General features: G+C 34.9%; 12 protein-coding genes and 5 long non-coding RNA genes across 33 annotated transcripts in view; 13 read left to right on the top strand and 4 right to left on the bottom strand.

Moving 5' to 3' along the window:
• Positions 1-3,546, top strand: part of LOC124451278 — a 27,010-nt gene extending 23,464 nt beyond the window's left edge. For both annotated transcript variants that reach the window (XM_047001902.1, XM_047001901.1), the window contains exon 7: positions 3,467-3,546. In XM_047001902.1, the coding sequence (XP_046857858.1) occupies positions 3,467-3,493 (27 nt within the window). In that variant the 3' untranslated portion in view covers positions 3,494-3,546. The remainder of the gene's footprint in view (positions 1-3,466) is intronic.
• Positions 3,547-14,543: 10,997 nt separating this feature from the next.
• On the top strand, positions 14,544-18,917 carry LOC124451902. Its single transcript, XM_047002506.1, has 9 exons — positions 14,544-14,820; positions 15,068-15,178; positions 15,426-15,575; positions 15,914-16,074; positions 16,184-16,225; positions 16,326-16,426; positions 17,812-17,890; positions 18,016-18,105; positions 18,288-18,917. Exons 4-9 carry the CDS (start codon positions 15,993-15,995, stop codon positions 18,341-18,343), a joined length of 450 nt encoding a protein of 149 aa, XP_046858462.1. The 5' UTR covers positions 14,544-14,820; positions 15,068-15,178; positions 15,426-15,575; positions 15,914-15,992; the 3' UTR covers positions 18,344-18,917.
• Positions 18,918-24,321: 5,404 nt separating this feature from the next.
• On the top strand, positions 24,322-36,590 carry LOC124451895. The gene is made up of 10 exons (XM_047002500.1): positions 24,322-25,220; positions 25,768-25,827; positions 27,593-27,727; positions 28,689-28,940; positions 31,585-31,681; positions 33,100-33,500; positions 33,894-34,043; positions 34,386-34,547; positions 34,657-34,756; positions 36,506-36,590. The coding sequence occupies exons 4-10, from the start codon at positions 28,739-28,741 to the stop codon at positions 36,507-36,509; spliced, it is 1,116 nt and encodes a 371-aa protein (XP_046858456.1). The 5' UTR covers positions 24,322-25,220; positions 25,768-25,827; positions 27,593-27,727; positions 28,689-28,738; the 3' UTR covers positions 36,510-36,590.
• Positions 36,591-36,717: 127 nt separating this feature from the next.
• On the top strand, positions 36,718-40,876 carry LOC124451903. The gene is made up of 10 exons (XR_006950734.1): positions 36,718-36,805; positions 36,997-37,195; positions 37,772-38,331; positions 38,403-38,937; positions 39,012-39,333; positions 39,571-39,902; positions 40,006-40,128; positions 40,409-40,474; positions 40,627-40,694; positions 40,773-40,876. It is a non-coding gene; the product is annotated as an uncharacterized LOC124451903 (long non-coding RNA).
• Positions 40,877-46,857: 5,981 nt separating this feature from the next.
• Positions 46,858-47,943, bottom strand: LOC124451998 (THAP domain-containing protein 5-like). Its single transcript, XM_047002593.1, has 5 exons — positions 47,929-47,943; positions 47,591-47,848; positions 47,380-47,502; positions 47,013-47,292; positions 46,858-46,906 (listed from the first exon to the last, which is right to left on the bottom strand). The coding sequence occupies exons 1-4, from the start codon at positions 47,941-47,943 to the stop codon at positions 47,119-47,121; spliced, it is 570 nt and encodes a 189-aa protein (XP_046858549.1). The 3' UTR covers positions 46,858-46,906; positions 47,013-47,118.
• A 5,983-nt stretch (positions 47,944-53,926) lies between these two features.
• LOC124451898 lies at positions 53,927-55,761 on the bottom strand. The gene is made up of 5 exons (XM_047002503.1): positions 55,435-55,761; positions 55,196-55,364; positions 54,979-55,127; positions 54,712-54,908; positions 53,927-54,623 (listed from the first exon to the last, which is right to left on the bottom strand). Exons 2-5 carry the CDS (start codon positions 55,315-55,317, stop codon positions 54,552-54,554), a joined length of 540 nt encoding a protein of 179 aa, XP_046858459.1. The 5' UTR covers positions 55,318-55,364; positions 55,435-55,761; the 3' UTR covers positions 53,927-54,551.
• A 364-nt stretch (positions 55,762-56,125) lies between these two features.
• LOC124451890 lies at positions 56,126-117,128 on the top strand. 15 transcript variants are annotated; one of them, XM_047002485.1, is made up of 6 exons: positions 56,126-56,304; positions 81,694-81,817; positions 87,088-87,221; positions 111,009-111,132; positions 112,406-112,475; positions 114,787-117,128. In XM_047002485.1, exon 6 carries the CDS (start codon positions 115,014-115,016, stop codon positions 116,724-116,726), a length of 1,713 nt encoding a protein of 570 aa, XP_046858441.1. In that variant the 5' UTR covers positions 56,126-56,304; positions 81,694-81,817; positions 87,088-87,221; positions 111,009-111,132; positions 112,406-112,475; positions 114,787-115,013; the 3' UTR covers positions 116,727-117,128. The 15 variants fall into 15 exon arrangements, with proteins under 15 accessions (XP_046858441.1, XP_046858438.1, XP_046858440.1 ...); XM_047002482.1 differs by lacking the exon at positions 112,406-112,475 and having other exon boundaries at positions 87,088-87,211; positions 114,782-117,128; XM_047002484.1 differs by lacking the exon at positions 112,406-112,475 and having other exon boundaries at positions 114,782-117,128.
• Positions 70,899-73,992, top strand: LOC124451107. The gene is given in 4 exon segments (XM_047001733.1): positions 70,899-71,146; positions 71,190-71,504; positions 72,419-72,721; positions 72,723-73,992. Coding segments are annotated over 4 exon segments (1,413 nt in total). The 3' UTR covers positions 73,270-73,992.
• Positions 73,343-78,762, top strand: LOC124451106. Its single transcript, XM_047001732.1, has 10 exons — positions 73,343-73,438; positions 74,104-74,193; positions 74,441-74,552; positions 74,800-74,949; positions 75,292-75,453; positions 75,563-75,604; positions 75,705-75,800; positions 76,255-76,554; positions 76,736-76,943; positions 78,350-78,762. Exons 1-8 carry the CDS (start codon positions 73,343-73,345, stop codon positions 76,329-76,331), a joined length of 825 nt encoding a protein of 274 aa, XP_046857688.1. The 3' UTR covers positions 76,332-76,554; positions 76,736-76,943; positions 78,350-78,762.
• Positions 79,569-80,094, bottom strand: LOC124451908. The gene is made up of 2 exons (XR_006950740.1): positions 80,042-80,094; positions 79,569-79,864 (listed from the first exon to the last, which is right to left on the bottom strand). It is a non-coding gene; the product is annotated as an uncharacterized LOC124451908 (long non-coding RNA).
• Positions 96,636-98,063, top strand: LOC124451105. The gene is given in 3 exon segments (XM_047001731.1): positions 96,636-97,325; positions 97,328-97,450; positions 97,453-98,063. Coding segments are annotated over 3 exon segments (1,062 nt in total). The 5' UTR covers positions 96,636-96,997.
• Positions 104,146-107,087, top strand: LOC124451904. Of its 2 annotated transcripts, none has more exons than XR_006950736.1 (5): positions 104,146-104,324; positions 104,507-104,715; positions 105,285-105,428; positions 105,953-106,090; positions 106,976-107,087. It is a non-coding gene; the product is annotated as an uncharacterized LOC124451904 (long non-coding RNA). The 2 variants fall into 2 exon arrangements; XR_006950735.1 differs by having other exon boundaries at positions 104,149-104,324; positions 105,953-106,059.
• On the bottom strand, positions 107,072-108,289 carry LOC124451911. The gene is made up of 3 exons (XR_006950743.1): positions 108,176-108,289; positions 107,537-107,787; positions 107,072-107,452 (listed from the first exon to the last, which is right to left on the bottom strand). It is a non-coding gene; the product is annotated as an uncharacterized LOC124451911 (long non-coding RNA).
• Positions 117,129-119,089: 1,961 nt separating the features above from the next.
• On the top strand, positions 119,090-121,319 carry LOC124451906. Its single transcript, XR_006950739.1, has 5 exons — positions 119,090-119,254; positions 119,919-120,277; positions 120,359-120,470; positions 120,722-120,871; positions 121,215-121,319. It is a non-coding gene; the product is annotated as an uncharacterized LOC124451906 (long non-coding RNA).
• A 9,086-nt stretch (positions 121,320-130,405) lies between these two features.
• LOC124451892 lies at positions 130,406-132,792 on the top strand. Its single transcript, XM_047002498.1, has 2 exons — positions 130,406-132,084; positions 132,624-132,792. The coding sequence occupies exons 1-2, from the start codon at positions 130,455-130,457 to the stop codon at positions 132,635-132,637; spliced, it is 1,644 nt and encodes a 547-aa protein (XP_046858454.1). The 5' UTR covers positions 130,406-130,454; the 3' UTR covers positions 132,638-132,792.
• A 353-nt stretch (positions 132,793-133,145) lies between these two features.
• LOC124451896 lies at positions 133,146-141,470 on the top strand. Its single transcript, XM_047002501.1, has 7 exons — positions 133,146-133,287; positions 133,473-133,782; positions 134,345-134,404; positions 136,069-136,203; positions 137,632-137,883; positions 140,034-140,078; positions 141,238-141,470. The coding sequence occupies exons 1-7, from the start codon at positions 133,174-133,176 to the stop codon at positions 141,339-141,341; spliced, it is 1,020 nt and encodes a 339-aa protein (XP_046858457.1). The 5' UTR covers positions 133,146-133,173; the 3' UTR covers positions 141,342-141,470.
• A 20-nt stretch (positions 141,471-141,490) lies between these two features.
• Positions 141,491-142,654, top strand: LOC124451997 (serine/threonine-protein kinase/endoribonuclease IRE2-like). The gene is made up of 2 exons (XM_047002592.1): positions 141,491-141,940; positions 142,028-142,654. The coding sequence occupies exons 1-2, from the start codon at positions 141,491-141,493 to the stop codon at positions 142,652-142,654; spliced, it is 1,077 nt and encodes a 358-aa protein (XP_046858548.1).
• The last annotated feature ends 1,525 nt before the right edge of the window (positions 142,655-144,179 follow it).

Below are 144,179 nucleotides of genomic sequence, written 5' to 3'. Positions count from 1 at the left end.
TCGGCATATTTGACTTAAATTGAACCGTCGTCGTAGTGTTGTCACTCGTTACATTTCCTTCGTTTACAATTTCGATCGTCGCTTGATTACTTGAACCTTCGATTAAACCATAGTTTTCCGTCGCATTTGCCAAATTTTCGTTAGAATTCTCGATACTTTCGTTTTGGCCAGGGTTTGACATGTTCGTCAAATTCGAGTTCGATATGGTATCGTTGACATTCGTATCAACGAGACTGTCATTCTTAGCGCATTTAATATACCTTTCGATTTTTCGTTTTATACTCATAACTCTATCAGAAATTTCGGCCGAGTCCTCGATTTCACCTTGTATTTCATTAACATCACACGTGTTCAATATTTCTTCGTCGAGTTCACTTAATATTTTTAGTTTCCTTTCGAGTTGTTGTGCGATGATTTCGCTACGTTCTACAAGGTCATCATGTGGTGGCTGTGATAACAATTCAACTGACTCTTTCTCGAGTTTTGTACACACTCCGCGATGTCCTCTTCTTCTAGCACGAAGCCTTTCCAATTTTTCCTTGTCTTCAGTCGACATTTTCGTAAGAAACGAATATGGGCGACTTTATTTCGTTAAAGCCGCCCCACGTTGGGCGCCATGTCATGCACGTTGCATGATAAAATCGTTATTTTTTACAACGAAGTCGTCAAAAGAAAAACACTACATAATTCAACAACAACAACAACTCGAATTCTTTATTTTCAACAACAACTCCCCCCTTATGTGATAATCCCAAAGTGTCAATCACGTGAAATGCACGCGCTACGTCACAACAAAACAAAATAAAAACAACTGTTCATCACACTGCCTTTTGTACACACCGCCCGTCGCTACTACTGATTGAATGGTGTATTGAGGCCTCCAGATTGGCACTGTCAGATGAGTTTCGTTTCATCCGACGGACGTCAAGAAGCTGGTCAAACTTGATCATTTAGAGGAAGTAAAAGTTGTAACAAGGTTTCCGTAGGTGAACCTGCCGAAGGATCATCACCATATAATAACATTTCGCTTGTGTTAGATTGCTAAAATCTACCTTCACAATCGAAAAACTCTGTGAATCTTATAACTAAATGGGAGGTGGACATTTCTACGTCCTTAAATGGGCTGATGGAAGCAACAATGTGGAAGCAGAATGTGTTATGCAAACTCAAATAAGCCTCCCTTTGCCATTTCCTGGCCTCTCGCGTATTTTTTATTCAACTTGATGTTTGACAGTTGTGTGATCACAAAATATAGAAGCAAATTATGTTTACAACTTTTAACGGTAGATCTCTTGGCTCGTGCATATGAATTGCAAAATATAGTGAATCATTGAATCTTTAAACGCAAATTGCACTCTTGGTTATACCGGAAGCATGCCTGTCTGAGTGTTGGTTATTAAAGTTAATTTCCAGGATGCAATGTCTTATTGGAAGTTGAATAAAGTGTCGTGGGGGATAGCAATATTCTAATGCCGTCGTGTTCTTCTAAGTACAGCACGTTTGTAGCCCTCTTGCAACAAACAAGGCAAAAAGCTTAACTTGCAACCTTGTTGTGGCAACATGAAATGGCAACGCTCGTGATGACAAGCTAAATTGTGCATGTGCATACACTTTAACCTCAGATCAGGAAAGATTACCCGCTGAATTTGAGCATATTAATAAGCGGAGGAAAAGAAACTAACATGGATTCCCCCAGTAATGGCGAATGAAGAGGGAACAGCTCAAATTGAATATCTCCATTGTGTTGCAATGGCGAATTGTAGTCTCGAGAAATACTTTCTCGGCACGACGGGCCTGCCTAAGTTGCTTGGAACAGAACGTCATAGAAGGTGACAACCCCGTACGTGGCAAATTCCTTGTGTTTGGTGTTTTTGAAGATTCGGGTTGTTTGGGAAATGCAGCCCAAAATGGGTGGTAAACTCCATCTAAAGCCAAATATGAGCACGAGACCGATAACGAACAAGTAGTGTGAGGGAAAGATGAAAAGGACTTTATAAACAGAGTTAAAAAGTGCGTGAAACAGTTGAAAGGGAAGCGAATAGAGTTAGCAATTCGTTTGTCAGATTCAGTTGCATGCACGCAGCAACGTACGCGCTCGTGATCCACATGGACATGATGTGTACGGGTGCAACAGGAGCGAGAGCGATACGGGAGCGATAAGGTTGCAAGCAAGGTAGACAAATTTATCGTTTTTAAGCCTTGCATTCGCATAGTTTGATGACAACCATCGCACTGCAACGTGTTCTTTGCTGGCAAACCAACTTCTCGGTCCGACATGGGACTGTGGTGGACGGCTCGCCTATGCACTCAAACTGCTGTCGGTCACGTGTTGGTATTTGTACATTAAACGTTAAGGATGGTGACGATCATAAGGCTCTATCCGATCCGTCTTGAAATGCGGACCAAGGAGTTTAACATGTGCGCAAGACTCCTGGTGATCGAAACCTGTAGGCACAATGAAAGTAAAGACTGTCCTAGACAGTTGAGGTGAGAAGTCTCATGGAGACTGCATCATCGACTGACCTATTCTACTCTCAGAGAGGTTTGAGTAAGAGCGTATCTGTTAGGACCCGAAAGATGGTGAACTATGCCTGAATGGGGGGAATCCAGCGGAAACACTGGTGGAAGCTCGTAGCGATTCTGACGTGCAAATCGATCGTCAAATTTGGGTATAGCGGCGAAAGACTAATCGAACCATCTAGCAGCTGGTTCCCTCCGACATTTTCCCTCAGGATAGCTGGAGCTCTTTGTGCATTTTTATTAGGTAAAGCGAATGATCAGAGGTCTTAGGGTCGAAATGACCGTAACCTATTCTCAAACTTTAAATTGGTAAGAAGTCCAACTTGCTTAACTAAATTTGGACATTCGAATGCGAGCTCTTAGTGGGCCATTTTTGGTAAGCAGAACTAGCGATGCGGGATGAACCAAGCGCTGAGTTAAGGTGCCAAGGTCGACGCTCATCAGATCCCACAAAAGGTATTAGTTGATATGGACAGCAGGACTGTGGCCATATCAATTGGGGATAACCGATTGGTTAATATCCCCGAACCAGAACAGGGATACTGCCACCTGGTGGCACAAGCGGCAACGCAACCGAACTCGGAGACGTCGGCGAGAGCCCCGGGAAGAGTTCTCTGTTCTTTTTAACGGACAACGTTACCCTGAAATCGGTGTAGCCGGAGATGCAACGTTAAAGCCCCACACTTCTTGTGGGGTCCGGTGCGCTTCTGACGGCCCTTGAAAATCCGAGGGAGTGGTTCATTTTCTTGTCTGGTCGTACTAATAACCGCAGCAGGTCTTCAAGGTGAGCAGCCTCTAGTTGATAGATTAATGTAGGTAAGGAAAGTTGGCAAAATAGATCCGTAAGTTCTGGAAAAAGATTAGCTCTTTAGGTTGGGTCTGTCGGGCTGAGACTTGAAGCGTGAGGACTCGGCGTGGGCTGACGGAGATGCGTGGTTTGCTGCGGACTTCGCGTGGATTATCTCAGCTGTGACCGTCAGGTTGATTCGGCAGGCAATTAACAACCAACTTAGAACTGGAACGGACGAAGGGAATCTGACTGTTTAATTAAAACAAAGCATTGCGATGGTAGTGAATTGGTGTTGACGCAATGTGATTTCTGCCATTGCTCTGAATGTCAAAGTGAAGTAATTCATCCAAGCGCGGGTAAACGGCGGGAATAACTATGACTCTCTTACGAAATAGGTCCTTTGTAAATACACCAAAAACATTATCGTGTATTTAAAATGTTTATAAAGCATAGTACTCATTAAATCATATAGTACTGTTTTGTAGATACAGTGTTGCCTAGTCTCAACATGATTGAACTCGTCAAAGAAGAATGTCTAACCAAGGCAAAATTCGGTGTTTTTCACTATAAAAGGGCTCGTTCAGTTGTTTACAACCAGAGGCATAAGTTACATGTGCGTATGACGTTTGAAATAATACTTGAAATTCCTTATCCATTCTTTAAGTAAATATATTTGTTTTCCGCTGCGATCTATAAAAATGCTTTACATTTATTATCAAACAATAGTAATCTACGACGCATTTAACATACTTTGATGTTTATAATCTGTTTATGATAATTTTCTCAAATTTTCTCAAATCTTCAAAGTATCTCAAATTTTCAAACACTTAAAAATCGTCGTATATATTGTAAGTTTTCCAGACTTTGTTGTATTGTATTAATTACAAAACCAAAGAGTGCCACGCGTTAAATGTTAAGTTGAATATATGTGAAATATTTCATGATGTATAATCTATTCATTTGCCAGGGTTAGTTCTGTTTATCTTATTTATCCCTCTGTATTTGACTCTATGTCTTTAACCTTATATTTTTTGCATACTTTTCGCCACAGATATAAAAAGGAAAAAACTTTGTTGAGGCGATGAACTGATCTAAAAAATTTAATATTTTCTCTTGTCGGATGACGATGTAAATCTTTGCCGGAAATGACACGCAGGAAATTTAGAAAAAATATTTCTTGGGAAAGACTTTTTAACGCCAACGAGGCGTTAAAACAGCCTTATCTACAATCCTATGAAAAGAACTCATCGATTTTATATCTTAGAGAAAGGGATGTACTTTATGTAAGATTATTTGTTTCAATGTTTACTTCTTACAATCTTTGTCAATAAATCTAGAAAAAATGATAATAATAGAGAAGAGACTCTGGACTCTATCGTAGAAAATACAACCAACGACAAGTTTTTTAAAAAATTGGCAATTAAGGCAGCGTAATACTAACTCCTATAGAGGCTCAGACTAGAATCCAGAAGCATCTAGACTATAAGGAGCCCTGCACAGAAAAACTGCAGAAGATAAAACAATTGCACAGTAGTCTTGCAATTTTCACAGAAATCATAAAAAATGCTGGAAATTTTAACTCTTTAAATTACTTTAGGGGCTTCGACATCCCCGGCTAATATGGTTGCGTGTTTAAAATATCCCTACTGGCCATCAAACATATCGTTAGTGATATAGGTTCCCTGTCCTTGTTCACATTTCTTCGCAGATTTCAGGGGTTTCCCCACAGTGGGTTTCCCCTGACCTAGCTGAAGTGATAACAATTTTCAGTATTTTAAAAACTCCTAACGGATCCATGCAACAACATATACTGGGTGCAAAAACTGGTCATCTTTCATATAAGTCAACAACGAGAAGTAGCATGATTCAACAGTAATTTATCACCATGGAGACGTAAACGCAAAGTATACAATAATACTTACATATTGCAGCTACAGCACATTGAAAATCGCAGCCAAGAAACTCAGTTGAATTGCGTTTACGCTTTGGGGATGAATTACTGCTGACTTATGCAAATTCTAATTATCGGCTGATTTGAAAGAAGCCAAGTTTTATGATGCATCCTTTATAATCATTGTGTACAGGATAATGTGCGAATTAGAGAAAATATTGAAAATAATGGCCGTGCCACAGTGTGGAAACAAACAGTACTCCTATTCTATAGAAACGTTTTGTGTAGCACATGTCTTATTAAATATGTGATTAGCATAGTGGTAGCCTGTAAATTGCTTTTTCTGACCAATAAGAGCCGTGATAGTCCAGCTGTTAATGACAAAATTCTTCACTTTGATGATACAAGTATGAAACTTTCTCACATTCTTACTATGCCTAGTAACACAAAATTTTGATATAGGGCCAGCCCATATTTTACATTTATAACGAGTTCTGCGAATGTCGTGTTTGATGACGTCATCGGTAGTAATAAAAAATAAAGTTCAGAGAAATCTGCAATTTCCCTGTATATTCTTATACAACAGCTAAAGACGATAAAAAAACTATATTACAACTTTTGCTTTTGAGCAATACATACTGAAATATTCTACACTAAAAGTGTTTTAAAAGTGCTGACTCAGCACTTTTGTTTAGTGCTATTGCTCTTTCTTAAATACATTGGAAAAGCGCCTAACGAAGAACAGTGATATTAAAATAATTTTAATGCCCTCATGTTATTGACAATCACCCCCACAATTACACAAACGAGTACAAACTAAATGTGCTTTGACGCTTTTACAACGACTAGAACATGAACTTTTGCATCCGCAACGAATAAGTTCATAACAGGCATCTTTAACTTGAGGGAGATTTGTCCACTTTGGTAACCAAGAATTTTCATCACGGTACCAGCCCCAACCTGACGGAGTTGGTATAACCTGCTCTTTCAAGCAGCACTGGCCCCACAAAAATCCACCTTGCAACAATGCACGCTTAGTGTGCTGGAGCAACGTTTCTTGGGTTGGTGGAATGTTTTCCAGTTTTCTGGACTTTTTGGCAAACAACTCTTGTCTAGCCTCATTGGTAGCTAGCTGTAGCCAGTAATCTAATTAAATATACAGGACCAGATTACCCAGTGAAGTAAGACTAATGTTTGTTTATATACATTGGCCGAGCCGTGCAAAGTCATCTATTGATCTGATTAAATATTCACAAATTATAATGATTTTTCTTTCATTCATATTACTATTCCAAAACTTTTTATTGAATCGCACATGTTATTGAAGATTTACTTTTGTTTTATGCCAGTCAAAATGTGTACATGTGATTAGTTTTGAGTAAATTTGCATCGACAATGGTTATTTAAATAAAAAAGTTTGTGAATGCATTTGTATGTTAGGACGAAGATTATTGAAGATGTATGATGTTATTATTCGTTTGATATTTAAAGAACGAGGCTGTTCACTTGCTAAAGAAAAGATTTTAATTACTTTGGTAAAGCCTTTCGGGACTTAGAAAGCAGTTGAAATCAACGGCCTTAATAGAATACATATTGTCTTAGTCGCTTAAATTGTTTAAGGAGGAAAGATGTTCTGTGCAAAGCAAAGAATTGATGCTGCTAGAAACGGTAAAGACAGGAGAGAAAAAATGCGTAAAGTGAGTTTCCTTTCAATTCAATTTGGTAACTTTCATATTTTACAATATTGAAAAAGAAATAAGAGCGAACGGTTTTAGAAATTATGCAATAATAGTACATTTGAGCTGTTTTCACAAAGTATTCAAGTGTTCTTTGAATTTGAGCAACACCTTATAAACAAGAGTATATTATGTTTGTATAATCATTAGTATTTATTTTAAAATATTTTAAATATTAGTGTGTTGTTTGATTGAAGATAATGAACGATGTAAATTTGATTCAACAAGGTGTTTTGTATGAAATAATGACAAGTACAAAACGTTAGCAAATTATAATTTTGCGTTCAATGCTTTGATTTGTTTTGATTATTGAGCTGCACTTATAGTAAAAGTTTACATCGCTGTTTTAGGTCAAAAGTCTTGAGTATTTTGCCTTTATTGATTATAGCTATAATTTTAAATCAGCATTCTTGAGGTTTTGGCACTTCTTCGTATAAGATATTTTAAATTTTGTTAAACAGACCTTATATCACGTTTGCGCAAGCTTTCACAGGCAACGTCACAAACGTGAAGAAACATGGAACTTAAGATTTTACGACGTTATCTTTCAACGACGCTCTTTGTGCGCGAACGTCCTGGGGTGAGATGCGTCGGTGTGTAATTATGCATTTTGACTCAAGTTTTTGACTGCGACGTGTGTAGTTTCAGCAACATCATTTTAGTGTATTTAAAAATGTCGTCATTTAGAAAAGCAAGAACTGCTATCGCTTTTGCCTATGATGCATCTCTAATTATTGACAAGGAATTTAATTATTGCTCAAGCTTTAGGTTTGCTTTACCGATTCAAGTAAAGGAAGGGACAGTTTGCAATGGATTGGAGGCTCTTTGCATAGCCCTTCGTCGTTTTGCTTATCCTTGCATATATAGTGACTTGGTACCTCAATTTGGTAGATCTTGTGATAGATTTTATTTATGAAAGGCAAGGGGGCAAAATAACAAATTGGAATTACAATCTACTGAGTGCTAATAACCTAAAAGTTTATGCTGATGCAATTCACCAGAAAGTAGGAGCCTTAGATAATTGCTTTGGTTTTATTGATGGCACAGTGAGGCTAATTTCCGTCCAGATGAAATTAAGCATTTACTGCACAGTGGTCATAAAAAGGTACATAATCTAAAGTTTCAAGCTGTCACTCATCCTAAAGGAATGATAGCCAATTTGTTAAAAGCTGTTGATCATGTGATTATAAAGCCACTACTATATCAACTATTAATAAATAACTGTTTAAAGGAAATATTTTGTCCACAGTTAGAGACATTATTATCTCATTTCTCAACCAACTAAACCAAAAGGGAAATCAAAGCTTGCTCTTGTTGCTGTTGTTGTTGTTGCTGTTGTTGTTGTTGTTGTAGTTGTTGTAGTGTTGTTGTTGTTGTTGTTGTTGTCGTTGTAGTGTTGTTGTTGTTGTTGTTGTTGTTGAAGTGTTTTTGTTGTTGTTGTTGCTGTTGTTGTTGTTGAACCAAAAACAATTGATTTTGTTGTATTTGTTAGTTCTGCTCTCTCTGCATTTCCATAAAACTCTCATTATGCTTGTTTTGCTTTTCCATCAGTTGCTCTATGCTTTTTTTGCTGCTAATTGTTGCCTCTGCAATTCCAGTGTTTCTCTTTCCAAAACCAAACTGTCCTCCTTTACTTTTCTCTCTTTCTCAGCCTTCTCCTTTAGGAAATCTAAGGTTGAGTCCCCCCCTCTTCATAATTTTTTCTTAGCCAGACCCTCGTCATTTTCTTTTCTCTGCTTGATTTCTGCTAGATACTCTATGACTCTTTTTCGTATTTCTTTTGCAGCTAGTTTATCAGCATCAATTTTCTTCCTTTCAGCAGCATTGCCTTCAGCAGCCACAACAACATTTGCCTCCTCTCTAGCATTAATTTCTTTTAGCAAGTCATCCAGTTCATCATGTTCTGGACAAATCCCACTTGCAGCTCTTTCTTCTCTCTCCTTTTTACGGTAGTGGGCTAACAATTTCCGCATGCGATCTCTAACTGCACACTGATCTACTCGAAAGCATAGATGTTCATGAAGTTCCAAATTTCTGGCAATGCTCTCCTACAACTTTCTTGTTTCTACTTGGATGTATAATATTTCATACATGTTTCATTAGCTTCTTTGCCAACTTAAAAGTTAAAGTTCCCAGAGTGTTTCATACACACTAAATATCTCAAACTTGTATGGGCTTTATTCCTTCCTATACTTGAAAGAAAGTACATAATTGTAACAAAGAATATATGCTTTGTTATTGATTTCATTAAAATTATCAACGTCTACTGATATCGTAGGATTTCATGCCCTTTCTGAACAAAGGAAAAAAGTTCAACTTACAGTGAGTTTCTTGAGTATGGTGCTTCAGAAGTCATACTTAAAGTAAGAATTGACTATTACAAATAAAAAGAGGTTACTGAACATCTAATACAAAATAAGACATCAGAAAAAATCACGTTGTATACTTAAATCTGAAGCACTATTTGTTTCAACAAAGATTATTTAATTTGTTTAATCTACTTGAAATATTGCAATGCCTCATCTGACAACCATTCACCCTTGGTATACTTCCAGGTGATCCAGGATTCACATTGGATGCATTGGTTGCAATGAAGGTGAAGGCAGAAGAAAGAAAAGCGGATGGAAAAAACTTGCATATATCTGATGAAGATGAAATGGAAATAAATAAAATGATTAAATAAAATATGAAATCATAAACAATTTCAAATTGCCAAGTGTGAAGGTGAACGTTTACATACAAATTGCCCTGGCAAAGTCTCTTTGTTGATTTTTAGTTTCGTGAACAAATTTTTTGTCCAAACTTCATTCTTAACATGTTACAAAAGGCATTACACGTAATGCTGAATTATATTTATGAAACTTGGAAAATATCTTCATTGAAACTTTACTATCTAAACAATTTTGCTGTAATGCAGCAGGAAAAAATGTTATGTCAAAGATATCAATATGCTACAATTTCAGAAGTGATAATTTCTCATAAAAAAAATGCAGTATTGTTCAGCAATTGGTCCTGAGTTGAGGTGAATATTTCTCCGTCATATTGTAATAGCTTGGCAAAATATCATTCTGCTACTCTACACCAGCCAGTATGCTGGGAATTTGCTAGTAGCCAAGTGAACTTAAATTTTAATGGCAACAAACTTAGTCAAGATATATCTAGCAGTTGACATGCTGTAGTTGTAGAGTTAAACCAAAATTTTTTCGATCCTTGTCGACTTAATCAATAAAAATAGAAGCACTAAACTGTTTGTGAACAGTTAAGTCGTCCGTGAGAGTTTACAGATTACTTATTTACATTACGTTTGGCTGGCATGAAGCGGTTCGGTCAAATGCTTTTGGGCAAAACAGTGAAATGCCGTGTTTTATTTTTGAATTAAATTGTCATTTAACCATAACAAAAATTCTTTACCGTAGATTATCTTCGTATTAATGAGTGCATGACAACGTTGAAAATAATAAAACTAGATACGCATTGTGTACATGTGACTTCCTTCGCTCACGTGCTTACATCTTGCAAAAGTGGGCTTGAAAATACAATGTTGTCAGCGGACTCAGTACAAAAATTGTTCCTCAATAGATCATTTTAAAAAAGCCATAATCGTTTGATTGTTTCCCAGCTAGCACACGACGTTTTCTTAACGTTGGCTGAAGGTTGTATTTACATTACGTTATGACATAACGTTAATACAACGTTCTTACCACGTTGTTTTTCTTATTCAAATTTTAACCACGTTGTGTCAACGTTGGTTGAACGTTAACATTAACATTAGGTAATGAAGTTATGTTGTAACAATGTAACAACTTTGTATAAATGTTAAGATGAACGTTAGTATAAGGTGATTATTTGATCACATGCTCGTCGTTATGCATGAGTCAATTCCAAGAGTTACCATTCCCCCGGGAATTTGGCCGGGCATTTGATTTTTTTCGTTTTAATAGTTCAATTTCCCCGCTGCCGGGGAGAGGCAAGAAGCAAATACTCAGCCCCCGGGCAAGCTGCCTATGGCAAATGCCCCGCTCCGGGACCAATTAATTTTAAATTACGAAAATTTGGAACACTTTTAATACTTTATTAAACAAGATATATGAGAGATCCTATAAAAAATAAATGTAGTAAAAGAAATTCGTTCCTGAGTTACTTTCCCTTGCTCCGCTTTTTTCTTGTTGCTTTTGCTTTTCCAGCACCTCTTTTCCTATTCACAGAAATTTTCGTCAAGTGCTGAAGCCAGAAGTTAACATCCTCGGTTGACAGCAAACATTTCTTGGCAAGCATGCTTATGTCAGTATCCTCTACACATCCACTACTGTGATTCTTGTGAAAGTCTGCCAGTATTTCAGACGGCGTCGGGCTCCTTATAGCTTTGCCAACTGCATATAAATTTAGCAGCTCTGACACATCGGTGACATAATGCCCATAACAAACTCCCGTGTGTTAGGTTTTGTGATGTAGCCATGTACCTTCTTTAGTATAATTTGACTTACACCAACAAATGTTACAGATAACTATACGATCACATTTAATGTTCAACGTCTTCTATTTTACAATGATTTAACTACTTCTATTTATACAAAATTTACGTAAGATTATTTTGGGTTCTGATAACAAATAAGGTTTATTGACGTCAACGGAAAACTACTAGGAACTATAAAAAATATTGTCTTGATAACATTATAACTATCTCTTAACATTAGTCATCTAATTACTTACACTTGAATTAATGATTTACTAATCACGGGAAGAATATGAGAGCATATCTTAACACCGTGCATGTTTCGCAATCCTCCCCTCCCCAAGGTCTCTTTGCATCAGCAACCGGGTAAGGAAAAAACTACACGATGGTCCGTCTGGATACCAGGAGATGGGAATCGGTACTTAATGTCGCGATTTATAGAAATCAATAGTCGCGACTCGCGTACTCAAATGGTGCCAAATCCCCGGGGGTATTATTGCCGAAGTAAATAACCGGCTCCCGAGCATCTCTTTTACGAGCAAATACCCGACCCCCGAGAAAAGTCTCCAGGGCAAATGCCCTGGGGTTTCCCTGGGTGTGATGGTAACTCTGGAATTGACTTATGCATTATTGTCTGACGTTGTTTTAACGTCGGTTAAACGTTAAGATGAACGTTTGATTAAGGTGATTTTTTGGTCTCAGCTTCGTTAATGTCTATCGTGGTATGAACGTTGGTTAAACGTTGCGATTAACGTCAATTCATGTTATTTCATGTTTACGTCATGCGTTGCATTTAACGTTGTATCAATGTCGAATATAAAAATTACGTCGGTCGTTTTTTCTGAACATTGATATCAATTAAATGATATCAATATGAAATCATATCATATTGATATGATTATTGATATCATATTGATATGATTATTGATATCATATTGATATCATATTGATATCATATTGATATCGTATTATCATATTGATATCATATTGATATGATTATTGATATCATATTGATATCAATATGCGTTTGCTGTATCAGCGTTAATAAAAAATAAATTTGTTGACGAAATATGCAATAAAAGAAACATAAATCGCTGTAAACGTTAAGAAAATTTGCGGGCTCAGAATACTGTTCTGCACGTGTCTTCTGTATACTTCATTAGTGGCAAGTCGATCTTTAGCTATTAAAATTTTTTCACCCAAGAAAGAATATATATTTGATACAACACATTCAAGAACGAGCTGATAAACGTTTACATGGTAAGTACATGCTGTTTTGATTTTATTTAAATAAACACAGAACTTGGGCAAGGAAATTATCTTTGGTTATTATCTTTGGTTAAATAAAGCATACAATTTATTGTATTTAGCCACAAATAATACAAGCAACATCTTATTTAAGTAATTTGGTGTGTTGATAAGCACAAAAAAGCTTTAAAATTTAAATGATTCAAATCGACAAAGGATGGTTGAAATGTATATGATGGATTGATGATAAATGCGTAAAATAACGAATTTGTGTGCTACTTTGCTCATGTAGCTTTCTAGGCTCTTTGAATGACTTTGACATAGGCAATTAGTTCTTTATTAAGAAAGGCCAATTTTTTTATCTTTAGTGATAAGGCCAATTATTGATCGCCAAAATTCAGAAAAGCCTGCGGGTTGTTGGCTTATTGCTGTGGACATTTAACGAATATATTTTCATAATTCATACACCTTACTATAGCCTTAATTTTCAATTGTTTCCACCAAAACTTTGTTAATTTTTTTGTTGTTTTTTTTATAACATTAAACTCAAAGCTTTTTATGATACATACGTCTGTGATGATGATTAATATTTTTTAACATGGGGTTATGTGATTATGTGATTTACAAAATGTTTTTGATTAAGAATCACGTAGCCTAAAACCTTAAAATAGTTGTAGTTTCTATTGCACAGCAGTGATTTTAAAGTGAGGGGGAAAAGGTTCTGACTGTTACAGTAAGGGGCATTGTTTGTGATGCTCCTGCAAGAGCACTTGTTAAAGGCAAAAAACTTTGTTCTGGTTATTTTGGTTGTGACAAGTGTACACAAAAAGGGAAGTGGCTTGGTCGAGTGACTTACTCTCAAAATAATAATATAGAATTGCGCACTAATATTTCCTTTAGAAAGTAGATACGAGAAGAACATCATCGCTTTGTTAGCCCTTTCTGTTACTTGCCTGCTGATATGGTAAAACAATTTCCAATTGACTACATGCATCAACTGTGTCTAGATGTTATGCGTAAATTTATTATGGTTTGGATGAGGGGAAATTTACAATTGTGCGAAAACCTAGGAGTTTAATGGAGGTTGACAGATGGAAAGCTACAGAATTCAGACAGTTTCTTTTGTATACAGGCAAAATTGCTTTGAAGGGTATTCTAAGGCCTGATTTATATGAAAGTTTCTTGGTTTTAAGTGTTGCAAGTTCCATTCTGGTTAGTCCTTTGTTTGCTCAGCTTCACAAAAATTACGCTAAGTAATTAATGCATTACTTTGTTGAGCAAAGTATGTTTATGTATGGTGATGAATTCGTAGTGTATAACGTACACAGTATGATTCATTTGGCTGATGAGGTGGAACAGTTTGGGTGTTTGGATGTATCTAGTTTATTTCCGTTTGAGAGTTATATGCAAAAATTAAAAAAAATGGTTCGTTCTGGAAAAAGCCCCATTGCACAACTTGCTAAACGTTTAAGTGAGTGTTCTGGCACTATTCAACAAAATGATGAAACTTCTATAAGTCTAAAAGCCCCAAACAATGCATTTTTCTTTGATAGTTCATCGTGTGGTGAAGTTGTTGACAAAGCAAGTAATAGTTGTGATAATGAAGAACTTTTTCTTTGCCGAATACATGACAAAACTGAGCCTTACTTTACAACTCCTTGCGACTCCACAAATCATCATCTCAATGGACCACAATGAAAGTGCTTCCTTTTAACCAATTAAGAAAAAAAGCAATAATGATTGATTATGGCTGCGGAAAAAAAATATGTTTGGTCGTTTTGCATCCCACTAACTAATAATAAAGGTAAAATAACCAGTTTTCAGAAAGTTTTTGGAAGAAAATGTTTTCCAACATTTAAACATGTTTTGTTTAATGATAAAATTTCTCTATTCGGCCTTACCTTTTGCAGTCCATTAAACTACTTAACCAAATTCATTGGTTTTGCCAGATGCATGTTTATTTGAATGTAAATAGGAAATGAGTACTGGTATGTACCTTAGAAACAGTATTGAAGGCTATAAAGAGGGAAATTTCAAATGAGCTATGATTTCGAACTCTGCCAATCTGAAATTGTATTTTTATTTGCTTTATATGTCTACTGATACACATGCAGTTGTAGAATTCATTGATGAGAAGTCAGTTGAAGTTGTTCCCAGAAGTTGGATTGAAGCATGTGATGGTGTAGGGTTTGCTTTGCGTTATTGTTTTTATGCAGTATTGTTCAATCATTCATTTTTATTTTTGTACTCGTTACTGAAAGTAAGTGCTATGCATATCTACGTTGGAAGATTGATATAAGTCACAATCACATGCTATAATCTGTAAAGGACAATGGATTCCCCTAGAATGTAAAATGGCATATCTTAAAGATCTTCCTGAGTTTATATGTACAGGTCAATGCAACTAACTTCATTTAATTACACTTTAGGTTTTGTGTTGCTATTGGCCGAGGACAAATGTCTTCGCTAGGGTAAAGAAACTGGAATTGCCAGACAAAAATGGTTGGAAAAACATAAAGTTAGAATATTCACATTTGCAGGTTAATATGATGTCAGGATTATAGTATGAATTTTTCATTTAGGTTACATTTGTTTTGGATTTCCAGTTATTTCCATTTTGATTGTAAATAATCATTGCTATGCCCTAATGGTGTAGGAATTTTTTATTTTCAGAATTTTTTTATAAACTTGCTGCCAGCTGTTTCACATTTTTTCCATTGAAGCCTCAAAAGTGCTATAAACGATTTAATGCTCTGTTTTCTAAATTTAAACCTTTCTTTTTCTTAGACAATTTTAAAAGTACCCAAAAGTTTGCTAGAAGAGCCATTGCCACTTCAAACATTGAACCAGATGATGAGTCAATCAACGACAAGCCACGAAAACGTCCTCGTCTCAAAAGGAGTATGGAAGAATTTCCAGATTACAGTGACATAGAAAGTAGGTTATATAGTATTCTAGATATTTCTCTCCGATCACAGCAACTTACGTACACAGTAACACAGAGAAGTATTTATTTCTGCTGTTATAACTACCTACGTGCGTATATGGCTGTAGTCAATGAAGGGTCTTGTGTGCGAAACACAAATTCTTTGCATTTGGCTATGTCTTCTTCCTTAAGATGGGAAAAGATAGGATTAAGACTGAATGTATTGCCGTAGCTACTTAAATATTACATCTTTGGCAAGCATTAAATTAACCATATTTTAGTATTTTTAGTATAGCTTGAGTACTCAATAAACATTGTTATGCGATGATCGGGTATTTTTTCTCATCAGACGATGATGACAGTGATGAACCCGTAATTCAACGCAGAGCCCCTCAGTTACCTCCTGCTCCACTTTACGCATCTTTAGTATGAACAATAAGCATTTATTGGAATCTTCTGAAAGTAATATAATAACAGCCGTCAATGAAGTCTTATCAACAAATTCTAGAAGTAAGTACTGTAGTTGCAATGCAATAGGCCATTGCTTTATTCAAAGGACTGCAGTCTTTCACATATTGCTATGTTGCATTTAAATCTAATGAGTGATTTTGCTTTTTAGATTTGCCGGTGTACAGCAAACTGATCTCCTTTGCAGAAAAAGGTATAAGCGCAATTATAATCCTTATACAAGTGGACGATTTTTTGACAGAAACATGCATGTATAAAATTTCTCTTTTCATCCTAATATAATGTTGATCTAGATTTATATGACGGTGAACTAGCACCAGAAATCCTAAACACAAAGGATCATGCAATAACTTCGCTATCTACGAGTAGGACACCATCTCAGCGTAGTGGTACAGTACCGACCTTGAGTAACATGACTTGACTCGCGAGTATCGAATGGCGAGTATCGAGTAACATGACTTGACTCGCGAGTCAATTGCGAGTCACTCTCGAGTGTGAGAAGTTTGCGAGTGAATAAGTGACTCGCTGTTTGCGAGTGAATAAAATAACTCGCTGTTTGCGAGTGAATAAAATAACTTGCTGTTTGCGAGTGAATAAAATAATTCGCCGTTTGCGAGTGGATAAAATAATTCGCTGTTTGCGAGTGAATAAAATAATTCGCCGTTTGCGAGTGGATAAAATAATTCGCTGTTTGCGAGTGGATAAAATAATTCGCTGTTTGCGAGTGGATAAAATAATTCGCTGTTTACGAGTGAATCGAAATAACTCGCAAAAATTTTCTTATCCAGTATTTGAAATTGACAAACATAATCTTAAGTGTAGTGACAAGTAAAATTCGTTCAACATTTTGAAGGCAACGGTTTTATATCTTTTTATGAAACATGGGAGCAAAGCGACTATTCATTTGAGGCAATATCTCGGGACCTAATGACAAAAGCCATAAACATTTAATAGCAAGAACGATATGAAACCACGTGTATATTAAGGCCTTTATATCAAAAGCGACTACATCCAAAACTCCAGGTCAACGAAGTTGCCACTACACTTAAGATTATGTTTGTCAATTTCAAATACTGGAGAAAGAAATTTTTGCGAGTTATTTCGATTCACTCGCAAACAGCGAATTATTTTATCCACTCGCAAACAGCGAGTCATTTATTCACTCGCAAACTTCTCACACTCGAGAGTGACTGGCAACTGCATCGCGAGTCACTCGCTCAATCGCAACTCGTCACTCTCAAGTGACTCGCAATTGACTCGCGAGTCACTCCGCCTTTCGATACTCGGGAGTCAAGTCATGTTACTCGAGGTCGGTACTGTAAGTTTTCTGTCATCAGAACTGACTAATCAGCAACTTTCATATAATATGTCGACTAAAATGTTGAAATAATTTTGATTGATTCTTTTTAACTAACTTTTACATTCGTAATGTACATTTACTGTTTTTCTACGTCCATGGTTGCATTGTAAGGCTTATATATGTTCTACAGGTGCTGTTGGCGTAGGTCCTTTAAAATATTGTTGTAATTAGTTGAAAAAATGTTAGTTATAGTTAAAATTGCAGTTGTGTTCACCACGATTTAATCAAAATACATTCGTTCAAATCTAATTCTCAGCGTTTGCTATCAAACTACTAAATGAAACTTTCTCGAGGTTTTTTATTTTAGTCACCTTTCTGTTTCTGACTTTTGAAACTTGTAGTGCCTTAATTTAAATGACGTTCGTTCGTGCAATAAAGATATATGTTAAACCCAGTACATGTCTTCTCTTTAGATAAAGGGCAACGTCTTTTCACAAGGAATTCCTACAACTGGCACAACAAGAGAAAGCCATTCTCAACAAAACAGTGATGTCTTAGGCAAGCTTTTCTTACAATTCATTATTGCATGTCTTGTTGTTACGTTTTCATTTACGTTCATTTCGTGTCGTTTGAAATGTTTTTGTTTTCTTCACAACTAACTGCAACACGTGATTGCTTTGCAGATGCGCATGACCTTTCATCGCACGAAACGCCTTCGACAAGTTTTATGAACATAACACCTGCAGAAAGACGTTCTCAACCAAACATTAATGGTACCTTTTCTACAGTATATAGTTTTTGAATAGCGTTGTTATTATGTATGCGTATTCAATTAGCAATTTGATGCGAGTTTTTATTTGATATTTCTTCTTAGCATGTTGTAAAGTTTTATATTTTTAAGTTATTACGTAGGTTATACATAAGTTATTCTATTATTTTCTTATCTATCTTGTAGGCTTCCAAAGATCAGTTCTCACCAAACTGGAAACATTAATTGATAAGCGTTTTTAATATTGCGTGCTCTGTTAAGCGCTACGAAAGGTGTAGACAAGCACGAAATTTTGGATAATGTTGTACCTACTCGCTTAGATTCGGTTGAAGAACTTGAGGACCTATCCTCTAGTCTTGATGACGAAACGTCCAGAAGAAAGTTGGTAAGTTTTGGAAAGTTAACCACCCATACGTATTTAGTAATATTTATTGGCACCGCCTATTTTTTATGCATGACTCTTTCAAGGGTTACGTAAAAAAATGTGACAAAGGAAGGCATAGCCCTTCCCCTTTATCGGTTTGGAAACGTGAAAACGATGGTTTCATTTGCAATTACGTAACATAATATTGACTTTCTTCTATCATTTGTGTTTGAAGATTGAAAACATGCACGTTTGTCAAAGTCTAAAACGTAATTTTAATGACGAATTTCATGACGTTAAAGAAGTCAGATTATCTGATTAAACAATATGAATCTAGCATCGTGTTTTTCGTGAGAGCATTGACGTGTTCTGATTGATTTAAATACGTTACGATACTTCAAACGGCTTTTAGGAGTATGTCGTTTTATTTGTGCTGAAAAATTTTAACAAAGAAACTGGTCTTTCTAAAAGCTCTCACCATTCACTTTGGATGGTTTTGTTTTGCAATTCAAGATCAAAATGGTTATTTATATACGTCTAAATTGAACTTTTCCACATAATTTATCTTTTACTTTCTTTACTAGCTGCAGTTTTTGGTAGCATTGTGCGCAAACACTTGTGCAAACAATGTTAGAAGAATTATGACAAAGCTGGGAACAAATAATCTATTGTCCCAATATAGTTGAAAAGGCAGAAAGGCAAAACGAGCATTTCAGCACCTTGCCGTGAAGAAAACGAGAATTTCAGTCTTATCAGTCTTCTTTCAAAGTGTCTTTCTTGTGGAGAGACAGTAATTGCATGTGAAGAAAACACTGTACGTAGTTTGCTATCATTTAATCTTTTTTGTATAAATGGTCATCACACAACATGGAGATTTCAAACACTCACAAGGAATGTCCCAACTGGAAATTTGCTTTTCGCTGCATCCACTTTATTTAGTGGAAACACTTATGAAAGGATTAGCCAATTTGTATCTTTCATGAATATGTTAGCGAGTATTTTAATAAAACGAAGTACATAACACAAGCTTCATTAGTTAAGAAAATAGCTCCTTTCTTAGCTCAAAAACCTTTGGCTGCACTTTTCCACAACTTAGGCATCTTACTGTAGTGTAATATGGGAAGTCAACAGATTCTGTCTCAGTAGGAATTTGGGACAAAAATTGATGTAAGACCCTCTTGCTAGTTGACTTGCGTCATAACGTGAACTTTCTGCACAAAGTTTATTTTGCTTAATAATATTATTATTTTTTTCTTTAAGTATCTCTGCGGGCCGGATTGAGAGGCCGCATCTGTCCCGCGGGCCGTAGTTTGGAAACCCCTGGTCTAAACCGGTAACAAAAAAACTAACAAAGAAGGCTAACATTTAGGGAGATGATAACTTGACGCATTGGATTAAGTCCATTTCTAATCATCTTTGGTGGTGCTCTGCAAGTTGTTAACAAGAATGCAGACAAATTGGTGGAAATATTTCCAACAAGCATTTCTGGAGGGGGAACACATATTTCCATCAATGCTTTACCATTCCCTTTTACTGAAATACTGCCCAAAGTGAGAGCATTTTTCATTTCCTGGAATGGTAGCCCGCACTCAGTTAGCATTAGATCACAACAATAATATTAAATGTGATAAAGCAGTCGTTAAGTCAGGGACAAACAAAGGACAAGACCGTTACAAAATGATTTTAGCTAAAACAAAGAGGCAATGAAAGAAAAGAAAGAGTACCAGTATGTTGATAAAATACTTGCTGAGGTTGTGAATGCTTGCAAAACTGAGGAGATTGAACTTGTACATCATGGCGAGAATCTTCGAAAGAACATTTCTAAATCATGTTCACCCAGGAAAGAAGTACTTGTAAAGGAACATCATTGTAGATTTGCATAAAATGTCAGTGGTGATGTTAGCTATGGCAATAGGTTTTGCCATGCCCATATAATATGAAGTTGAATCAGTGAAGACAAATTTTGTACATTCATTCTTAAGTATGAATTCTTCAAAACTTTTTGCTATAGCTACTTTCACCATTGCATTACACAAACTATTCATGTAATTAATTACAGTTACATTATAACCAGTGTAATAGCCAAAGCCACATTTATATTTTAAAACATAATTATTTGTTTCTATGTAAATCTGTTGTATTTGTAATAAATTAATTTGTTATCTGGAACCAGATAACAAATATGGCTAACCTGACGTTTACTCCTCATTTGACTCTGAAGATGACTACCGCTAAGGTTGTCAAAACGTCATTCAACAACAACAAAACAGTCCTTCTCAGGACTATATACGAACCTGGGCGATCTATATTTACAAACATGTAACGATACTCCCAGGTTCAAACCATTTACTTTATACCTATATTATAATAAAAACTTCATCAGCATAGTGGAAGCCTTCAAATTGAAATTTCTCTGCAGGGCCAGGTGGAGGAAATGTTTCTCTAATGCAAGTAACTGCACATGATGGCAAGACGACTCTTATTTCTCTTCCCAAGACATCTCAGCACCATCTTGTCAACTGTCTACATGCAATACAGTGGTAAAGTTTGTCTTAAGGCCCATCATATGCTACCTCATATTACTGCTTGTACTGGTACCAAGCTGTTTGTAAAACCCACCTAATAAGACAAACCGGCTCAAAAGCAGGATGTTGTGTAATGCACAAGGGCCTTCGATGGTCTTATTCGTTTCTTCTGCCTCTACATTTTGTCACAAATATTGGAAATCTCTTTGCAGCATAAGCATTCCTCGTTATTGTCCATTATTTGGCAGTTACCACATTGACACCTGAATATGTTAAAAGAAAGGATCTTCAAAAGTAAATGTCTAAATTTCATAAAGATTGTATCTTACAATAAAAACTTTAAAATCTGAAGTATTATGTGTGTGTGGACGTGGTCAACTTCAAAAACTGCAAATGTTCTTTCGAGATCGAAAACAATGGTCTAGAATGATATAACATTTCATTGCTCACCATTCAAGATTGTCGCGCCGCGGTTCATTCTCAATAACACAAATTCCTGTTCTTCGTTGTTCTCAAACTGGTGAGCTTCTTCGTGTTCATCAGCCGGCCATTCAGGCTAAAACTGATATGGCCGAATATTGTTTGTTGGATTGTATTTTATTTCACTATCGATTGGTGAATTAGGTCGAGGTTCTTCCAAAAAAGCCATTATAAGCGATTGTTTTGTTTTTGTGCTAGGCTCTGCGTTATTATTTTACTTTGTTGTAAACTGTGGTTGTAAACTACAACTTCAAGTGGGTTGGACGATATGACCTCAAAAGAATTTCCGCTGACGCATTCTTTGCCCACGCTGCTAAACCTTAAAACAGCTCAAATAGCGCACTTACAGACGCGATTTTGTCAAATATAAAATAGCTGATGTCAAAATTTCAACATATAGTAACCTTTGCATAAAAATCGAACTTTTAACACCAACATTATGTGAGGGTGGAGTTCCCCTTTAATGCTTCTCGGTTAAAAGAGTGGTAAGTTTAGTGTTGTGTCATTGATGTTTCACATGCTGTTCACGTGTATTGCATACTTGAAACATTGTTTATATGGAAAACAACATAACATAAAACCAACCAACTGCGAAATCATATGACGTGTAAGAAACTCATCTGATATATAGACAAACCTATCTACAGGATATTGTAGATCAGATCACATTAACTTTTAAAAAATATGTCTTCGTTTATCTCTACCATATTAAAATTAACTGTTGGTGTAATATGTAACAAAATACGAGATAAAACAGCAGAAAATCTTAAAGACGGTGATGTTACGGATGCGAAGCTTCGAGAAATTGTTGTGAGAGAATTGAATGATGTAAAAACTAAACTCGACGCACTCTCACGAAAAGATCTTCTCAGCAGTTATGATTTCTTGAAACAAGGAATTCACCTTTTACTTGACTGTATCGAGAAATCTGCACAACTAAAAGAGGGAGAACAGGAAAGATTGAGAAATTTAACTCGAGAAAGTCATATTGACGCTTCGTTGACTTCAAACATCCAAAGCAGTGAAATATCTAAAGACTTCGATCAAGAACACAAACTTGATGAAGCTTTTAAGACATTAAGTATTGAAAGTCCTGTTAAATTGAAAACTGCTGTCGAGAGATTTAAAAAGGCTGGCGAACGGGCAACTGACGCATTCAATAACGAAAGTTTGTCAATTGAAGATAGAATGTTTGCTGCCAAAATTCGAGTTGTTTCAACAATTTTGGAATGCATGGAATGTCCAGAAACGGCCATTACATTGTGTTTGCCCTTTTTAAATGAACTTCATTCATTACCTGCTATTCGTGAGATATTTAATGTTTACATCTATGGTGGTGTGAAGTCATTGTTAAATAAAAACGATCGTGTAGAAAATGTACGATCAGTGATGTTTATTAACCGCTTATTGTATCAGTTTATTATGAAGTTTGGGAAAATCTATCATACGGCTTTAGTTTGGCCGACCATTCAACTAAAAAACAGACAATTTAATCCAATATTGAGTTGGCGTGACATCTCGGAGAGAAATTCTTGGGACAGTGAGGTCCAAGGTCCAAATGAATTGAAATTGGAATTGGAATTGGAATGGGCTATGGATATACATAATACTCATTGCAACAGTAGCAACGACTTAATTTATTGTGATCTAGGGAGATATTTGATCAAGATTGTGAGAAAAGGTGCTGATGTAGAAATCGTCTATATATTTCCTAAATCTGACTTCATAAAGGCCAGCTTTATTGATGAAAATGATGACATGTACATCATTGTCTATCGAAAAACGTCGTCTAACTTTCATCTAGTGGTGTTGGATCCTCATTTTCTTGTTAAAAGTGAAATATCCTTGGATCTTACTTACATAGACTTTTCGAGGTTTCGTTTATTCGTGTCAGCAGAAAACATCGTGGTTTGTGATCAACGTTACAAATGTGTGTTTGTTTATGACTTGCAAGGAAAATTGATAAAGCAGTTTACAGTTGAGCAAATGGAAAATCCTAAGCGACGGATAGTCGTTACCAATGAGAACGAAATCATTCTAGGTGACCATGCATCTCTGTACATTTATTCAATGGAGGGTTGTTTGAAGACGAAAGTGAATTTGAATTTACCTGTGGAAGATTTTTTCTATCACTTTGGTCTGAAGAAATTTCTCATAATTGAAACGCGTGGTTATAGACATTACCGTTTTCACAGTTGTGATCATTCAGGAAAACTTGAAACATTGACTGATCTTAAAGACATTCATATTTATGGGTTCTTATCCTCAAGTTTAGTTCCTGTTGTCCTTTGTAACTCAGCTCGTACGTCCTCACGTTACCTTATGTGGTGTTAAAACCACTTGAAACTACTAAACCATTTTTCATGTTTGTAATCAATCGTCTTTTAGTGTGATCTCCCTCCTCCCGTTTTTGTAGAGCAGTGTTTGTAAAAACATTCTATTTATATTATATTTTATATTTTATAACAATTGTCATACTTTCTGTAAGTTTTTATATTGAAATGTTTATTTCTCGTAATATTTGCTAATAAATCTTCAATATCTTTATGTAAAAAAGAAAAAACTCAAAAAAGTAGCTACAATAAAAGATGAGCGATTATAGACTACATCGTGGAAAATTAAGTTATCGCTAAGTTAAGCAATAATTTTTATGTTTAATTGAATTATACATTGTAATTTACAAAATGTTGTACGCACTTAGTTAAATGTATGATAAAAAGATTTATGCTGCATTTTTAACAATGAATATTTAATACGTCAATGACAGGGCAACTAACTACTGAAGGTCCGTTCACACCATCCGATTTGTCGGATCCGACTTTTATCCGTCGTTTTAACATATATAAAAAGTGAGCTTCTGATAGTCGGACCATCTATCTAAAAAATCGATGGAAATAGAACATGCTCTATTTTCATCCGACAACATCAGAGAAAGCCGACAAGTGATATTACATTGATTTGAAAAAGACTTGGAAATAAGAACAAAAATACGAAAAATATATCGATAAATGTACTGGATAGCACAAAAGGCTGCTCACACGACTTTAAATATCTGAACGAATATAAATATCAACAAAATTATCAGACCGTCTGAACAAACAATCAAAAGACGGATCCGACAAATTAGTCCAATAAATCCTAATGAATTTGTACCTCCACGACCAATATGGCTGCCATGTTTTTGTTATCTCCACACAACGTTCACAAATCATTTCAATACAAGTGAAATCAATATATATGTGTGTGACAGTAAAGGTAAACTTATCAAGTCTTTTTTACCAAAGGTTAAAGGTAAACCAGTTGATGATGAAGTGAAAAGTTTTGTCCATTTCGTCCTGTGAAAATATAGCAATTTTGACAAATGCATCTGACCGATTTTACCAACTCATCATTTTTAAGTCGGATAAAACTTTTGTTAAAAAGATGAAATTTCATCCACAGGTTAAAGGAATCAACACATACACTCGAGTCATTTACACTCCCTTTGACGACACTATCAAAGGTTTTTATTTTAAAGAGGACAAATCACAGCTTGTTATTGAAACATTTTCCATTGAAACCAAAAAAATTAAAATAAAATGGTCTGTAATACTGATGAATACAGGATATTGTTCAGAATTATTTCATGGTTTGTTTCGTCTTGTTCATCATGCAAATGGAAGGTGGCTTTGCTTTCAAGCAAAAGTATAATTTACATAATCGAAGGGAGCAGTGAGCATGATGCCATGGAAGTGAACTTGGAATGGAAAGGTATTTATAAATTAAAGACAGATTTAGTCTCGAGTGTGAAGAAAGGCTTGAGTGATTGATATTTAAGGGAAGAAACAAAAACATTTTTTGTTAACTCCAAAAGATCACTCATTTGAAATAACTGACTGCTATACAACTGCCTACCACTCATGAATTTCGAACAGATATTCACCTTAAGCAAATCTAAATTTCAGCTCAAACCAGGAGCAGATTCAGCTATAGGCAAAATAAATTACTTCAACTCATTGATTGGGTAATATTTATTCTTTAGAAATTCACAACCAATTACTTTTATATAAAGGTATTTTAAATTTAAAATTAGTGGTTATAATTTATTTTTCCAAACCCTGGATCCGCTACTAACTCAAATATTATTGTATTTGTCTACATGACATTTTGAGATCATTTCCTTTTGGGATTATGTCCCTCTAGTTTATAGACATGAAGTAAAACTGATGGTACTGGATGGTTATGCTTTACTTAAATGAATGTGTTTCCACTCTATTTCTTTGTGTTTGATTGGTAAAATATTTTATTATTTTTTTAGAAACCAATTCTTTGCATGCAGACACTTCAACCACAGCAGTTATGAATTCAGAGCCATCTGGTAAGTCATCACAATACATTGCAAAAATCAAGCATTTCAAAATATACTCTTTAGTTTTGTTCATAGTACTGGCCTAGAACTGACCTATGAGTGAGAGCAGTTTACATGGCAACCAACCTAGGCCAAAATATTCTTTAATGTCTGGCCTCAATATTCTCTTGCAAAGCTATTTAGTTGCTTGTAACTATGTCATTGAAAATTTAAAAAAGTTATTTCATCAACGTAGCCAGTTTGGCATAAATAACATTATTTTTGAATGTTAAAAAATTAAAGTCATCAAGTTCAGCTTCAATCCTTTTTTCATTACACAGAGAATTCAAGAACCAAATTTTAACATCTGCCAAAATTTCAAAATGCTTTCAAGTACTTTAAATTTCTAACAGTTCTTGATAGAATAACAGTCACTATTTAGCAATGTCAAGTCAACTGTTTACATTTATATCTAAAAGAACTAATATTGGCTAGGTGCCATTGATGGCTCTATTAAAGCAGCTGTCATGGAAACAGCTAAAACAAACTAGTAAATGAATTTACATTAAAGCAGTAACATACCCTACCCTGACTAATTAGGGCAATGTTCCTAAAACTGTGTGCAATACTTGGCTTGAAAATTCAGTTCCAGGTCAGGGCCGCATTGAGGTGTTTTGTGTCCCTGGGCACAAACTTATTGAGTCTGTCAAATCATTGTTTTACAAGAGCGAATTTTTTTTGGTCCATATTTTCCTGGCATTTTGCAGTTGTATTTTTCTGTGATTGATTATGTTTATCTCAGCAACTTTTGTTTTTGTATTGCATGGTTGTTTTTTAAATTCAATCTCATTTGGAAATAAATATTTTTGGGTTAAAAAAATCCCAGTGGTCCCATTGGTTAATGTGGCACTGTACTAGGTCAGTCTTGATTTGCTCAATGTTTACACCAGCTACTTGGTCCCAGGTCAGCTATAAACCTGTAAGTAGTATAAACATGGCTTTGGAGAGCCTGGTGACCAACATGTCATGATCACCCACAAAAGTTGCTAAATCTGTTTTGTTTCTCTTCTGTTTGATGTTATTTTTCAATTCCACGAGATGGTTGTATTAAATAATTGCTCTATACTGCTTTAGATGTGCCACTTTTTTTATTAACGACAAATCTTTAGTAGTATTTTCTGTACTGTCATGAATGTTACCAGAGAAATGAAGTTTTAATTTTTTCCAGTACTCGTTTGCTTTGAATAAATTAAATTTCTTTAATATATTAAATGTTTGGATGAATGATTTATTGCATGCGAAGCTGAACTTTGTTTATCATTGAGTCATGAGAAATTTTATTTTATTTCACTTTCTTTAACCATAAGCAGTGACGTGATGTTAAGAGTAAGTATCCATTGTGTGGACGGTTATTACCAACAATCATGAAAGTTTTGGGAAAAATAGTGACTTTATTGTTTCTATTTACAACATAGATTGCTATAGATTTGGACATAAATTGCTATAGATTTGGACATAGATTGCTATAGATTTGGACATAAATTGCTATAGATTTGGACATAGATTGCTATAGATTTGGATATAGATTGCTATAGATTTGGACATAAATTGCTATAGATTTGGACATAAATTGCTATAGATTTGGACATAGATTGCTATAGATTTGGACATAGATTGCTATAGATTTGGACATAAATTGCTATAGATTTGGACATAAATTGCTATAGATTTGGACATAAATTGCTATAAATAGAACTTGAATATTTTTTTGTCTTTTAAATTATGTATAATACAGAGGTAACAGAGATAACACAAGAAGAACCTTGAAATAATGAACAGGAAAACGTGCAGGAAGAGCAACGTGAAGACCTACAGCAAGAACTCTTGGAGGAGCAACAAGAAGATAAACCACCTGAAAGAACTTCTTCCGGTAAGTTTATTGATTTAACTTTTTTTTTTTAAATCAACGAAGGTTTTTTTTATAATCGATCACGAAAACAGCAGTTGTTCTTGTTTTTTCCTGGTTTAGTTGTTTTGGTCTATGCCCCCAATTTACTAACTCTCTTAACTACAATTTAATTATGATTTTTCAAGCACGTTTGCATTGATTTTGTCTATCTCAACTCTCTAGAACTCTCCTCCTCAGTCATTTATTACACACTCGCGTGCGTGCGGCGGTCATTTTGAAGAGATTATTGCAACGTATTAATTAAGACCCCAAATACATCATTACATAAACACGTAATCACATGAGAGCGGAGGTAGCTCGCTTAACGCGCTGGGCCAGTCCCCATGTATACACTGTGAACTTTGTAAATGAGGTAACTCAAAGAATTGAATTTTAAGTTAACTCCCTCGATCCCTCTCCCCCACTGAGCTGAATGTTTCCAAATTATTTGTTCACACACTACGCGTTTTATAGAAATATAGCAAAGAAATATAGCAAAGACGACGAATGAGAATGTCTGTATAAGCCGAACGAACCTGCCCAGAATCCCCTGAAAGAAGCCTAAACCCTCTGAAGCCTTGGCACGTAGAAATCCCCAGAAACCATCCAAAAGCTATCCTGCGAATAGGCTCTGCTATTTAGGGAATAATGTTCGTCAATTAATTAGAGTTTTGTAGACATATCAACAGAATTGATGTTCGTGGGCATATCGCAGCGACATTGCTACCTGGGATCTAGTTTGCCTTATGTAATCAGGTTACATTTAAGATAGACTTTCTGCGCAAGGGGTAGTAATGGTCACCACTATGTTTAGTGAATTTTGAAATCGTGAAGCATGTTGAAATGTTATATTTACAATGAAAGGGATATCAGCGACATTGAAAGTAGTCACATATATTAGTAGCATTATAAATGGTTAACTATTACCTTGTTGTACATCTAGGAAATCACGATGCTACAGTAGTGAGTAATGTTCCCAAAGATAGTGATCTCATGGAAATTTCTGAAATAATATATCCTATATGGCTGGAGCTTGCTAGAATGCTGGGTATACCTGAAGAAAATTTGCACCATATATGCTCTGTAATTAATAAATTGCCAATGGAAATGCTTTTGAAATGCAAGATAACAGATGGAAAAAATGCCACCGCGAATATGTTAGTTGAACATTTAAATGCATTTGGCCGTCGACAAGGTAACATTGCTGTTGTTGTCTAATTGTCTATACGTAAAGAAATTTGGGGAATGTTTTAATGACTTTTTTCTTTCGTTCAAAGAAGACTTTCCGTGCCAAATTTTCAGAAAGAATAATTGATCTATTTATGAAGTTTGGAGCACTGATTTTCATTTTCCATTTGTGAAGAGTATCCTAATAAAAATAGCAAATATAAATCTTATATATCGGTTGCGCATCCTCGTTTATTTAACTGTGATAGTTTCTATTTTAAAGTATACGTTAGAATATGTGTCACTTCGATTAAGGATTCTGCTTAACACCAACATTAGCATTTTGATGTAGGTATAATCAATTTTTGAACGGTGAGCTAGGAAAAGCTGTCAAATTTCTTCGCTGTGAAATTTCTTCGCAATGAGTTTCACCAATAATGAAACGAAAATCGTTCCGAAAATAAATAAATTTATAAAATAAAAAATCGCCAATTGCACAAAAGTAGTAATACGTATTCAATGTTTGACTCATAAACATTCTCATTTTATAACAGGTTGTTTTATGTTTATGTATACGATGCTCTTCTCCAAATATGATAAAACATTTTGGAACCTTGCTTTGGCGGCTTACCCGTGAAAAGTTTGCTTGTCAATGAGCTCACTTTATATTCATCTCAATGTCAACGATAGAAAATTCTCCATTCATCGAAACCATACACTTACTGGGCAATATTTGCACAATAAAATCTGAGAACCAACGCCACTACACAGAACTGTTTGGATTCGCTTTCTTATACAGTCATCACATTGATAAATTATATAGCTAAACAGTTTGCCATCAAAAATTAACTGCGAATAGAAATACGTCAAGGATACTTGCTTCTTGGAATATGTTTCACATCAAAAACGCGCAAGCATGAATAGAAAATGTAAAAAATAATCATTCTGTTTAAAAGCACAGTACCTATATTTTTGATTATTGTTGATCTAATATGCTAATGGCTAATATTGTTGATCAATTCTTTGTACAGCTTTTACGCTCACTTAAAATGTATAAAAAGCATATTTTACATATCGTACAACTAGAACACGCATACATTGACAGTCCTGTGTACAATACTATTTCTTTCGATGATGACGTAGATAATAAATTTAAGACTCAGATATTTCGATCAATTGAAAAAGCTAAAACTTTTAATATAGGTTCCTGAATAAATATGCTTCGTGCAAGCATTAATACAGACGTCATATTATTTATAAGACCTAATTACACCTTCAGCGAATTTTTCTTTTTGGACGGAGAAAAGTTATTTACTGGATATTGTTGATATTACAAAAAGCTGACACGATATTCAGATTGTAACAGAAATTGTTTAATAAATTCAAAGAAGTCGTGAGAAATTTGTTAAATTAAAGAACTCTTAAAACTTTGACATTTGTATCCCTTTATTTTATTGTTAAATATTAAATATAGTGATTTGAACTTTAAACTAAGCATTCGTGACATGATGTCAGATATTTGATAAATGATTGATAATTTTAATTAACGTTCTTCATTCTAGAAGTGTTTTTTTTTACTATGAATTTGATCTTTCCTGTCTTATTTTAGACGAATGTGAAAGAACTGATCAGGGATGCCCACGCCAGCTGAAAGGTAATATGTAGGGATAATTATTATCAAAGTTTTTTTTGTTTGGTTTTAATTTGAAACAAAATAATCTACTATGTATAATAATTTATGACTATTTTCTAATTTGCGATAATATGTGGTTTGATCAATGTGTTATAAATTTATTGCGGGCTACCTCTTTCCTTGTCAGAGTTAATATATATTGAGTCTTCTTGTTTAAGAAACACTGCTATGTCAGTGGATTGATTAGGTGAATTGTGAGATCCACGTAAATTAAAAGCTCATGTAGACAGTTTTAAAAAGCAATAAAAGTTACAGGATTCATTGGGAAATTTATCTATTGCAGACAAAGATAAGATCACTATAGTGTGAATATTTCATGTTTTTATCTATGTGCATGTTGTGCCGCGCATATCATTCTCGATTTCATTACTCAGAATTGACATCATGTCACTTAAATAATTAAAAAAAAGTTTTACCAGAAGGAATAATATGGCGCACGTGAGAACTTGTTGCACACCTCAGTGATCCTTTTGTATACTTATCAATTTGTGCCCTTATAAGGACTCGGAAAAATGTCTTCTTGAAATTTTTCTGAAAATAAGAAATAATATCAAAAACATTATTTCAGTAATATTTTTTTTCTCCCCCACTCAAGGTGTATAAATGATAAACATCATTGTAATTCATAGGTTTTATGATCAATTTTTCGATTGAATCATAGACATTAAGTATAGAATTTATGACTTATGTTGCAATATTAAAACAAAAAAATATTAAACTATTTATTATAAAATTATTATTATTATTATTATTATTATTATTTATTATTGATTATTGATTATTTTTATAGTTTAAAAAATATTAAACTATTGATTCAAAGGCAAACGCTGAAAGTAGAACTCGTGCGAAAGAAAAAGTCTGGAACATTTTCTTTGAGTTAAAGTTACTGTGTTTTTTGGTTTGCAACTTTCTCAACATTTTGCTTCCGAAACATTTTCTACCTTAAGACCGTTTTAGACAATATTCCATATTTTTCTGGAACCTGAATATGTGACGAACAACAATGAAGTTTTTAAAGAAAAGCTCCTTAACGACGATTACAACATTCGAGATGAAATTGTCAATATCCTCCAACGGTAAAGTTTTTATATTTTTTTATCTTCCATAACTAAAAAAAATGATGCAGTTTCATTTATAGCAACTTTTTGCGAGGTGGAGATTTAGTTCATGATATTATTTAGGCATTTGATCTTAACAAACAATTAGTTCACAACTATTGGATGTGGTTGAGCATGATAACAAGAATCATTCAAACAGAGGTCAATATTACCTACCGAAGCAAAGCTCGGGCGGATAACATTGACCAATGTCTGAATAATGAATACAGAGGCTTTCATAAAGTTTTCCGTGCTTTGACAATAATTTTTTCGGTTCCATTTCGTCTTTTTCTCGTAAACACTCGATGACAACTTTCCTGACTGACAGCGTAACACTTCCCGTGTATTTTTACGTATTTATTTTCAATAGTTCAAGCGAAAACAGTTTGTAAACTTCTGCAAATCTTTAGCGAGATTCTGCCATTTTTGTTTACATTTTTCTCATGAACCATTACGTCATCTGCAGATAGTATTCAGTATTTTTCACGTGACAAAACATCGAGAATTTTCTGTTGCCTTTTATCCAATCACAATTAAGATTGCACGGTCAGTATTCACTTGATGTGTAAATCAAAAAACAAAACTCATTATTTGGCGAGGGCTCCCGCATTAAGTTTTTGGTTACATACGAACAAAGATAATAAATTTCAAATTTTCTACAGCTTTTCATTATAATCAACGTCTTTCGTGGGAGATCAAAATAAGCTGGCAACAATAGCAAAATGCTGTAAAGGTGACGACAGTGATTTTCTCCGAGTGTTTTCTAAATCCTTTCTTTCTATTAATAGTTGAGTTTTGTCGTTTAATAGCTCGAGAAATGTTTTTTAGTTTTCAGCTCTATAGCTGTTTTATTTGTTATGATATTAAATTGAGCGAGAAAAAAATTTTTCCCTTGTCTCCGTGTGTGTGTATTGGTGGGGGACATTGCATTTGTTTTAAGTCACGAGACTAAAAGTTATTCAATCACATTTAACATACACAGCACCAATACAACCGTGTTTAAGAATTGTTTTTGAAAGATGAAGAATTATTAGGCTAGTTAATGGTTATTGTTAGTTTCTATAAAGAGTTTATTATCCTTTTGAAATGTCTATGTTAAATTTAGATTTATCAATAAAGAATACAGATCACACTCTTCATTGCAAGTCATGAGTGGTTTTTAAGTATCCTCTCCGTGCTGGTGTTAACTAACGTTATGTTGGCAAAAGCACTTGCCATTTCTTGAAAAAAACATCTAAAGACCTCACACATTTACGTCAATACAAGAGCAACAACGACAAATCATGTTAGGAGTCCAAAAATCTTCTTTCTCTTCACAATTTTAAGGAAGATATTTTTGTAACACGGACAAATAATCAGCTTCACTTTCTTATATTTATTTATTTTGCCCTGTTTAGTTTCAAGTGGATAAACGGACCTGTTGGAACAGCTGATCCAAACCAAGAGATACCTTATGAACATTTATTTATCACAGTTGATAAACGGGAAAAAATGTCGGAAGAACAAATAAAGGAAGAGATCGACAATGAGTTTGAATGGGAAGCGTCAAGATTCATCGAATTACGAAGTTCAGCATCGAAACCATTAAAGTTAAAATATTATGGTCATGTTCGTTTATCAAATACGTCTCAAGATATTAGTGTTAACATTTGTTTTAAATGTGAGCTGACAATGTTCTGTCGTAAAGATGAAAACTATTTCGCCTTGACCTATGCACATGACATCTGTAAAGGACAATGGATTCCCCTAGAATGTAATATGGCATATCATAAAGATCTTCCTGAGTTTATACGTACAGGTCAATGCAACTAACTTCATTTAATTGCACTTTAGGTTTTGTATTGCTATTGGCCGAGGACAAACGTCTCAGCTAGGGTAGAGAAGCTGGAATTGCCGGACAAACATGGTTGGAAAAAACATAAAGTTGGAATATTCACATTTGCAGGTTAATATGATGTCTTGTGATTATAGTATGAATTTTTCATTTAGGTTACATTTGTTTTGGATTTCTTGTTATTTCCACTTTGATTGTAAATCATTGCTATGTCCTAATGGTGTAGGAATTTTTTATTTTCAGAATTTTTTACAAACTTGCTGCCAGCTGTTTCACATTTTCTCCACTAAAGGCCTCAAAAGTGCTATAAACGATTTAATGCTCTGTTTTCTAAATTTAAACCTTTCTTTTACTTAGACAACTTTAAAAGTGCCCAAAAGTTCGCTAGAAGAGCCATTGCCACTTCAAACATTGAATCAGATGATGAGTCAATCAACGACAAGCCACGAAAACGTCCTCGTCTCAAAAGGAGTATGGAAGAATTTCCAGATTACAGTGACATAGAAAGTAGGTTATATAGTATTCTAGATATTTCTCTCAGATCACAACAACTTACGTACACAGTAACACAGAAAAGTGTTTTATTTCTACTGTTATAACTACCTACGTTCGTATATGGCTGTAGTCAATGATAGATTTTGTGTGCGAAACACAATAATTTCTTTGAATTTGGCTATGTCTTCTTTCTTAAGATGGGAAAAGATAGGATTAAGACTGAATGTAATGCCGTAGTTACTTAAATATTACATCTTTGGCAAGCATTAAATTAACCATATTTTAGTATTTTTAGTATAGCTTGAGTACTCAATAAACATTGTTATGCGATGATCAGGTATTTTTTCTCATCAGACGATGATGACAGTGATGAAACCGTAATTCAACACAGAGCCCCTCAGTTACCTCCTGCTCCACGTTACGCATCTTTTAGTATGAACAATAAGCATTTATTGGAATCTTCTGAAAGTAATATGATAACAGCCGTCATTGAAATCTTATCAACAAATTCTAGAAGTAAGTACTGTAGTTACAATGCAATAGGGCATTGCTTTATTCAAAGGAGGGCAGTTTTTCACATATTGCTACGTTGCATTTAAATCTAATGAGTGAGTTTGCTTTTTAGATTTGCCGGTGTACAGCGAGCTGATCTCCTTTGAAGAAAAAGGCATAAGCGCAATTATAATCCTTGTACAAGTGGACAAATTTTTGACAGAAACATGCATGTATAAAATTTCTCTTTTCATCCTAATATAATGTTGATCTGGATTTATATGACGGTGAACTAGCACCAGAAATCCTAAACACAAAGGATCATGCAATAATTTCCCCATCTACTAGTAGGACACCATCACAGCGTAGTGGTATATTACCGACCTCGAGTAACATGACTTGACTCGCGAGTATCGAATGGCGAGTCATTCGAGAGTGACGAGTTGCGATTGAGCGAGTGACTCGCGATGCAGTTGCGAGTCACTCTCGAGTTTGAGAAGTTTGCGAGTGAATATAATAGCTCGCTGTTTTCGAGTGAATCAAAATAACTCGCAAAAATATCTTTCTCCAGTATTTGAAATTGACAAACATAATGTTAAGTGTAGTGACAAGTAAAATTCGTTCAACATTTTGAAGGCAACTGTTTTATATCTTTTTATGAAACATGGGAGCAAAACGACTATTCATTTGAAGCAATATCTCGGGATCTAATGACAAAGGCCATAAACATTTAATAGCAAGAACGATATGAAACCACGTGTATAGTAAAACCACGTGTATAGTAAAACCACGTGTATAGTAAAACCACGTGTATAGTAAAACCACGTGTATAGTAAAACCACGTATAAAACCACGTGTATAGTAAAACCGTAAAACGTGTATAGTAAAACCACGTATAGTAAAACCACGTGTATAGTAAGACCAGTATAGTAAAACCACGTATAGGAAACCACGTGTATAGTAAGACCACGTGTATAGTAAAACCACGTGTATAGTAAAACCACGTGTATAGTAAAACCATGTGTGTAGTAAAACCACGTGTATAGTAAGACCTTTATATCGATAGCGACTACATCCAAAACTCCAGGTCAACGAAGTTCTTTCAGAATCGAATTCAAAAGATTATACGTACACTCATCGCATAGCTAGATTTCATAAATATTTGGCTTTAAAGAATATTCGTTTTTTGAATGCTTTCTTTCCTAAGATTATATATGTCCTTAATCTAAGACTGTTAGAAGAAAATGTTTGAGCGCTATTTTCATTTACTCATTGATTGCGTGCCATTTACTTTACATTTCTCTATGGTCTCTACCGCTTTACGACGCCACTACACTTAAGATTATGTTTGTCAATTTCAAATACTGGAGAAAGAAATTTTTGCGAGTTATTTCGATTCACTCGCAAACAGCGAGTTATTTTATTCACTCGCAAACTTCTCACACTCGAGAGTGACTGGCAACTTCATCTCGAGTCACTCGCCTTTCGATACTCGCGAGTCAAGTCATGTTACTCGAGGTCGGTACTGTAAGTTTTCTGTCATCAGAACTGACTAATCAACAACTTTCATATAATATGTCGACTAAAATGTTGAAATAATTTTGATTGATTCTTTTTAACTAACTTTTACATTCGTATTGTACATTTACTGCTTTTCTACGCCCATGGTTGCATTATAGGGCTTATGTATGTTCTACAGGTGCTGCTGGCGTTGGTCCTTTAAAACGTTGTTGTAATTAGTTGAAAAAATGTTAGTTATAGTTAAAATTGCAGTTGTGTTCACCACGATTTAATCAAAATACATTCGTTCGAATCTAATTCTCAGCGTTTGCTATCAAACTACTAAATGAAACTTTCTCGAGCTTTTTTATTTTAGTCATCTTTCTGTTTCTGACTTTTGAAACTTGTAGTGCCTTAATTTAAATGACGTTCGTGCGTGCAATAAAGATATATGTTAAACCCAGTACATGTCTTCTCTGTAGATAAAGGGTAACGTTTCTTCACAAGGAATTCCTACAACTGGCACAACAAAAGAAAGACATTCTCAACGAAACAGTGATGTCTTAGGCAAGCTTTTCTTACCATTGATTATTGCATGTCTTGTTGTTACGTTTTCATTTACGTTCATTTCGTGTTGTTTGAAATGTTTTTATTTTCTTCACAACTAACTGCAACACGTGATTGCTTTGCAGATGCACATGACCTTTCATCGAACGAAACGCCTTCGACAAGTTTTATGAACATAACACCTGCAGGAAGACGTTCTCAACCAAACATTAATGGTACCTTTTCTACAGTATATAGTTTTTGAATAGCGTTGTTATTATGTATGCGTATTCAACTAGCAATTTGATGCGAGTTTTTATTTGAATTTTCTTGTTAGCATGTTGTAAGGTTTATATTTTTAAGATATTACGTAGGTTATACACAAGTTATTCTATTATTTTCTTATCTATCTTGTAAACTTCCAAAGATCAGTTCTCACCAAACTGGAAACATTAATTGATAAGCATGAAGAAGCGTTGTCAATATTGCGTGCTCTGTTAAGCGCTACGAAATGTGTAGACGAGCACGAAATTTTGGATAATGTTGTACCTAATCCCTTTGATTCGGTTGAAGAACTGGAGGAGCTATCCTCTAGTCTTGATGAAGAAAAGTCCAGAGGAAAGTTGGTAAGTTTTGGAAAGTTAACCACCCATACGTATTTAGTAATATTTATTGTCACCGCCTATTTTTTATGCATGACTCTTCCAAGTGTTACGTAAAAATATGTGACAAAGGAAGACATAGCCCTTCCCCTTTATCGGTTTGGAAACGTGAAAACGATAGTTTTATTTGCAATTACGTAACATAATATTGACTTTTCTTCCACCATTTGTGTTTAAAGTTTGAAAACATGCACGTTTGTCAAAGTCTAAAACGTAATTTTAATGACGATTTTCGTGACGTTAGGGGGTCAGATTATCTGATTAAACTATATGAATCTAGCATCGTGTTTTTCGTGAGAGCATTGTCGTGTTCTGATTGATTTAAATACGTTACGATACTTCAAACGGATCTTAGGAGTGTGTCGTTTTATTTGTGCTGAAAAATTTTTGAATTGTGCTGAGAATTGCAGAAAGTGGTCTTTCTAAAAGCTCTCACCATTCACTTTGGATGGTTTTGTTTTGCAATTCGAGATCAAAATGGTTATATATATGTCTAAATTGAACTTTTCCGTATAATTTATCTTTTACTTTCTTTACTAGCTACTTGTTTTTGTAGCACTGTGCGCAAACACCTGTGCAAACAGTGTTAGAAGAATTATGACAAAGCTGGGAACAAATATTCTATGGTCCCAATATAGTTTAAATGGCAGAAAGACAAAGCGAGGAGCAGAGTGAAATAAGAAGAGCAGGCGAAACTTGATCACTGATTTAATTAGTTTTTTTTTCAAAATAGCTGGAATCTTATTAGGCTTTCATTATGAAATGATTGTGGATATTCTGGGATTTTGTCCCCTGCCCATTGTATCTGGAAGAAACAGACTTGGAAAGACAAAATCTTCAAAAGCCGCACTAAGTCTTGTAGGAAATGGATCAAACTTCTTTTCAGCAGTAAGGGAAAGATTCATCCCCAGGCTATGCAGCAGATCAACTTTGCCTCCCGTGCTCGACGACGTTAAGAGCCCCACAGTTATTGAAAATGTTGCGGTCTCTTTCTACAACAGTGGCAAAGACGGGACATGTGTTTTCGAAACAGCTCCTCGAACGATTCTGATGTTCACAGTCAATTGCGACACTTTAGAGGGATTGAACAATGACCCGAGGTAGATTTTTCCGTATTTATAGAAGAAGTTTGCTTTTTATTGCACTAATGTAATTTTTTCACGTGCTGTAGAGTACTTGGAAAGCTTGTCCTAATTGCCTTTCAAGAAGGAGCAAGAAGTCCTCTCGGAATCGAGAATCAACAGAACGCAGAATTCCAAAACAATGCAATAATGGATAGAGGGTCTAGTGCTTTTGGGACCATGGTGGCAATTAGCAGATCTGTCGAATACCTCTGTATAACGAGAACTAATGAGCTCTGTCAACAATTTACCATTGAAGCGCCGAACATCGACGACCGCTGTTTAAGAAATCATGCACTTTTGGTAGCATTTGCTGATAAGTATTAACCACATAACATGAAAAAATTGAGCAATAGCAAATGGCCACTTGCACAACTATAACATAGGTAATACGGCTGGCAAGTATTGATGATCTCTATCCAAGCAATGCCATCGCTTTTTTCAAACAAACAATCCTGCCAGTGTGGATGAAGCGATTCCAGACCAACAAAGGGCAAGTGTCTCATGCAATGCTTCAAACAGAACAGCCAATTATTGTGGACTTAATAATGAAGTCAATAGAGCACAAGATATCTTGCAAAAAACGTATGTAATAAATTCAATAATTAATCGCCCATAGACCAAATTCATAAAGTAATTGTGACATTTCTCATTTCTAGTTTCTCACTTGCGTGAATCCAAAAGTGACATTTAAGTCAAGCTCAAGCGGAGTAAGACTAAATGGAGTAGAAGTGGCACTGAAATGGTTTTTTGCTTTGCTAAAAGATCACGGAGTTCTGTTTACGAATGAAGAAAGAGTGAGACAAGAAATTAAGTCTCTCGACATTGGGGTGATCAATGGGCGAAGCCAGTATTTCAATGCAAATGCAAATGGTGAAAAGATCAGCAGAGTCTCAGATTGAGTAGAAACTGCTTCCAGAAACTGCGTAATTATACAGCAATCTGCATTTGGAAGTGAGAATTGGATTGTTTTTTCGGAAGGTTAGCATTTTTAACAACTAATTTTATACAGATGGAAGCAAGTGCGAAAGGAATACAAATGGAATAGACAGGCTATTCTTTAGTCATGTTATGTTAGTTTCAAAGTATTATCATTATCAGCTTCTTTAAAAATTTATTTAAGAACAGATGCTATTTAAAAAGAAATCTAAAGTGTATATTGACTAAACGTGTGATTGTCATTGAAAAGCCAAATAATAATAGTCATTATTTTTTTAGCCTTCAACATCTTAGATAAAATATCGCAAGAGACAGCTTGGGGTCCACCGCCGAAACCAGCATAAATGATTCAAACACAGCGTCTACGTCTGAAATGGAAATTGGTAAACGCAGCAGACCGTCAACATCTAGAACCAGAAGATACGACTCAAACACACCGTCCACATCCGACAATGAAAATGGAAGAACAAACACATCACGTGACATAAATGCAAACACCACGCAAAACTCACCCTTTGAGTGTGGTGGCACAACACCTGATGGACCTGACACACAATCAACATATGGTGCTGAATCAACAAATTTAGATGATAGTGGCATTAATCTGGAAGGTAAATACACTGATAAAAACTATTATGCTAAAGGTTCTTCTATTTGTCTCATATCTAAAAATTTTTATCATACTAACATTTTGTTTTTATACTGTCGTATTAGTGGAGTTGGGAGAAGTGGACAGAATTGATGTTTTAAACACAGTTAGTGCATCAAAGAAGAAGAGATGCAAGCAAATAGGGAGCGAACGAGACATGTTTAAAACAAAAAAGTTTAAGAACAAAGGTATATAATTAAAAATATTGTGTTTTGTGTAACGTGTTGAGAATAGTATGGTTATGAAAAATATAATTTCTCACCGTATAAATGAGCTATCCTGCGATGAGATTACCTAATTGGCTAGCAAAACAAAATATGTGACAGTTTGCCTTCATCATTCATTATATGAAATATGATAACAAGGCAGAAGTTCTCTAAGAAAACAACAAGTATATCTCTAAACAATTGGGGTTTTTTCGTGTACTTTTGATCATAATATACTATCATACTTTTCACACTTCGTTAGGAAAGGTCAAAGGACGAAGAAGACGAAATGATTGTTTGCGAGAACAGAAAAAGAAAAGCAAGAAAGGTTCAACATTTTTTATCGTTTTATTAATTGATTCGCCTCCTGCTCCTTTTGTAAAGCCAGGCCTTATATCAATAAAAAATACAAAGCGTTTAAAGATAAAATATTGGAGTTGTTTAGTAGATGTACCATGTATACTATCCTTTCAATTTTAGTGTCCAGGAAACAATTATTACCACATGGTCTGTTTGAAACTTAAAGTTGTACCAGACACCGATCCTTGGTAACAGAATTAGACATTAGTTACGTATAGTGAAAGACAGTATTCAAACTGATGGATTGAATGTGATTTCTTTTTAAGGTTCTGTCCCAGTTGCCGAGGAACTAACAGCAAGTTATCAGTAACTGGCATATGTGTACATAATTTAATTGAACGTTTAATAAAACTTGATTTTGTAATACTAATGATGTGTGTTTCTATTTAATATAACTTGGTGAAACAACTAAGAATTGTGATGAAGTTGTTCAAAGGAATGCACTTCAACACAACAGACTATACCTCAAAACCCAATTAAGATGAGACAACTCGATTAATCGACGATGCCTTACTTGGGGGGAGGGGGGAGGATTTCAAATGAACATACTGAATATTCAAAAGTTAATCGAAACGCGATGTCAAGTGATAAAACAAAACTTTAAAGTAATGAAAATAGAATTAACCACAAAACTCAAAATATTAAAAACGACTAATATTCGATAATTTCTAATTAGCAGCAATTTTAAAAAACACTTGAGAAAAACGACGATTTTTTTGAGAGCAAACATGTTTCGACATTATCAGAATGCCATCTTCAGTGCAGAATGATTAGTGTTAAGTAATATGATACATAATATGATATGAGTAAATTAATTACAATGAGTATTAAGTATTAATAACTATAACGTAAGTTCTAAAAATAAGTATTAAGAATTTATAACAAAAGTATTATTATAAAGTAAATATAGTGTTGTAGTGGTGAACTTGGATATTTAAATCGGGATTAGTTTTATTAATGTGTAGAGCTTCCTTGATTTTAAGTGAGAAAGTGGATTGATCAGTGTCGATGATTTTAAAACAGGAAGGTGAGAATTTGTTTTTACATGAAGGAGAGGCTTGAAGATGTTTGTAGATAGTGGAGTTTTTGTCTGTGTGAGTATGTTCCTTTATCCTGGTAGATAATTGGCGAGAAGTTTCACCAATATAACGGGAATTACATCCCGCACATGAAAATTGATAAACTACCATAGATTTGGAAAGTTCGGGAAGTGGGTCTTTAAACGGATTTTCATATTTTCGAAAATCCTTGTCGGATTTTCGAAATTATGAAAAGCTTACAACTAAGAAACGCAAGGCTGAACTTGATGTCGCCTTCCTTAAAGATTGCAATTCACTTGGAGTTTTTCCAAAGTTCCTGTGTTTTCCACTGCCTAATGTTGACAATCGAGATACATACCACATTCGAAAGCGTTTACTACGAACTACGATAACGAAGAGATCTAAAGAACGCTACTGCACTGACATTGAGGTTAAACTTATTTTCACATCTTTCAAAATAAAATCTTTATTTTCGTTTAAAGACCCACTTCCCGAACTTTCCAAATCTATGGTAGTTTATCAATTTTCATGTGCGGGATGTAATTCCCGTTATATTGGTGAAACTTCTCGCCAATTATCTACCAGGATAAAGGAACATACTCACACAGACAAAAACTCCACTATCTACAAACATCTTCAAGCCTCTCCTTCATGTAAAAACAAATTCTCACCTTCCTGTTTTAAAATCATCGACACTGATCAATCCACTTTCTCACTTAAAATCAAGGAAGCTCTACACATTAATAAAACTAATCCCGATTTAAATATCCAAGTTCACCACTACAACACTATATTTACTTTATAATAATACTTTTGTTATAAATTCTTAATACTTATTTTTAGAACTTACGTTATAGTTATTAATACTTAATACTCATTGTAATTAATTTACTCATATCATATTATGTATCATATTACTTAACACTAATCATTCTGCACTGAAGATGGCATTCTGATAATGTCGAAACATGTTTGCTCTCAAAAAAATCGTCGTTTTTCTCGACTTATAATCGATTGTTAAGAAATATGCGTTAACTCAAAAGTGAATGATTGTAGCTTTCTGTCATATGAATGAGGGGTAAAAGGGTTTTTTACCACTCCTGTAGCATCTAACAGTGTATTTGTTCTATAGCACGCAGTATTTTCTTGAATCTAGTAAGCCCGACAAAAGTCTATTCGAGCCAATGGTTCTAGCAGTCAAAGTCATTGTGTTTCCATTGATCTATGTGGGGTTTCATTTTGGGAAGGCAGTGTTGACAATTGGTGTTCAGTTGCCAGATCGTAAATTAAGGTCATAGATTAGTGAACTTTTGACGAACACTGAAATATAGCTTAGTGAGTTTCTTTTAAATTTTACGAAATTTTTAATAAAAAAGTATTCAATTCTAACGACTGGACTGTAATACCTCGACAATGGTCCAAAATCATTGAAAATTTCTGAGTTAATCAGACTTGTTCCAGCAATTTCCAATGTCAAAATTTAATATAAAACTTTTGACATAAGAGAGCATGAACATTTCATCTAGTTGAAGAAATGCAGGAGACTGTAGTTTCCCATCTTTATGATTTCTGATAAAAAATATGTCAATTATTTTATGAATTTATCTCAATGCTTATTCCATGACAAGACATAACGACACTCGAGTGTGGTTCTGTGATCAGTCACAATATTGTATTCTCATGTGATGCGCTATTACAGTCCATTGTGATGTAATGCTATACATTGTAATGTTGTGATACATTGCAATAATAAAGATGATGCGTTGTTATGCATTGTGATAAATTGTGATGTATTTTGATGTAGTATGATGGATTGTGATGGATTGTGATACATTTTGATGCATTGTGATGCATTGTGATACATTGTGATGCATTGTGATGGATTGTGATGCATTGTGATGCATTGTGATACATTGTGATGTAGTGTGATACATTGTGATACATTGTGATGCATTGTGATGCATTGTGATGCATTGTGATGCATGTGATGCATTGTGATGCATTGTGATGTAGTGTGATACATTGTGATACATTGTGATGGATTGTGATACATTTTGATGCATTGTGATGCATTGTGATACATTGTGATGCATTCTGATGGATTGTGATGCATTGTGATGCATTGTGATACATTGTGATGTAGTGTGATACATTGTGATGCATTGTGATGTAGTGTGATACATTGTGATGCATTGTGATGTAGTGTGATACATTGTGATGCATTGTGATGCATTGTGATACATTGTGATGTAGTGTGATACATTGTGATGCATTGTGATGTAGTGTGATACATTGTGATGCATTGTGATGCATTGTGATACATTGTGATACATTGTGATGCATTGTGATGCATTGTGATGCATTGTGATATATTGTGATGCAATGTGACGTAGTGTGATGTAGTGTGATACATTGTGAAGCATTGTGATGCATTGTGATGTAGTGTGATGCATTGTGATGCATTGTGATACATTGTGATGCATTGTAATGCATTGTGATACATTGTGATGTAGTGTGATACATTGTGATGCATTGTGATGTAGTGTGATACATTGTGATGCATTGTGATGCATTGTGATACATTGTGATGCATTGTGATGCATTGTGATGCATTGTGATGCATTGTGATACATTGTGATGTAGTGTGATGCATTGTGATGCATTGTGACACATTGTGATACATTGTGATGCATTGTGATGCATTGTGATGCATTGTGATGCATTGTGATGTAGTGTGATGCATTGTGATGCATTGTGATACATTGTGATACATTGTGATGCATTGTGATGCATTGTGATGCATTGTGATATATTGTGATGCAATGTGACGTAGTGTGATGTAGTGTGATACATTGTGACGCATTATGATGCATTGTGATGTAGTGTGATGCATTGTGATGCATTGTGATACATTGTGATGCATTGTAATGCATTGTGATACATTGTGATGTAGTGTGATACATTGTGATGCATTGTGATGTAGTGTGATACATTGTGATGCATTGTGATGCATTGTGTACATTGTGATGCATTGTGATGCATTGTGATGCATTGTGATGCATTGTGATACATTGTGATGTAGTGTGATACATTGTGATGCATTGTGATGTAGTGTGATACATTGTGATGCATTGTGATGCATTGTGATACATTGTGATACATTGTGATGCATTGTGATGCATTGTGATGCATTGTGATATATTGTGATGCAATGTGACGTAGTGTGATGTAGTGTGATACATTGTGACGCATTGTGATGCATTGTGATGTAGTGTGATGCATTGTGATGCATTGTGATACATTGTGATGCATTGTAATGCATTGTGATGCATTGTGATGTAGTGTGATACATTGTGACGCATTGTGATGCATTGTGATGTAGTGTGATACATTGTGATGCATTGTGATGTATTGTGATACATTGTGATGTAGTGTGATGTAGTGTGATACATTGTGATGTAGTGTGACGTTACGTAATGCATCACAAACTTTTATACTGTTTAGCCAAAAAATATATCGTGCATGGTATATTAAGCTGCATACATCTTATTGTATGATATAGAATCTAAAGACAAGGCAATGAATAAGAGATTATTACACACAGAATATTTTTTTTAATAGCAACAAGAACTGTTTTAGATTTTTTACCTTCATTTATCCATTTACATGGTTTTATGTTGGAATCATGAGCACATTTGTCAAATAAAGGGTCTGAAAATCCACTGAGTTGGTTTTTGACATGACCAAGGAAAGTTTTAACTTAGTAACAATTACATTTCCGTTACCAGAAGGTGTTGATGTAGCACTCCAGTACAAATGGTTGGAACAAGGTCTGATTCAGCTTGATAAAGACTCACATCCAGCACATTTTGCAAGTTTGGTCAGGACTTTGGTCACTTCTAAGATGAAATATAAAATATATATTAGATACACACTTTACTTATTGATGCCAGTATAGGTAGTAAATTGTATACTAGCTATATGTTAAATTTTTGCTTCATAAAGTACTGCTACATTAACTACAAAAATCATTACTTTTTGTCAATTTCCAAAGGTCAAAGTAGTGAGTAATACTTGGACAATTCTCTCACAGATATTTGGCAATTTGTGTTTGCCTGTCAGTGATTAACATGGAGATGGGAATATTGCGAGATTTAAGAAAATCCATTGATCTTTTAAATTCCTAAAACTCCATACCAGTGCTATTTCAAACTTAATTTCTCAAAAAAATAGCAAATAGGAAAATAATTTTAAAGAACAAAATCACATAATTCAAAGAAATGTACCTGCACAAGAGAAAAACTAATGATTTGAGGTACTGTGCAACAGAATGTTGTATATGCACAATATTTAGAACAATGTCCCATGGAATCGTGTCATCCCCGGCAGTTGCAATAGGCTGTTTACATGCCATCACTTTCTCTATCAAAATGTCTTGGTATTTTTTCCAGTATATCACCAATGCGGGATACAGTTTTTACTACACAAAATTTTAAAAAGACTTTCAAGCTTTTCATTTGATTGTAGTAATTTCTTTACAACTTTCTTTTACACTATCGGATAAGTCTTACTTATACGCTGGTGAGACAAGTATGTACTCAATGAAATGCATGCCAATCCCATGTGCTGTAGAACTCTGATCACCTTTGTCGCAGAGGTTCCAGCAGTCAAAATACCAAATGACAATAGCAAATTTCCAGCAGGAATGGAATTCTCAGTCATGACTGGTTGACTATTCCATGTTGTGTCTGCTTCATATTTTTGATTGGAACAACTAACTTTCACTTTTGCCATTGAACCATTTTGCAATATCTCAACAAGAACATCATCTGTTTTGCAAATTGGGCAGACTTTAAAAAATGCAAACAGTTGTGCCAAGAACACAATGAAGTTTTTCTCTGTTCTTAGGTTGGTGTCTTTGTTGAGCACTCTGCAAAAGAAAAAAACTCAATTTATGAAATGCAATAGTAGCTATCAATAAATACAATTACATACTGGCACACATTTGTGTCATCAAGGTAGTGACTGATTAAATAAGCTGTTTAACTTTGATTTATTTAACAATCACCACTATTTTAACATTGCCATGGTGATTGATAAATTACAGTTCTCATCCAAAAATTGTTACCTTTTAAATGCTCTTGGCTGCTTTGATTCAGAGTCAACATCCATGTCACTAGATGTGATTATCTCTTCTGTCTCAGTCTGATAACGTTGTTCAGCACCAAGATCAATCTCTGAGTCTGAGTCACCACTAAGATCATTTGGGTCCAAAACCTCCTCAGCAGGACAACTATCAAGATGAACCACTTTGCTAGTAGTTGATGATTCTTCATTGCTGCTGTTGTTGTCATACTCATCTATGAAATAAGATACTTCAGTAATGCACAGCTACACAAGGTTGATTAAGTCCATATTTCTTAGTAATTAACTTCAATAATTTTCCAGTGGTGCATGCAAGCTTACTTGGTAGTATTGTAGAAATTGAGGTTATTAAACATGGCTGAACCTATTACGTTGGCAAATCTTCTCTTGACCTACAATCATACATGAAATAAAATTAACAGGCGCATCATCTTAAAAAACACTTACCCGCTACAAGTATATCCATATTAGAACTGCTTGCATATGTTCTGCTACACTGAAGCTTATGCTTTGCCCCAAGATATAAGTTCCTGTAACGACGTTTCTTATTTTCAAGTTTTAAACAATTTTGGCATTGTAATTTACATTGCACAGCTACTTCCTAAATTAGAAACAAAAGCAATACATATACAAAACAATAATTTACGTTAACCCTTACAGCATTGGTGTAATAATCATATAAGTTTACCTTCTCTAATACAGGCTTATCACAAGTTGTTTCTTTTATTTGCTCTTGAGGTTCGCTACTTGTACTGGGAATATTTTCTGATTTAACCTCTCTTTTATAATCAGACATCCACTTTCTTTTCATCTAAAATGGCATATATTTATGAAATATACTCTCACACAGATTCCAGGTAAAATGTAGGTTGCATATTTATAATTTTTAACGTACTCACCATTCGGCGATCTCTTGTTGTAAGTTCATTGTCATCTTTTCGAGGATAAATGCTCGGGTAAGCAACGATTCCGAATTCGTCTCGAATGAGTCGAGGTGCAAACTTGCTTTCTGATTCAAAAAACGAGCCGAATTGCCGAGAAAACGAATCTTTTGTGAAGTGTTCCGAGCAAACTGCGGAATTCTTTGTGGGGACCCACTTATCGCAAGTAGCTTTCCCAAAGTTGACCCATCGCTTTCTCCAAACTTGGCTTCGCTTCTTTCGTCGTTAAAAAATGGTATGCGATGAAGTGAAATACCTTCCTCCGAACTGGTAACGTTAGAGAAACCAAAAACTACACATCGATCTGGCATTTTTGCGTTTTTTTACGTGTATAAACAGTGTAAGTTGTTTTGATAGTCAGTCTGTGTTCCTTAAATGACGTCACAAGTAAGTCCCATGCCACGGATTAGAGCTCTCGACATTTTTTACAAAACGTTGAAATTCAGGTTTTATTCGTATCTTTGCCGAAAGATAACTCAAAAACGAAAAAAGTTATACAAATTCTGTAAACGGCATTTGTATTATTTATTCAAAATCTATTTGAGAATAAAAAATTAGAAATAGTTGTAATTTCCTAACGCACCTTAAAAGTTGTCAAAATTCCAGACTCCAGTGGATTGTGCTTTGTATAAGATATTTAATTTTCAACAATAGGTGACAGTTTTGGTATGTTTGGGACAACTAATAGAATATTGATGAATCAGCTGTAATTTTTAACAAAGATCGAGACGTGAACGCAATTGAATACCATAAAATTTACACATTGCAGCTACAGGACATGCAAATCTCATGCAAGAAACTCGTTGAATTACGTTTACGCCTCTTTGGGGATCGATTTGTGCTGAACCATAGAAATTTTACATTTCGACTGATTTCAAAGACTAGCAGTTTTGGATATGTAAAGGTTGTTTGAATTTGAGTTAATATGAAAATACTGATCCAAACAAGCAAAGTTATCATATTGCACCATAGTACTGAATGTGTACTTTTGTTTGATGCAAGACAAAATGTGTACATGGGACACTGGGTCTTTTGAATAGATAAAATTGGGAATTTATTTGCATTTTTGGTCATTTTGGATGGAGATTATTGTAGATCTATCTTGCTTTTAGTTGTTTGATCATTGGCGTACTAGAATCGTTTATTGGAAGGGGGGGGCACAAATTCATATATGCATGTCTTAATCCGTTGAAAACAATCGATTTTAAAAGAACTTAATGCAGCAGAACATTTATATATGAATCTGTGCCTCCCCCTAATTTAATGAGTCTGTTACACCACTGTGTTTGATGATTGTTCAGTGAGGATGTCCACTTGACTAGAGGAAAATTTGAGATAATTTTGTAAAGCCTCTCTGGATTTAGAAGTCGAAAGTTTAATTGAATACTGTCTCAGTCGTTGGTTTTATTTAAGAAATCTACCCGAAGCAATGGATCGGTGCTGCTTGCCGGAAATGGAAAAGACAGGAGAGGAAAAAGTTGTGTAAGGTGAATTTTCGTTTAAAGGACATTGGCAACGAAAATTTTTTTTTCATACGTTTATCATAGATAGCCATGGAATACTTAATTTCGTGTTTTCGTGTCTCTTTTGAATTTTGCTGTTGAGAAAATTTGACATAAAGTTGAATCCTTATCCGCCATTTTGGAAAAAAAGGCTTATGCTAAATTATGCCGGAATACATTACTGACGTCATTGGCTGGTATCCACTGAATGACACAATATAAAATAATAGTATTATAATAATATATAGCACATTTGTTCACTGGAATTTTAAAACAAAAACAACAGTCGGCGGTTGTTAAGATTAACAAAAGTTGTGTAGTTTATCACGCTTATATACTTTTCCAATATTTAGTCGTTATAAGACGTAGAAACGTTTATTTTAGCAGATCTTACAATTAGGCTTTCCCGACATACCAAGTGTAAGCCCAGACAACAACAAGCGCGTTTTATACACTGCACATTTCGTGCAATAGAAATATTTCATTTTCCCATATTACAAACCTGTGACCAACTAATGAGTTATACGTTTAATTTATTATTTGTATACATAAGAGTCTTTGAAAGATTATGTAGTTTTATATAGGTGATAAGCTCTAAGCCGCTATGTTTTGTTCTTGACTGTAGAGTTTCGTTTATCCGTAATGTTTTACGCGCGTGTTTGCGTGCACAATGTACAAGTACACTTTTCGATTAACTTTATAACTTATGAATGAATACAAGTTTTGGGTGGATCACTCATGCATTTTGCTTTTGCGCAGTTCGTGACAATCCTTTGACAATGATATGGCATCGCAATTGCAGATCGTAACAAAGAACATCAATGAGCGTCTGTCTAAGACTAAATTTACGGTCTTTCGTGATAACATGCGTATTTAAAATGAGTATAAAGTCCGCCTGGTGACGCGAAGCGTTTTCGTATGCTAGCATAAACACAAGGATCGTGACTAAAACACCACACGAGTACATACGAGTACATACGAGTAACATACGAGTACATACGAGTACATACGAGTATATACGAGTAACATACGAGTAACATACGAGTACATACGAGTGACATACGACTATTTTCTGGTCAACAAATGATAAACAACACAATTTCTTCAATACATTGATATTTGCGTTTATTTTTCCTTGTATTTGTGTGGACTTTGGGGCAACCATTCGATGGATTTAAATGCTGAAAAGGTATTTTACTTTCATACTACATTCGTTTGTATGTTTTAGTTGAATTTGTTATAGATATTTTGTCGATGCGATTTGCCAGTATTTGAGCGCTTTTTGACACACTTTCACCTAGGAAATACATATTTATGAAAGCGATTAAATAAACAACGTATAAATAATGCTTTCAAAACGTGCTATATGAAATAAATGTACATTATATATACTTGAATTAAATGAGAGTTGCACTGTGTTACGTATCATATTATGCGTAAAATTTCAGCTTACTTTTAATGTTTTTAAAGTTCTAGCTGATATAATTCAGTCTTTTAACTGAAAAATCAGTATCTTAAAGACCAAAATGAATGTATAATCGCTTTCATAAATATGTATTTCCTAGGTGAAAGTGTGTCAAAAAGCGCTCAAATACTAGCAAATCGCATCGACAAAATGTCTATAACAAATTCAACTAAAACATACAAATGAATGTAGTATGAAAGTAAAATACCTTTTCAGCATTTAAATCCATCGAATGGTTGCCCCAAAGTCCACACAAATACAAGGAAAAATAAACGCAAATATCAATGTATTGAAGAAATTGTGTTGTTTCTCATTTGTTGACCAGAAAATAGTCGTATGTCACTCGTATGTACTCGTATGTTACTCGTATGTACTTGTATGTTACTCGTATGTACTCGTATGTTACTCGTATGTACTCGTATGTACTCGTATGTTACTCGTATGTACTCGTATGTACTCGTGTGGTGTTTTAGTCACGATCAAACACAAGCAGGAAATGGTCTTCGATGTTTCTTCCCCAAAATTTGAAAAATCCACCTAGAACATCTTTGATATGCGACTAATCGATACAGCTTGTGTATTCTCTCTAAATCCTCATCAGACAGGGGCCAGTTTTTCTTCAAGATGCCGACACACGTCTATCTTTAACACACTTTCTGAGAGCATATTGTCCCTAAATTCTTGGTGTGTTGTCAAGCAATTTATCCTTGAGTTTCTGTTTGGCCTAGCAAAGCCTCATACTCATCGTATTCAAGTGCTTTTTCGTGGCAACAAAAACACTCGATTGCCTTTTTTGACAAAGTACAATGTCCACACTTACACCAACTAAGAGTTTGAAGGCGCCAAGCATTTGCTTTCTCAAATTCAGCATGTATTTCATCCTCCGACGAGGACAAGTCGCTCTGCTCACTCTCCTGTTCGGAACCGCTTTCTTCGCTTGTTTCGGCCTTCACTTCAGGTTCATATTGATTGGGCAGAACCTCACCCGGTTGATTTTCGCGTATGTCATCCATTACAGCAAAAAAATCCTGTAAAATACGCTTTAAATGTGTTGTAACGCAGTCAATCACAAAGTATATTGTATTGTTGTTTTGACTGCTCACCAGCCAATGACGTCACTACCGCTCGAGATAATTTTTTCAAAATTTTATCCAAGATGGCGCAATTTATAAAACTTTTGCTGCAAATATGTCAGCAACAAAATATTTTTGAGAAAAAATTTTTCTATTTTAGTTGTTAGACATCACAAAGGTTCAAAAAATGCCATAAAAATTTTCGTTGCCAATGTCCTTTAATTTAATTTAGCATCTATTATATTTCACAATTAGAATCATAGGTAGGTGAGATATAGCAGCTCAATGCCTAGTTTTCCGAGATAAAATTATGATAAAAACATGGCGACCAACGGAGTCCGCTACTGACAATACAAAGAATTATAGTCAATGAAGGCCATGTTGTATGCTCGAAGCATTTCGCGAAAGTGGTTCGATTTTTTCCATTTTTGTCTAAGCAGGCGGGATTGAATTTGTCTTGTGAAAGCGGGGAGATATTTGACTCGCACTGTGGATTGTTTTTTTAACCAGGCTCTCATATCAACAAACCCTAAAAGTTAGTTACGTTTCAAAGGATGAGTCAAAAATTAAAGAGCAGGCATTATCAAAAGAAATCATTTTTAATGATAAAAATATGATGGACATCCTAATACGATAACATCTTACAAATGACGTCTAAAGAAGTTATTTAAAAACACAATTACATGTCTGATTGCTGGTCTCACATGATTGCCATGTTAATTCTATTTTTATAACCATGGAAGACCTTGTGGTTTTCACATGCTGTTCACGTGTATTGCTCACTTGAACATTGTTTTTGTGGAAAACAACATAACAAAAAACCAACCAACTGCAAAATGATAATGACGTGTAAGAAACTCATCTCATGTATAGAAAAATATACTTTCAGGATTTTGTAGAACAAATTAACTTTATATAAATACGGTTAGGGCCCCGAGACTGAACATTAAAATAACACAGACAAAATTTATGACACTGTCTAATAGTTACACGGAGAAGTTTGTTGGACACCACTAACAGATTACAAAATGATATAGACAACAGACGGTTACGAAAATCTACTGTTTCTGTCGAAATATTTCTTTCAGAAATAGTATTTCACAAGATATTCAAATAATTCATTCCTGTATAATATTTGTTTAGGTATTGATTCATTATACAACAATATATTGTTAAAAATATGTACATCAGCTTCCCTGGATTTATATGGTTTGTCGCTTTGGACAATATAATGTCTGCTGTTGCGCTTGTGGAAAATTGTGAAAACGCATTTTAACTTAGCGATTTTTTAAAACTTTTCCTTGGAGTTAAGAGATTATTGATCTGTTGTTATGTTTGACACAGCTTTATTCTTTAAAGTGCTTATCTCACAATTTCTTTTTCGAATTTTCGTATTGCTTCTTCAAAAGTAATGTAAAACTTATATTACAATTTTTTCATGCGCTGCATTGTTTTCGAATTATTATTGATCAAATATGAAATTTGACAATAAAAGTTGATAATTGGAATAGGGCCTGGATCAAGTCTCTGTGACGTAACTTAACCCTGGAGGGCCCAAACTTTCCTTCCTTAAAAAAAAATTTTTTATCAGTCAAGAACACTTACTATGGGCCGGTTAAACATAACAGAGGTCTTTTTTAAGAATTTTGTGCAATCCGAACAAATTGGGCAAATGGGTCATATGTGACCCATTGGGCCTTCGTGGGTGTTAAGTAATACAATACACTAACAACAAAATAATGACTGTTTATTAAAATTGTAACCGTTTAAAAAAAAGAACTATGATAAAACTGTATGTGTCTGGTAAAATATATAAATGGGTAATTTAAAAAAGATTTGAACATGGCAAAAACTATTTTACATGATATACCTTATAACAATTTCGGCGTTCATTGAAACATAGTGGAATGTTGCATTTTTCACAGTATGTATCCGTTTTTATCGTTTTGCATACAGCACATCTACGTCTTTTTTCCCCTTATATGGCCAATGTGCAACTTGGTCATATCGTACGTCCTGACATGGTTCTACTCTTACCACCTTCGGTGCCTTTGGGGTACACTTCTCCTCAGATGGTCTACCACGTTTTTTGCTGGTTCCAACGTCCGTCAAACCTTGTGCAACCATTGCCTGGAATTCACGGATGTATTTCAATTCAGGTTTCAAGTTATGAAATATAGACATAAACGTGCAATTTTCTATTCAAGATTACCATTGCTTTTTTTATTTACTTTTGGGTAAAAAATTGTTAAAAGATGCTCGATTACAATTTTTTAATGTGATTTTCTTTATTGATCAGGTGCAAGTGTGGTTTTTGTCAAGTTACACTTCTTCAGAATCCTCTAGAGGCCTGGTGCTGCCAAGAACTTAAGTCTGTGGCTGAAAGCTTAACACACCAGTCGGTTCTGGCAGATCTGTCAACTATTCCATGTTGTGTCACTCTACACCCAGGTTTCAGAACAGTTCGTTTGGAAAAGTGGTCGCTAAAAATGGCTGCTAGGAAATACAAAACCAGAGAACAAAGACGATACAGAGAAACAGGATCTGAAAACATGTATGATAGCATATTATGTTATTTCCCAGTATTTAAGTATATTTTAGTGTTATGACACATTAGTAACGATTTGGCTTTATATTTAGGTTTTTACGATGTGTTGCGTACAGCGAATTCACATCTATGATTTATGGATGCTTAGGAGAAGAAAGAAGACCATTACCAGCATGTGCATACCATGCAATAAGATCAAAATTTAATGATAAAAAGTTGGAATTTAGAGGGTACGAAGAAAATGAAATAAATGAGTGATGTGAAAATTAAGTTTTCTTATTTTTTGGGCAATCTGCCACATGTTTGTGACCTTTCATTGGCTTCTTGCATGTCAAACATTTTGGCTGACTTTTTTCTTTTGAAACTGCCACTTTTGACTGACAGCTGAATGGCAAACTGGTAGCTGCTGGCATGAAACAAAAACATTTTTATTATTTAAAATGATTTTCAAACCATGTTTAGCTACAACATGTTATATAATCATTAATTACCTGGAATTGTGGGGGGACATTGACCACAATGCACGTGCGACGGACCTGTTTTACTAGCACCTCAGATCTGGGTTGCTTTTGCAGCATGACATTCATTGGTGGTGGGGACATTTCTTTCAAAAGATTTTGTGAATTTGATAATGCATCTTTGTCTTTTATTGACAGCATCGCACTCTCAAATAATTCATCCACAAACTCTAAAAAGAAATTATTGTCGTATTCAATACTATGAAATGATGCAAAGCAACACATTTAGCAACAACTTACCAAATTTGGGCTTAACTCTGACATCCCTCACAGTTCCTTCACCATTTTTAAACTTTGGATACACCACATTTATTTGGAAAGTGCCATCATTCTTCATCTTTACATCACGCCTTAAGTTGTTGTTGAAGTGGATGGATGACAAAATGTGTCTAAAACAATAAAGACTTATGGAAGTTGCAAAAGAACTAACATTGTCATATAGGAAATTTCTGCCCACCTGCAATACATTCCAACATAGGAATAATGAATCATTTTTGGAGCAAAATGATTCAGGACAGAATGGAATCCTTCCAAACAACTTGTTTGAGCAACTGGTGAAGCCTGGTGAATTGACTTCATCAGCTGTGGGTGTAACAATTTAGCAACTGTTTCATGAGCAACTGAACCTTAAACATTACAACAAAGAATGATGATAAACTGTTAGGGAAGTTATCTTTAAATAATGCCTTCACAAACCTTCTAACAAATATTCCCTTGGTTGAATATCAGGGCCATGAAAACAACTTGAAAACAGTGGATCATCCAAATTGGTGTGCTTGTCTACTATGTGACTCAGGAAAGATTTGAACTTTGCCCAAATTACTTTGCCATCACCATAATAAACAGCCGAATACTTAGTCGGTGTCCATCGAGCGCGCTTTCTTGCAACAAAATTCACCCAGATTTTACGTCTTCGCTTCGCTTCAGGACGCTCATCACCGTAAAATGGTATACGGTGAAGAGAAATTCCTTCCGCAGAATTTGCTCGGTTTGAACAGCCGAAAACTGCACATCTCTCAGAGATTTTGATGTAGAGCCGTAGTAGATAAAGAAGAAAAACTTCCTGTCCTTATGTTTCCTGTCCTTATGTTACGTCACATACTTCTCGATTCAGGCTCTCATCAAGCAAATTGAACGCGCAGCAATTTTCTCCATTGTTGCCGATTTTGAGAAAAGAAACGCATTTATCTCATAAACGAAGCCATCAATCAGAAAATTGTAAAATAACTTTTACAATGATTTTTTTACCTCAATCAGAAAATTCGAAAAAAAATGTGAGATAAGCACTTTAAATGATTTCAAAGTTAGCTGAATATGGTATTTTAGAAATGCTATTCTATTCTCATGCTAATTTTGCCATTGTCCATATAACCAATCGTAAATTGTTTATTGAAGATACAATATCATTATATGCACTTAAATAAAGTATATTTTCTTTAAAGCGCTGTACAAAACTTCAAACGTCATATCATGTTGGCCATCATCAACTTTGGTGAAAAGTTAGAACGATCTGATCGAGCTTAATGATTGTGATTTAAAGAAACGTTCTTTTCAGCAAATAAAAAGGTATGAGCAAATAAGTTTAAATTTCACTTACGTATGTATAAGTCAACAACGAAAACTTTGTTGTTGATTAAACGCCAGTGTTTAATTTGACTATAAGAAAACGTTAATACGTCAAGCTAACATGAAAATTTAGTAATTTCTCGTTTAATTGAATTTAATATCTATTATATTTCACAATTAGAATCTTAGGTAGGTGAGATATAGCAGCTCAAAGGCTAGCTTTCCGAGATGAAATTATGATAAAAACATGGCGACCAACGGAGTCCGCTACTGACAATACAAAGAATTATAGTCAATGTAGGGCCATGTTGTATGCTCGAAGCATTTAGCGAAAGTGGTTCGATTTTTCCGTTTTTGTCTAAGCAGGCGGGATTGAATTTGTCTTGTGAAAGCGGGGAGTTATTTGACTCGCACTGTGGATTGTCTTGTTAACCAGGGTCAAAAGAACTAAAAGTTAGTTACGTTTCGAAGCACGAGTCAAAAATTAAGGAGCAGACATTATCAAAAGAAATCATTTTTAATGATAAAAATATGATGGACATCCTGATACGATAACATCTTACAAATGACGCATAAAGTAGTTATTTAAAAACACAATTACATGTCTGATTACTGGCCTCACATGATTGCTTTAATAAAGCTATTTTTATAACCATGGAAGACCTTGTGGCTTTCACATGCTGTTCACATGTATTGCCCACTTGGACATTGTTTATGTGGAAAACAACATAACAAAAAACCAACCAACTGCAAAATTATGACGTGTAAGAAACTCATCTCATGTATAGAAAAATATACCTTCAGGATTTTGTAGAACAAATTAACTTTATATAAATATGGTTACGGCCCCGAGACTGAACATTAAAATAACGCAGACAAAATTTATGACACTGTCTGTAAATAGTTACACGGAGAAGTTTGTTGAACGCCACTAACAGATACAAAATGATATAGATAACAGACGGTGATGAAAATCTTCGGTTTCTGTCGAAATATTTATTTCACAAGATATTCAAATACTTCATTCCTGTATAATATTTGTTTAGGTATTGATTCATTATACAACAATATATTGTTAAAAATATGTACATCAGCTTCCCTGGATTTATATCGTTTATCGCTTTGGACAATATAAGTGCCTGTTTTTTCGCATGTGGAAAATTGTGAAAACGCAATTTCACTTACTGATGTTTTAAAACTTTTCCTTGGAGATAAGAGATTATTGATATGCTGTTATGTTTGACACAGCTTGATTCTTTAAATGATTTCAAAGTTGGCTGAATATAGTATTTTAGAAATGCTATTTCTATTTTCATACTAATTTGACCATTGTCCATATAACCAATCGTAAATTGTTTATTGAAGATACAATATCATTATATGCACTTAAATAAAGTATATTTTCTTTAAAGCGCTGTACAAAACTTTAAACGTCATATCGTGTTGGCCATCATCAACTTTGGTGAAAAGTTGAAACGATCTGATCCAGCTTAATGATTGTGACTTAAAGAAACGTTCTTTTCAGTAAATAGAAAGGTATGAGCAAATAAGTTTAAATTTCTTTTACGTATGTACAAATCAACAACGAAAACTTTGTTTTTAATTAAACGCCAGAGTTTAATTTGACCATAAGAAAATCATTAATACGTCAAGGTAACAAGAAAATTTAGTATTTTTTCAAAATAATGTGAAAGTTTATTTTCAATTAGTATGTATAGGAGTGAACGAAAATATAATGATTTAGTTCAAGTGAACCACAAATACTTGAATCCGAAATAAAACTTGTTAGTGGCGTATCTAGCGGTTTCATTTGTTTGTGTGTCTCAGCCTTTGATTGGGATTAAAATAAAAAAATTGTTACGGTTATTTTAGTACTTGTTTTCTGACTGTTGTCAATGGAGAATGTTGTCAAAATTTAAAACAGTGAAGATTTTTCGAGATAAAGGGTACTAAGTTTTCGCTAAATCAGTATTACCGATTAGTTGATATCATTATTGACAAATAGAGCCATAGCTGCTTCGCAAACGCCAATATTTTTCACAATAAAAAGGCTCGTTCTGTTGTTTATTTTTATTTAAATGGTTTTAGTAAGTAGAGCAATTTTTTTGGGTGAATGCTCCTTTAGAAATTTTGTTGCTATTTTTACTGAAATAGCATTTCGATCTCTACATGAAGCTTAATGTTTTTATGGTTTGTATACTGTGTAGCCACGCAAATGCGCAACGCCCACGCACGTTATGTGACATTCAATTTATTATAAAACATCAAAAAATTCAAAGCATCAAAGTGCATGGATACGAGGCTGCTGTTTGATATGATTAACATTTACGTATATAAAGATCTCAGTATGGGAAATGTTGGTGAGGTAGTTGCCCCCTCCTGCAGTTTTGCATTACGTAGGTATTATGGGAAATTACGCGTGCGGGAGGAGTGATCAATTTTGAGCTGATATAGATACCAAACACCAGGAAATTTTGACAAAGTTTAAAAAAATACTTCTCTTTTCTAAGAAAGACTGCACAAGGGCCTTTCGAACTAAAGACAAAACTTCCTATAGCAGTTTTACTTCTCGGCAGTATGCACAATGATCCCTTTTTAAAATTTTAAGCCTTCCCTTTAAGATACAAAAGTCTTGTCAAAATGGATGCTTATAGTAAAATAAAAAAGAAAACGGATAAAAACATATCACATGTTACAAGAATCATAGCAGCTATTGCGAAGAGTTTGGTGCAGAGAGGTGTAAAAATGAAATTTATTCACAAAATGAGCTCGTTCTGATCAAAGTTACTATGGTAACATTGTAATAGTTCCACTAGGCTTTGACGGACATAATGATTAGAGAGTGTTGCATAGTAAAGGGCTGCATCCTCTTTCGCCAATCATTATAGAGATAGTACATTTTGATAAGACGAATCTGAGTTGATAATTAGGGGATGATATTGTTTAACAAGATCTTTTGAAAATGCAAAATATTACTGATTTTTATATTCGTATATTACAATGATCAATCTAGACTTGAACAGCCATCTTTCATTGTTTATTAATATTGCTCCCAGAAGAATGAATTTGGTTTACATTTCTTGTCAGGACTGTAGCTAGAGTATTAACTGGGAGGTTTTTATTCCTATAGTCAGCTGTGCTCCACTGGCTCTCAAAAAGACCGACACGGCTTTCGAAAGAAATCGGTCGGACATTATTGAACATTTGAATAAAAATCCCCCCCCCCCTTAATTAGCGTTCGTGATACGGCACACTGCTTTTTAACTGCAATGATTCTGACTTATTTACAATTCTGGACTTTTTACATTTATATTAGACTTTACATTAGACAAATACTATTATTGTCAATGTTCGTAAAATTTGGTAAACCAGAAGTTGGATCTAACGTGTACGAACAACTGATGTTTCTACAAAATTTCATTTTGTGAAAAACATATTTTTTAGGTGGTACCACCCCTCACAACACCTGTTGGCGACGGCCTTGAGAATCATTGATTTTGATTTTTTACAAAAGCAACTTAAAAATTGTAAATTTTGTTAAGTAGCTAAACTGTGTATAAAGCACATGTTTGCACTCTTTGTTTTGATTTTATACAAAAAATTTATGAATGATTTATTTTGTTGTGGTTATTGTTGCCTTTATGAATGAAGTTTTTACTAAAATGTAAAATATGATGTAGCTTTGAGAAACAGTTTACAATTTAAAAGTAAGTTATTTTAGGGTGGCTATTCTTGTGATAATGTATGAACTTTTCACTAATAAATTGAAAATATCATGAAGCTTTTACAAACAGTTTACTATTTTTCCCTAAAAATGAACTACGTACATTATTTTGTCCAGTGTTTTTTCTTTAACAATTCAGATGGAAAAATATAATGCATTATCTGAAATTTAAGTCAAATTGAAACAACTTTTACAACGATTCTTGACGAAATTGTAATACAATTGTAACGCCATATTTCTACTTGTTTTGGACTGTCTCATTTGTTAATTGTTCCATTAACATTTCTTGTACATTTCCTCAAATTTAAAGAACAGTGTTTTGCAAACAAAGAACAAATACATACATACAATATTAGAATATAACATTGGTATTTTATTACTTATTTCAATGCAGAATATAAAATATAGGCTATTTATAAAAAGTAGTTATCTATTTCAGTATAAATAGATGGGTAAGTATTAAAACAAAAAAAGAAAAATTTCTCCATCTCTTTAAATTTCACGTTCATGTCAATGATTATGTATTCTATGGATTTTTTAGACAAGCATTTTTAAAGCTTCTCGGGTAAGAATATCAACTTTTGTGTATCGTCAATTGTGTTTCACATGCTGTTCACGTGTATTGCATACTTGAAACGTTGTTTTTATGGAAAACAACATAACATAAAACCAACCAACTGCGAAATCATATGACGTGTAAGAAACTCATCTGATATATAGACAAACCTATCTACAGGATATTGTAGAACAGATCGTATTAACTTTTAATAAATATGTCTTCGTTTATCTCTACCATATTAAAATGGACTGTTGGTGTAATATGTAACAAAATACGAGATAAAACAGCAGAAAATCTTAAAGACGGTGATGTTGCGGATGCGAAGCTTCGAGAATTTGTAGTGGGAGAATTGAATGATATTAAAGCTAAACTAGACGGACTGTCACGAAAAGATCTTCTCAGCAGTTATGATTTCTTAGACCAAGGAATTCACCTTTTACTTGATTGTATCGAGAACTCTGCACAACTAAAAGAGGGAGAACAGGAAAGATTAAGAAATTTAACTGGAGAAAGTCAAATTGACCTGTCGTTGATTTCAAGCAACCAAAGCAGTGAAATATTTAAAGACTTTGATGAAGAACACAAACTTGATGAAGCTTTTAAGACATTAAGTATTGAAAGTCCTGTTGAATTGAAAACTGCTGTTGAGAGATTTAAAAACGCTAACATTGAAGCAACTCGTGCATTCAATAACGAAAGTTTGTCAATTGAAGATAGAATCTTTGCTGCCAAAATTCGAGTTGTTTCTACAATTTTGGAATGCATGGAACGTCCACAAATGGCCATAACATTTTGTTTGTCATTTTTGGAGAAACTTCATTCATTACCCGCTATTCGTGAGATATTTAATGTTTACATCAATGGTGGGGTGAAGTCATTGTTAAAAAAAAACGATCGTGTGGAAAATGTACGATCAGTGATGTTTATTAACCGCTTCTTATATCAGTTTATTATGAAGTTTGGGAAAACCTATCATATGGCTTTAGTTTGGCCGACCATTCAAATAAAAAACAAACAATTTAATCCAATAATGAATTGGCGGGAAATCTCGGAGGGAAATTCTTGGGACAGTGAGGTTCAAGGTCCAAATCAATTGGAATTGGAAACAAAAGTATATTCACAACATATTCATCGCAACAGTAGCAATGATTTAATTTATTTTGATCTATGGAGCAAGTCAATCATGATTGTGAGAAAAGATACTAATGATATAACCGTCCGTAAACTTCCTGAAGGTGACTACATAAAGGCCAGCTTTATTGATAAAAATGATGACATTTACATCATTGTCCGCCGAAGAACGTCCTCTAACTTTCATCTAGTGGTGCTCGATTCTCATTTTCTTGTTAAAAGTGAAATATCCTTGGATCTTACTTACAAATACTCTGTGGACTTTCGTTTATTCGTGTCAGCAGAAAACATCGTGGTTTGCGATGAATATAACAGATTTGTGTATGTTTATGACTTGCAAGGAAAATTGATAAAGCAGTTTACAGTTGAACTAATAGGAAATCGTATGCAACGAATAGTCGTTACCAATGAGAACGAAATCATTTTAGGTGACTGTCTTTCTTTGTACATTTATTCAATGGAGGGTTGTTTGAAGTCGAAAGTGAATTTGCATATACATTTTTTAAAAGATTTTTTCTATCACTTTGGTCTGAAGAAATTTCTCATAATTGAAAACTGTGGTCGTCGTCATTACCGTTTTTACAGTTGTGATCATTCAGGAAAACTTGAAACATTGACTGATCTTAAAGATATTTGTATTGACGGGTTCTTATCCTTAAGTTCAGTTCCTGTTGTCCTTTGTAGCTCAGATCTTGAATCCCCACCTTACCTTATGTGGTGTTAAAACCACTTGAAACTACTAAACCATTTTTAATGTTTGTAAACAATCGTCATTTAGTGTGATCTCCCTCCTCCCGTTTTTGTAGAGCAATGTTTGTAAAAACACTCTATTTATATTAATTTTTTTATTTTATATCAATTGTCGTACTTTATGTAATGGATGACAAAATTAGGAAGACCTTTAAATATTTTTCTAATTAAACAAGTCATTCCTGGTAATTTCTACTTCGTCTTTTTGAGAGGGAAGTCTTTTAGCTACTTTTAACCGTTCCTTTAGGCCAAGTCCCCTTGTCACGGTCTGAGTAGCTCAGGTTTTGAGTATCTTCGTACATAAATCCCATTGAGTTCTATAAGACCTGGAGGGAGGGGAAAAGGGGCCTGGACCCCGTCGTCAAAAACATGGCGGTAATGGCGGATTATAACTTAGGAGTAAAAACATTAACAAAATATATACCATCACACTTTAAGTATTGACTTAAAACAAAACACTGAACACTTTAAATAGTAAACAATCTTACGTTGCTTACCGGTGTCATGAAATGTTTCCTATTCTGGCATTACTTCAGCATCCGTATGCCAAACAAGTTTGCAGCATGTTTTAAAAATAAAATTTCTAAACGTTTTTGTGCTTGGCATTGAAATTTTATATAATCGCAATTGTGGTTGTCAAATCCGGGAGGGCGAAAAAAATTTTATTTTAAAAGCCTGCGTCTTTCCGCTGACTTTGACAACCAAAATCCGCCATGTTTTTGACCACGCGGCCACAGAATAGATACATAATACAGAGAGATATGTATCTATTCTGACGCGGCCGCGCGCTAATAATTTATAGTAATTTCACAGAATAGATAACGTAACAGAAGGGCACTTAGAAAAAAATGTGGTCCTAAATTTCAATGCGCATGCGCTACTTCCACCATGTTTACATCAAGATAAACTAGCTACACTAAATAAGGGTAGCAATGTACTACTCAAAAATCTTGGCGTTATTACTTGAAAAGTTGAAATATTTATCCTGAGACGGCTAAATCAAAGCTGTGGTTAATAAAGGCAATCAAGACCTACCATCAACATATTTTTATGCTTTTTCATGTACAACCAATGTATACAATTCTATCGAGACCTGTATGAGAAATGCTGTGCCGTGGCCGTGTGGTCAAGGTTATTCGTATTTATTTATTTGTAAAGAACGGAAGCGAAGAAGCGCTTAACGAAGTCTTTAAATCAGAAACAAGAAGGAACAATGTGAAATTTATCAACGGACGGGCTACACTAAAAAAGATGTTTCGTATGACATTGGATTTGGTGCTTTAGAATTCAGACAAATTTAGTCATATCCCGAACACTCGATAAATGTTCATTGAGAAATTGCAAACTTGTGCAATTGTATTTAATGCCAATGCCATTTTGTGTTGGGAAAATTCTTATATTGTATGATTGTAGCTAACTTCCAGATGCTCTTAACTATATGTTCCTTATATTTGGCATGTTTTAGATAATTTAAAGTATTGATTCCGTTGTAAGGAAATAAAATTGTCCTCTTGCTTCTATTAATATATATATTTTGTTATTTTCGTTACATCGCTGTCGCTGCATTAATTTTCTCTAAACTAATTACATTTATTATAGTCAGTCTTTGATGTTTACTTATTCGCACTAATGGCTGACAAAAAGAAGTTAAAAGGTGGAGCAAGGACTCACTGTTGAGCAATAAACTGCATTTACACCAAAAGAACTCGACCTGACTTAAGCTTCTTTCGTTTTCCGCAAGATCCATTGAGGTAACATGCAGTCAAGATGATCTCAACCAAACTATTTAAATTTGTTTAGTTATTTGATATCTTGAATTTTAACATTTCTGCTGTCAAACACCTTCCTCACTTTCAAATGACACACCTAGAAAAAAAATCAAAGGAGAATGCTGAAAGTAAAGCAGCAAGTAATTGCAAGGCTTAATACAAAAGTTAGAAACTTTGCCAAAAAGGACACATCAACCAATCAGTCAATTTATGCTACATTGAAAAAATTACCAAATCAACTGGCTAATTTCATAGAATCGCAACTAAAGTTACATTCAATAAAAAAACCTGAAAGAAGGTACTCACCAGAAATGAAGTCCTTAGCAAGTTCATTGTATCATGCTAGTGGCAAAGCGTATAGCCTCCTCTCCAACGACGAGCACGTGATTTTTTGGTCGCGTGCCCGTCGTTATTGTCTGACGTTTCAACGTCAGTTTAACGTAAGGATGAACGTTTGATTAAGGTGATTTTTCGGTCGCGTGCCCGTCGTTATTGTCTGACGTTTCAACGTCAGTTTAACGTAAGGATGAACGTTTGATTAAGGTGATTTTTCGGTCGCGTGCCCGTCGTTATTGTCTGACGTTGTTTTAACGTCAGTTTAACGTAAAGATTAACGTTTGATTAAGGTGATTTTTTGGTCGCGTGCTCGTCGTTATTGTCTGACGTTGTTTTAACGTCGGTTAAATGTTAAAATGAACATTTGATTCAGGTGATTTTTTGGTCGCGTGCCCGTCGTTATTGTCTGACGTTGTTTTAACGTCGGTTAAACGTTAAGATGAACGTTTGATTAAGGTGATTTTTTGGTCGCGTGCTCGTCGTTATTGTCTGACGTTGTTTTAACGTCGGTTAAATGTTAAAATGAACATTTGATTCAGGTGATTTTTTGGTCGCTTGCCCGGCGTTATTAGGGAGTTTTAGCAGAGCCTACGAGTACGACTACGAGTACGATTACGTCATTTTGGCGCGAAAACATTGTTGCGACAACAAAAACACGTAGCCGTCATCAATCTGAGTACGATGTTTTGTAAAAAATTCGTAGTCGCGACTACGATGTCTTTTTAAGCAAAGAAATTAGATATATTTCTTCATTCTGTAAGAAATTAGTTTACAGTACTATTTTCGAGCATCCTGGCTTTAATTTAGAACCCTTTTTGAGCGCGGATGTACATTAAAAAGGAAAATATGACCTGCAAAACTTTCATGTATTTCGTACGCAAAGTGAAAGGTAAACAAACAATAAAATAGTACAAATATATCGTACACAAAACTTAAAATAGTGAAGATTTTTCAGTCTAAAGAGTCCTATATTATCGCAAAACCAGTTTTATCGATTCTTTGATATCATTGTTGTAAATTGTCATGTTGTGTAGTGTGTGAATATACCGTATGATAAACTGTAAAATGTTAAGTCATATATTACTAGACAAATACGTATATAGTTACTAAACTGTGGTTTCAGTGGAAATCCTGTACGTAAATTCAAAATACCTAGGAACACTTTTTCTACCCAATGTGGCATTGCGGTAGGATGTAGGTAATGACGGTACTCTATAAACGGAATGGCGTAGTGCAAGTCATGCGAACGCCCAAAAACCACTTCCGAATAATTATACATAAATATAGCTTGCAAGCGTTGGTTCGGTGGTTCGGAAAAGTTGTAGTTATTGGTGTATGAACTGGTCATACAAATTTGATGAATTAGAGTTGTATTGCAGAAGGCAATAAATTTCGAAAACGCAGTTGTAGGATTAACGGTTGTCCGTAATCTTAACGAGGTCAAATTTAATCATTCCGTATCGCGAAGAACCAACGCTTGGAACGTAAAATCGTGCACAACACTGTAAATATCTTATTGAAGTGTCAAAATTATATAATCAAAATACAGTCCCATCGTTAGTGTGAAGTTTTAGAACAGTGAACCAGCACTTCGCGCAGATTGTGCGAAACGTGGTCCTTCGAGCCGCATATAGTAGCAGAATTCAAGAAGAACACAGAAATAGAATACAGGGTTGTTCACGATGTCAGAGCTGACAAGAAAGCGACAGTCGAGGAGTGGACACAAATCGTACGCCACAAAAGTTGTAAACAAGGTTCGAGATATGGTGAACGGGGATCTACCAGTAAGAAAGGTAGAGTTGGAACAAATGCGACTCGTACTGGTGCAAAAGTTAGAGACCATTTCGAAGTTAGATAAGGAGATTCAGGGACTACTGGAAAAGGATGAAGATATTGAGGCAGATATTGACGGGTCATCAGAATACAGCTGCGAAGTCTGGGGTGCGTTGGCCGAAATCAACGAAGCACTCGGCGTGTTAGAGTCAAATAGGAGAACTGAGGAACTCGCGAACACATCAGCAAGTACGGCATCGAATGAATCACGACGCTGCAGAGTCAAGCTGCCAAAGTTGGAGGTGAAAAGATTCTCCGGCATTGTACAAGATTGGCGTGAATTCTGGGACTCATTTGAGAGTTCAATTCACAACAACGATGGCTTGTCAGAGGTCGACAAATTCACCTATTTGCGGGGATTGGTGGACGAGCCAGCCAAGTCCGCAATTTCGGGATTTGCTTTGACTTCCATCAACTACGCTGAAGCGCTAAAAGTGTTACAACGTCGATACGGGAACAAGGTAATGGTGCAAAGGGCACATGTAAACGAGATGATGAACTTAAAACCCATGTACAACGAGAGTGACACGACGAGGCTGCGCAAGTTCTTCGACGCGGTCGAAACAAATTATCGAGGACTCCAGGCGCTTGGGGTGATGGAGGAGACGTATTGCGAGATAGTCGTCCCAAATCTGTTGACCAAAATACCGGACTCGTTAAGATTGACAATTACAAGAGGGAAAGAGTATCTAAAGTGGGGTATGAAAGACCTTGTCGAAGCGTTACAAGTGGAAGTGGAGCTGAGAGAATGTCATCGAGTGTCGGTCGGAGAGAAAGAAGAAGACCATCGAAGAAGACGACGCGAACCAGGAACAGCTAGCGGATTTTATGCTGCACGAGGTAATCGATTGTTTTGTGCTTTCTGTTGTGGAGAGCACAAGCATGAAGAATGTACGAAGGTAACAGGGCGGCAAGAACGGATGCAACTTCTTCGTAAGTTCAAACGATGTTCCATTTGTTTAAATAAGGGACATTTATCTAAAGATTGTCGTGCACGTACTAAATGTAGCGTATGTGGGGAGGGTCATCATGTTTCTATATGTGATAAGAGTAATAATAATCAGAAGGTTGAAAGAAATAGTCGGGAAGAAAGTGGACAGGTTAGTGTAGCTAATGTCCATGTTAGTACTAGAAGTAGAGTGGCTCTTCAAACTGCGCAGGGAGTACTTATAGGAAAGGGTAAGACAAGAGTGCGAGTGCTTTTCGACTCGGGAAGTCAGAAATCCTTTGTGACGTATGACGCGAAGAGGTGTGCCAAGCTTAACATTGCTAGGCGAGAATGGTTGGAAGTTAATACATTCGGTGGTGGAAGTAACAAAGGTAGAATGACAGAGGTCGTTCATTGCGAGGTATCGGCAGTTCGAGGATGTCGTAAAATACGCATTGAGGCGTTAGTAGTTCCTCATATTTGCACAATCAAAAATGAGCATCTTGAGGTAGTTAAGAACAAGTATTTGCATTTGAAGGATTTGTGGTTGTCAGACGTTAATTTGAAGCAGGACACGTTAGATGTTGATGTTTTGATAGGTGCGGATAACCTTTGGGCATTTCAACAAGGTGAGATAATTAGGGGCAAGGATGACGAACCCGTTGCCATCAATACTTGTTTAGGTTGGGTAATAAGCGGTCCACTGAAAGGGAGCTCGAACTTGAAAAACGCACACGTTAATTTAGTTTCGCAGATTGCAACACAAAACGCAGACAGTATTAATGGGGATGTGAGTAAATTGTGGGATTTAGAAACGCTTGGAGTAAGAGAGACTAATGACGTGCATGAAGCATTGCTTGACAAAATAGAGTTCAATGGGTCAAAATATGTAGTAAAATTGCCATGGAAACAGGGTCATGAGCACTTACTGTCAAATTATTCAAATAGTTTAGCACGCTTGAAAGGGCAGATAAAGAGGTTGTCGAATGAGCCATCATTGTTGGAAGAATATGATAAAATTATAAAGGAACAGCTAGAAACGGGTGTTATAGAAAGGGTAGATGAGTCTGAACCTGGGGTAAATGTTCATTACCTTCCCCATCAAGCCGTAATACGTAAAGAGGCCAAAACAACCAAATTGGGAATTGTTTATGACGCATCGTCAAAAGAGGGTAAGAAAGGGACTTCTTTGAATGACTGTCTTCATGTAGGACCACCACTAACGCCGTTGTTGTTTGACATATTAATTAGATTTAGGGAGAGCAGAAGGTAGGAGATATTGAGAAAGCCTTTTTGAACGTAGAAGTAGACGAAGCAGACAGGAACTATTTGAGATTTTTGTGGGTGAGAGATGCGACTAATAGTAATTTAGAGGTTGTAGTGTATAGGTTTTGTAGAGTAGTGTTTGAACTAAATGCATCGCCCTTCTTGCTTAACGCTACGCTCAGACATCACATTGCGCAATTTGCAGAATCAGATCCAGTGCTTGCTCAGAAATTGAATGAGGGGTTTTACGTGGATGATCTAGTTTCGGGGGGTAAGAGCGCACAGGAAACAATCGAGTTGTACGAGAAAGCGAAATTTAGGATGTCCCAACGCGGGTTTAAGGTAGGAAAATGGCTTACGAATGATGGAAACGTGCGAGCGCTTATAGAGCAACGTGAATGCGGAAACAAAGTGACGACGACTACAGATTCAGACGACGAGACATTCACACAATGGAGTTTGGGGGCTCTAAATAACAATGACTGCGCAAAAGTATTAGGTATAGGCTGGGATTGTGACAATGACCTGTTTACGTTTGATCTACGAAAGTTTGTAGAAGACTTAGGTGATAAGACGAAACTAACAAAGAGAAGCCTGCTTAGCGCATTAGCAAAGATATTTGATCGTTGGGTTTAATTAGTGCCGTTATTATTTTGATGAAGATTTTGTTTCAACAATTGTGTGTTGATAAGGTTGATTGGGATGACAAAATAGAGGGTAAGCACGCAAAGATATACTTAGAGTGGATTGAGAATTTAGTTAGGGTTCAAAGAATTAAAATTAATAGATGCGTTTACAGTGATGTAATTGAAAGGGTCGAGTCGTGCGAACTCCATGGATTTGGCGACGCAAGTGAGAAGGCTTAATGCGCAGTAGTTTATTTTGTTTGTCGCACAAGCTCTAACGTTCATGTAAAATTATTGGCAGCGAAAACTAGAGTTGCACCCCTTAAGAAACTGACGATTCCACGTTTAGAGCTTATGTCTGCGCTTATGTTAGCTAAATTGGTAGAGTCAGTAGGGAAGGCTTTAGAAGAGCAGGTAGGAAAATGGAAGTCAAGATATTGGTAAGATAGCATCACTGCTTTGCATTGGATTCAGAATAGAGGTGAATGGAAGCAGTTTGTGGGACATAGAGTGAATGAGATACTAACATTGACGAGTAAGGAAAGCTGGGGGCATTGTCCAGGGGTAGAAAATCCTGCAGACTTAGGGAGTCGCGGGGTGTTTGCGTCAAGGCTAGAAGAGGATTTAATTTGGTGGAATGGACCAAATTGGTTGAGCAGTCTAGAGCATGAGTGGCCTCAGTCTGTAGTGAGTAAGACCGAGGAGAGTGTTCAAGAAGAAAGAAAGGTGGCTGTGTTAGTAGTAGACGCTAGTGAGAAATTTGTTATAGACCAGATTATCTGTATAGATTGATACAGTAGGGTGGAAAGGTTATTTCGTGTAACAGCATGGGTTGCACGGTTTGTCAGGAATTTGATTGCTAGGATCAAAGGGAAGCATGAGGATTTGACTTTTACAGAGTTAGGGAGTCAGGAGTTACAGAAAGCAGAAAGACTTTGGATAAAGGCTTCACAGGACAGGTTAAAGAAGGAAGATAAGTTTAAGCAGTTAGAGGTACAGCTCAACGTAGTAGAAAAGGATGGGTTGTTAAAATGTCAGGGTAGGCTAGCAGAGTCAGATTTGGAAGAGGAAACGAAATTTCCTACTTTACTACCAAAGGAAGGTCGATTGACATAATTAATCGTTGAGCCCAGTCACAGGAAGGTACATCATAGTGGGGTAAGGGCTACTTTGGCTGAGATAAGGTCTAGATTTTGGATTCCCCAAGGAAGACAAAGGGTAAAATCGATTCTCAACAATTGTATCGTGTGCAAGAAATTAGAGGGTAAATCGTACAATAGACCTAGCGAAGCAAACCTTCCAGCATTTAGAGTAGAGCAAAACGAAAACAGGGGTAGATTTTGCAGGACCATTATATGTGAAGAATGCACCGGGGGGCACAGATAAGGTTTATATCGCATTATTTTCATGTTGTGTAACTAGGGCCTTACATTTAGACTTAGTTAAAGATTCGTCTGCGGATGAATTTGTGAGATGCCTTAGACGATTTGCAGCTAGGAGGGGGACCCCATCATTAATGGTGTCAGACAATGCAAAAACGTTCAAAGCAACAGTCAAGACTTTAGAAACCCTATATTAAAATGCAAGTGTGCAAGGGTATTTGGGAAACAATAGGATAGAGTGGAAATTCAATATAGAAAGAGCTCCCTGGTGGGGTGGATTTTTTGAAAGGATGGTTAGGTCAGTGAAGAGGTGTTTAAAGAAGGTACTAGGGAATGCGAGGTTGACATTTGACGAATTACTGACAGTATTGGTAGAAGTTGAGGCAACATTAAATTCTAGGCCATTGACTTACACGTACGACGAGGTGGGTAGTGAACCACTAACTCCGTCGCATTTGGTGACGGGAAGAAAGTTTTTGTCCATGCCAGACGAAGTGTCTGGTGAAGAGGAGTCTGATGAGGGTTACTGTAAAAAACGGTATCAGTATTTGAGTAAGAAAAAAAATGCATTTCTGGAATAGGTGGCGAAAAGAGTATTTAGTTGATTTAAGAGAGTTTCATAAGCAGGACAAAGACAATACTAATAGGGCAGTGCAAAGGGGAGATGTCATAACTGTTTATGAGGATAATGTCAAAAGGGGAAGTTGGAAAACAGGTGTAATAGAGGAGTTGGTTGTAGGGAAAGATGGTGTGGTTAGAGGCGCTAAGGTTCGGTTAGTTAGGAACGGTAAAGTCGTTCACCTTAATCGTCTCGTCCAAAAACTCTTTCCTACCGAGTTGAAGCACGACGAAGGCGAGTGTGAGCGAGAAGAGAGAGAGAAAGGACTGAAAGGAAGGTAGAAAATACGGGCAGACCCAAAAGAGCTGCTGCTCTTGATTCTGTCTGGAAGACACAGAATATGCTTGATTAGTGGGACTAATCAAGGTGGGGAGTGTGTTGTAAAATGTCATGTTATGTTGTGTAGTGTGTGAATATACCGTATGATAAACTGTAAAATGTTAAGTCATATATTACTAGACAAATACGTATATAGTTACTAAACTGTGGTTTCAGTGGAAATCCTGTACGTAAATTCAAAATACTTAGGAACACTTGTGGCATTGCGGTAGGATGTAGGTAATGACGGTACTCTATAAACGGAATGGCGTAGTGCAAGTCATGCAAACGCCCAAAAACCACTTCCGAATAATTACACATAAATATAGCTTGCAAGCGTTTGTTCGGGAGTTCGTAAATATTGTAGTTATTGGTGTATGAACTGGTCATACAAATTTGATGAATTAGAGTTGTATTGCAGAAGGCAATAAATTTCGAAAACGCAGTTGTAGGATTGACGGTTGTCCGTAATCGTAACGAGGTCAAATTGAATCATTCCGTATCGCGAAGAGCCAACGCTTGGAACGTAAAATCGTGCACAACACTGTAAATATCTTATTGAAGTGTCAAAATTATATAATCAAAATACAGTCCCATCGTTAGTGTGAAGTTTTAGAACAGTGAACCAGCACTTCGCGCAGATTGTGCGAAAGAGTACTCAATAAAGCAAAATGCTGTTGATGGTTTTCTTTGCTCTTCTTAAAGATAATGGTCATCAAAATTGGCCTAGTTGTGCTCGCACTTTGTTGCATACATCAAGATGTATTCCCATTCAGAAAAAATCTGGCATGGATTATGTGTACATTTCTTTTGGTACACAATTGTTAAAGCACTTTCACAAGCATCCTTGTGAAACAGTTAAGAACATTAATATCTTGAAATCTCTTTAAATGTTGATGGGCTTCCTTTGTTTAAAAGTTCTGCAAAAAATATATGGCCAGTGTTGTATGCCATTTTGAATATCAAACCTGTTGTAGTGTTTCCTATTGTCCTAACATGGGGTGACTCCAAGCCAAAAGACTTTGAGTTTTTGGATGAGTTTATAAAAGATTTGAAGGGTATTCTAGAGAGGGGAGTCCAAGAGGGGGAAAAGGTTCTGACTGTTACAGTAAGGGGCATTGTTTGTGATGCTCCTGCAAGAACACTTGTTAAAAGGTACAAAACTTTGTACTGGTTATTTTGGTTTTGACAAGTGTACACAAAAAGGGAAGTGGCTTGGTCGAGTGACTTACTCTCAAAATAATAATATAGAATTGCGCACTATTAATTCCTTTAGCAAGCAGATACAAGAAGAACATCGTCGCTTTGTCAGGCCTTTCTGTCACTTGCTTGCTGGTATGGTAAAACAATTTCTAATTGACTACATGCATCAACTGTGTCCAGATGTTATACGTAAATTGATTATGGTTTGGATGAGGGAAAATCGCGCTTTTAAAATGTCTGTTGCCCATGTAGAGGCTAATGGTAAAAAATTGGTGGAGTATAAACCATTTATCCCTTCCACATTTGTGCGAAAACCTAGGAATTTATTGGAGGTTCGCATATGGAAAGCTAAAAAATTCAGACAGTTTCATTTGTATACAGGCAAAATTGCTTTGAAAGGTATTTTAAGGCCTCATTTATATGAAAATTTCTTGGTCTTAAGTGTTGCAAGTTCCATTCTGGTTAGTCCTTTGTTTGCTCAGCTCCACAAAAATTACGCTAAGCAATTAATGCATTATTGATGATTATTGCATTATTGTTGAGCAAAGTATGTTCTTGTATGGAGATGAATTCGTAGTGTATAACGTACAAAGTATGATTCATTTCGCTGATGAGGTGGAACAGTTTGGGTGTTTGGATACATGTAGTTCATTTCCGTTTGAGAATTATATGCAAAAGTTAAAAAAAATGGTTTGTTCTGGAAAAAGCCCCATTGCACAAATTGCTAAACGTTTAAGTAAGTGTTCTGGCACTATTTAACAAAATGATGAAGCTTCTATAAGTCTAAAGGTCCCATACAATGCATTTTTGTTAGATAATTCATCGTGTGGTGAAGTTGTTGACAAAGCAAGTAATAGTTGGGATAATGAAGAACTTTTTCTTTGCCGAATACATGACAAAACTGTGCCTTACTTTACAACTCTTTGTGACTCCACAAATCATCATCTCAATGGAACACAATGAAAGTGCTTCCTTTTAACCAATTAACAAAAAAAGCAATAATGATTGATTATGGCTGCGGAAAAAAATATTTATAGTCGTTTTGCATACCACTAACTAATAATAAAGGTAAAATAACCAGTTTTCAGAAAGTTTTTGGAAGAAAATGTGTTCCAACATTTAAACATGTTTTGTTTAATGATAAAATTTCTCTATTCGGCCTTACGTTTTACAGTCCATTACACTACTTAACTAAATTCATAGATTTTGCCTGATGCATGTTTATTTGAATGTAAATAGGAAATGAGTACTGGTATGTAACTGAGAAACAGTATTGCAGGCTAAAAAGAGGGAAATTTCAAATGAGCTATGATTTCGAACTCTGCAATCTGAAATTGTATTTTTATTTGCTTTAGATGTCTACTGATACACATGAAGTTGTAGAATTCCTTGATGAGAAGTCAGTTGAAGTTGTTCCCAGAAGTTGGATTGAAGCATGTGATGGTGTAGGGTTTGCTTTGCGTTATTGTTTTTATGCAATATTGTTCAATCATTCATTTTTATTTATGTGCTCGTTACTGAAAGTATGTGCTATGCATGTCTATGTTGAAAGATTGATATAAGTCACAATCACATGCTATAATTTGTAAAGGACAATGGATTCCCATAGAATATAATATGGCATATCTTAAAGATCTTCCTCAGTTTATACGTACAGGTCAATGCAACTAACTTCATTTAATTACAGTTTAGGTTTTGTGTTACTATTGGCTGAGGACAAACTTCTTAGCTAGGGTAAAGGAGCTGGAATTGCCGGACAAAACTCGTTGGAAAAAACATAAAGTCAGAATATTCACATTTGCAGGTTAATATGGTGTCTTGTGATTATAGTATGAATTTTTCATTTAGGTTACATTTGTTTTGGATTTCCAGTTATTTCCATTTTGATTGTAAATAATCATTGCTATGTCCTAATGGTGTAGGAATTTTTTATTTTCTGAATTTTTTATAAACTTGCTGCCAGGTGTTTCACATTTTCTCCACTGAAGCCTCAAAAGTGCTATAAACGATTTAATGCTCTGTTTCTAAATTTAAACCTTTCTTTTACTTAGACAACTTGAAAAGTGCCCAAAAGTTTGCTAGAAGAGCCATTGCCACTTCAAACATTGAATCAGATGATGAGTCAATCAACGAGAAGCCACGAAAACGTCCTCGTCTCAAAAGGAGTATCGAAGAATTTCCAGATTACAGTGACATAGAAAGTAGGTTATATAGTATTCTAGATATTTCTCTCCGATCCCAACAACTTGCGTACACAGTAACAAAGAAAAGTGTTTTATTTCTACTGTTATAACTAACTACGTGCGTATATGGCTGTAGTCAATAAAGGGTCTTGTGTGTAAAACACAATAAATTCTTTGAATTTGGCTATGTCTTCTTTCTTAAGATGGGAAAAGATAGGATTAAGACCGAATGTATTGCCGTAGCTACTTAAATATTACATCTTTGACAAGCATTAAATTAACCATATTTTAGTATTTTTAGTATAGCTTGAGTACTCAATAAACATTGTTATGCGATGATCGGGTATTTTTTCTCATCAGACGATGATGAAAATGATGAACCAGTAATTCAACACAGAGCCCCTCGGTTACCTCCTGCTCCACGTTACGCATCTTTTAGTATGAACAATAAGCATTTATTGGAATCTTCTGAAAGTAATATGACAACAGCCGTCAATGAAATCTTATCAACAAATTCTAGAAGTAAGTACTGTAGTTACAATGCAATAAGCAATTGCTTTATTCAAAGGAGTGCAGTTTTTCACATATTGCTACGTTGCATTTAAATCTAATGAGTGATTTTGCTTTTTAGATTTGCCGGTGTACAGCGAGCTGATCTCCTTTGCAGAAAAAGGTATAAGCGCAATTATAATCCTTGTACAAGTGGACAATTTTTTGACAGAAACATGCATGTATAAAATTTCTCTTTTCATCCTAATATAATGTTGATCTAGATTTATATGACGGTGAACTAGCACCAGAAATCCTAAACACAAAGGATCATGCAATAACTTCGCCATCTACTAGTAGGACACCATCTCAGTGTAGTGGTAAGTTTTCTGTTATCAGAACTGACTAATCAGCAACTTTCATATAATATGTCGACTAAAATGTTGAAATAGTTTTGATTGATTCTTTTTAACTAACTTTTACATTCGTAATGTACATTTACTGTTTTTCTACGCCCATGGTTGCATTATAGGGCTTATGTATGTTCTACAGGTGCTGTTGGCGTAGGTCCTTTAAAATATTGTTGTAATTAGTTGAAAAAATGTTAGTTATAGTTAAAATTGCAGTTGTGTTCACCACGATTTAATCAAAATACATCCGTTCAAATCTAATTCTCAGCGTTTGCTATCAAACTACTAAATGAAACTTTCTCGAGGTTTTTATTTTAGTCACCTTTCTGTTTCTGACTTTTGAAACTTGTAGTGCCTTAATTTAAATGACGTTCGTACGTGCAATAAAGATATATGTTAAACCCAGTACATGTCTTCTCTGTAGATAAAAGGCAACGTCTCTTCACAAGGAATTCCTACAACTGGCACAACAAGAGAAAGACATTCTCAACAAAACAGTGATGTCTTAGGGAAGCTTTACTTACAATTCATTATTGCACGTCTTTTTGTTACGTTTTCATTTACGCTCATTTCGTGTCGTTTGAAATGTTTTTATTTTCTTCACAACTAACTGCAACACGTGTTTGCTTTGCAGATGCGCATGACCTTTCATCGCACGAAACGCCTTCGACAAGTTTTATGAACATAATACCTACAGGAAGACGTTCTCAACCAAACATTAATGGTACCTTTTCTACAGTATATAGTTTTTGAATAGCGTTGTTTTATGTATGCGTATTGAATTAGCAATTTGATGCGAGTTTTTATTTGAATTTTCTTGTTAGCATGTTGTAAGGTTTTATATTTTTAAGATATTACGTAGGTTATACATAAGTTATTCTATTATTTTCGTATCTATCTTGTAGGCTTCCAAAGATCAGTTCTCACCAAACTGGAAACATTAATTGATAAGCAAGAAGAAGCGGTGTCAATATTGCGTGCTCTGTTAAGCGCTACGAAAGGTGTAGACGAGCACGAAATTTTGGATAATGTTGTACCTAATCCCTTAGATTCGGTTGAAGAACTTGAGGACCTATCCTCTAGTCTTGATGAAGAAAAGTCCAGAGAAAGTTGGTAAGTTTTAAAAAGTTAACCACCCATACGTATTTAGTAATATTTATTGGCACCGCCTATTTTTTATGCATGATTCTTTCAAGTGTTACGTAAAAAAAATGTGACAAAGGAAGGCATAGCCTTTCCCCTTTATCGGTTTGGAAACGTGAAAACGATAGTTTCATTTGCAATTACCTAACATAATATTGACTTTTTTCTACCATTTGTGTTTGAAGCTTGAAAACATGCACGTTTGTCAAAGTCTATAACGTAATTTTAATGACGATTTTCGTGACGTTAGGGAGTCATATTATCTGATTAAACTATATGAATCTAGCATCGTGTTTTTCGTGAGAGCATTGTCGTGTTCTGATTGATTTAAATACGTTACGATACTTCAAACGGCTTTTAGGAGTAAGTCGTTTTATTTGTGCTGAAAAATTTAAACGAAGAAACTGGTCTTTCTAAAAGTTCTCACCATTCACTTTGGATGGTTTTGTTTTGTAATTCGAGATCAAAATGGTTATATATATATGTCTAAATTGGACTTTTACATATAATTTATCTTTTACTCTCTTTACTAGCTGCTTTTTTTGGTAGCACTGTGCGCAAACACCTGTAGTGTGTCAAGTAAGCACAATTAGACGATAATGATTGCTGAAGCAGCACCATGTTTTGTCTCTTTTCTCGTTCATGAATAGGAAATACAGCCATTTATGTTGCTCCTTGTAATAAGGAATATTTGTAAATGTAGATCGTCCAGGTTGGTATAGTCTAGAGAAGGACTGTTTTTGTTGTTGTTGACTGACGTTTCGACAACCTTAGCGGTAGTCATCTTCAGAGTCAAATGACGACATTAATGGCTGTATTTATTACGTCATTTCACATGAAAGATCGCAATTTATAGTATTTTGAAAAATTCCCAATGGAACAGACAAAATATTCAAAGTTTAATAAAAAAATAATCATATTTGAAATCAGCCAAAATATCACTAGATGCCCACTTCAAAACACTAACAATTGGCGTCATCTATTTTTTGGAATTTGAATAGCTAAAACAGATTGAGATGCACTGGAGTTTGAAATTTTTAAACTTTATACTTCACATGCAAGTAAAGATATGTTAAGAATTGCACATTAAAAAACGTGTAATTTTCTATCCTGCCACTGCACACAGTAATTTGCTTACGTTACCAAAGGATTTAAAATTGCATGGTTTTGAAAAAACATTTCTTAACGCACGTTAAAAGCTGCCAAAATTTCAGAATCCAGTGGATTGTGCTTTGTATAATCTATCTAACTTTCAACAATAGGTGACAGTTTTTGTATGTTTGGGACAACTAATAGAATATCCATGATCAGCTAAAATTTTTAACAAAGATCGAGACGTGAACGCAATTGAATACCATAAAATTTACATATTGCAGCTACAGGACATGCAAATCTCATGCGAGAAACTCGTTGAATTACGTTTACGTCCCTTTGGGCCGAGTTTATTGGATCGCCCTGGCGCGAAAAGATATGATGATGATGATGATGGGGATTCTGCTTAATCATAGAAGTTCTACATGTCGACTAATTTCAAAGACTAGCAGTTTTAGATTTGTAAAGTTATGTACGAATTTGAGTTAATATAAAAATAATGATCCAGACAAGCAAAGCTATGAATTAATCTAAATGAACTTTCACAAATGTTGACTGCCTTCCGCCTCTTTAAATAAATATTCCGAAGTGTTTTTTTCCATTGCACAATAGTATTGAATGTATACTTTTGTTTGATGCGAGGCAAAATGTGTACATGGGACTCTGAGTCATTTGAATAGAAAATATTGTGAATGTATTTGCATTTTTGGTCATTTTGGATGGAGATTATTGTAGGTATATCTTGCTTTTAGTTGTTTGATCATTAGTGTACTAGAATTGGCGCACCATTATTAGAAGGGGGGGCACAAATTCGTATATGCATGTATTAATCCATTAAAAACAATCAATTTCAAAAGAACTTAATGCAGCAGAACATGAATTTATGAATATGTGCCCCAATCAACGAGTCTGTTACGCCACTGTGTTTTTATATTTGTTCAGTGAGGATGTCCTCTTGACTAAAGGAAGATTTTAGATAATTTTTTGAAGCCTCTCTGGATTGAGAATACGACAGATTTAATTGAATACTGTCTCAGTCGTTGGATTTATTTGAAAAATCTACCCAAAGCAATGGATCGATGCTGCTTGCTGGAAATGGAAAAGACAGGAGAGGGAAAAGTTGTGTAAGGTGAATTTTCGTTTAATTTAATTTAGCATCTGTTATATTTCACAATTAGAATAATAGTTAGGTAAGATATATCAGCTCAATGGCTAGCTTTCCAAGATGATATTATGATAAAAAAACATGGCGACCAACGGAGTCCGCTACTGACAATACAAAGAATTATAGTCAATGTAGGGCCATGTTGTATGCTCGAAGCATTTCGCGAAAGTGGTTCGATTTTTCCGTTTTTGTCTAAGTAGGCGAGATTGAATTTGTCTTGTGAAAACGGGGAGTTATTTGTCTCGCTCTGTGGATTGTCTTGCTAACCAGGCTCATATGAACAAGCCCTAAAAGTTTGTTACGTTTCCAAGCACGAGTTGAAAACTAGAGAGAAGGCATTTTCAAAAGAAATAATTTTTCATGATAAAAATATGATGGACATCCTGATACGATAACATCTTACAAATGACGCATAAAGAAGTTATTTAAAAACACAATTACATGTCTGATTGCTGGTCTCACATGATTGCCATGTTAAAGCTATTTTTCTAACCATGGAAGATCTTGTGGCTTTCTACGAGAGTCATGAGATAAGGAGTTATGTTAGAATACAAATTTGTTAATATGCCACTGATATTACCATGAATGGAGAGAGAGAGAAACGTTCCATCTCATGAAGAAGTACGTTAAAAGTCTAAAGAAGAGTATGTTAAATACATTTCTTACTTTTGTAACAAGTTAACAGCTTTAGGTATAATTATTAAATATTTCGGATAGAATTCAGGTCATTTTTTGTGCAATCGATGCAGTGCTGCTCGTGGGCCATTGGTCATACATATAGATGTATAAAATTAAATTGTCAATCACTTACGCGGATTTTTGCGAGCTTTGGGAAAGTTTGAGTTTTGTTCTTCAAGCAGACATATAGAAAATAAAATTTCTTTACTGCGTTTGACATTCCCAAATTTTTGTTAGTAAATTATTTTGTTTTGGTTATTGTCGTGTTATTGTATCAATAAAATATCATGTAGTACTTTAGTATACAGTGTCATTTATTTAAAAATTCAAATGCACAAATATGCCATGTCTGACAATTTAAATTAACTTTACTACGACTCTTGACGGAAATGTAAGAAAATTTTATTGTTTTAGCGTGCATTGCAAAATAACATGTGCTGTGCAAATGAAAACTGAAAACTGCAGTCTGCGGTATTTTGGTAAAGTGAACATTATTTAGCTAAATTCAACTTTATAGGTTGTATAACAAAGACCTTATAAAATTGGCTTATAATTGTAATAATTTCGATGTCTATAGCATGCCAAGTGCACGGGTGAATAAAAATTTTAAATTGTGTTGCATATATTACATGTCTTAGTAACAAAGGTTTTTCTTCTCCCTCGAATTTTACATGAATTCTAACAGCAAAACATGTACAGTATGAACAAATTAAATTAGCATATGGTGATCGTGCATTGAAGGTTCACTTTAGGTTAAGTGCTTTAATTTGGTTGTAAAATAGCTAAAACAACATATTTAAGAAAATACTTAGTTTTATCAATATTAATAATTCGGTAAGTATTGAAACAAAAAAAAGAAAAATTTTATCCATCTTTTTTAAGTTTCATTTTCACGCCATTGAATATTGTAGAATAATACTAGCTGTTAGACCTTACGTTGTGTTGGTTAAAATCTAGTCCAATTTTTTGCTAGGCATTTCAAAGGCTTCTCAGCAAAAAGAGCAGCGATTTTTGTGTAGCGTCCATTGCCGTTCACATGCTCTTCACGTGTATTGCATACTTGAACATTGTTTATGTGAAAAACAATATAACAAAAAACCAACCAACTGCAAAATTATATGACGTGTAAGAAACTCATCGAATGTATAGAAAAATATACCTTCAGGATTTTGTAGAACAAATTAACTTTATATAAATATGGTTAGGGCCCCGAGATTGAACTTTAAAATAACACAGACAAAATTTATGACACTGTCTAATAGTTACACGGCGAAGTTTGTTGGACACCGCTAGCAGATTACAAAATGATATAGATAACAGACGGTTATGAAAATCTACTGTTTCCTTCGAAATATTTCTTTCAGAAATAGTAATTCACAAGATATTCAAATAATTCATTCCTGCATAATATCTGTTTAGGTATTGATTCATTATACGACAATATATTGTTAAAAATATGTCTATCAGCTGACATGGATTTATATCGTTTATCGCTTTGGACAATATAAGTGCGTGTTGTTGCGCTTGTGAAAAATTGTGAAAACGCATTTTAACTTACTCATGTTTTAAAACTTTTCCTTGGAGATAAGAGATTATTGATATGTTGTTATGTTTGACACAGCTTGATTCTTTAAATGATTTCAAAGTTGGCTGAATATGGTATTTTAGAAATGCTATTTCTACTTTCATACTAATTTAGCCATTGTCCATATAACCAATCATAAATTGTTTATTGAAGATACAATGTCATTATATGCACTTAAATAAAGTATATTTTCTTTAAAGCGCTGTACAAAACTTCAAACGTCATATCATGTTGGCCATCATCAACTTTGGTGAAAAGTTGGAACGATCTGATCGAGCTAAATCATTGTAATTTAAAGAAACATTCTTTTCAGTAAATAAAAAGGTAGGAGCAAGTAAGTTAAATTTCACTTACGTATGTATAAGTCAACAACGAAAACTTTATTTTGATCAAACGTCAGTGATTAATTTGATCATAAGAAAAACGTTAATACGTCAAGGGACACAAGAAAATTTAGTAAATTTTAGTTTAATTTAATTTAGTATCTATTATATTTCACAATTAGAATCATAGGTAGGTGAGATATACCAGCTCAATGGCTAGCTTTCCGAGATGAATTTATGATAAAAACTTGGCGACCAACGGAGTCCGCTACTGACAATACAAAGAATTATAGTCAATGTAGGGCCATGTTGTATGCTCGAAGCATTTCGCGAAAGAGGTTCGATTTTTCCATTTTCGTCTAAGCAGGTGGGATTGAATTTTTCTTGTAAAAGCGGGGGGATATTTGACCCGCTCTGTGGATTGTCTTGCTAACCAGGCTCATATGAACAAGCCCTAAAAGTTAGTTACGTTTCAAAAGACGAGTCAAAAAATTAAAGATCAGGCATTATCAAAAGAAATCATTTTTAATGATAAAAATATGATGGACATCCTGATACGATATCATCTTATAAATGACGCATAAACAAGTTATTTAAAAACACAATTACATGTCTGATTGCTGGTCTCACATGATTGCCATGTTAAAGCTATTTTTATAACCATGGAAGAACCTTGTGGCTTTCACATGCTCTTCACGTGTATTGCTCACTTGAACATTGTTTATGTGGAAAACAACATAACAAAAAACCAACCATCTGCAAAATTATATGACGTGTAAGAAACTCGTCTCATGTATAGAAAAATATACCTTCAGGATTTTGTAGAACAAATTAACTTTATATAAATACGGTTACGGCCCCGAGATTGAACTTTAAAATAACACAGACAAAATTTATGACACTGTCTATAATAGTTACATGGAGAAGTTTGTTGGACACCATTAACAGATTACAAAATGATATAGATAACAGACGTTTATGAAAATCTACTATTTCCTTCGAAATATTTCTTTCACAAGATATTCAAGTAATTCATTGTACATCAGATTCCCTGGATTTTTATCGTTTATTGCTTTGGACAATAGAAGTGCTTGTTGTTGCGCTTGTGAAAAAGTGTGAAAACGCATTTTAACTTACTCATGTCTTAAAACTTTTCATTGGAGATAAAAGATTATTGATATGTTGTTATGTTTGACACAGCTTGATTCTTTAAATGATTTCAAAGTTGGCTGAATATGGTATTTTAGAAATGCTATTTCTATTTTCATACTAATTTAGCCATTGTCCATATAACCAATCATAAATTGTTTATTGAAGATCATCATCATCATCATGCAGTCAGTCGTAAGCGACGAGGACTGTTCTATGGTTGGATTGAAGCTCTCCAGGCCGGTCTGTTATCAGCCAGTTGCTTCCAGGTTGTCACGTTGATGTCTCTCCTCTTTAGGTTTCGTTTCATGACATCTTTGAGTCTGAGTCGAGGTCGGCCTTGGTTTCGTTTCCCTTCTACTAGTTGGCTGTACAATAGCTGGCGTGGTAAACGAGATCTCTCCATACGATGGACATGACCAATCCATCTTAAATTCTTTTGAATCAGCATGTCAGCCATGTGTGGCAGGTCAGTCAGACGGAGAATCTTAGCATTTGCGATCTTGTCCCGCCATGATATCTTCAGAATGTCCCGCAGTTGTCTCATCATATACGCACTCAGTTTCTTCACTTGAAGCCTGTAGATTGTCCATGCCTCTGCTCCATAAAGGAGTGTTGTCAGCACCACCGCCTGATAGACCTTGGCTTTAACTCTGGTCGAGACATGCTTATTTTGCCACAGCCGATCGTTTAGTTGACTGAACGCTGCACTCGCCCTTCCCATTCTGTTCCTCAGCTCCTTTTCAATCTTAGCATTGCTGGAGATTGTACTACCCAGGTAGTTGAAGTCTGTGGTCTGGACAAGAGGCTGTCCGTCTATGGTGATTGCACAGGGTTTTGGGGAGGAGTAGAAGCTTTACTGGCTGGTAGAGGCACTCAGTCTTTTTGATGTTTATCTTGAGGCTAAACATAGCGGCAGCTTGTGCAAATTTGTCCACCAATGCCTGCATCTCTGCTGCACTGTGAGCAACCAGAGCACAGTCGTCTGCAAAAAGCATATCTCTGACAAGCTGACGTGTTGTGCGTGTCTTAGCTTTGAAGTGTGAGGCGTTGAATAGGTTCCCATCATGTCTAGTCTGGATGTAGATACCTTCCCTTGTGTCCTCGAAGGCAACCTCCAGCATGGCAGCCAGGTAGAATGAGAACAGTGTCGGAGCCAGCACACACCCTTGCTTTACACCTGTTGAGACAGCGAATCCCTCAGAGCAGTCGCTCCCACGAGTGACTTTAGCTTGCATTCCTTTGTGAAACGCTTTCACGAGATTGATAATCTTATCTGTACAGCCAAACTTTTTCAGTACTGCCCACAAGCCGCCTCTAGGGACAGTGTCAAAGGCCTTAGCAAAGTCTATGAAAACTGCATAGAGGGGCATATTCTGTTCAGTGCATTTCTCCTGAACCTGTCGTAGGCTGAATATCATATCCATGGTACTCCGCCCACTCCGAAATCCACTCTGGGTCTCAGGAATTACTCTGGGACTTATCATTTCGTTCAGACGATTGAGGAGTATTCGAGCCATCACCTTCCCAGCGATTGAGAGTAGAGGAATGCCGCGATAGTTGGCGCACTCTTTACGACTGCCTTTCTTGAATATAGGGACTATATTCGCGTCCTTCCAATCTTGTGGAATCTTCTCTCCTATCCAGGAATCTCCGATCACATCTAGCAGCCTCTCTTTGAGTGTTGTACCACCATACTTCCATACTTCTGCAGGTATCCCACAACATCCAGGAGCTTTGCTTTCCTTAGTTGCTGCGATCGCCTTCAGTTCATCCATCTTTGGGGCTCATCCAGTACGTGGACTGTTGGACGTTGGGTGATGCTCGCAAGAGCAGCACTATCCACGTTTCCAGGCAGATTTAACAACTGGTCGAAGTGCTGAGCAAATCTTTCCAGCATCTTCTTGTTGTCTGTCAACACAGTCTCTCCATCAAGAGCGAGCAGTTGGGCAGTACCTCTCTTTTGTGGGCCATATACTTCTCTAAGACCTCCATAGAAGGACTTCATGTCGTTTTCTGCTGCGGCGTGCTGCAGTTCCTCTGCTTTAGTCTCCCACCACTGAGACTTCTTCTGTCGGGTGTACTTCTGTAGTTTGCTGCGTGCTGATGCAAGGTTTGCCCTGGTAGACCTGGTGTTTACAGTCAGCTGTCTTGCTTTGCCTGGTTCCTCTCCTCTAGTAGTCTGTTTAGCTCCTCGTCTGTTTCGTCAAACCAGTCCTGGTGCTTGCGTTTCGGTTTGCCTAGGATTTCTTTTGCTGTATTAAATACTGTATCCCTTAACGTCTCCCACTTCCCTACAACATCCGAGTCTCCTGTTGTGCTCTCCTGTAGTGATGTTGTCATACTTCTCTGAAAGTCTTTGCGCACACTGTCACACTTCAGTCTGGCCACGTTGAGATTGTACCTGTGCTGTCCTCCAGTTTTCTTGACTTGTTTCCTTAGTGAGAAGGCGATTTTGGACAGCACCATGTTATGATCTGTGTTGCAATCAGCCCCTCTAAATGCTCTGGTGTTGACTATGTCCCTCTGGTCTCTCTGCCTAGTGATCACGTAGTCGATGAGGTGCCAGTGCTTAGACCTCGGGTGCATCCATGTCGTCTTGTGGGTGTGCTTATGCTTGAAAACAGTGTTGGTTATCACTAGACCATATTCAGAGCACAAGGCTAGGAGGAGTTCTCCATTGGTGTTGCACTTGCCCACGCCATAATGTCCCAATACTCCAGGCCAGTTTTCCACTTCATCTCCAACTCTGGCATTTAAGTCTCCGGCTATAATGAGCTTATCGGTGCTGGGCACTTCTCTGATAGTTTCCCTCAACTTCTGATAGAAATCTTCCTTTATCTCATCAGGGTTAGTCATGGTCCGGGCGTAGACACTAACAATAGTAGCCCACACCATCCCCTGCAGAGGAAGGCGTAGAGTGATTATTCTGTCGCTTACAGCTACCGGTTCTTGTTCCAACTTCTGGGCGATTTGGTTTCTTATAGCAAAACCAACTCCAGCCTCTCTTTTCTCTCCTCTCTTCCACTCCAGAAAAAGGTGTATCCTTGGTCAACCAAGCTGCCACTTAGAGCCAGCCGGGTTTCACTCAGTGCTGCCACGTCGATGCTGTACCTTGACAACTCCCTTGCTGTTAGCGCTGTTTGCCTTTCCGGTCGTTTAGATCCAGGTCGATCAAGCAGCGTCCTCACGTTCCATCCTGCGAGTCTCAGATGTTTCTTGATGTCCTCCTTGCGGTCCACCTTGCGTCCTAGCTTACTTCTCACTGGTCGCCGGAGCGGGAGCGGACCAGCGCGAACCTTGGTAACCCGGGCGATGTTCGAGCCGGTATCATGTCTAGCTTCCTTATTCATTTCCATAGAACTGCATGCAAAATGTTAAGTGGCACTGGCTTTTGCATCACCAGGACACTCTCTCGGTGGGGCACTGCTGTTCTCCAGCGGGCAAGAACAAGTCAGGACGTGCTGGCAACAATACTCCACTGCAGGGACTGCCAATCCAGTTGTCGTTGACTGAACATGGTTGCCTTTACGGGGTCCCATCTCCGTAGTGAGTTGTTTGAGGTTCACCTTCCTTTAGCCTTTAGTCTTAGCAAAGACCTTTCCCACAAGGCAGTGGGGGTTTGCTGGAAGCAGGTGTCAGATGGTCACAAGACTCCATAGTGCCTGTGGCTTTTTAGACAGTTGTTGTTTTTGTATTGTCAGGGTGTCTGACCACCCTTCCATCGTCATAGGCAATGGTGAGTCAGATTAGTCGCCGACTTTTCGACCATGACACAGGTGGTACTCGCTAACATGGGAGAGTCGTCAGCCTTCATTGCCGGAAGGTCTTCATGCACTTGGGTGAGATGACACCCGCCTACACCTGGAGAATCCAGAGTGCAGCTCGCTCACATAGTTTCGCCGTCCAGCCGAGGACGTTACCGGGGGATGGCCGTTGCCCTGCACAAGCAACTACTTGGAGCCATATGTGAGCTAGGCAGGTGGTGAGGGCCAATGCTCTGAGCCATGCACAAATGCATGCGGCTGCCCAGGGTACAGAGGTACTACCCCTAACACCTGCCCAACCCCCCAAGATACAATGTCATTATATGCACTTAAATAAAGTATATTTTCTTTAAAGCGCTGTACAAAACTTCAAACGTCATATCATGTTGGCCATCATCAACTTTGGTGAAAAGTTGGAACGATCCGATTGAGCTTAATGATTGTGATTTAAAGAAACGCTCTTTTCAGCAAATAAAAAGGTATGAGCAAGTAAGTTTAAATTTCACTTACGTATGTATAAGTCAACAACGAAAACTTTGTTGTTGATTAAACGCCAGTGTTTAATTTGACCATAAGAAAAACGTTAAAACGTCAAGGTAACAAGAAAATTTAGTATTTTTTCAAAATAATGTGAAAGTTATTTTCAATTCGTATGTATATGAGTGAACGAAAATATAATGATTTTGTTCAACTGGACCACAAATACTTCAACTGGACCACGTATACTTAAATCCGAAATAAAACTTGTTAGTGGCGTATCTAGCGGTTTCATTAGTTTGTGTGTCTCAGCCTTTGGTTGGGATTAAAAATTTGCACCTCATGCAATATATGTCCATCGTATTTTTATCATAGAAAATTGTTGCGGTTATCTTAGTGCTTTCTAACTGTTGTTAATACAGATTTTCCATGATTACTATTGATATTATTCTAATTTTACTTTTGGCTTTTTGTTTAATGCCTTTCTAGCTATATGTTTGTGCTCATCGTGAAGCTCAATTCATAAAATTTTTGTAATTCTGTTTAAAAAGCTTGTTGGGTAAATGCAGAGCTTATGTGAATGACAAGTTACTGTCATCTTGAACAAATCATGTTTAGAATGAATATTATAAAAGTACACCGACAGTATTTATCACATTGGGATATTGATGGTTGAATGGAGAATTTTAGTGAACAAAAATTGCGGTTGCGTGAAAAAATTGTATAGATAACAGTTCTTGGTGTTCGACACTCAACACCCACGTTTAATGCATTTCATTCTTTGTTGCAAAAATGACAAAATGACAATTCACATGTGAATATTGATGATTTTGAATAACATTTTCACACGTCAACATCAACTTCACAAAAAGCTTCCCATATGTGAATATACTTGGTGTTGAATTACATAATTACATGCTCCATTAGAAAAACATGCAGAAAAACCAAAGAATCATTTTATTGATTTGTTATTTTCAATGTTATTGGTAGCAAAGCTTGATTTTTTAAATGAATTTTTGTAATTAGAGCAATTTTGTCGGGTGAATGCTCCTTTAGAAATTTCGTTGCTATTTTTACTGAAATAGCATTTCGATCTCTACATTAAGCTTAATATTTTTATGGTTTGAATACTGTTAGCCACGCAAATGCGCGACGCCCACGCACGTCATGTGACATTCAATTTATTATAAAACATCAAATAATTCAAAGCATCAAAGCGCATGGATACGAGGCTGCTGTTTGATATGATTAACACTTACATATATAAAGATCTCAATATGAGAAATCTTGGTGAGGTAGTTGCCCCCTAGCTCCTGCAGTTTTGCATTACAAAGTTGTTACGGGAAAATACGCGTGCGGGAGAAATGACAAAATTGAGCTGATTTACACATTTTGGTTTACATTTCTTGTCAGGACCGTATCTAGAATATTAACTGGGAGGTTTTTATTCCTATATTCAGCTGTGCTCGACTGGCTCTCTTAAAGACCGACTTGGCTTTCGAAAGAAATCGGTCGGACATTATTAAACATATTAATAAAAATCCCCCCCTCCCGATTAGCGTTCGTGATACGGCACACTGCTTTTTGACTGCAATCATTCTGACTTATTTGCCAGTCTAGACTTTTTACATTTATATTAGACTTTACATCAATAATAGGAGGTACTTTTTAAATACGTATTATTGTCAATGTTCGTAAAATTTGGTAAATCAGAAATTAGATCTAACGTCTACCAACAACTGACGTTTCGACAAAATTTCATTTTGTGAAAAACATAATTTTTAAGAGGTAAACCCACCCCACCCCCCTAACAACACCTGTTTGCGACGGCCTTGAGAATCATTGATTTCGATCTTTTACAAAAATAACTCAAAATTTGTAAATTTAGTGAGTATCTAAACTTTGTACACGTTTGCCCTCTGTGTTTTGATTTTATACCAAAATTTTATGAAGGATTTATTTTGTTGTGGTTACTGTTGCCTTTATGAATGAAGTTTTTACTAAAATGTAAATTATGATGTAGCTTTGAGAAACAGTTTACATTTTATAAGTAAGTTATTTTAGGGTGGTTATTCCTGTGATAATGTATGAACTTTTCATTAATAAATTTAAAATATCATGAAGCTTTTACAAAAAATTTACCTTTATCCCTAAGTTGCACTGCGTACATTATTTTGTCAAGTGTTTTCTCTTTAACAATTCAAATGGAAAAATATAATGCATTATCTGAAATTTAAGTCAACTTGAAACAACTTTTACAACGATTCTTGACGAAATTATAATATAATTTTCACGTCATGTTTCTACTAGTTTTTGGACTGTCTCATTTGTTAATTAATCAATTAAAATTTTATTGCACATTTCCTTAAATTTTAAGAACAGTGTTTTGCAAACAGAGAAAAAATACCTAAATACATTATTAAAATTTTACATTAGTATTCTATTAGTTATTTGAATGCAAAATAGAAAATATAGGCGATTTAGGAAAAGTAGTTATCTATTTCAATATAGATAAATGGGTAAGTATTAAAACGAAAAAAGAAAATTTTCTCCATCTCTTTAAATTTCACGTGCATGTCAATGATTATGTATTCTATGGATTTTTTAGACAAGCATTTTTAAAGCTTCTCGGCTAAGAATATCGACTTCTGTCTAGCGTCAATTGTGTTTCACATGCTGTTCACGTGTATTGCATACTTGAACATTGTTCATGTGAAGAATAACATAACATAAGACCAACCGACTGCGAAATTATATGACGTGTAAGAAAATCTTCTGACATAAAGACAAACCTATCTACAGGATTTTGTAGATCTCAATTACTTTGTCTAAATATGTCGTCGTTTATCCTCCACATATTAAGTTCAACTGTTGGTGTATTGTGTAACAAAATCCGAGATATAACAGCAGAAAAACTTGAAGAAGGTGATGTTACGGATGCGAAGCTTCGAGGAATTGTTGTGAGAGAATTGAATGATGTAAAAACTAAACTCGACGCATTGTCACGAAAAGATCTTCTCAGCAGTTATGATTTCTTAGACCAAGGAATTTGCTTTTTACTTGATTGTATCGAGAAATCTGCACAACTAAAAGAGGGAGAAAAGGAAAAATTGAGAAATTTAACTGAAGGAAATCAAATTGATTCATCGTTGATTTCAAGCAACCAAAGCAGTGTAAGATCTAAAGACTTTGATCAAGAACACAAACTTGATGAAGCTTTTAAGACATTAAGTATTGAAAGTCTTCTTCAATTGAAAACTGCTGTCAAGAAATTTGAAAACGCTAACATTGAAGCAACTCGTGCATTCAATAACGAAAGTTTGTCAATTGAAGATAGAATCTTTGCATCGAAAATTCGAGTAGTTTCAACCATTTTGCAATGCATGGAATGTCCAAAAACGGCCATTACATTGTGTTTGTCATTTTTGGAGAAACTTCACTCATTACCTGCTATTCGTGAGATATTTAATGTTTACATCAATGGTGGAGTGAAGTCGTTGTTGAATAAAAACGATCGTGTAGAAAATGTACGATCAGTGATGTTTATTAACCGCTTATTGTTTCAGTTTAATATGAAGTGTGGGAAAACCTATCATATGGCTTTAGTTTGGCCGACCATTCAACTAAAAAACAGACAATTTAATCCAATATGGAATTGGCGTGAAATCTCGGAGAGAAATTCTTGGGACAGTGAGGTCCAAGGTCCAAATCAATTGGAATTGGAAAGCCAAGTAGATCCACAACATATTCATTGCAACAGTAGCAATGACTTAATTTATTGTGATCCAGAGAGAAATTTGATCAAGATTATAAGAAAATGTGCTGATGATGAAATCGTCTATGAATTTCCTGAAGGTGACGTCATAAAGGCCAGCTTTATTGATGAAAAGGATGACATGTACATCATTGTCCTACGGAAAACGTCCTTTGACTTTCATCTAGTGATGTTGGATCCTCATTTTCTTGTTAAAAGTGAAATATCCTTGGATCTTACTTACAAAGACTATAAGAACTTTCGTTTATTCGTGTCAGCTGAAAACATCGTGGTTTTTGATGTAATCAACAATTTTGTGTTTGTTTGTGACTTGCAAGGAAAATTGATAAAGAAGTTTATAGTTGAGCAAATAGAAAATCCTATACGACGGATAGTCGTTACCAATGAGAACGAAATAATTTTAGGTGACCATGCTTCTTTGTACATTTATTCAATGGAGGGTTGTCTGAAGTCGAAAGTGAATTTTAATTTACAGGTGAAAGATTTTTTCTATCACTTTGGTCTGAAGAAATTTCTCATAATTGAATATTGTGGTCCTTTTCATTACCATTTTTACAGTTGTGATCATTCAGGAAAACTTGAAACATTGACTGATCTTAAAGACATTCATATTTATGAGTTCTTATCCTCAAGTTCAGTTCCTGCTATCGTTTGTGAATCAACTCGTACGTCCTCACGTTACCTTATGTGGTGTTAAAACAACTTGAAACTACTAAACTATTTTTCATGTTTGTAATCAATCGTCTTTTAGTGTGATCTCCCTCCTCCCGTTTTTTAGAGCAGTGCTTGTAAAAACACTCTATTTATATTACATTTTTTATTTTATAACAATTGTCGTACTTTATATAAGATTTCATATTGAAATGTTAATTTCTGGTAATATTTGCTAATAAATCCTCAATATCCTTATGTAAAAAAGAAAGAACTCCAAAAAGTAGCTACAATAAAAGATGAGCGATTATAGACTACATCGTGGAAAATTAAGGTATCGCTAAGTTAAGCAATAATTTTTATGTTTAATTGAATTATACATTGTAATTTACAAAATGCTGTACGCACTTAGTTAAATGTATGATGAAAAGATTTATGCTGCATTTTTAACAATGAATATTTAATACGTCAATGACAGGGCAACTAACTACTGAAGGTCCGTTCACATCATCTGATTTGTCGGATCTGACTTTTTCGGATCCTAAAAAACGGATTGTCTTAACATATATAAATAGTGAGCTTCTGATAGTCGGGTCCATCTATCTAAAAAATCGATGGAAATAGAACTAGCTCTATTTTCATCCGACAAGATCAAAGGAAGCCGACAAGTGAAATTACATTGATTTGAAAAAGACTTGGAAAGAAGAACAAAAATACGAAAAATATATTGATAAATGTACTGGATAGCACAAATGGCTGCTCACACGACTTTAAATATCTAAACGAATATAAATATCTGAACAAACAATCAAAAGACGGATCCGACAAATTTGAACATGTGAACAGGACTTAAGGGCTGGAACTGGTTGGGATCCCATGTCCTTTGAGGGAGACTGTCTACAAATGTTGAAGAAAAACATACGCAGGGTATATTTCTTATAAAAAAGGAAGTTTAAACTCTCGATGAAAAAATTAGGAAGACTTTAAATATTTTACTAATTAAACAAGTCATTCCTTGTAATTTCTACTTCATCTTTTTGAGAGGGAAGTCTTTTAGCTAATTGGGCCAAGTCCCCTTGTCACGGTCTGAGTAGCTCAGGTTTGAGTATCTTCGTACATAAATCCCTATGGCTTTGCACCTCCACAACCAATATGGCTGCCATGTTTTTGTTATCTCCACACAACGTTCACAAATGATTTCAATACAAGTGAAATCAATATATATGTGTGTGACAGTAAAGATAAACTTATCAAGTCTTTTTTACCAAAGGTTAAAGGTAAACCAGTTGATAATGAAGTGAAGTTTCGTCCTGTGAAAATATGGCAATTTTGACAAATGCATCTGGCCGATTTTACAAATTAATTATTTTTAAGTTAGATAAAACTTTTGTTAAAAAGATGAAATTTCATCCACAGGTTAAAGGAATCAACGCAAACACTCGAGTCATTTACACTCCCTTTGACAACACTATCAAAGATTTTATTTTAAAGAGGACAAATCACAGCTTGTTATAGTCCGGAGGATAAGCTCCGAAAATTGGTCAGATTGTTCAAACATGTGAAGAAAGCATGAAACTTGCCACAAATTGCTAATTTGATTTATAGATCAAAATAAAAGTGAGACCCCAGCAGGATCAGCTTGTTTAGGGTACTTTTGAGCCGATTAAAAGTTTGGTCAGCGGCTTAAATCGCGGGCTTAATGAGGCTTTTATAAAACCGTTTTAAATATAAAAATGTTAAATAAAAATGTTGTATTTTATATAAAAACAACAAAACACCATGAAAATTCCGGTAAAAATTAATTAATTGTCGAAAGTTACCCTTTTTAAAGGTTATTTCGAAAACTGCATAAATTTTGTGCTCCCTGTGGCAAAAGCCTGGTCGCCTAGTTAATTTGGCATTTCCAGACGATATAGGCTATTTCTCGATAATTTTTTTGATTATTTTTCGCTTTTAAAATGTCTTTAAACTGGAACCTTTGTGCCTTATGTCAAAAAGACACAAAAGAAAAGATTTTATGTCCGGAAAAAGCTTCAAATACTTTACTTGCTGGCTCAAGTTACAAGACAATTGCAGAAAACTTGAAAGAATTCGAGAAACTTGATTCGCTACCTATTAACATTCCACTTTCTTCTCTTGATGATGGCAGAGGTAAGGAATTCCTAATCAATTAAAAGTGAAATAAACTCACAGATCAACTATGAGCCATAAATTGTACTTATTTAGCCTTATAATAATACTTTAACAGGCATTGAAAATACTTTAAGAAATCACAGAGCATCATGGCACAAATCGTGCTATAATAAATGCAATACGCTAAAGCTTCAGCGGGCACAAAAGCGCAAAAGTGAAGAGGAATTTTCAACTGAGGATCCAGCAATATTAGGAGCTACTAGTCCAGCTAAAACAAGAAGAAAGACATTTGAATTGTCAAGTAAGAGTAGCAATGCTTTATCATGTTTTTCTGTGATTGCACAGAGGGTGATTTGCATAAAGCAGAAACCATGTCAATTACCAATAATGTTCAATCAGCGGCCGAGACGCTTCAAGATTACAAACTGTTAGCAAAATTAGCACAAGGTGATATGCATGCAAGAGATGCATATTACCATAAATCATGCTTGACATCTCTCTATAACCGTCAGAGAAGCAAATTAAACCAACCACAAGATAGTGCTGTTGATGATAAAAATGAAATAACACCTGAGGCAATAGCCCTTGCAGAATTAAGCCTATATATTAGTGAAAGCCTGGCAGCTGGTGAAGCAGTTTTCAAGATGTCTCAATTGTCAGAGCTCTATTGTTCAAGACTTGAACAATTAGGAGTAGAAGTGAAAGGACGTATCAACTCCACAAGACTGAAAGAACGACTTCTCACTCAAATACCAGAGCTGCATGCATTTAAAGATGGTAAAGATGTGAAGCTGGCAATGCCAAATGATATTGGAACAGCTATGGCTTTTGTACACAATAGGAACCTAGACACCGCTGCATTGTACCTTGCAAAAGCTGCTAGTATAGTACGAAAAAAAATGTTCTTGAAAAGGGAACCCTTTGAAGGCACGTTTACACCAGAATGCCAACAACAAGCAGTCCCCGATAGTTTACTTGCCCTGATAAATATGATTTTAGAGGGTCCAAATATAAATAATCAAAAGAAACAAGAGGTGTCAGGAGCCAGTGCCGCTTTAACGATTTCCCAACTGCTAATATTTAATTCAGTAAAGCATGTACGATCAGGTGCTAGCAATGCCATTCGACATGACAAGTCAAGAGAGACACCATTAACCACTTCCACGGCGCTCGTTGTCCATGCAGAAACAAGAAAAAAAACATTGGTCGACAAGTTTTATAAGCTAGGTCTTTGCATTTCTTATGACAGACTAATGCAGATATCTGCAGATCTGGGAAACAAGTGTTGCAAACTGTATGAGAAGGAGGGTGTTGTATGTCCTCCAAAATTAAGAAAGAATATCTTTACTACAGGCCAAGTTGACAATATCGATCACAATCCGTCCTCAAGAACCGCTAAAAATTCATTTCATGGAACAGCAATTTCCCTTACACAACATCCTTCTCTTGACTCACAAGGAGAAGAACGAGAACAAGTGCCACAGGATAACACTCCCACAAAGTCAAAGGTCGTCAACAGTTTACCTGAATTCTATACAACTGTAACTCCTGTCACAGATGAAGGTAAAAGGATCTCTTTGTCCCAAAGTCACTGGCTCTTTTAAACCTAAACAAGACCTGATAAATAAAAGCATCAAGGAAGAGGAGAAATGGCTAAAAAGGGTCGACGAACTTTTACTCAAAGAAAAGCTTGAAGAAAAGGATTACTTATCATGGTCAGCTTACTTTGCATCTGAGCAAAACGTAGTTTTGAGGCCCAATGCAATCACCTCTTTATTGCCACTTTTGAAGACAATGCTCATACTATGGCTATGATAAAGCATGCAATGAAAACCGTCAAAGAATCTACTAAGTTCTTAAACCCTAATCAAACTCCTGTTATAGCGATGGACCAACCACTCTATGCACTCGCTAAGCAAATACAGTGGAACAACAAAATGAATTCGGTGAAGATAAGTACATGGTAATGATGGGTGGCCTGCATATTGAGATGGCAATATTAAAGATGATTGGACATTGGTTAACTAACAGTGGGTGGGCAAGGTATGGTGTAGATTTGTTGTTTTATAATCTCAATCTAATAACTAACATATATATTTTACTTTGAAGTGCTCTAATTCATGCTGAGGTTATGACAAGTGGAAGAGCGGATTCTGTTTTGAAAGGATCGCACGTGACGAGATCTCGCTATGTCCACCAAGTAAGTGCCTGTGCAATTTACCTTATGCAGAAAATTGCTTACCAGGAGTACATCGAAAGTTGTGAAGACAAGCCCCAAAAGTTATGAAGCTTGGATAAAAGAACAAAGTGAGCTTTGCCCGCAATTCAAATACTGGGCGACAGTATTAGACCTCGAAATTCTTCTACTGCAGTTTGTTAAGGCTACCAGAGAGGGTAACTTCCAAGTCTACTTACAAGTGCTTGGAAAGGTACTTCCTTGGTTTTTTGCGATGAACTTGTCTAACTACTCTAGATGGTTGCCAGTACATGTGAGAGATCTCTTACGATTAGAGAAAACGCATCCTACTCTTTTTACAGAGTTTAGTGCACATGGAAAATTTGTGGTTCAGAAGTCCCAACATCGTTTTTCTATGATGTCCCTTGACCAAAACCACGAGCAAGAGAACGAAATGATAAAAGGTGATGGTGGAGCAGTGGGCCTCACTGAGTGCCCAACGGCCCTAAGACGTTGGATGATCGCAGGACCTGAAATTGCAAGACTGGTAAGAGAGTTTGAGTGTTCCTTTGGCGTTCAGTGTTCTACAAAGAACATTACTCACCACGAACAGACACCATCTGTCCAAAAGAACTTTGCAAAAGATGTAAAATCAATGTCTGCTGCATTAAAGGAGTTTGGAAACCCTTTATGGAAAATAGCAAGGATCTGATTGTCGTAGATACGAAAGAAATAGAGCCTGAGTGTGTTATAGAGTCGATTTATACAGCTCGAAAGATCGGAGAAGCACAATACACTAAGTACGTCGAAGAGAGACTTGAAAAGTGTAACACACCAATAACTGACACAATTGAACGCAATAAGCTTCCACTTTTTGGAACATCAGTACCAACGACAACCAACAAGACGAAACTTCAAGTCACAACATTAAAGAATGACTGCAATCTTTTTGCAAGGTTGTACATTGCTTGTCAGTCAAGAGAAGGGAATCTCCAAGAATTTTTTAAGCATGAAAACCAGAGTACTCCTCCTTCATTATCATCAGGGGACAAGATGCGAAGTGGCCAGAAATCAGAATTGATTGATTGTCTCGAAGCTGATGTGCAGACCACCTGTCCAAATGTTGATGTCAAAATCTTGGATGCCGCAGCTATTGTAAACATGCTTAGCCCAGGGAAGTGTAAGACCTTTCAAGAATACTCCAAATCAGTGTTTGTTCCTTATATTGTTCAACAAGCAAATGGTATTAGAAGAATAGATCTTGTTTGGGACCGTTATATACCCGACAGCCTTAAGCAGGGTACTCGTTCATCGCGAGGCGCTGTAGGGGCAAGAAGAAGAGTATGTGACATGGCTGTGATCCCTGCAAACTGGAAATCATTTTAAGATCAGATGACAACAAACAAGAACTTTTCAAGTACCTCAGTCAGGCAGCAACATCGATTCAACTGCCAAATGTTACAATTGTAAGCACTTTTGAGGAAGACATAATAAGTTCGAAGCCAATCGAAAAGATGAGTTAGCTCCCTGCAATCACGAGGAGGCCGATACGCGCATTTTCATTCATGCAAACCATGCAGCGAAAGGTGGAATGAGGAAAATTGTCATAAGAACTGTAGACACAGATGTTGTTGTGTTAGCAATAGCAAACGTGCACAAGTTAGATGTAGATGAACTTTGGATTGCTTTTGGTGTTGGTAAACACATGAGGTACTTACCAATTCATAACATTACACAAAGCTCGTTGAGTAGGGAGCAATGTGAAGCCCTACCCTTCTTTCATGCTGTCACTGGTTGTGATACTGTGTCGTTCTTTGCTGGAAAAGGTAAAAAGACTGCATTTCAAGCCTGGAAGTCTTTTCCTGATGTTACCAGTGTGTTTCAGCTTCTTTCATCTCCAAAAGAATCCATCTCAGAAGAAGAAATGGAAAAATTGAAAGATTTATCATTATTATGTATTCCCGCACATGCCCGCTCTCCAACATCAATGATGCTAGACAAGCTATATTTGCACAAGGTACTAAGACAATCGACCACATTCCACCAACCCAAGCCTCCTTGGTACAGCACATTCGGAGGGCAACATATCAGGCTGGTCATGTTTGGGGTCAGTCGTTAGTTTCAGTTCAACAGTTACCGCTTCCTTCGCAGTGGGGATGGCAAAATAATGGCAGATGGATTCCTACATGGAGCACTCTTCCAGAGGCTTCCAAAGCGTGCAACGAACTGGTGCACTGTGGTTGCAAGAAAGCATGTAGGGGCTTGTGCAAATGTACCAAGTCCAATCTTCCATGCACAGCATTGTGCAAATGTGGTGGTAGCTGTTACCAAGATTAATAAGTAAGTAATATTCCCTAAATAATCCCGAAAATGAATCAAAAGAATACACTGCAGTGAAGACGACAGGTGATACAATATCATTATTAAACATTTTCATGCTCTTGTAAAATTTAATAACACCAATAAATCAAGAAATCCCAAATATTCTTCTCATTTTTTTATTGAAAGTATGTGAAATTTACTGGTATAAATGACAATTTATACGAATTATATATCGCTTAATAATACTTACTTCCAAGAGGATATAAATGCGATGAGAACTAAATTGTTTTGTCGATTTTCTTTTATTTGAAATGGGATCCCTGTGCCTTTACTATTAAAATATATGGCAAAATTTATTGATAATTTTCTCGGAAACAAAAAGGTATTTTGCTGGGGTCTCACCTCTATTTTAATTTCATTGATAAACCAATGCAAAATAGTGAAATTGAGACTTTCTTCATGAATTTGAACAATGCTAGGTCTTATACTCCGGACTATTATTGAAACTTTTTCCATTGAAACCAAAAAAATTAAAATAAAATGGTCTGTAATGCTGATGAATACAGGATATTGTTCAGAATTATTTGATGGTTTGTTTCGTCTTGTTCATCATGCAAATGGAAAGGTGGCTTTCCTTTCAAGTGAAAGTATAATTTACATCATCAAAGGAAGCAGTAAGCATGATGCCATGGAAGTGAACTGGGAATGGAAAGGTATTTATAAATTAAAGACAGATTTAGTCTCAAGCTTGAAGAAAGGTTGAGTGATGGATATTTAAGGGAAGAAACCAAAACATTTTTGTTATCTCCAAAAGATCACTCATTTGAAATAACTGACTGCTATACAACTGCCTACGACTCATGAATTTTGAACAGATATTCACCTTTAGCAAATCCAAATTTCAGGTCAAACATGGGGCGGATTCAGCTATAGGCAAAATAAATTACTTCAACTTATTGATTGGGTAATATTTATTCTTTAGAAATTCATAAGCAATTACTTTTATATAAAGGTATTTTAAATTTAAAATTAGTGGTTATGAATAATTTTGCCTAAGTCTGGATCCGCTACTATCTCAAATATTATTGTATTTGTCTACATGACATTTTTATATCATTTCCTTTTGGGATTATGTCCCCCTAGTTTATAGACATGAAGTAAAACTGATGTTACTGGACGGTTATGCTTTACTTAAATGAATGTGTTTCTACTCTATTTCTTTGTGTTTAATTCACTATATTTAGTGAATTTTTAAATCGTGAAGCATGTCGAAATGTTATTTGTCGAAATGTATATTTACAATGAAAGGGATATCAGCGACATTGAAAGTAATCACATATAACAGTAGCATTATAAATGGTTAATTATTACCTTGTTGTACATCTAGGAAGTCACGATGCTACAGTAGTGAGTGATGTTCCCAAAGATATTGATCTCTGGGAAATAGCTGAAATAATATATCCTATATGGCTGGAGCTTGCTAGAAAGATGAGCATACCTGAAGAAAATATTCACAAGATATGCTCTGTAATTCATAAATTGCCAATGGAAAGGCTTTTGAAGTGCAAGAAAACAGAAGGAGAAAATGCCACCGCGAATATTTTAGTTGAAGATTTAAATGCCTTTGGCCGTCGACAAGGTAGCATTGCTGTTGTTGTCTAATTGTATATACGTAAAGAAATTTGGAGAATGTTTTAATGACTTAAACATGTTCTGCTCAACACCAACATTAGCATTTTGAAGTAGGTATAATCAATTTTTGAACGGTGAACTAGGAAAAGCTGTCAAATTTCCTCGCTTGCAGTGAGTTTCACCAATCATGAAACCTTTTTCTATAACATTTTCTTTCAGTTAAAGTTAATGTGTTTTTTGGTTTGCAACTTACTCAACATATTGCTTCCGAAACATTTTCTACCTTAAGACCGTTTTAGACAATATTCCATATTCTTCTAGAACCTGAAAACGTGACGAACGATGATAAAGTTTTTAAAGAAAAGTTCCTTAACGACGATTACAATATTCGAGATGAAATTGTCAATACCCTCCAACGGTAAGGTTTTTATATTTCGTTATCTTTCATAACTAAAAAAAAATGATGCAGTTTCATTCATAGCAACTTTTTGCGAGGTGGAGATTTAGTTCATGATATTGTTTAGGCATTTGATCTTAACAAACAATTAGCTCACAATTATTGGATGAGGTTGAGCTCGATAACAAGAATCATTCAAACAGAGGTCAATATTGCCTACCGAAGCAAAGCTCGGGCGGATAACATTGACCAAGGTCTCAATAATGAATACAGAGGCTTTCATAAAGTTTTCCGTGCTTTGACAATAATTTTTTCGGTTGAATTTCCTCTTTTTCTCTTAAGCACTCGATGACAACTTTCCTGACTGACAGTGTAACACTCCCCGTGTATTTTTACGTATTTATTTTCAATAGTCCAAGCGAAAACAGTTTGTAAACTCCTGCAAAGCTTAAGCGAGATTCTGCCATATTTGTTTACAATTTTCTCATGAACCATTACGTCATCTACAGATAGTATTCAATATTTTTCACGTGACAAAACATCGAGAATTTTCTGTTGCCTTTTATCCAATCACAATTAAGATTGCGCGGTCAGTATTTAATTGATGTGTAAATCAAAAAACAAAACTTATTAAGTTTTTGGTTACATAGGAACAAAGATAATAAATTTCAAATTTTCGACAGCTTTTCAGTATAATCAACGTCTTTCGGAGGAGATCAAAATGAGCTGGCAACAATTGCAAAATGCTGTTAAGGTGACAAAAAGCGTTTTTCTTCGAGTGTTTTCTAAATCCTTTCTTTCTATTAATAGTCGAGTTTTGTCGTTTAATAGCTTAAGAATTTTTTTTAGTTTTCAGCTCCATAGCTGTTTTATTTGTTATGATATTAAATTGAGCGAGATAAAAAATTTTCCCTTGTCTCTGTGGGGAGGGGGACATTGCATTTGTTTTAAGTCATGCGTCTAAAAATTATTCAATCACATTTAACATACACAGCACCAATACAACCGTGTTTAAGAATTGTTTTTGAAAGATGAAGAATTATTAGGCTAGTTAATGTTTATCGTTAGTTTCTATAAAGAGTTTTTTACCCTTTTGAAAGGTCTATGTTAAATTTAGATTTGTCAATAAAGAATACAGATCACACTCTTCATTGTAAGTCATGAGTGTTTTTAAGTATCCTCTCCGTGCTGGTGTTAACTACCGTTATGTTGGCAAAAGCACTTGCCATTTCTTGAAAAAAACATTTAAAAAACCTCACACATTTACGTCAATACAAGAGCAGCAACGACAAATCATGTTAGGACACCAAATATCTTCTTTCACTTCCAAATTTTAAGGAAGAAATTTTTGTATCACGGACAAATAATCAGCTTCACTTTCTTATATTTAATTCTCTTGCCCTATTTAGTTTCGTGTGGATAAACGGACCTGTTGGAACAGCTGTTTCAAACCAAAAGATACCTTATGAACATTTATTTATCACAGTTGATAAACGGGAAAAAATGTCGGAAGAACAAATAAAGGAAGAAATCGACAATGAGTTTGGATGGGAAGCTTCAAGATTCATCGAATTACGGAGTTCAGCATCGAAACCATTAAAGTTAAAATATTATGGTCATCTTCGTTTATCAAATACGTCTCAAGATATTAGTGGTAACATTTGTTGTAGCTGTGAGCTGACAATGTTCTGTCGTAAAGATGAAAACTATTTCGCCTTGACCTGTACACATGACATCTGTAAAGGACAATGGATTCCCCTAGAATGTAAAATGGCATATCATAAAGATCTTCCTGAGTTTATACGTACAGGTCAATGCAACTAACTTCATTTAATTACACTTTAGGTTTTGTGTTGCTATTAGCCGAGGACAAACGTCTCAGCTAGGGTAAAGAAGCTGGAATTGCCGGACAAAAATGGTTGGAAAAAACATAAAGTCAGAATATTCACATTTGCAGGTTAATATGACGTCTTGTGATTATAGTATGAATTTTTCATTTAGGTTACATTTGTTTTGGATTTCCTGTTATTTCCATTTTGATTGTAAATAATCATTGCTATGTCCTAATAGTGTAGGAATTTTTTATTTTTTAGAATTTTTTTTAAACTTGCTGCCAGCTGTTTCACATTTTCTCCACTGAAGCCTCTAAAGTACTTTAAACGGTTTAATGCTCTGTTTTCTAGATTTAAACCTTTCTTTTACTTAGACAACTTTAAAAGTGCCCAAAACTTTGCTAGAAGAGCCATTGCCACTTCAAACATTGAATCAGATGATTAGTCAATCAACGACAAGCCACGAAAACGTCCTCGTCTCAAAAGGAGTATGGACGAATTTCCATATTACAGTGACATAGAAAGTAAGTTATATAGTATTCTAGATATTTCTCTCCCATCACAACAACTTACGTACACAGTAACACAGAAAAGTGTTTTATTTCTACTGTTATAACTACCTATGTGCGTATATGGCTGTAGTCAATGAAGGGTCTTGTGCGCGAAACACAATAAGTTCCTTGAATTTGGCTATGTCTTCTTTCTTAAGATGGGAAAAGATAAGATTAAGACTGAATGTATTGCCGTAGCTACTTAAATATTACATCTTTGGCAAGCATTAAATTAACCATATTTTAGTATTTTTAGTATAGCTTGAGTACTCAATAAACATTGTTATGCGATGATCGGGTATTTTTTCTCATCAGACGATGATGATAGTGATGAACCCGTAATTCAACACAGAGCCCCTCAGTTACCTCCTGCTCCACGTTACGCATCTTTTAGTATGAACAATAAGCATTTATTGGAATCTTCTGAAAGTAATATGATAAAAGCCGTCAATGAAATCTTATCAACAAATTCTAGAAGTAAGTACTGTAGTTGCAATGAAATAGGCATTGCTTTATTCAAAGGAGTGCAGTATTTCACATATTGCTATGTTGCATTTAAATCTAATGAGTGATTTTGCTTTTTAGATTTGCCGGTGTACAGCGAGCTGATCTCCTTTGCAGAAAAAGGTATATCCGCAATTATAATCCTTGTACAAGTGGACAATTTTTTGACAGAAACATGCATGCATAAAATTTCTCTTTTCAACCTAGTATAATGTTGATCTAGTTTTATATGACGGTGAACTAGCACCAGAAATCCTAAACACAAAGGATCATGCAATAACTTCCACATCTACTAGTAGGACTTCATCTCAGCGTAGTGGTAAGTTTTCTGTCATCAGAACTGACTATTGAGCATCTTTCATATAATATTAAATGAAGATATGATCTTCGCACTAATTTCAAACACCGCACTGCATAAAACATTCTTTCATATAATATGTCGACTTAAATGTTGAAATAATTTTGGTTGATTCTTTTTAACTAACTTTTACATTCGTATTGTACATTTACTGTTTTTCTACGTCCATGGTTGCATTATAGGGCTTATGTATGTTCTACAGGTGTTGTTGGCATTGGTCCTTTAAAATGTTGTTGTAATTATTTGAAAAAATGTTAGTTATAGTTAAAATTGCAGTTGTGTTCACCACGATTTAATCAAAATACATTCTTTCAAATCTAATTCTCAGCGTTTGCTATCAAACTACTTAATGAAACTTTCTCGAGGTTTTTTATTTTAGTCACCTTTATGTTTCTGACTTTTGAAACTTGTAGTGCCTTAATTTAAATGACGTTCGTGCGTGCAATAAAGATATATGTTAAACCCAGTACATGTCTTCTCTGTAGATACAAGCAACGTCTCTTCACAAGGAATTCCTACAACTGGCACAAGAAGTGAAAGACATTCTCAACGAAACAGTGATCTCTTAGGCAAGCTTTTCTTACAATTCATCATTGCATGTCTTGTTGTTACGTTTTCATTTACGTTCATTTCGTGTCGTTTGAAATGTTTTTATTTTCTTCACAACTAACTGCAACACGTGATTGCTTTGCAGATGCGCATGACCTTTCATCGCACGAAACGCTTTCGACAAGTTTTATGAACATAACACCTGCAGGAAGACGTTCTTAACCAAACATTAATGGTACATTTTCTACAGTATATAGTTTTTGAATAGCGTTGTTATTATGTATGCGTATTCAATTAGCAATTTGATGCGAGTTTTTATTTGAATTTTCTTGTTAGCATGTTGTAAGGCTTTATATTTTTAAGATATTACGTAGGTTATACATAAGTTATTCTATTATTTTCTTATCTATCTTGTAGGCTTCCAAAGATCAGTTCTCACCAAACTGGAAACATTAATTGATAAGCAAGAAGAAGCGTTGTCAATATTGCGTGCTCTGTTAAGCGCTACGAAAGGTGTAGAGGAGCACAAAATTTTGAAAGATGTTATAACTAATCCCTTAGATTCGGTTGAAGAACTTGAGGACCTATCCTCTAGTCTTGATGAAGAAAAGTTCAGAAGAAAGTTGGTAAGTTTTGGAAAGTTAACCACCCATACGTATTTAGTAATATTTATTGGCACCGCTTATTTTTTATGCATGACTCTTTCAAGTGTTACGTAAAAATATGTGAAAAAGGAAGGCATAGCCCTTCCCCTTTATCGGTTTGGAAACGTGAAAACGATAGTTTCATTTGCAATTACGTAACATAATATTGACTTTTCTTCTACCATTTGTGTTTGAAGCTTGAAAACATGCACGTTTGTCAATGTCTAAAACGTAATTTTAATGACGAATTTCTTGACGTTAAGGAGTCAGATTATCTGATTAAACTATATGAATCTAGCATCGTGTTTTTCGTGAGAGCATTGTTGTGTTCTGATTGATTGAAATACGTTACGTTACTTCAAACGGCTCTTAGGAGTATGTCGTTTTATTTGTGCTGAAAAATTTTAACGAAGAAACAGGTCTTTCTAAAAGTTCTCACCATTCACTTTGGATGGTTTTGTTTTGCAATTCGAGATCAAAATGATTATATATATGTCTAAATTCAACTTTTCCAAATAATTTATCTTTTACTCTTTTTGCTTTTTTGGTAGCGCTGTGCGCAAACACCTGTGCAAACAGTGTTAGAAGAATTATGACAAAGCTGGGAACAAATATTCTATGGTCCCAATATAGTTTAAAAGGCAGAAAGGCAAAGCGACCATTTCAGCACCTTGCCCTCTGCAAAGTTATAACAAGTAAGCACAATTAGACGATAATGATAGCTGCAGCAGCACCATGTTTTGTCTCTTTTTTCTCGTTCATGAATAGGAAATACAGCCATTTATGTTGCTCCTTGTCATAAGGAATGTTTGTAAATGTAGATCGTCCAGGTTGGTATAGTCTTGAGAAGGACTGTTTTTGTTGTTGTTGACTGACGTTTCGACAACCTTAGCGGAGTCATCTTCAAAGTCAGATGACTACCGCTAAAGCTGTCGAAACGTCAGTCAACAACAACAAAAACAACAACAAAAACAGTCCTTCTCAGGACTATACCAACCTGGACGATCTACATTTACAAACATGTAACGATACTCCCGGGTTCAAACCATTTACTTTATAAGGAATATTGTTGCAAGTTTTAAAAGCTAATACATTAAACTGTTTTGCAAATGTCACTATAATGAATTGTTGTTTATCATTCATCTTACGAAGATGATTTAGTGTTTTATCAATGCAATTTATTTAAAGTATGTCTTTTCTGTTTTGTTTCACTTGTTAGAAGCCTGCCTCAGAGCTCATAAAGGATGCAGCGAGACCAACGTTGAAGAGCAAATAGCCGAATTTTTAAAATATGTTCCAGGCAAGCAAGGTGGTTCCAGATTTAAGGTAACATGTCATTATCATCATAGATTGCTGGGTAAAGTATATAGATGCCATTTTTTCTTTGTTCGATTTTCTCAACTTAGACAGGGAGAACTCAACTTATTTTACTCCGTAATCTCATAGTTAACATATTTGTATTTTCTTGTCTGTGTAAGTTGAGAAAAATGCACAATAACATTATTGGCATGTGCACTTAAAGAAAGTGAGCATGTGTCTTTCATTGTCCTTCATTTATAAGTAAAGCAAAATGGAATGGACACATATACATAATGCGTACCTTTGAAAACGTTCATTTTAGTGCAGGCATTAGATTTGTGCAAGTTTTAAATTTTGATAACTCAAACTGCATGATTAGATTTATTGTATACAATTTCCTTAGCGTGACATTGAACAATTATTGAATGAAATAGTATATGAATTAAGACTTATGAAGGCCAAGGTTTGTTCAATCTACCAACGTTGAGGCAGATAGAACACATTGATGCCTTGATAATTCTTTATATTACGGGAAAACCCAATTCAATAATTGTTTTGTTATTTATATAAAAGAGCAAGTGTTGGTTAAATGTGAAAAAGGTGCCGTAACGATTAAAGTTTTGTTCACTTGTTTTGTTTCTCGTGCGTATGAGATGACTTTGTAGCGCGAGATAATTTCTTATATCCGACGTACGTACGTAGTGGCGTTCATATAAGTGGATTTATTTGATTGCTTTTAAGTGAATAAAACTTAAAAATACTTTGATCCATATGTTTATATAAATTAAATTAAGAAGATATACATACAGCAGACGATTTAGTTTTCCATTTAATTGGCATCTCTTACAGACAAATGTGTCAATGTTGTTGTAGGTGGTAAGACATATAAAAATGATATATAGACTACCATTTTTTAATAATCATATATGTTATTTTCTTGCAGGTCCGAAAAGGCAACTTATTGGAATCGGCTTAATTAGCATTTCTGTAAATATGTGTATTAAAACACGCACAGCAAAATAGATGAATTAAACGTTGATTATATGGAAATTAAACTTTAGTTGGTATCATTGGAAAGGCTGTTTTATGATTTCACAAATAATGCATCATTAATTGTATGTTAAATGAAAATACGTTACATGCCAACGTTCATCCTAACGTCGCCACCACGTTCCAAAGAGTTCACAAAAAAACGTTCACTCAACGTTGGTCCCCGACGTGTTTCATCACACATGTTTCATAGAATACCTGCTGAACATTCCAAGAAAAAAGTAGCTGATCATTTTGGGTGCAAACTGGTGAAAAACTGAGTGAAATCCCTTCAATGCACTTGTTTGAGAGATTGGAGAAGCTTTCATGATTCCAGCAATCAACCTTGGTTTAGTTAAAGCTGCATACATCTTATTGTATGATATAGAATCTAAAGAGAAGGCAATGAATAAGAGATTATTACACACAGAATATTTCTTTTTAATAGCAACAAGAACTGTTTTAGATTTTTTACCTTCATTTATCCATTTGCATGGTTTTATGTCGGAATCATGAGCACATTTGTCAAATAACGGGTCTGAAAATCCACTGTGTTTGTTTTTGACATGACCAAGGAAAGTTTTAACTTAGTAACAATTACATTCCCGTTACCAGAGGGTGTTGATGAAGCACTCCAGTACTAGTGGTTGGAACAAGGTCTTATCTAGCTTGATAAAGACTCACATCCAGCACATTTTGCAAGATTGGTCAGGACTTTGGTCACTTCTAAGATGAAATATAATATGTTTTAGATACAACTTTAATTATTGATGCCAGTATGGATAGTAAATTGTATACTAGCTATATGTTAAATTTTTGCTTCATAAAGTACTGCTTCATTAACTAAAATAATCGTTACTTTTTATCAAATGCCAAAGGTCAAAGTAGTTGGTAATACTTCGACAATTCTCTCTCATACATATGTTTGGCAATTTGTGTGTGCCTGTCAGTGATTAACATGAAGATTGGAATATTGCAAGATTTAAGAAAATCCATTGATCTTTTAAATCTCTAAAACTCCATACCAGTGCTATTTTAAACTTAATTTCTCAAAAAACTAGCAAATAAGAAAATAATTTTAAAGAAGAAAATCACATAATTCAAAGAATTGTACCTGCACAAGAGAAAAACTAATGATTTGAGGTACTGTGCAAAAGAATGTTGTATATGCACAGTATTTAGAACAATGTCTCATGGAATCATGTCTTCCATCCCTAGCAATTGCAATAGGCTGTTTACATGCCATCACTTTCTCTATCAAACTGTCTTGGTATTTTTTTCAGAAGATCACCAATGCAGGATACAGTTTTTCCTACACAAAATTTTAAAAAGACTTTCACGCTTTTCATTTGATTGTAGTAATTTCTTTACAATTTTCTTTTACACCATTGGATACGTCTTACTTACACACTGGTGAGAGAAGTATTTACTCAATGAAATGCATGCCAATCCCATGTGCTGTAGAACTCTGATCACGATTGTGGCAGAGTTTCCAGCAGTCAAAATATCAAATGACAATAGCAAATTTCCAGCAGGAATGGAAGTCCCAGTCATGGTTGGTTGACTATTCCATGTTGTGTCTGCTACACATTTTTGATTGGAATTTGGAACAACTAACTTTCACTTTTGCCATTGAACCATTTTGCAATATCTCAACAAGAACATCTGATTTGCAAATTGGGCAGAATTCAAAAAATGCAAACAGTTGAGTGAAGAACACAATGAATTTTTTTTCTGTTCTTAGGTTGATGTCTTTGTTGAGCACTCTACAAAAGAAAAAAACACAATTTATGAAATGCAATAGTAGCTATCAATAAATACAATTACATACTGGCACACATTTGTGTCATCAAGGTAGTGACTGATTAAATAAGCTGTTTAACTTTGATTTATTTAACAATCACCACTATTTTAACATTGCCATGGTGATTGATAAATTACAGTTCTCATCCAAAAATTGTTACCTTTTAAATGCTCTTGGCTGCTTTGATTCAGAGTCAACATCCATGTCACTAGATATGATTATCTCTTCTGTCTCAGTCTCATAACTTTGTTAGCGCCAAGATCACTCTCTGAGTCTGAGTCACCAATAAGATCATTTGGGTCCAAAACCTCCTCAGCAGGACAACTATCAAGATCAACCACTTTGCTACTAGTTTACGATTCTTCATTGCTGCTGTTGTTGTCATACTCATCTATGAAATAAGTTACTTCAGTAATGCGCAGCTACACAAGGTTGATTAAGTCCATATTTCTTAGTTATTAACTTCAATAATTTTCCAGTGGTGCAAGCAAGCTTACTTGGTAGTATTGTAGAAATTGAGGTTATTAAACATGGCTGATCCTATTACGTTGGCAAATCTTCTCTTGACCTACAATCATATATGAAATAAAATTAACAGGCCCATCTTCTTAAAAAACACTTACCTACTGAAAGCATAACCATATTAGAACTGCTTGCATAAGTTCTGCTACACTGAAGCTTATGCTTTGCCCCAAGTCATAAGTTCCTGTAACGTTTCTTATTTTCAAGTTTTAAACAATTTTGGCATTGTAATTCACATTGCACAGTTACTTCCTAAATTACAAACAAAAGCAATACATACACAAAACAATAATTTACGTTAACCCTTACAGCATTGGCGTAATAATCATATAAGTTTACTTTCTCTAATACATATAAGTTTACCTTCATAAATTGGCTTATAATTGTAATAATTTCAATGTCTACAGCATGCCAAGTGCACGGGTGAATAAAAATTTTAAATAGTGTTGAATATATTACATGTCTTAGTAACATGCTCAAAGGTTTTTCTTCTCCCTCGAATTTTACATGAAGTCTAACAGCAAAACATGTACAGTATGCACAAATACATTAGCATATGGTGATCGTGCATTGAAGCTTCACTTTAGGTTAAGTGCTTTAATTTGGTTGTAAAATAGCTAAAACAATATATTTAAAAAATACTTAGCTTTATCAATATTAATAATTCGGTTAGTATTGAAACAAAAAAAAGAAAAATTTTATCCATCTTTTTTAAGTTTCATTTTCACGCCATTGAATATTGTAGAATAATACTAGCTGTTCGACCATACGTTATGTTGGTTAAAATCTAGTCCAATTTTTTGCCAAGCATTTCCTAGGCTTCTCGGCAAAAAGAACAGCGATCTTTGTGTAGCGTTCATTGCCGTTCACATGCTCTTCACGTGTATTACACAGTTGAACATTGTTTATGTGAAAAACAACATAACAAAAAACCAACCAACTGCAAAATTATATGACGTGTAAGAAACTCATCTCATGTATAGAAAAATATACTTTCAGGATTTTGTAGAACAAATTAACTTTATATAAATACGGTTACGGCCCCGAGATTGAACTTTAAAATAACACAGACAAAATTTATGACACTGTCTGAAATAGTTACACGGAGAAGTTTGTTGGACACCACTAACAGATTACAAAATAATGTAGATACCAGACGGTCATGAAAATCTACTGTTTTTGTCAAAATATTTCTTTCAGAAATAGTATTTCACAAGATGTTCAAATAATTCATTCCTGTATAATATCTGTTTAGGTATTGATTCATTATACGACAATATATTGTTAAAAATATGTACATCAGCTTCCCTGGATATATATCGTTTATTGCTTTGGACAATATAACTGCCTGTTGTAGCGCTTGTGGAAAATTGTGAAAACGCATTTTAACTTACTCATGTTTTAAAACTTTTCCTTGGAGATAAGAGATTATTGATATGTTGTTATGTTTGACATACCTTGATTCTTTAAATGATTTCAAAGTTGGCTGAATATGGTATTTTAGAAATGCTATTTCTATTTTCATACTAATTTAGCCATTGACCATATAACCAATCATAAATTGTTTATTGAAGATACAATGTCATTATATGCACTTAAATAAAGTACATTTTCTTTAAAGCGCTGTACAAAACTTCAAACGTCATATCATGTTGGCCATCATCAACTTTGGTGAAAAGTTGGAACGATTTGATCGAGCTAAATGATTGTGATTTAAAGAAACGTTCTTTTCAGCAAATAAAAAGGTATGAGCAAATAAGTTAATATTTCACTTACGTATGTATAAGTCAACAACAAAAACTTTGTTTTTGATTAAACGCCGGTGTTTAATTTGACCATAAGAAAAACGTTGATACATCAAGGTAACAAGAAAATTTAGTAAATTCTCGTTTAATATGAACATAATAGCCCAACGTAAGACTTTTAAAAAAACCATCACAATAATAAAATAGATAAGGATTTATTAATAACGTTTCGTCTTTAACTTAAGACATCTTCAGATTAATTGAGTTAATTTATATACACGAGGTTTTAAATACAAGTATATATTACGGGATGTTAAATTACATGTGAGGGGAGTAGGAAGTTTAGATGACGGAATTAAGCGAGAATGGCGGTATATTAAAGAAGGTGAAGGGGGATTGAGTTGACTTTGGTGTTAAGAGAGGGTTTAAGTTTGGATATAAGAAGGCTTTCATGAATCATAAGGTCATAATTGTCGGAGGAGGAAGAGAGAATTGAGAAATCATTAAAATCGTCAGAGTGAGATGTATTTCTTATATGAGAAAGAACTGCAGATGGTGGTGGACATAAGGAAGGCTTCCCTGTTTAGCTTCCCTAACATATTGAATGGAGAATTTTAGTGGACAAAAATTGCGGTTGCGTGAGAAAATTGTAGAGATAACAGTTCTTGGTGTTCGACATTCAACACCCACGTTTAATGCATTTCATTCTTTGTTGCAAAAATAACATTCCGCTTTTTTCGCCATGAGAGCTAAGAATTTCATATGTGAATATTGATGATTTTGAATAACATTTTCACACGTAAACATCAACCTCACAAAAAGCTTCCCATTTGTGAATATACTTGGTGTTGAATTACATTATTACATGCTCCGTTATATCCATGCAGAAAAACCACAGAATCATTTTATTGATTTGTCATTTTCAATGTTATTGTTAGCAAAGCTTGATTTTTTAAATGAATTTTAGTAATTAGAGCAATTTTGTCGGGTGAATGCTCCTTTAGAAATTTCGTTGCTATTTTTACTAAAATATAAGACATTTTAAATGAACGACGAGTTTTTTTTATCGTAAACATGTATCGGCATGCTAATGCCATCTTCAGTACATAGAATGAAGGTGATTGTGCTATTTACATGATATATATATGTGTATGTGACTATCGTTTAGTGTATTAAATTACAGAATTAGTGTTAGATATTATATTACAGGTTAAATATTGTATTAATGTGGTATATTTGTTTGTTGAGGTCTGGTTTGAGCTTTTTAATGTAGAGCGCTTCCTTCAGTTTGAGGGAAAAAGGAGAGTTGGCGGTACCTAAGATGCGAAAACATGAATGTGTCAAAATAGTCACATACACATATATATATATATCATGTAAATAGCATAATCACCTTCATTCTATGTACTAAAGATGGCATAAGCATGCCGAAACATGTTTACGATAAAAAAACTCGTCGTTCATTTAAAATGTCTGATATCCATCGTGCTTTTAAGAAATTATGGACATTTTACTAAAATACCATTTCGATCTCTACATGAAGCTTAATATTTTTATGGTTTGTATACTGTGTAGCCACGCAAATGCGCGACGCCCACGCACGTCATGTGACATTCAATTTATAAAACATCAAATAATTCAAAGCATCGAAGCGCATGGAACGAGGCTGCTGTTTGATATGATTAACACTTACATATATAAGATCTCAGTATGGGAAATCTTGGTGAGAAAGTTGCCCCATCCGGCAGTTTTGTATAACGTAGGTGTTATACGCCTGCGGTTGATTTGAGTAGATTTACATACCAAACACCAGGAAGTTTTGGCAAAGTTTAAAAAAATGCTTCTCTTTTCTAAGAAAGGCTGCACAAGGGCCTTTCGAACTAAAGACAAAACTTCCTGTAGCAGTTTTACTTCCCGGGCAGTATGCACAATAATCCTTTTTTAAAATTTTGACACTTTCCTTTAAGATACAAAAGTCTTGTCAAAATGGTTGCTTACAGTAAAATAAAAAAGAAAACGGATAAAAACATATCACATGTTGCTAGAATCATCGCAGCCATTGCGAAGAGTTTGGTGCAGAGGGGTGTAAAAATGAAATTTTCTCGAAAAATGTGTTTGTTCTGCTCAAAGTTACTATGGTAACATTGTAAAAGGTACACTAGGCTTTGACGGACATAATGATTAGAGAGTGTTGCATAGAAAAGAGCTGCATCGTTTTTCCCAATAATTATAGAGGTAGTACATTTTGATAAGACGGATCTGAGTTGAAAATTAAGGGATGCTATGGTTTAACAAGATCTTTTTAAAATGCAAAATATTACTGATCTTTATATTAGTATATTAGAATGATGAATCTAGTCTTAAACAGCCATCTTTCATTGTTTATTTATTATCCTCTCAGAAGAATGAATTTAGTTTACATTTCTTGTCAGGACCGTAGCTGGAATATTAACTGTGAGGTGTTTATTCCTATATTCATCTGTGCTCGGCTGGCTCTCTTAAAGACCGACTTGCATTTCGAAAGAAATCGGTCGGCCATTATTGAACAAATGAATAAACACCCATCCCCCCTCCCCAATTAGCGTTCGTGATACGGCACTCTGCTTTTTAACTGCAATCATTCTAACTTATTTACAAGTCTAGACTTTTTACATTTATATTAGACTTTACATCAATAATAGGAGGTACTTTTTAAATACGTATTATTGTCAATGTTCGTAAAATTTGGTAAATCAGATATTCGATCTCACGACTACCAACAACTGATGTTTCGACAAAATTTCATTTTGTGAAAAACATAATTTTTTAGGAGGTACCACCCTCACCCCACGCCCTCACAACACCTGTTCACGACGGCTTTGAGAATCGTTGATTTTGATCTTTTACAAAAGCAATTTAAAAATTGTAAATTTTGTTAAGTAGCTAAACTGTGTATAACATACATGTTTGCCCTCTGTGTTTTGATTTTACATCAAAATTTTATGAATGATTTATTTTTTTGTGGTTATTGTTGCCTTTATGAATAAAGTTTTTACTAAAATGTTAAATATGATGTAGCTTTGAAAAACAGTTTACATTTTAGAAGTAAGTTATTTTACGGTGGTTATTCTTGTGATGATGTATGAACTTTTCATTAATAAATTTAAAATATCATGAAGCTTTTACAAACAATTTACCTTTGCCCTGAAGTTGCACAGCGTACATTATTTTTTCCAGTGTTTTTTCTTTAATAATTTAAATAGAAAAATATAATGCATTATCTGAAATTTAAGTTAAATTGAAACAACTTTTTCAATGATTCTTGACGAAATTTTAATATAATTTTAACGTCATGATTCTGCTTGTTAAGTGTCTCATTACTGTCTCATTTGTTAAGTGTTCCATTAAAATTTCATTATACATTTCCTCAAATTTTAAGAACATTGTTTTGCAAACAAAAAACAAATACCTACATATGTTATTAAAATATAACATTAGTATTTTATTATTTATTTGAATGCAAAATAGAAAATATAGGCTATTTAGAAAAAGTAGTTTTCTATTTCAGTATAGATAAATAGGTAAGTATTAAAACAAAAAAAGAAAATTTTATACATCTCTTTAAATTTCTCGTTCGTGTCATTGATTATGTATTCTATGGATTTTTTAGACAAGCATTTTTAAAGCTTCTTAGCTAAGAATATCGACTTTTGTGTAGCGTCAATTGTGTTTCACATGCTGTTCACGTGTACTGCATACTTGAAACATTGTTTATATGGATAACAACATAACATAAAACCAACCAACTGCGAAATCATATGACGTGTAAGAAACTCATCTGATATGTAGACAAACCTATCTACAGGATTTTGTAGATCAGATCACATTAACTTTTAACAAATATGTCTTCGTTTATCTCTGCCATATTAAAATTAACTGTTGGTGTGATATGTAACAAAATACGAGATAAAACAGCAGAAAATCTTAAAGACGGTGATGTTACGGATGCGAAGCTTCGAGAATTTGTTGTGGGAAAATTGAATGATATTAAAACGAAACTCGAAGCACTGTCACGAAAGAATCTTCTCAGCAGTTATGATTTCTTAGACCAAGGAATTCGCCTTTTACTTGATTGCATCGAGAACTCTCAACAACTAAAAGAAGGAGAACAGGAAAAATTGAGAAATTTAACTCAAGGAAATCAAGTTGATTCATCGTTGATTTCAAGCAACCAAAGCAGTGAAAGATCTAAAGACTTTGATCAAGAACACAAACTTGATGAAGCTTTTAAGACATTAAGTATTGAAAGTCCTGGTCAATTGAAAACTGCTGTCGAGAAATTTAAAAAGGCTGGCGAACGAGCAACTGACGCATTCAATAACGAAAGTTTGTCAATTGAAGATAGAATCTTTGCATCGAAAATTCGAGTGGTTTCAACAATTTTGGAATGCATGGAATGTCCAGAAACGGCCATTACATTGTGTTTGTCATTTTTGGAGAAACTTCATTCATTACCTGCTATTTGTGAGATATTTGATGTTTACATCAATGGTGGGGTGAAGTCGTTGTTGAATAAAAAAGATCGTGTAGAGAATGTACGATCAGTGATGTTTATTAACCGCTTATTGTATCAGTTTATTATGAAGTTTGGGAAAACCTATCATATGGCTTTATATTGGCCGACCATTCAACTAAAAGACAAACAATTTAATCCAATATTGAATTGGCGTGAAATCTCGGAGAGAAATTCTTGGGACAGTGAGGTCCAAGGTGCAAATCAATTGGAATTCAAAAGGGGTTTCGATATACGAAATCTTCATTGCAACAGTAGCAATGACTTAATTTATTGTGAACCAGAGAGAAATTTAATCAAGATTATGAGAAAAGGTGCTGATGATGAAATCGCCTATGAATTTCCTGAAGGTGACGTCATAAAGGCTAGTTTTATGGATAAAAATGATGATATGTACATCATTGTCCAACGAGAAACGTCCTCTGACTTTCATATAGTGGTGTTCGCTTCTCATTTTCTTGTTAAAAGTGAAATATCCTTGGATCTTACTTACAAAGACTCTGGGAACTTTCCTTTATTCGTGTCAGAAGAAAACATCGTGGATCTTGAAGTCAATATCTTTTCGAGACTTTGTTTATTCGTGTCAGCAGAAAACATCGTGGTTTTTGATGCATATGGTTGCTGTGTGTTTGTTTATGACTTACAAGGAAAATTGATAAAGCAGTTTACAGTTGAGCAAATAGAATATCCTAGGCAACGGATAGTCGTTACCAATGAGAACGAAATCGTTTTATGTGGCCGTGCCTCTCTGTACATTTATTCAATGGATGGTTATTTCAAGTCGAAAGTGAATTTGTATTTAAGTATGGTAGATTTTTTCTATTACTTTGGTCTGAAGAAATTTGTCATAATTGAAGGGCGGGAACGTTATAATTACCGTTTTCACAGTTGTGATCTTTCAGGAAAACTTGAAACATTGACTGATCTTAAAGACATTGATATTGAAGGGTTCTTATCCTCAAATCCAGTTCCTGTTGTCTATTGTTACTCAGCTCGTAAATACTCAGCTCGTATATTATCACGTTACCTTATGTGGTGTTAAAACCACTTGAAACTACTAAACCATTTTCAATGTATGTAATCAATCGTTATTTACTGTAATCTCCCTCCTCCCGTTTTTGTAGAGCAGTGTTTGTAAAAACACTCTATTTATATTACATTTTTTATTTTATAACAATTGTCGTACTTTACGTAAGATTTCATATTGAAATGTTATTTTCTCGTAATATTTACTAATAAATCTTCAATATCTTTATGTAAAAAGAAAAAACTCAAAAAAGTAGCTACAATAAAAGATGAGCGATTATAGACTACATCGTGGAAAATTAAGTTATCGCTAAGTTAAGCAATGATTTTTATCTTTAATTGAATTATACATTGTAATTTACAAAATGCTGTACGCACTTAGTTAAATGTATGATAAAAAGATTTATGCTGCATTTTTTACAATGAATATTTAATACGTCAATGACAGGGCAACTAACTACTGAAGGTCCGTTCACACCATCCGATTTGTCAGATCCAACTTTTTCGGATCCTAAAAAACGGCTCGTCTTAACATATATAAAAAGTGAGCTTCTGATAGTCGGATCCGTCTATCTAAAAAGTCGGATGGAAAAAGAACTAGCTCTATTTTCATCCGACAAGATCAAAGGAAGCCGACAAGTGAAATTACATTGATTTGAAAAAGACTTGGAGACAAGAACAAAAATACGAAAAATATATCGATAAATGTACTGGATAGCACAAATGGCTGCTCACAAGACTTTAAATATCTAAACGAATATAAATATCAACAAAATTATCGGACCGTCTGAACAAACAATAAATAGACGGATCCGACAAATTGGAACATGTGAACGGGCCATAAGGTCTCGAACTGGTTGGGATCCCATGTCCTTAAGAAAGGGGGGGAGGCTGTCTACAAATGTTGAAGAAAAACATACGCACGGTATATTTTTCATAAAAAAGGAAGTTTAAACTCTGGATGACAAAATTAGGAAGACCTTTAAATATTTTACCAATTAAACAAGTCATTCCTGGTAATTTCTACTTCATCTTTTTGAGAGGGAAGTCTTTTAGCTAATTGGTCCAAGTCCCCTTGTCACGGTCTGAGCAGCTCAGGTTTTGAGTGTCTTCTTACATAAATCCCCATGGCTTTGCACATCCACGACCAATATGGCTGCCATGTATTTGTTATCTCCACACAACGTTCACAAATGATTTCAATACAAGTGAAATCAATATATATGTGTGTGACAGTAAAGGTAAACTTATCAAGTCTTTTTTACCGAAGGTTAAAGGTAAACCAGTTGATAATGAAGTGAAAAGTTTTGTCCATTATCATCCTGTGAAAATATAGCAAATTTGACAAATTCATCTGCCCGATTTTACCAACTCATCATTTTAAGTTGGATAAAACTTTTATTAAATTGATGAAATTTCATCCACAGGTTAAAGGTATCAACGCATACACTCAAGTCATTTACACTCCCTTTGACAACACTATCAAAGGTTTTTATTTTAAAGAGGACAAATCACAGCTTGTTTTTGAAACTTTTTCCATTGAAACCAAAAAAATTAAAATATAATGGTCTGTAATGCTTATGAATACAGGATATTGTTTAGAATTATTTGATGGTTTGTTTCGTCTTGTTCATCATGCAAATGTAAAGGTGGCTTTGCTTTCAAGTGAAAGTATAATTTACATAATCAAAGGGAGCAGTGAGCATGATGCCATGGAAGTGAACTTGGAATGGAAAGGTATTTATAAATTAAAGACAGACATAGTCTCAAGTGTGAAGAAAGGTTTGAGTGATGAATATTTAAGAGAAGAAACCAAAACATTTTTTGCTAATGGGATCCCGTTGAGTCACCAGAATTTTTCAGGTTCATGAGACAATTGCTTACATTTTCCAGCAAAGTGCGAAGATCATATCTTCGTTTAGATCATAATTCTTGGATGAAGTTGAGTATGATATCAAGAATTATTCAAACAGAGGTCAATATTACCTACCGAAGCAAAGCTCGGGCGGATATAATTGACCAAGGTCTGAATAATGAATACAGAGGCTTTCATAAAGTTTTCCGTGCTTTGGCAATAGTTTTTTTGGATCCATTTCGTCTTTTCCCGTAAGTACTCGATGACAACTTTCCTGACTGACAATGTAACACTCCCCGTGTATTTTTACGTATTTATTTTTAATAGTTCAAGCGAAAACAGTTTGTAAACTCCTGCAAATCTTTAGCGCGATTTTGCCAATTTTGTTTACAATTTTCTCATGAACCATTACGTCATCTACAGATAGTATTCAATATTTTTCACGTGACAAAACATCGATAATTTTCTATTGCCTTTAATCCAATCACAATTAAGATTGCACGGTCAGTATTTACTTGATGTGTAAATCAAAAAACAAAACGCATTATTTCTCGAAGGCTCCGCATTAAGTTTTTGGTTACATAGGAACAAAGATAATAAATTTCAAATTTTCGACAGCTTTTCATTATAATCAACGTCTTTCGTGGGAGATCAAAATAAGCTGGCAACAATAGCAAAATGCTGTAAAGGTGACCACAGCATTTTTCTTCGAGTGTTTTCTAACTTCTTTCTTTCTATTAATAGTTGAGTTTTGTCGTTCAATAGCTCGAGAAATGTTTTTTAGTTTTCAGCTCTATAGCTGTTTTATTTGTTATGATATTAAACTGAGCGGGAAAACATTTTTCACTTGTCTCCGTGTGTGTGTGATGGTGAGGGACATTGCATTTGTTTTAAGTCACGAGACTAAAAATCATTCAATCACATTTAACATACATAGCACCAACACAACCGTGTTTAAGAATTGTTTTTGAAAGATGAAGAATTATTAGGCTAGTTAATGTTTATCGTTCGTTTCCATAAAGAGTGTTTTACCCATTTGAAAGGTCTATGTTAAATTTAGATTTGTCAATAAAGAATACAGATCACACTCTTCATTACAAGTCATGAGTGGTTTTTAAGTATCCTCTCCGTGCTGGTGTTAACTACCGTTATATTGGCAAAAGCACTTGCCATTTCTTAAAAAAAACATCTAAAAAAACTCACACATTTACGTCAATACAAGAGCAACAACGACAAATCATGTTAGGACTCCAAAAATCTTCTTTCTATTCAAAATTTTAAGGAAGATATTTTTGTATCACGGACAAATAATCAGCTTCACTTTCTTATATTTATTTATTTTGCCCTGTTTAGTTTCGTGTGGATAAACGGACCTGTTGGAATAGCTGTTCCAAACCAAGAGATACCTTATGAACATTTATTTATCACAGTTGATAAACGGGAAAAAATGTCGGAAGACCAAATAAAGGAAGAGATTGATTCTGAATTTAAATGGGAAGCTTCAAGATTCATCGAATTACGAAGTTCAGCATCGAAACCATTAAAGTTAACAACATATTATGGTCATCTTCGTTTATCAAATACGCCTCAAAATATTAGTGTTAACATTTGTTGTAGCTGTGAGCTGACAATGTTCTGTCGTAAAGATGAAAACTATTTCGCCTTGACCTGTGCACATGACATCTGTAAAGGACAATGGATTCCCCTAGAATGTAATATGGCATATCATAAAGATCTTCCTGAGTTTATACGTACAGGTCAATGCAACTAACTTTCATTTAATTACACTTTAGGTTTTGTGTTGCTATTGGCCGAGGACAAACGTCTCAGCTTGGGTAAAGAAACTGGAATTGCCGCACAAAAATGGTTGGAAAAAACATAAAGTCAGAATATTCACATTTGCAGGTTAATATGATGTCTTGTGATTATGGTATGAATTTTTCATTTAGGTTACATTTGTTTTTGGATTTCCAGTTATTTCCATTTTGATTCTAAATAATCATTGCTATATGTCCTAATGGTGTAGCAATTTTTTATTTTCAGAATTTTTCATAAACTTGCTGCCAGCTGTTTCACATTTTCTCCACTGAAGCCTCAAAAGTGCTATAAACGATTTAATGCTCTTTTTTCTAAATTTAAACCTTTCTTTTACGTAGACAACTTTAAAAGTGCCCAAAAGTTTGCTAGAAGAGCCATTGCCACTTCAAACATTGAATCCGATGATGAGTCAATCAACGACAAGCCACGAAAACGTCCTCATCTCAACAGGAGTATGGAAGAATTTCCAGATTACAGTGACATAGAAAGTAGGTTATATAGTATTCTAGATATTTCTCTCCGATCACAACAACTTACGTACACAGTAACACAGAAAACTGTTTTATTTCTACTGTTATAACTACCTACGTGCGTAAATGGCTGTAGTCAATGAAGGGTCTTGTGTGCGAAACACAATAAATTCTTTGAATTTGGCTATGTCTTCTTCCTTAAGATGGGAAAAGATAGGATTAAGACTGAATGTATTGCCGTAGCTACTTAAATATTACATCTTTGGCAAGCATTAAATTAACCATATTTTAGTATTTTTAGTATAGCTTGAGTACTCAATAAACATGGTTATTGCGATGATCGGGTATTTTTTCGCATCAGACGATGATGACAGTGATGAACCCGTAATTCAACACAGAGTCCCTCAGTTACCTCCTGCTCCACGTTACGCATCTTTTAGTATGAACAATAAGTATTTATTGGAATCTTCTGAAAGTATTATGATAACAGCTGTCATTGAAATCTTATCAACAAATTCTAGAAGTAAGTACTGTAGTTACAATGCAATAGTCCATTGCTTTAGGAGTGCAGTTTTTCACATATTGCTACGTTGCATTTAAATCTAATGAGTGATTTTGCTTTTTAGATTTGCCGGTGTACAGCGAGCTGATCTCCTTTGCAGAAAAAGGTATAAGCGCAATTATAATCCTTGTACAAGTGGACAATTTTTTGACAGAAACATGCATGTATAAAATTTCTCTTTTCATCCTAATATAATGTTGATCTAGATTTATATGACGGTGAACTAGCAACAGAAATCCTAAACACAAAGGATCATGCACTAATTTCCCCATCTACTAGTAGGACACCGACATAGCGTAGTGGTACATTACCGACCTCGAGTAACATGACTTGACTCGCGAGTCAATTGCGAGTCACTCGAGAGTGACGAGTTGCGATTGAGCGAGTGACTCGCGATGCAGTTGCGAGTCACTCTCGAGTGCGAAAAGTTGACGAGTGAATAAAATAACTCGCTGTTTGCGAGTGAATAAAATAACTCGCTGTTTGCGAGTGAATAAAATAACTCGCTGTTTGCGAGTGAATCGAAATAACTCGCAAAAATATCTTTCTCCAGTATTTGAAATTGACAAACATAATCTTAAGTGTAGTGACAGGTAAAATTCGTTTAACATTTTGAATGCAACGGTTTTATATCTTTCTATGAAACATGGGAGCAAAACGACTATTCATTTGAAGGAATATCTCGGGACCTAATGACAAAGGCCATAAACCTTTAATAGCAAGAACGATATGAAACCACATGTATAGTAAGGCCTTTATATCAATAGCGACTATATCCAAAACTCCAGGTCAACAAAGTTCTTTCAGAATCGAAGTCAAAAGATTATACGTACACTCATCGCATAACTACATTTCTTAAATATTTGGCTTTAAAGAATATTCGTTTTTAGAATGCATTCTTTCCTAAGATTATATATGTCCATAATCTAAGACTGTTAGAAGAAAATGTTTGAGCGCTATTTCAATTTACTCATTGATTGCGTGCCATTTACTTTACATTTCTCTATGGTCTCTACCGCTTTACGACGCCACTACACTTAAGATTATGTTTGTCAATTTCAAATACTGGAGAAAGAAATTTTTGCGAGTTATTTCGATTCACTCGCAAACAGCGAGTTATTTTATTCACTCGCAAACTTCTCACACTCGAGAGTGACTGGCAACTGCATCGCGAGTCACTCGCCATTCGATACTCGCGAGTCAAGTCATGTTACTCGTGGTCGGTACTGTAAGTTTTCTGTCATCAGAACTGACTAATCAGCAACTTTCATATAATATGTCGACTAAAATGTTGAAATAATTTTGATTGATTCTTTTTAACTAACTTTTACATTCGTATTGTACATTTACTGTTTTTCTACGCCCATGGTTGCATTATAGGGCTTATGTATGTTCTACAGGTGCTGTTGGCGTTGGTCCTTTAAAATGTTGTTGTAATTAGTTGAAAAAATGTTAGTTATAGTTAAAATTGCAGTTGTGTTCACCACGATTTATTCAAAATACATTCGCTCAAATCTAATTCTCTGCGTTTGCTATCAAATTACTAAATGAAACTTTCTCGAGGTTTTTTATTTTAGTCACCTTTCTGTTTCTGACTTTTGAAACTTGTAGTGCCTTAATTTAAATGACGTTCGTGCGTGCAATAAAGATATATGTTAAACCCAGTACATGTCTTCTCTGTAGATAAAGGGCAATGTTTCTTCACAAGGAATTCCTATAACTGGCACAACAAGAGAAAGACATTCTCAACGAAACAGTGATGTCTTAGGCAAGCTTTTCTTACAATTCATTATTGCATGTCTTGTTGTTACGTTTTCATTTACGTTCATTTCGTGTTGTTTGAAATGTTTTTATTTTCTTCACAACTAACTGCAACACCTGATTGCTTTGCAGATGCGCATGACCTTTCATCGCACGAAACGCCTTCGACAAGTTTTATGAACATAACACCTGCAGGAAGACGTTCTCAACCAAACATTAATGGTACCTTTTCTACAGCATATAGTTTTTGAATAGCGTTGTTATTATGTATGCGTATTTAATTAGCAATTTGATGCGAGTTTTTGTTTGAATTTTCTTGTTAGCATGTTGTAAGGTTTTATATTTTTAAGATATTACGTAGGTTATACATAAGTTATTCTATTATTTTCTTACCTATCTTGTAGACTTCACAAGATCAGTTAAACTGGAAACATTAATTGATAAGCAAGAAGAAGCGTTGTCAATATTGCGTGCTCTGTTAAGCGCTACGAAAGGTGTAGACGAGCACGAAATTTTGGAAGATGTTGTACCTAATCTCTTAGATTCGGTTGAAGAACTTGAGGACCTATCCTCTAGTCTTTATGAAGAAAAGTCTAGAGAAAGTTGGTAAGTTTTGGAAAGTTAACCACCCATACGTATTTAGTAATATTTATTGGCACTGCTTGATTTTTATGCATGACTCTTTCAAGTGTTACGTAAAAATATGTGACAAAGGAAGGCATAGCCCTTCCCCTTTATCTGTTTGGAAACGTGAAAACGATAGTTTCATATGCAATTACGTAACATAAGATTGAATTTTTTTCTACCATTTGTGTTTGAAGCTTGAAAACATGCACGTTTGTCAAAGTCTAGAACGTAATTTTAATGACGAATTTCGTGACGTTAGGGGGTCAGATTATCTGATTAAACTATATGAATCTAGCATCGTGTTTTTTGTGAGAGCATTGTCGTGTTCTGATTGATTTAAATACGTTACGATACTTCAAACGGCTCTTAGAAGTGTGTCGTTTTATTTGTGCTGAAACTAGTCTTTCTAAAAGCTCTCACCATTCACTTTGGATGGTTTTGTTTTGCAATTCGAGATCAAAATGGTTATTTATATTTGTCTAAATTGAACTTTTCCATATAATTTATCTTTTACTCACTTTACTAGCTGCAGTTTTTGGTAGCGCTGTGCGCAAACACCTGTGCAAACAGTGTTAGAAGAATTATGACAAAGCTGGGAACAAATAATCTATGGTCCCAATATAGTTGAAAAGGCAGAAAGGCAAAACGAGCATTTCAGCACCTTGCCGTGAAGAAAACGAGAATTTCAGTCTTATCAGTCTTCTTTCAAAGTGTCTTTCTTGTGGAGAGACAGTAATTGCATGTGAAGAAAACACTGTACGTAGTTTGCTATCATTTAATCTTTTTTTGTATAAATGGTCATCACACAACATGGAGATTTCAAACACTCATAAGAAATGTCCCACCTGGAAATTTGCTTTTCGCTGCATCCACTTTATTTAGTGGAAACACTTATGAAAGGATTAGCCAATTTGTATCTTTCATGAATCTCAGAATTTATTGGAAAAACCAGTTTCTACAGCTTTCAAAAGCAGTATCTTTTTCCTGTTGTTGACGAGGCTTGTAAAGAGGAGAAATCAGCTGTTATTGCTGAAGCTAAGAAGTCTGGTAGTCTTAATGTGAATGGTGATGGTCGATGTGATAGCCCAGGGCATAATGCCAATTATGGTACTTACACAATGATGGCTGACTCTGGTAAAATATTAACTTTAAATGTTGTGCAAAGTACTGAAGTCAGTTCTTCTAATAATATGTAGAAAAAAGCATTTGAAAGATGTCTGTCTGAAGTTGAAAAGCTAGTTCTTGTTAAACAAATAACAACAGATAGGCATGTTTCGATTGCCAGTGCTACGATGTGTGGCATTTGTCTAAACCAGGGGTCTCCAAACTTTACAGCCATGGCCCGCGGGCCGTAGTTTGGAGACCCCTGGTCTAAACTGGTAACAAAAAAACTAACAAAGGATAACATTAAGGGAGATGATGACTTGATGCATTGGATTAAGTCCATTTCTAATCATCTTTGGTGGTGCTCTGCAAGTTGTAACAAGAATGCAGACAAATTGGTGGAAATATTTCCAACAAGCATTTCTGGAGGGGGAACACATATTTCCATCAATGCTTTACCATTCCCTATTACTGAAATACTGCCCAAAATGAGAGCATTTTTCATTTCCTGGAATGGTAGCCGGCATTCAGTTAGCAGCATTAGATCACAGCAATAATATTAACCGTGATAAAGCAGTCGTTAAGTAAAGGACAAACAAAGGGCAAGACCGTTACAAAATGATTTTTGCTAAAACAAAGAAGCAATAAAAGAAAAAAAAGAGTACCAGTATGTTGATAAAATACTTGCTGAAGTTGTGAATGCTTGCAAAACTGAGGAGATTGAACTTGTACATCATGGCGAGAATCTTCAAAAGAACATTTCTAAATCATGTTCACCCAGGAAACAAGTACTTGTAAAGGAACATCAGTATAGATTTGCAAAAAATGTCAGTGGTGAAGTTAGCTATGGCAATGGGTTTTGCCATGCCCATATAATATGAAGTTGAATCAGTGAAGACAAATTTTGTACTATTTAAAAAATTCATTCTTAAATATTAACATAGCAAAACTTTTTGCTATAGCTACTTTCACCACTGCATTACACAAGCTATTCATGTAATTAATTACAGTTACATTATAACCAGTGTAATAACCAAGCCACATTTATATTTTAAAACATAATTATTTGTTTCTTTGTAAATCTGTTGTTTTTGTAATAAATTAATTTGTTATCTGGAACCAGATAACAAATACGGCTAACCTGACGTTTACTCCTCATTTGACTCTGAAGATGACTACCGCTAAGGTTGTCGAAACATCAGTCAACAACAACAAAAACAGTCCTTCTCAAGACTATACCAACCTGGAGGACAATCTATATTTACAAACATGTAACGATACTCCTGGGTTCAAACCATTTACTTTATACCTAAATTATAATACTTCATTCATCAGCATAGTGGAAACCTTCAATTTGAAATTTCTCGGCAGGGCCAGGTGGAGGAAATGCACAAAGGGCCTTCGATGGTCTTATTCCTTTCTTCCTCCTCTACATTTTTGTCACAAATATTGGAAATACTACCGTGAAATTGGCACCACATTGGGCACGACAATCAACACAACATTCATGACAACATTCAACACCACATTCAACTAAAATTTATCATTCAAAATGATAAATCGAAAAATCGTCTTTAAAACACGTTTTCCATCAAATACAACAGTAAAAAACAATTCTTAACTGTTTATTACTATTTTACTGTCCTTAACCATCACAAAAAATGTATAAAAGTCAAGAAATTGAAGAAAACACTAAGATTTATATTACAGTGTACTTTCCATTTCTCTTATTATTTAAAACTACAGAATTTTTAAACTTGGCCAGAATATAGATAATTATATTGCCTAAAATATATCCAAAATCTGGAGAGTGCACAAAAATAAATGATAGAAAACATCTACAAAGTCGGACACATGAATATATTATATAATTTATATATATCCAGGTATCTTTGCAAACAAAGGCCTGTAAATAAAAACTACACGGTAGAATTTTTTTAAACTTGGCCATATTGTAGATATTTTTATTGCCTGAAATATATCCAAAATCTGGAGAGTGCACAAAAAAATAAGTTATAGAAAATCATTGGCAAATTCGGATGACAAGATTACGCGTAATATAATGTTATATAATTTGAGTCATCCAACTTTGACGATGTTTTTCTATCATTTATATTTTTGTGCACTTTCTAAATTTTGGATATATTTTAGACAATATAAAATTCTATAACATACTTGAGTTTGAAAAAAATTCTAAAGTCTAGTTTCTTATATATAGGCCTTTGTTTGCAAAGTTACCTAGTATAGGAAGTTAATTATACATCATTATATTACGCGTATTCGTGTCATCCGACTTTGTAGATGATTTTCTACAACCTAATTTTTTGTGCACTCTCCAGATTTTGGATATATTTTAGAGAATAAACATATCAACAGTATGGCCAAGTTTAAAAAAATTCTACCGTGTAGTTTTTTATTTACAGGCCTTTGTTTGCAAAGATACCTGGATATAGGAAGTTAATTATATAATATTATATTACGCGTATTCTTGTCATCCGACTTTGCCGATGATTTTCTACAACTTATTTTTTGTGCACTCTCCAGATTTTGGAAATATTTCAGGCAATAAAAATATCTACAATATGGCCAAGTTTAAAAAAATTCTACCAAGTAGTTTTTTATTTATAGGCCTTTGTTTGCAAAGTTACCTGGATATAGGAAGTTAATTATATAATATTATATTACGCGTATTCGTGTCATCCGACTTTGTCGATGAGTTTCTACAACTTATTTTTTGTGCCACCTCCAGATTTTGGATATATTTTAGACAGTAAGAATATCTACAATATGGCCAAATTTAAAAAAATTCTACCGTGTAGTTTTTTATTTACAGGCCTTTGTTTGCAAAGATACCTGGATATAGGAAGTTAATTATATAATATTATATTACGCGTATTCTTGTCATCCGACTTTGCCGATGATTTTCTACAACTTATTTTTTGTGCACTCTCCAGATTTTGGAAATATTTCAGGCAATAAAAATATCTACAATATGGCCAAGTTTAAAAAAATTCTACCGAGTAGTTTTTTATTTATAGGCCTTTGTTTGCAAAGTTACCTGGATATAGGAAGTTAATTATATAATATTATATTACGCGTATTCGTGTCATCCGACTTTGTAGATGATTTTCTACAACTTATTTTTTTGTGCACTCTCCAGATTTTGGATATATTTTAGGCAATATAATTATCTATATTCTGGCAAAGTTTAAAAAAATTCTACCGTGTAGTTTTTAAGTTATACGGTAATTAAGAGAAATGGAAAGTACACTGTAATATAAATCTTAGTGTTTTCTTCAATTTCTTGACTTTTATACATTTTTTGTGATGGTTAAGGACAGTAAAATAATAATAAACAGTTAAGAATTGTTTTTTACTGTTTTATTTGATGGAAAACGTGTTTTAAAGACGATTTTTCGATTTATCATTTTGAATGATAAATTTTAGTTGAATGTGATGTTGAATGTTGTGATGAATGTTGTGTTGATTGTTGTGCCCAATGTGGTGCCAATTTCACGGTAGTAGACAAACCCAGAGCCCTCTATTAGTAAGAGTTGGGACATCTATTGTTTTCCGTTTAGCTAACGTTGATTGGGCAATATTGATCACCTGATCAATTTCCGCCATTTTGGTTCCTAGTTTTCAAATTTGAGCTAGTGTTTATATAGCAATTGCTGCTAGTAATACAGTATTTTGAGATAATATTGCGTTTTTTTATGGATAAGTTTGTAATAACTGATTGTTGACGGCTAATAAATGTCATTACACATCGCAAGAATCGAGGATTACGAAAAAAATGAAAGAAATGCCTTTACGTCGAACTTGCGAAATTTGGATTGAGTACGGTGATTGTTGTGCTGAACTGCTTTTGATGTAAGGTTCAATTAACTGACTCAAGTAGAGAAACGTTTTTGGGCCAAATAACATTGCAAAGTTCGTGCTGATGCAGTTTCAATAGTTTTCTTACTCCAAAGCTTGTTTTTTAATCGAAGATGATTTCTCATTATGTTCTGAAATTGGTCAATCTACAAACCTCTCAATTCTCAGCCACTTCCACACTAAAACAAAGAACTACACCAAATCACAGAAACTCTTATGATTTTCCATGTTGTATTTTGTATTTTTACTTCATAATTTAAAAATGAAGTAATTATAATTAGGATATTCACTGAAACAGCTGAGTACAATATACTTTTTTGGTAATGAATTGTACAAATGTACCCTACTTCTATAGCTCAAAGTAGAACATTACTTCTCTTCTAGACTTGTCGATGATATTTTAATTGTAGGTTTTGGTTTATAAGATCACAGAGGCATATCTCCATAATTTCAGCTATTTGGGCTTTTTAATGTATATTACAACTGTTGCTACCTTTCTCATATATATTAAAATATTGCTGGCTTTCTGATGTATATTAATGTGCTGCTAGCTTTTTGATATATATATTTCACTGGCAATACAAGGCATAGAATTTGAACAAACGGGGTTGAGCCCCCTCCAACACACCCCTGTTTGATCAATAAACACATACAGAAGTTTTGTCATTCCTCAACCAATAAATTTAACTCTTTGCTAAATTAAAGATTGGATCAGACTCATATGCTGTATAAAAGACTACAAACAGTAGCATTTATAGCAAACAGACTGTTCTTCAACAACAGAAATGTTTCATGTTATAGAAATAATATATTCATTTTAAAGAAATGCTTCACCAAAATTTTCAGCAGAATCCTTAACAAACTTTATTAGAAATAAACTTTAATAATTTATAAAGTGTTAAAGGCGAAATAACTTCATATAAAGGAATAAAACGTTTAAGGCCAAATGCATCTTGGTCAAATCATTGCGTAATCATTCAATAAGTAAAAAGTAAAAAAGTCTGTCATTTTCTGCTGAGCAAGAAAATTTTGTGATCTTTCAGAATAAAAAATGTCATACTTGGATTAAATTGGGGGGCATAAACCACTCACTGCCATTAAATTGTTATAAATCTTGAACACAAATCTTTCCTGACCAAAACTGCATGATTACTATGATTCGAAGTTTCGAACAAAGTCTTGTCCAACTATTTGATAACACTGGATAACATTGAGCCAGGATAACATTGTCGCTTGCCACAAAGCTTAAAGATCTTGAAAACTTGTTACAGAGTCGGAACATAAGCCGAGAAAACACGTTCACGTACGAAAAATACTTCTTACAATGGGTCACGATCAATTTGAAGCACGAACTAGTAAACCGCACACGAAGCTCAAACCAATGAAATTAAATCAGGTCTGCCGCAAATAGTTAAAAAAACGCAAAGAGCATGCTATTATTCCTAATATATTTGATACTACCATGGAATAAGCTTAAATTGCCTTCTTCTTTTGCATATAAACCCAATTTCCAATAGTATTATTATAGTTTCACTTTGCAAGTAGGAACCAAAATGGCGGCTCCGCGCTCGCCCCAGACCGTTTGTCCCAACTCTTGCTAATAGAGGGCTCTGGACAAACCTATCTACAGGATATTGTAAGATCAGATCACATTAACTTTTAAAAAATATGTCTTCGTTTATCTCTACCATATTAAAATCGAGTGTTGGTGTAATATGTAACAAAATACGAGATAAAACAGCAGAAAATCTTAAAGACGGTGATGTTACGGATGCGAAGCTTCGAGAAATTGTTGTGAGAGAATTGAATGATATTAAAACTAAACTAGACGGACTGTCACGAAAAGATCTTCTCAGCAGTTATGATTTCTTCAAACAAGGAATTCACCTTTTACTTGATTGTATCGAGAACTCTGCACAACTAAAAGAGGGAGAACAGGAAAGATTGAGAAATTTAACTCAAGGACGTCAAATTGACGCGTCGTTGATTTCAAGCAACCAAAGCAGTGAAAGATCTAAAGACTTCGATGAAGAGCACAAACTTGATGAAGCTTTTAAGACATTGAGTATTGAATGCCCCTTTAAATTAAAAACCGCTGTCATAAGATTTCGAGACGCTAGCAAAGAAGCAACCCGTGCATTCAATAACGAAAGTTTGTCAATTGAAGATAGAATCTTTGCTGCCGAAATTCGAGTTGTTTCAACAATTTTGGAATGCATGGAATGTCCAGAAACGGTCATTACATTGTGTTTGCCCATTTTAAATGAACTTCATTCATTACCCGCTATTCTTCAGATATTTAATGTTTACATCAATGGTGGGGTGAAGTCATTGTTCAATAAAAAAGATCGTGTAGAAAATATACGATCAGTGATGTTTATTAACCGCTTATTGTATCAGTTTAATATGAAGTTTGGGAAAACCTATCATATGGCTTTAGTTTGGCCCACCATTCAACTAAAAAACAAACAATTTAATCCAATATTGAATTGGCGTCAAATCTCGGAGAGAAAATCTTGGGAAAGTGAGGTCCAAGGTCCAAATGAATTGGAATTGGAAACGGATATCGATATACCACATCTTCATTGCAACAGTAGCAATGACTTCATTTATTGTGATCTAGAGAGAAATTTGATCAAGATTATGAGAAAAGATGCTGATGATGAAATCGTCTATGAATTTCCTGAATCTGACGTCATAGAGGCCAGCTTTATAGATAAAAATGATGACATGTACATCATTGTCCATCGAAAAACGTCCTCTAACTTTCATGTAGTGGTGTTGGATCCTCATTTTCTTGTTAAAAGTAAAATATCCTTGGATCTTACTAACAAAGGCTCTGAGAAGTTTCGTTTATTCGTGTCAGCAGAAAACATTGTGGTTTTTGATAAACGCAACAAATGTGTGTTTGTTTATGACTTTCAAGGAAAATTGATAAAGCAGTTTACAGTTGAGCAAAAAACTTTTCCTACGCAACGGATAGTCATTACGAATAAGAACGAAATCATTTCAGGTGGGTATGCTTTTCTGTACATTTATTCAATGGAGGGTTGTTTGAAGTCGAAAGTGAATTTGAATTTATGGGTGGAAGATTATATCTATCACTTTGGTCTGAAGAAATTTCTCATAATTGAACATTGTGGTTATTATCATTACCGTTTTCACAGTTGTGATCATTCAGGAAAACTTGAAACATTGACTGATCTTAAAGGCATTCATATTTATGAGTTCTTATCCTCAAGTTCAGTTCCTGTTGTCGTTTGTGAATCTCATAGGTCCTCACCTTACCTTATGTGGTGTTAAAACCACTTGAAACTACTAAACCATTTTTTAAGTTTGTAATCAATCGTCTTTTAGTGTGATCTCCCTCCTTCCTCCCGTTTTTGTAGAGCAGTGTTTGTAAAAACACTCTATTTATATCACATTTTTTATTTTATAACAATTGTCTTACTTTGTGTAAGATTTCATATTGAAATGTTAATTTCTCATAATATTTGCTAATAAATCCTCAATATCTTTATGTAAAAAAGAAAAAATTCAAAAAAGTAGCTACAATAAAAGATGAGCGATTATAGACTACATCGTGGAAAATTAAGTTATCGCTAAGTTAAGCAATAATTTTTATGTTTAATTGAATTATACATTGTAATTTACAAAATGCTGTACGCACTTAGTTAAATGTGTGATAAAAAGATTTATGCTGCATTTTTAACAATGAATATTTAATACGTTAATGACAGGGCAACTAACTACTGAAGGTCCGTTCACACGATCCGATTTGTAGGATCCGACTTTTTCGGATCCTAAAAAACGGATCGTCTTAACATATATAAAAAGTGAGCTTCAGATAGTCGGATCCGTCTATCTAAAACATCAATGGAAATAGAAATTGCTCTATTTTCATCCGACAAGATCAAAGGAAGCCGACAAGTGAAATTACATTGATTTGAAAAAGACTTGGAAAGAAGAACAAAAATACGAAAAATATATCGATAAATGTACTGGATAGCACAAATGGCTGCTCACACGACTTTAAATATCTAAACGAATATAAATATCAACAAAATTATCGGACCGTCTGAACAAACAATCAAAAGATGGATCCGATAAATTGGAACATGTGAACGGGCCTTAAGGGCTCGAACTGGTCGGGATCCCATGTCCTTGGGAAGGGGAAACTGCCTACAAATGTTGAAGAAAAACATACACACGGTATTTTTTTCATAAAAAAGGAAGTTTAAACTCTAGATGACAAAATTAGGAAGACCTTTAAATATTTTACAAATTAAACAAGTCATTCCTGGTAAGTTCTACATCATCTTGGGCCAAGTCCCCTTGTCACGGTCTGAGTAGCTCAGGTTTTGAGTATCTTCGTACATAAATCCCTATGGCTTTGTACCTCCACGACCAATATGGCTGCCATGTTTTTGTTATCTCCACACAACGTTCACAAATTATTTCAATACAAGTGAAATCAATATATATGTGTGTGACAGTAAAGGTAAACTTATCAAGTCTTTTTCACCAAAGTTTAAAGGTAAACCAGTTGATAATGAAGTGAAAAGTTTTGTCCATTTCGTCCTGTGAAAATATAGCAATTTGACAAATGTATCTTGCCGATTTTACCAACTCATCATTTTTAAGTTGGATAAAACTTTTGTTAAAAAGATAAAATTTCATCCACAGGTTAAAGGAATCAATGCATACACTCGAGTCATTTACACTCCCTTTGACAACACTATCAAAGGTTTTTATTTTAAAGAGGACAAATCACAGCTTGTTATTGAAACTTTTTCCATTGAAACCAAAAAAATTAAAGTAAAATGGTCTGTAATGCTTATGAATACAGGATATTGTTCAGAATTATTTGATGATTTGTTTCTTCTTGTTCATCATGCAAATGGAAAGGTGGCTTTGCTTTCAAGTGAAAGTATAATTTACATAATCAAAGGGAGCAGTGAGCATGATGCCATGGAAGTGAACTTGGAATGGAAAGGTATTTATAAATTAATGACAGATTTAGTCTCAAGCGTGAAAAAAGGTTTGTGTGAAGGATATTTAAGGGATGAAACCAAAACATTTTTTGTTATCTCTAAAAGATCACTCATTTGAAATAACTGAGTGCTATACAACTGCCTACGACTCATAAATTTTGAACAGATATTCACCTTAACCCTAACCCTAACCCTAACCCTAACCCTAACCCCAGCTCAAACCAGGGGGGCAGATTCAGCTATAGGCAAAATAAATTACTTCAACTTATTGATTGGGTAATATATATTCTTTAGAAATTCATAACCAATTACTTTTATATCAAGGTATTTTAAATTTAAAATTAGTGGTTATAAATAATTTTTACCTAACCCTGGATCTGGTACTAGCTCAAATATTATTGTATTTGTCTACATGACAATTTTATATCATTTCCTTTTGGGATTATGTCCCCCTAGTTTATAGACATGAAGTAAAACTGATGGTACTGGATGGTTATGCTTTACTTAAATGAATGTGTTTCCACTTTATTTCTTTGTGTTTGATTGGTAAAATATTTTTTTTAGAAACCAAATCTTTGCATGCAGACATTTCAACCACAGCAGTTATGAATTCAGAGCCATCTGGTAAGTCATCACAATACATGGCAAAAATCAAGCATTTCAAAATGTACTCTTAAGCTTTGTTCATAGTACTGGCCTGGAAATGATCTATAAGTGAGAGCAGTTTACATGGCAACCTACCTAGGCCAAAATATTCCTAAATGTCTGGCCTAAAATTATGTTGCAAAGCTATTTTGTTGCTTGTAACTATGTCCATTAAAAATTTAAAAAAGTTATTTCATCAATGTAGCCAGTTTGGCATAAATAACATTTTTGAATGTTAAAAAATTAAATTCATCAAGTTCAGCTTCAATCCTATATTCATTCCACAGAGAATTCAAGAACCAAATTTTAACATCTGCCAAAATTTCAAAATGCTTTTAAGTACGTTAAATTTCTAACAGTTCTTGATGTTATAAAAGTCACTATTTAGCAATATCAAGTCAACTGTTTACATTTATATCTAAAAGAACTAATATTGGCTAGCTGCCATTGTTGGCTCTATTATAAGCAGCTGTCATGGAAACTAGTAAATGCATTTACACTAATGCAGTAACATACCCTAACCTGACTAAAACTGTGTGCAATACTGGGCTTGAAAAGTCAGTCCAAGGTCAGGACCGCATTGAGGTGTTTTGGGCGCCTGGGCACAAACTTATTGAGTCTGGATCGTCCATATCATTGTTTTACCAGAGCAGATTTTATTTTTGGTCCATATTTTCTTGGCAGTTTCCAGTTGTATTTTTCTATAAATGATTATGTTTATCTCAGCAGCATTTGTTTTCATATTGTATGGTTGTTTTTTAAATTCAATCTCATTTTGAAATAAATATTTTTGGTTTAAAAAAATCCGAGTGGTCCCATTGGTTAATGTGGCACTGTACTATGTCAGTCTTGATTTGTTCAATGCTTACACCAGCTACTTGGTCCCAGGTCAGTTATAAACCTGTAAGTAGTATAAACATGGCTTTGGAGAGCCTGGTGACCAACATATCATGTTCTCCCACAAAAGTTGCTAGATCTGTTTCGTTTCTCTTCTGTTTGATGTTATTTTTCAATTCCACAAGATGGTTGTATTAAATAATTGCTCTATACTGCTTTAGATGTGCCACTTTTTTTATTAACGACAAATCTTCTGTTGTATTTTCTGTACTGTCATGAATGTTACCAGAGAAATGAAGTTTTAATTTTTTCTAGTACTCGTTTGCTTTGACTTGAATCAAATTTCTTTAATATAATAATTAAATGTTTGGATGAATGATTTAATGCATGGAAAGCAAAACTTTGTTTATCATTGAGTCACGAGAAATTTCATTTGATTTCACTTTGTTTAACCATAAGCAGTGACGTGATGTTAAGATTTAGAGTAAGTATCTATTGTGTGGACGGTTATTACCAACAATCATGAAAGTTTTGGAAAGAATAGTGACTTTATTGTTTGTATTTACAACATAGATTGCTATAGATTTGGATATAGATTGCTATAGATTTGGAGTTAGATTGCTATAGATTTGGACATAGATTGCTATAGATTTGGACATAGATTGCTATAGATTTGGACATAGATTGCTATAGATTTGGACATAGATTGCTATAGATTTGGACATAGATTGCTATAGATTTGGTCATAGATTGCAATAAATAGAAACTTGAACATTTTTTTGTCTTTTAAATTATGTATAATGAAGAGGTAACAGAGATAAGACAAGAAGAACCTCGAAATAATGAACAGGAAAACGTGCAGGGAGAGCAACGTAAAGACCTACAGCAAGAGCTCTTGGAGGAGCAACAAGAAGATGAATCACCTGAATATACTCCTTTCGGTAAGTGTATTGATTTGACTTTTTTTCTTAAATCATCGAAGGTTTTTTATAATTGATCACGAAAACAGCAGTTATTCTTGTTTTTTTCTGGTTTTGTTGTTTTGTTCTATGCCCCCAATTTACTAACATGGTTTTTCAAGCACGTTTGCATTGATTTTGTCCATCTCAACTCTCTAGAACTCTCCTCCTCAGTCATTTATTACACACTCGCGCGCGTGCGGGCTGTGATTTTGAAGAGATTATTGAAACGTATTAATTAAGACCCCAAGTACATCATTACATAAACACGTAATTACATGAGAGCGGGGGTAGCTTGCTTAACGTGCTGGGCCAGTCCCCATGTATACTGGGGGAACTCTGTAAATGAGGTAAATCGCTTCAAAGAATTGAATTTTAAGTTAACTCCCTCCATCAGTCTCCCCCACTGAGCTGAATGTTTCCAAATTATTTGTTCACACACTACGCGTTTTATTAAAGAAATGTAGCAAAGACGACGAATGAGAATGTCTGTTTAAGCCGAACGAACCTGCCAGAATCCCCTGAAAGAAACCTAAACCCTCTAAAACCTTGGTACGTAGAAATCCCCAGAAACCATCCAATTTTGTAGACATATTAACAGAATTGAAGTTCGTGGGCATATCGCAGCGACATTGCTACCTGGGAGCTAGTTTGCCTTATGTAATCAGGTTAATTTTAAGATAGTCAACAAACCTTTCTGCGCAAGGGGTAGTAATGGTCACCACTATGTTTAGTGAATTTTGAAATCGTGAAGCATGTCGAAATGTTATATTTACAATGAAAGGGATATCAGCGACATTGAAAATAATCTCATATATCAGTGGCATTATACAGGGTGACCCGAAAAGATGCGTACCCATGAAAATTTCAATTATGGCTTTAATTAAAGAGCTATTTATTTCAAATTACAACCACACATCATGCAGTTTATGGAAGACTATTCCCAAGAGTTTCGGCTATTTCTGTCAATTTTTAGTCAATTTATGGCTTTCCCAAGATGTGTCCCAAATGTCCACCATTTCGTTGCAAGCACACCTGTACTCGTCTGGCAAAGGTTTGAATCACTTTTATACACTCCTCTTTCGGGATGGCTCTTATTTTTGAAGAACTTAAAACTGCCATCACAGCAAAAATAAGAGCCATCCCGAAAGAGGAGTGTATAAACGTGATTCAAAACTTTGCCAGACGACAGGTTTGCTGCAACACACATCATGGGAAAGCCATAAATTGACTAAAAATTGACAGAAATAGCCGAAACTCTTGTGAATAGTCTTCCATAAACTGAATGATGTGTGGCTGTAATTTGAAATACATAGCTTTTTAATTAAAGCCATAATTGAAATTTTCATGGGTACGCATCTTTTTGGGTCACCCTGTACATGGTTAACTATTACCTTGTTGTACATCTAAGACATCACGATGCTACAGTAGTGAGTGATGTTCCCAAAGATAGTGATCTCTGGGAAATTGCTGAAATAATATATCCTCAATGGCTGGAGCTTGGTAGAATTCTGGGCATACCTGAAGAAAATATTCACAAGATATGCTCTTTAATTGATAAATTGCCATTGGAAATGCTTTTGAAGTACAAGAAAACAAAAGGAAAAAATGCCACCGCGAATATGTTAGTTGAAGATTTAAATGCCTTTGGCCGTCGAAAAGGTAGCATTGCTGTTGTTGTCTTATTGTATATACGTAAAGAAATTTGGAGAATGTTTTAATGACTTTTTTCTTTCGCTCAAAGAAAACTTTCCGTGCCAAATTTTCATAAAAAATAATTGATCAATTTATGAAGTTTGGAGCACTTATTTTCATTTTGTGAAGAGTATCTTAATAAACATAGCAAATATACATCTTGTATATCGGTTGCGCATCCTCGTTTATTTAACTGTGATAGTTTCTATTTTAAAGTATACGTCAGAATATGTATCACTTCGCTTACGGATTCTGCTCAACACCAACATTAGCATTTTGAAATAGGTATAATCAATTTTTGAACGGTGAGCTAGGAAAAGCTGTCAAATTTCTTCGCTTGCAGTGAGTTTCACCAATAATGAAACGAAGATCGTTCCGAAAATAAACAAATTTATAACATAAAAAATCGACAACTGCACAAAAGTACTAATACGTATCCAATGTTTGACTGATAAGCGTTTTCATTTTATAACAAGTTGTTTTATGTTTATGTATACGATGCTCTTCTCCAAATATGATAAAACATTTTGGAACCATGCTTTGGCGGCTTACCCATGAAACGTTTGTTTGTCAATCAGCTCACTTTATATTCATCTCAATGTCAACGATAGGAAATTCTCCATTCATCGAAACCATACACTTACAGGCCAATATTTGCACAATAAAATCTGAGAACCAACGCCACTACACAGAACTGTTTGGATTTGCTTTCTAATACAGTCATCACATTGATAAATTATATAGCTAAACAGTTTGCCATCAAAAATTAACTGCGAATAGAAATACATCATGCATACTTGTTTCTTGGAATACATTTCGCAAATTGTTATTACTCACTTGGTTTATTATGTATATACATTGGTTTATCAAAAACGCGCAAGCATGAATGCATAATGTAAAACAGAATCATTCTGTATAATACCACAATACCTATATTTTTGATTATTAATGGCTAATTTTAAATGAAGATATGATCTTCGCACTTAGCTGGACAATTTAAGCAATTGTCTCATGAACCTAATAAATTCAGGTGACTCAACGGGATTCGAACCCATGACCTCTGCGGTGCCGGTGCAGTGCCCTGTCCAACTGAGCTATGAAGTCACACAGTGGTGAGCAGGTCAATTTTGTTGGGCTCATGTTTTCTCGTGAAAGGAATGTCATATGAAAGAATGTTTTATGCAGTGCGGTGTTTGAAATTAAATTTAGAAATGATCTTCGCACTTTGCTGGACAATTTAAGCAATTGTCTCATGAACCTGAAAAATTCAGGTGACTCAACGGGATTCGAACCCATTCTTCAGCAAAGTGCGAAGATCATATCTTCATTTAATTTCAAACACCGCACTGTATATAACATTCTTTCATATGACATTCTTTTCACGAGAAAACATGAGCCCAACAAAATTGACCTGCTCACCACTGTGTGACTTCATAGCTCAGTTTGTCAGAGCACTGCACCAGCACTGCAGAGGTCATGGGTTCGAATCCCGTTAAGTCACCTGAATTTTTCAGGTTCATGAGACAATTGCTTAAAGTGTCCAGCAAAGTGCGAAGATCATATCTTCATTTAATTTCAAACACCGCACTGCATAAAACATTCTTTCAAATGGCTAATATTGTTGATCAATTCTTTGTACAGCTTTTACGCTCACTTAAAATGTATAAAAAACATATTTTACAAGTCGTACAACTAGAACACGCATACATTGACAGTCCTGTGTACAATACTATTTCCTTCGATGATGACAGACGTCACATTACTTATAAGACCTAATTACACCTTCAGCGAGTTTTTCTTTTTGGACGGAGAAAAGTTATTTACTGGAAATTGTTGATATTACAAAAAGGTGGCGCGATATTCAGATTATAACAGTAATTGTTCAATAAATTCAAAGAAGTCGTCATAAATTGGTTAAATTAAAGGATTCTTAAAACTTTAACATTTGTATCTGTTTATTTTATTGTTAAATATTAAATATTGTGATTTGAACTTTAAACTAAGCATTCGTGACATGATGTCAGATGTTTGATAAATGATTGATAATTTTAATTAACGTTCTTCATTCTAGAAGTGTTTTTTTTACTATGAATTTAATCTTTCCTGTCTTATTTTAGACGAATATGAAAGAACTGATCAGGGATGCTCACGCCAGCTGGAAGGTAATATGTAGGGATATTAATTATCAAAGTTTTTTTTATTTAGTTTTAATTTGAAACAAAATTATCTACTATGTATAATAATTTATGGCTAATTTCTAATTTGCGATAATATATGGTTTGATTAATGTATTATGAATTAATTGTGGGCCACCTCTTTCCTTGTCAAAGTTAATGTATATTGAGACTTCGTTTTTGAGAAACACTGCTATGTCAGTGGATTCATTAGGTGAATTGTGAGATCCACGTAAATTAAATGCTCATGTAGACAGTTTTAAGAAGCAATAAAAGTTACAGGATTCAGTGGTAGATTTATCTATTGTAGACAAAGATAAGATCACTATTGTGTGAACATTTCATGTTTTTGTCTTTGTGCATGTTGTGCCGCGCATATCATTCTTGATTTCATTACTCATAAATGACATCATGTCACTTAAATGGTTAAAAACAACGTTTTACCAGATGGAATAATATGGCTGCATTCTACTTTTATATCCATTAGTTTAATAGAAATCAATGACGACAACGTCGAAAAATGATAAAACTAGGTACGCACTGCGCACATGTGACTTCCTTCGCTCACGTGCTTACATTTTGCCAAAATGGGTTTGACAATACAATGTTGTATAAAAATTATTCCTCAACAGATCAGTTTAAAAAAAGCAATAATCGTTTGATTGTTTACTGTTTATTTTAAAATAGCAAGTGAAGTTTCATCTTGACGCAAAATATCTTCAAACAAATGACAGAAATTGTTTTACTAGAAAGAATATACAAAATGGGAATTAGCTATTTAGATGATTAAGAGGGTGAAAAAATGAACTGAAATTAGTGAAGAGAAATCAACTTGTCTTTGATGTTGAGGGATGGCTTTCGTTTAAAACTGAAGAGACTTTCGATATCCGATCAAACTCGAAGGAATTTCCGATTTGTCTCTTGAGTAACATTTCACTGCCCGAAATTAAGGTTAGAGTTTTTGAAAAAAAATGAATACATTATTATTTAATGTATTGAATAATATACCAAAAAGCCCAGCCTATACTATTATGTTATTTGCACGTATTCGAATCTTGTGTGCAATAAATTACTTTCAGCTCACTTCCACATGTTTGATTATTTTCATCCCTTATCCCTAAATGTAATACTTTTAAATAATTTTTAGAATTGCAGTTGGAAGAATGGAAGTATTTTGATCAATCAAAAAAGCACAAAGACATGTTCTTGAAATTAATTAAGTATGGACGCGACCCAGATAAAAAGGTATGAACGGCGTACGTGTAATTTTCTTGGACGAGTTTTGCATTGGCAAAGGAAATAATGAAACCCGTGTTTATCTTGGACTGAAAAAGGATGGTTATGGAAAAGCAGTGAAACGAGTACGTCGAGATAACTGTACTAAAGAAGCAGTGAACGAAATGAAAATTTTAAATGAAATCAAAGCTAAGAGATCGAGATATGTTGTGAATTATTACCACTTTGAAGAAGATACCAGAGCTGAATATGTCTATTTGATACTTGACCTATGTGAAGAATCGCTGGAGAGTTTTGTAAATTCTTCTACTTTGGAGGATCTTCAAAAATCTCTTCCCGATGTTCTCAAGCAAATTTTAGAAGGATTAGCTGATCTTCATAGCAAACCAAATCCTATTCTTCATCGTGATTTAAAACCATCTAATGTTCTTCGAGATGCACAAGGACATTATCTGATAGCTGACTTTGGTATTCGTCGAATATTGAAAAACGGCCTTACGACACATGTAAGCGACGCTACTAAGGGAACTATGTATTGGATGGCTCCTGAATCTTACGTTGTTGATGAAGAGTCAGTAGATAAAGCACGATACAAAGAAGAGTCAGATGTAATGGTGGGTGTGAAAATACAACCATTTGCAAATTACCTCCAAATTTTTTAGAAATTTTTGTTGAAACTGTTATGTTTTTATATATTTTAGAATGCAGGAATGGTGGCTTATTATGTTGCAACAAAAGGGGAACATCCTTTTGGACGTCGAGAAGTTAGACTGAAAAACTTGCTAGATGGAAACCCTGTTGGATTGATGGAAATCGATGATGTTGTACTTGAAGTTCTTCTTTCATGGATGCTACAACATTTACCAGAAGACAGGCCACCTGCCAAAAAGGCGTTAAAACACCCGTATCTACTATCACTTGAAAAGAAATTTAGCTTGCTATGTGCTATGGGAAACCAACCGGAAATGAAACAATCACAAGGTCAAAGTTCTCCAAATTCAGATGTTGTTGCGCAATTGTATGATCCCATGGAATGGATTACTCGTATGGATGATGAAATCTTGAAAGATTTCAAAACATTTAAAAAGAATGGCAAAGAGATAACTCTGACTTACGAGCCTACATGGGCAAAGTGTTTAAGATTCATAAGAAACGTGAATGAGCATTGGAACGATAAACCTCGTAAACATCTGCGTTATGTCAACGAAGGCAAATATATCGACTATTTCTTGCAGCGTTTTCCTGAACTGCTTGTTCTGGTGCACAAAATCATAAGGTTGACTGACTTGAACACAAGACCCGATCTTCAGAAACATTTTACAGCTTAGTCATACCAACATTTTTTTTATGTTAAACGAAGGTAACCAAATCAGGATTCCATGACACTATACAATGTCCCAATTTAGTTGTTATTTTCACTAAAACGTTTTTTTCGTTTGATAATATTCAATATGCATGTTTTAAGTACTCTATAAATGCTTTCCAAGATAAGAGCATTTTTTTATGTGATTTTTGATTCTAATATGTTGTCAGAGGCTCCGGCAAGGGGGACGACTGCCAATAATATATTTCACATACTGAGGTTTCTGTAAACCTAAATTGAAAGTTTCAGTTGACTATAACATTGCGTTCTACATTGCGTGTGACATTTTGGAGGTGTTACTCTCCTTCTCCCCCCACCCCACCCCCCAAAAAAATCCTGCCAACACCACTGTATGTTGCGTCTATGGAGAGCCAAAAAGTTGAAACGTTTTTGCCTAAATTAATATCTTTTTATACAAGTGTTTTCGTCTCTATCTCAAACCTCTTTAATCTCATATATTTGCATGTATTGATTACCGTGATGTTCATTTTATGTGATATTTTGTAAACAAATAAACGACAATATTTTTCAATTTTGTAATTTTCATGACAGACATGTTTCGACTTCACTACAAGCCATCTTAGTCGCAGATTTAAGGTGGTCATATACAAAAAATTGAATTTTTTTCATTTTTAAAGATAGTTATAAGAAACTATCAGTATTTGAAAGACTTTAATGAAGAGAATTCACTAATGGAAAAAAAATTTTAGAAAATCACTAATTACACTAATTATCCAACATGGCGGCCACTAATTAGCCAATAAATTAACTTCGCTGCGAACATGATATCTTGGGAACCAATGATCCAAATTCAATAAGTAAAGTTTTTTTTAAAAGCTTAGAACATAATCTAGTGCTTGACACTTTTCAATTTTTTATTAATTCTTTATAAAAAAAAATATATTCCAAAATTTGATTTTCTTCAGTAATTTTGCATTTTTGGTACACATTTTATGACATAACGAGTAAATATTTCATCAACAATGCAAAATTTCAAAATTTGAAAAATGTCAAGCACTAGATAATATTACTAGCCTTCAATATACAAAATTTCAGGCATCTCTGACAAATAACAAAGATATTATGATGTCACAAAGTTCTTACTACGTGCTAAAATCACCAAAATGAGAAAACAGCATTTAAAGTTTACATAACCTATATTATACCTCTGGAAGCCCTAAAAATTGCCAGCTTCATAAGTAACTCCTTCCTTATGTTTAGCATTGTTAATATAATTCTTTCTAATGTTTCTTAATGTTTTTCTTTGCTTCTTCACCTTCTCTGAGCTCTTTGCCGACAACTTTATCCGATGATGATCACATTCTTGAGCCCCTTTACTTGGAAACATTCCAGGAGTTGTGTCCAGTTCACTTAATATCTTTAACAAATTTATGTCCTTATCATTAAATTTAAGTATAGCCAAGTATGTAGCAAGAGCAACAGTCTCTTGTTCAACATATGTGGTCTTCGGACATCTTTCCCATATCATG

This window comes from Xenia sp. Carnegie-2017, unplaced genomic scaffold (genome assembly GCF_021976095.1).
Source record: "Xenia sp. Carnegie-2017 unplaced genomic scaffold, XeniaSp_v1 HiC_scaffold_24, whole genome shotgun sequence".
NCBI lineage: Eukaryota > Metazoa > Cnidaria > Anthozoa > Malacalcyonacea > Xeniidae > Xenia > Xenia sp. Carnegie-2017.
Note: the sequence above shows the minus strand (reverse complement) of the source record. Positions and strands in the feature narration are given on the sequence as shown.

Excerpts from the sequence above, each read along its gene's own strand:
- LOC124451902 (XM_047002506.1), top strand. The coding sequence starts at position 15,993 with ATGAACAATAAGCATTTATTGGAATCTTCTGAAAGTAATATAATAACA. Across the intron at positions 16,226-16,325 it reads GATCTCCTTTGCAGAAAAAG|ATTTATATGACGGTGAACTA; the intron begins GTATAAGCGCAA and ends ATGTTGATCTAG. Across the intron at positions 17,891-18,015 it reads ACAAAACAGTGATGTCTTAG|ATGCGCATGACCTTTCATCG; the intron begins GCAAGCTTTTCT and ends ATTGCTTTGCAG.
- LOC124451895 (XM_047002500.1), top strand. The coding sequence starts at position 28,739 with ATGGAAATTTCTGAAATAATATATCCTATATGGCTGGAGCTTGCTAGA. Across the intron at positions 28,941-31,584 it reads TGCATTTGGCCGTCGACAAG|AACCTGAATATGTGACGAAC; the intron begins GTAACATTGCTG and ends ATATTTTTCTGG. Across the intron at positions 31,682-33,099 it reads ATTGTCAATATCCTCCAACG|TTTCAAGTGGATAAACGGAC; the intron begins GTAAAGTTTTTA and ends TGCCCTGTTTAG.
- LOC124451998 (XM_047002593.1), bottom strand. Across the intron at positions 47,503-47,590 it reads CAACAAGAGATCGCCGAATG|ATGAAAAGAAAGTGGATGTC; the intron begins GTGAGTACGTTA and ends ATGCCATTTTAG. Across the intron at positions 47,293-47,379 it reads ATAAGCCTGTATTAGAGAAG|GAAGTAGCTGTGCAATGTAA; the intron begins GTAAACTTATAT and ends TTTCTAATTTAG.
- LOC124451898 (XM_047002503.1), bottom strand. The coding sequence starts at position 55,317 with ATGAAGTCAATTCACCAGGCTTCACCAGTTGCTCAAACAAGTTGTTTG. Across the intron at positions 55,128-55,195 it reads TATGTTGGAATGTATTGCAG|ACACATTTTGTCATCCATCC; the intron begins GTGGGCAGAAAT and ends TTATTGTTTTAG. Across the intron at positions 54,909-54,978 it reads CAGAGTTAAGCCCAAATTTG|AGTTTGTGGATGAATTATTT; the intron begins GTAAGTTGTTGC and ends ATTTCTTTTTAG.
- LOC124451106 (XM_047001732.1), top strand. The coding sequence starts at position 73,343 with ATGATTCATTTCGCTGATGAGGTGGAACAGTTTGGGTGTTTGGATACA. Across the intron at positions 73,439-74,103 it reads TGCAAAAGTTAAAAAAAATG|ATGTCTACTGATACACATGA; the intron begins GTTTGTTCTGGA and ends TATTTGCTTTAG. Across the intron at positions 75,801-76,254 it reads GACACCATCTCAGTGTAGTG|ATAAAAGGCAACGTCTCTTC; the intron begins GTAAGTTTTCTG and ends TCTTCTCTGTAG.
- LOC124451890 (XM_047002489.1), top strand. The coding sequence starts at position 115,014 with ATGTCTTCGTTTATCTCTGCCATATTAAAATTAACTGTTGGTGTGATA.
- LOC124451892 (XM_047002498.1), top strand. The coding sequence starts at position 130,455 with ATGTCTTCGTTTATCTCTACCATATTAAAATCGAGTGTTGGTGTAATA.
- LOC124451896 (XM_047002501.1), top strand. The coding sequence starts at position 133,174 with ATGGCTTTGTACCTCCACGACCAATATGGCTGCCATGTTTTTGTTATC. Across the intron at positions 133,783-134,344 it reads AGTGAACTTGGAATGGAAAG|AAACCAAATCTTTGCATGCA; the intron begins GTATTTATAAAT and ends TATTTTTTTTAG. Across the intron at positions 140,079-141,237 it reads ATGCTCACGCCAGCTGGAAG|AATTGCAGTTGGAAGAATGG; the intron begins GTAATATGTAGG and ends AATAATTTTTAG.
- LOC124451997 (XM_047002592.1), top strand. The coding sequence starts at position 141,491 with ATGAAAATTTTAAATGAAATCAAAGCTAAGAGATCGAGATATGTTGTG. Across the intron at positions 141,941-142,027 it reads AAGAAGAGTCAGATGTAATG|AATGCAGGAATGGTGGCTTA; the intron begins GTGGGTGTGAAA and ends TATATATTTTAG.